This window comes from Desmodus rotundus, chromosome 1, assembly GCF_022682495.2.
Source record: "Desmodus rotundus isolate HL8 chromosome 1, HLdesRot8A.1, whole genome shotgun sequence".
Lineage (NCBI taxonomy): Eukaryota > Metazoa > Chordata > Mammalia > Chiroptera > Phyllostomidae > Desmodus > Desmodus rotundus.
Window position 1 is genome coordinate 113,081,113 of NC_071387.1, and position 138,698 is coordinate 113,219,810.

Consider the following 138,698-nt stretch of genomic DNA (forward strand, 5'->3'; position numbering starts at 1 on the left):
CAGGATCGTCCCTATGCCAACACCCCGTTCGAGGTGAGGAAGGAGACCAGATAAAACCATAGCCTGAAAGCACAAATTTAAATTTTCACACTCTGATCCTTTCAGAGCTTAGAATCCAGACAATAATTATCCCGGCTAAAATTGTGCCGTTTTCCTTTAATTAGAAAACAAGGAGTTGTGCGATGCATTGTATTTGCATTTTTGCTTTGGCTGCCCGAAAGCTCAGGGCTAAGTTTAACTCTTATTAATAGTAACTTGATAAATCTGGGCTTGATCTTCCTTTATGTGACGCATATTTTAAAAATTCTGTTCTATTGACTTTATTGTTCCTGTAATATTTATGAAAAGTTAATTTTTAAAAAAGGGTCATGCCAACTGCTTGAAAAATAGGTGAGGTAAAATGATCAAGACATATTGTGTCATTATAGTTTAAAGCAGTGCATTTGAAAACCAAAGCATCACCCATTGTTTGAATTTCAGATAAAGATAAAAGGCATGGAGATGCCAGAGATTAATTTCAACGTGGAATTAGTTCACATGAAGCATTCTGAGAAATAAATTGTGAATCACCCCAGAGCTGGCCAGTCCTGTCTGTAGGCAGAGGGCAGTCAGCTCGGGGGGTAACAGTGGGAAATCGTCATGGTGGAACATTGTACCCAGCCCACCATTCTTCTGACGTCGTTTCTGCAAGTGCTGACTCTGACGAAACATGTAGCTTGTAGACGAACGGCATGTTTGTAGATGAATCCTAGGAAGTAACCTCAAAAGATACAGACCCGGACCTTCAGGCATCCAGCTGCGGGAGATTGCTGACCTTCAACCGTGGAGCCCGCATGACGTGAGTCCAGGATGACTAAACCAGGATGACACACACCAGACCATCAGTCGCCTTATCGGAATGGACTGTGCTCGAGTGCACATGGAGAACTTTTCAACCCCCTCCCTTGATCTCCTTGTTCTGTTCCCCTCTCCCTCCTTGTAAAAAACCTCTGCCTGCACTGAGATGGGGAGATGGGCTTTCAGACGAGTCTCCCATCTTCCCAGTGGCTGGCACCTGAAAACAAGTGGCCAGCACTTTCCTTTACGTCGGCACCGTCCTCTGGAGTATTGGCTTTCGTGGCGGCAGGCAGCCAGATCTGCTTTCGGTTACAAAGGTCCTCTGGGGCCCACCCAGGCTGACACTCCGATTTTTCAAGTCCTCTCTCAGAGGAACAGAGGCCTGCCCCATCTCCCCATGCAGCCAGGGGTTTCCTGTTTATCTTTCCAGATCGTGCGTCCACTTGCACAAGATGTGAAGCCAGGATGACAGGAGCTATTTCTGTGAGTCAGGTCTACACTCCAGCACGCGGGGTGGAGGAAACTGACTCTTAAATTTTGGTCATGTTTGCATTGTCTGGAGTCTCTGGAAAGAGAAACTGTGTGTGAGAGTGTTTATGTGTTTATATATAAATCTAATATTCTCTCTAAATAGACTGTGAAAAGGCTTCTCATTTTGATACTGGTGTAATGATCGAAAGATTATAAACTATTTAACATTAATCAATGGGAACTGGTAAAATGATGCGCGTGGGGAGGGAAGGATGCACTCAGTAATCAAGAATGTGGGCACAACCCCTTTGCAAAACAGTCTGGCAGGATCTAGTTAGTCCGAACATACACCTAACCCAGGGTTTCTCACTCTCCATCACTCAGAATAAAACCGCCAAGTTCTCAGCCTGGTCTACAACAGGCTGTCTCTACAGACGCAGGGTTGGATGTTCTCTGCTGTGGGGCCATCGGGTGAGCTGTCGGACGTGTGGCAGGATCCCTGGGCCCCACCCACTACATGCCAGTAGCATCGCCTCTGCAAGTGTGACAACCACAGCCATCTCCAGACATTGCCAAAATGTCGTTATATGCGACAGCATAGGTAATCTGACACCCATATGTTTAGCCCGGGGAACCAGACGCACACACACAGGAGTCAAAATTATTTATAAAGCCATTTTGACAGGAAGAAGGAAGGGGCAGGCAGGGGGCTTCTGGGATGAGGGGAACATTCTGTTTCTGGGCTTCAGGAGTCATTGATTTTCCAGGTGTTCTTCACTCTGAAAATTCATCATGCTTTGCATCATGCACTTTTCTATAATTATGTTAAAACGCAATAAATTTTTTTTAAATGAGGCATATCAAGATGAGTTGATATGAAAAGAGCTGTCTCCAATACACATACTAAGTGACAAAAAATGCATCTTCTGATTCCATGTGTGTGTAGAGGACACTCGGGGGCACGGGGAAGCACACACACTGATGGGAGTGTGAACTCTTAATCACTGCAGAGTGCCCCTGGTTTTCATTAATGGCACTGAGGCTGCCCACATCCTGCTGATCAGCAGGACCGGAATGCGCTCTAGAGAAACTCCTGCCCATTGCTTAAGGGGCTGGAGACAGGACTGCTCACCACAGTGATACTGGGACAGTAGACAGAGGCTCAGAGGATTTAAGCAACTTGCTGAAGATCACACAGCTTGTGAGTCAGAAAACCAACATCTGGCATCTGATCCCAAAGCTTGAGCTCCTAACCACTGTGGTATGTGACTACTCCCTCTGGTCCCCATAGTAAACCATGTCAGGAACAACCTGGCCTCATTGCCAGTCTATCGAGCAGGCTTGAAATGCATCCCAATGACAGGTCCCTTAGTTCTTCACTTCAATGGGAAGTTCATGAGTGAGGTGGGAGGGGCTTCCCTTGTCCATTCAACTCACCCCTTGGCATGGGCCTCCCTCCTTGTCTCTACCAGCATCTGGAGCCCCCGTACCCTGTCTTCCACCACCCCTAGCATGTATCCCAGAACTCTTGTCCTTGCAAGGAAAGAGAGCTGGTGTACCTACCCCCCAGTCCCATTGTCGTTAGCTGAGGGGTGCTCTGGGGCTCTGACTCTCCAGCACTTCTGTCTGGTGCTGCACACAGGTTGAGTGTCCTGCCCACAGCCGGGTAAGAGCCCTCCGGCCTGAGGTGCAGGTGTTCGCAGGAGGCAGCCCTCAGAGATGGGGTGAGGACAGCATCACTGCACACGCTGAGGGTGACTTGGGCAGCCTAGCCCCTAGACCTTGGTATGCGGTGTGTCTGTCTCCTTTCCAGCCTTGAGTTATACCACAAACTGCCCTCCTTTCATTGCCTCTTCCTTGGGAGGTACCAGCCTCAGGGAAATGAGAAAGCAAAGGAAAAACCCACTCTCCCTTATTCTGTGGATTAACCTGGAATCCCCCTCCTCAGTGGGCCTGGCAGCTCTGCCCTCAGCCCCAACCCCACAGAGGAGTGATGACAGAGAGGCCCGGGCTGGACAGATCAGGGGCTGTGGGGGAAGCCAGAGGTGGCCCTTATCTTTGGGAAGGGAGAAGCTGAGCGCCAATGGAAGAGATCAAAAGCAGCTCCATCCTTCACAGATGCAAGGAACTGCTAACACTTTCAAGAGAGAGATGAAATGGTCCCTGGGCTGAAAAGAAAAGTTGCCTGCAGACAAACTCTTGCTAGAGTTTGAGTTGTTCCCTACTTTCCATTCTGATTTTGGATTATCCACCACAAAAGTCAAATTCCTTCCTGCATCAATGAAGATGATGATGGTAACAGTAATAACTGCGGCACTCACTACTGAGACGTGTGAATGTAACTTTGGTGTTTTACTTCTAGTAACTCATCTAATCGTCCCTCTTTCGAGTAGCCTAAGAGGGAGGTTCGCTTAGCCCAGTTTTGCCATAGAGGCAACAGGCTCAGAGAAGGTGGGTCAGGAATTGGAACTCAGAGGCAGGCAGGCAACATAAAGGGGGAAGTTGGGTAGATGGAACATACCAACTGTGGTTAGTCAGAACCCTGTGAACTGGAGGTGGGAGCTCATGCCCAGGATAAAGGGGACCCTCCTCAGCCCTGTCCCCAGTGTGGCCAGATGGGAATTTGGGCCCAATGTGGCCAGAGCTTATTTTTCAAGTGTAGACAAAAATTTGAATTTGAATGTGACATCTTCCCTTTCTTGTAAGCAGCTACATCAGTTAGGATTAGGTTCCTTCCTTATAACAAAACCCCTGAAAATAACAAGGCTGAGATAGGAGTTATTTCTCTCTCACATGAAAAAGGAGGTGGAGAATCAATATCTCCAAGTACAGTTACATTCTGAGTACTGGGGGTTAAGATTTCAACATACAGCTTTGGGAGGGACATAAACACTGTCTGCCCGTCTCCCCTACTCACCTGCAAGCTGCGTAAAGGTGGAATTCATGCTTGGTCAGAGAAACGCTTGCATTTTTTAAAAATGTATTGAGCTGACATGGGTTAATAAAACCATACAGGTTGCAAGTGTACAGTTCTATGACACATCATGTGCACACTGCATCGTGCACTCACGGCCCAAAGTCAAGTCTCTTTCCGCCACCATTTATCCCACTCTGCCCACTTCTACCTCCTCCACCCCTCTTCCCACTGGTAATCACCATACTCTCGTCGGGTGTCTAAGAGTTTCGGGTTTTGTTTTTTGTTTAATCCCTTCATTTTTTTCACCCAGCCCCAAACTCCCACCCACTCCCAGCCACTCCCCATCCCATCAACAGCTGTCAGTCTGTTTTACGTATCTATGAGTCTGTTTCTGTTTTATTTGTTTGTTTCGTTCATTAGATTCCACATATGAGTGAAATCATACGGTATTTGTCTTTCTCTGACTGGCTTATTTCACTTACCATAATGTTCTCCGGGTTTGTCCATATTGTTGCAAAGGATAAGATTTCCTTTTTTTTTTTTTACAGCTGACTAGCATCCCATTGTGTACACGTACCACAGCTTTTTCATCCACTCACCCACTGATGAGCACTTGGCCTGCTCCCAGCTCTTGGCTATTATAAGTAATGCTTAAATGAGCATAGGGGCGCATATATTCTTTTGAATTAGTGTTTTGGGTTTCTTTGGATATATTCCCAGAAGTGGAATTGCTGGGTCATAAGGTTGTTCCATTTTTAATTTTTTGAGGAAATGCCATTCTGTTTTCAACAGTGGCTGCACCATTTTGTGTTTTTAACAGTTGAACACATGTAAAATTGGTAGAACATATGATATACATGGTTTACTTCATTAGATGTTTAATTATAAGAAACCTACATGTCATTAGCACAGTAAACCAATCATCTTACAGATGTCGTTTGGAATGAGGCTAGAGGGGAAAAAGCAACAGTAAGAAAAAAAGATTAAATACATAAGGTAGGCTGACATAGCAAAGACTGTGAAGGTGGTACCTCAAGGGCTAGAGTTGGGGAAAGAGAGTACCAGGAGCCAGCTCTAAGGCACATGAACTTAAACATCTTTATTAGCGCTCCTGCTCATTGGCTGTATGACCCCAGACAAAAGTCACTCAGCCTTTCAAAGCCCTGATTTATTTATGTATTTAATGTAGATTCTAAACACTTGTGTCCCCTACGGCTGTTCTGAACATAACAAAAGGCTTATGAAGAGCAGCTCAAGGCTTGGAACCAGGCATCAATCTGGTTCTGATGCTCACCAGCTGTGTGACCTTGGGCAAATTACTTTACCTCTCTGAGCCTGCTTCCTTTTCTGTAAGAAGGGCATAATGGTACTGTCAATGTAAGAAATACCCAATTCTGTAGAGAATTTTTATGAGCTTATTTGAGCCAAACTGAGGACAATTTCCAGGAAGTAAAATCTCAACAGATTCAGAAAATGCTATGGAGAATGGCAGGTTTGCAGGTTATTTTATTTTATTAAGTTACATTTTAATGATTATGCCATTATATTGTCCTGATTTTCCTCCCTTTTCTCCCCTCCACCCAGCACCCCCCACTCCTTCAGGCAATCCCCACACCATTGTTCATGTCCATGGGGCATTCGTAGGTTCTTCGGCTACTCCCTTTCCTATACTGTACTTTACATCCCCATGGCTATTCCATAACCACCAATTTGTACTTCTTACTCCCCTCACCTCTTCACCCATTTCCCAACAACCCCTCCCATCTCTCGACCATCAAAATGTTCTTGGTATCCATGATTCTCTCTCTGTTCTTGTTTGCTTAGTTTGTTTTTTAGATTCAATTGTTGATAGATATGTATTTGTTGCCATTTTATTTTTCATAATTTTGATGTTCTTTTCCCTAAATAAGTCCCTTTAACATTTTATATAATAAGGGCTTGGTGATGATGAACTCCTTTAGGTTTTTTCTTGTATGGGAAGCTCTTTATCTGCCCTTCGATTCTAAATGATGTGTTTGCTGGGTTGAGCAATCTTGGTCCCTGTAGGTCCCTGCTTTTCATGACTTTGAATATTTCTTGCCAATCCCTTCTAGCCTTCAAAGTTTGTTTTGAGAAATCAGCTGACAGTTTCATGGGAACTCCCCTGTTGGTCATTAAATGCTTTTCTCTCGCTGCTTTTAAGATCCTCTCTTTAACCTTTGGCGTTTTAATTATGATGTGTCTTGGAGTGGGCTTCTTTGCATCCATCTTGTTTGGGACTCTCTGCGCTTCCTGGACGTGCATGTCTATTTCCTTCACCAAATTCGAGAAGTTTTATTTCATTATTTTTTCAAATGTATTTCCAAATTCTTGCTCTTTCTCTTCTCCTTCTGACACCAGCATGATGCAAATGTTGGATTGCTTGAAGTTGTCCCAGAGCCTGCTTACACTATCCTCATTTTGGGGGATTCTTTTTCCTTTCTGTTGTTCTGATTGGTTGTTTTTTGCTTCCTTATATTCTAAATCATTGCTTTGATTCTTGGCCTCATTCACCTACTGTTGTTCCCCTGTAAATTGTTCTTTATTTCAATTAGTGCCTCCTTCGTTTCTGACTGGATCTTTTTTTAATACTGTTGAGGTCCTCACTAAGTTCCTTGAGCATCCTAATAACCAGTGTTTTGAACTCTACATCTTATAGATTGCTCACCTCCATTTCGTTTAATTTTTTTCCTGGAGTTTTGAGCTGTTCTTTCATTTGGGCCATGTTTCTTTGTCTCCCCATTTTGGCAGCCTCCCTGTGTTTGTTTCTTTTGAGAAATCAGCTGACAGTTTCATGGGAACTCCCCTGTTGGTCATTAAATGCTTTTCTCTTGCTGCTTTTAAGATCCTCTCTTTAACCTTTGGCGTTTTAATTATGATGTGTCTTGGAGTGGGCTTCTTTGCATCCATCTTGTTTGGGACTCTCTGATAGATATATATTTGTTGCCATTTTATTTTTCATAATTTTGATGTTCTTTTCCCTAAATAAGTCCCTTTAACATTTTATATAATAAGGGCTTGGTGATGATGAACTCCTTTAGGTTTTTTCTTGTATGGGAAGCTCTTTATCTGCCCTTCGATTCTAAATGATGTGTTTGCTGGGTTGAGCAATCTTGGCTGTAGGTCCCTGCTTTTCATGACTTTGAATATTTCTTGCCAATCCACCAAATGTGTTAGGTAGAGCTTCTATGACTCCCTGTCTTGGTAGTGTGGCCTAATGTAGTAGGTGTCCTGTAGGGTCCATTGGCACAGCATCCCCTATCACCCAAGCTGAGTACTCAAGGTGCACCCTTTGTGTGGGGTGAATAAACCCTCCTCTTATAATTGAGCCTTGATTGCTGTTGGCAGATCAATGGGAGGTAGTTACCCAGACTTTCACCCAGGCCAGTCAGCTGCAAGAACAGGCTGTCACTACTGAACACCAATCTGCACCCTCTGTGGAGGATCGGCTGTGCAGAGGCAGGGTGGGGGTGCTCCAACATGGTCTGCAGTTGTCCACCTTGGTGCACAGGCTCTGGAGTTTCCTATGTGATGCAGGCCAAGGTCAACCTGCACCTTTGTGTTGCCTGGGGCCACCCTACCTGAGTTTGAAAGCAATCTGAGATGGCTGCTACTTGTGATACGCTGGAAGATTCCCAGGGGAAGCCAAGCTGTGAATCTAGGCTGGCTGCTGCTAGTGCTGGCCCTGGGGCTCACTGAGGCCAGCTATTTCTTGTTTGATAGGATTTAGGAAGTTGTGAAGCACAAGCCAAGACCAGCCATTCTTATGGAAAAGCAGCTTGGGTGAGCCCATAAGTTGGGTGGAACAGTCTCTGGGTGTCTGGGTGGGAGGTAAACAGTGTTAGCTAGGTTGATGGAGTCTCAGATGTGGCACCAGCCTGACTGCTTTGTGGCTCTATGAGGAGAGTGTTCACAAAAGGGACAATGGCCCACCTCTGTTTGGGAGAAAGCTGTCCCCCAGCTCTCACCTTGATGCCAGCCACTTCACTTTCTCCCTGTATGCCACTGGTGCCTTTCAGCTGCCCCCCCTTCCCCCCCCCCCCCAGTGCTGGAGCTCAGAAGGAGTGAGTCTGATTAAATCCTTGTGTGGGTTCTTTAAGAGGAATTGCTTGGAACTCCAGAAATTTCTTCCACTGACTCAGTCCCTACCGGTTTTTGCAGCTAGCAGTCATGGGGACTTATCTTTCTGGTACTAGAACTCTGGGCTGGGGGGCCTGGTGTGGGACTGGGACTCCTCACTCCTAAGATATCCCTCCTGAATTTTTATCTGCCACTTGTGGATGTGGGACCAGCCCATTCCATGTCTCTGCCCCTCCTACCAGTCTGGATGGATGTGGTTTCTTTAATTCTGTAGTTGTCAGACATCTATTCAACTCGATTTCTGGTGGTTCTGAGTGATGGTTGCTCTATAGTTTAGCTGTGAGTTTGATGTGGTTGTGTGAGGAGGTGAGCCATGTGTGGCTATGTCACCACCTTGACTGGAAGTCCGCAGGTTACTTTATACATTAGAATCAAAGGAGGAGGGGAAAGGAGGGTTACATGAAATCCTTTGGTGGTAGGTTAAGGGGGCAGAAGAAAGCTATGTAAGAAAATCTCTGGGATGGGATCAAAAGTAAAGCAGAGAACATACTTCTTTTATATTGCTGGGTACAGGATAATTAATAGTTAACATTCCCAGCATATAGGGATGGTATTTGGGGAACAAGATTACAACGAGGGGTTCCATCTCTGGTGTTTGTGTGCCCTGGGGGGTCTGGGAAAGGAGATTACTCTGGCATTTCAAAGTTATATTATCCTAGGTGCAGAAAGACAATAGACAAGCTCAGTTAAGGTAAAGATTGACCTTTGCCAAGGAAACTACAGGCCTTGGATATGACAACCCACCATGACTCACTTTTAGTTAAAAGTTTTAATTTCAGACCATCCCATGTGGTCACTTTCAGTCCCTGAGTTTGTAAGGCTGGCCATCCAGGTCTCCCCATGAGCTTTTCAGGTTAATATGTGGCCCTTTTTCATCCACAGTACCTGAGTGCTAGGGTGGTCACAAGAATTTGATGAGTTAACTCACCTTTTGAGTGGTATCTGGTGTATTGTGAGAGCTCAGTCAACATCATTATTATTAGTCACTCTGGGAACAGCTCTGGACGCAAGCTGAAATAGTCCCTGCTAGAGGCCTTGACTACAGTAAGCCCCAGCTCCAGGCCAAGCCCTTTCCAACTAGGCTGATGTCAGAATCCTAAATTGGAAGTCCACATCCTGCCATTGTCCCTAACACCATGGCCTCAAGGCAGGGAGATGATGTCATGGGAACTGATGCTTTTGTGCTGAAAGGATGGGCCAGGATGGGAAGAGGGGCCTTCATAGGCAGCCCTTTTCTCTGACTCCTGCTTTGACCAGAAGTTCTGGGGGTGTCCAGAGATCCTTCTTTCTTTCTCACATGCTTCGGTCTGATTTGAACATTGTACAGGGAGCATATATTACTTGTATGGCCACAAATGACCAAGAAGGCTATTTTCATTTTGAAAAAAACAATCCAGAGCCAGCTTGCACCCTTCTAGATTCCCAGGGTCAGTTTCTGACCTATCTGGGTCACTTGCTCCTTGGCATGGCTCTCTGTGAAAATAATAGAACAGGGAGCCTCTGGCTCCTTCAGCTGCAGACTACTCTGACTCTAAAGTGAAAATAAGAACACTAACTACCTCCTAGGCTCAAATGAGCCACAGACTTTTTAGCAAGGTGCCAAGCACATAATGAGCACTCAATACACGGAACCTTTATTATTACACATGAGTGTTCACTATGTCCTATGCCAAATACTTTGCATGCTTTATTTTATTGAATCTGCACAAGAATCCAAGAGGCAGCTCCCATTTTACAGATGAGGAAACTGAGACTCAGAGAGCTGAAAAGACTTCCCCAAAGTTATGAAGTCAAACCACATTGCGTCTTTTGCCTGGTCTGCCCTTTCCCCAAGTCTGAATTCAGCCTGATGTCACTTCCCTGAGGGGCCTGTTTGTTAGCTGATTCCCTCTGACTTTGCTTTGGGCTCTTTGACCCTGTCTTCACATTTAAATTGTCTGGGAGCTTTCAAAAATCCTGTTCCCTGGCTGCACCCAAGTGAATCATAGTGTCTGGGGGTGGGACACAGGCATTGGTATTTTAAAAATCTTCCCAGGTCACTATAGTGACAGGCTAGGATTAAAGATGGCTGTGATAGATGATCGCCCAATGAAGGAGTAAAGGTGGATGTTTCTCCTCTACTTCTTATGTGTCTTTCTGACATCCCTGGTATCTGACTCTTAAGGTTTGGGGAGTATTTCTGTTCTACCTGCTCTCAACAGCCCCTCAGAAAAACCAATACTGAAGCAACCAATACGTGGTTCAGTAGGTGAATGGATAAATCAACCATGGTACTTCCAGATGACAGAATATTATTCAGCACTAAAAAGAAATGAGCTATCAAGCCATGAAAAGATATGGAGGAAACTTAAATGCATAAGACTAAGTGAAAGAAGCCGATCTGAAAAGGCTACTGTATGATTCCAGCTATATGACATTCTGGAAAAGGCACAACTATGGAGACAGTAAGGACCAGGGGTTGGGGAGGAGATGAATAGCTGGAGCACAGAGGATCCCTAGGGCAGTGAGGTTACTCTGTATGGCAGCCTAATGATGGATACATGCCTTTACACAGTTGTTCAAGCCCATAGGCTGTGCAAGCCAAGAATGAACCCTAATGGAAACTATGAACTTTGGGCGATTATGATGTGTCACTGTAGATATATCAGTTGTAACAAAAGTACCACTCTGGTGGGGGGTATGGATAATGAGGGAGGCTATGCATGTGTGGGAGCAGGGGGATACGGGAAATCTCTGTCCCTTCCTCTCAATTTTGCTGTGAACCTAAAGCTGCTCTTAAAAGAATAAAACTGTTTTTATTTTTAAATTCACTGTTGGACAAGCACTTCCAACTCATTCATTCATTCACTGGGCCTGGCCCAGCTGAATACTGGGAGGTCAGTGTGCGTGACCAGCTCAGTGGCTTCTGCTGGGTAATGTTGGGCAGTGCCTTAATGGGCTCCTCTACATCCAACATCAACGAGGTGCCTGGGTTTCAAGCCCCATGGCCATGACAAGTGGGGCTGGGCATTCAGGGGCCCGAGCCTGCGGGCCTCTCTGTGGTATAATAGGAAGACTGCACATGCAGAAGACAGCAGGGTTGTCTGGCACCAAGAGAACACCTTGTGCTAAAGGGAGGATGAAAAGGTCTCCAGACTCCCTGGAGGAAATCACTGTGGTCGGTGGAGAGGGAGGAAACTGTGTGCATATGTGTGTTCATGTCTCAGATACATGTGATCATATGTGTGAGACTGGAGGGGGTATCTCTGAGGGTCTGAGTGCCAGGAGTATACATGTGTGTGCAGTGGAGTGTGTACATGTGAATGCGTATGTGCAAATATGAATGTATGTATATGTGAGTTTGCATGAGGATTTGGTGTTTATATGAGGATACAAACATGTGACTATGTAAGTGTGTATATGTATGTAAATTGTGGATGTGTATGCAATGAATATATGTACATGTGTATTTGTGTGTGCATGGGGGGGGTGTTACTAGCTGGATGTTGGTTGGCAAGTTGTTTAACCTTTCTGTGCCTCAGTTTCTCTATGTCTAAAATGAAGGTAAGTACTCACCAGGGTGGATTAAAGCAGGCCACAAGTTCTTTGCCACTCCTACCATTCATTGGCAGGTGAGGGGTGGGTCCATGTCAGTTCCCCTTAAACCTGGGCTGGACTTGTGACTTGTTCTGACCAGTAGAATCTGGGCCTTGAGAGATCGCGGTTCTGCATTAGCACACACAGAACACTGTCTCTCAGAATCCAGTGCCTGTGCTGTGAGAATCTAGAGCCAAAAGGTGAGGCCATGTGGAGGGACATTGAGGCATGCTGGTCGTCAGTGCCAGCTGAGCTCACAACCCACAGCAGCACCACCTGCCCGCCGTGGGGGCAAGCCCTCTTGGACAGGATAATCTATCTCAGTTGATCTTCACAAGACTGTGGTCCCAGCTGGCATTAGGAGCAAAACTGTCAGCAGGTCTCAGTTAGCACACAGAATTTGGGAGAAAGGTGGTGGTTGTTTTTAAGCCATTAAGTTTTAGGATGGTTAGTTATGTAGCAAATTGTCGACAAAATGTTGCTGCCACAAATCCAGTGCCAACAGGAGTTCCCAGTCTGGAGTGCAATAAAAGGAGAGACTTCATTCAAATAAACAGTATGCACCTGGCCAGGTAGCTCAGTTGGTTAGAGCATCATCCTGATACACCAAGGTTGTGGGTTTGATCCCCAGTCAGGGCACATACAAGAATCAACTAATGAATGCACAAATAAGTGGAACAACAAATTGATGTTTCTCTTTCTCCCTTCCTTTTTCTCTCTAAAATCAATCAATTAAAAACAAAGTTTGTAAACTAGGTAAACACAAGAAACCAAAAGTACATTCCTCCAGACAAAGAGGAAGCCTACATATACAGAGAAAAGGCCAGTTCTGGTCCCTGATTGGTCCATTTTTATACAAATAGAGGATCTAAATTTGCACAGTTTGATTGGTCCGAATTGTACTGTCTAGATTGATCAGATTGGTCTAGATTGGTCAGTGTGTCCTGATTGGTCAGGTATTATGGTGCCACTCTGGTCAGTAAAGATGCAAATAAGGATATTGCTGTGCAGCTCCAATTTGATGTGGCTGGTCTCAGTCCACTGGTTGAAATATGATACCAGACACTCCGTTTTAAGGGTTTGCATAGCTGGCAGGAATAGAGAGCAGTAGGCTTGGCAGCCTAGTCTGTGGCTTTTCCCTGAAATGCAGCATGCATGAGAGGTCCCCAATAAACAACAACCGCTAGACTGATTATAAATTTGGGACCAGTTAACCACAGGAGTCCTTTTTGACAGGTATATTCCTTCTCAGAGTCAAGAAAATAGATAACTGATACTTTGTAGAGCTTTTAAGCACTTAGAAGAGTGGGCAAACTTCCTGACAAGAGCTGGGCAGTAAATATTTCAGGTTTTGCCTGAGATAATGACTTGTGATGTTGTAGCACAGAAGCAGCCACAGATAATGACTTGTGATGTCAGTGGAAATCAGGCTCTTCCACGGGATAACGAGGAAAACATTCCAAGGACCCATGCGCTGGAGATTCTGATGCGGCAGAATGATTTATTTGTGATGCAAGACCAAAAGAGTGCCCCTGGGTTTCCAATGGCCCATCTCCGTCTGTCCTGCCATGGAAAAAGTCCAACCACGTCTTCAGCAAGGCCAAAACAAAGGCCCAGAGTTTCTGTTTCATATTAAAGCTTAGTCCTTAGGAGCCCATGCAGTCTGCCATGGGCCCTGGTAACTGCTAAATCCACATGGTCGCATGCTCCTGAGCAAGAGAGAGAATGTGCAAACACAGGGGGTGAGTGCTGGTCACTGAGCAAGAAACAGAGAGAGAGAGTTCTCCTATGTTTCCCTGGGATTATATTAGTCTGGATTTTGGATGAACCAGGTGCTTTTTCAAAATAACCAATCAACTTTCCACGTTTTCATGGGCTTTTGATGGGTCCACTTCCAAGTTAGACTCACAGGCCTCTATGGTCAAGCACCTCTCCCTGTGCCCCCAACAATCTGGTACTGGAAGGGGGAAGGGAGGAGTGTTAATCCCCTTGGTGAAGCAATGCCATGATCCCCTGCTGTGTGAAGCTGTAGCTTCCTGGTGAAGCAAAGAGGCTCTTGCTCCCCAGTTTATTAAGCTCAATGTCTAATTCCCCTTGCTCCCTTTATTAATAATTAGCTAACTACCTACAGTAACACTGTTATTGGGAAGACCCAAGTTAGGCAGCTCCCCTTCCTTGGTTCTTGCCTTGCTTGCAAGAGAAGAATTCAAGCGAGAGACAACACATATAGTGGAAATGAGATAGCAAGTTTATGTATGAAATACACTTGAGCAAAAGGCTGCAAGTAGGCACTCAGCAAGTAGGCACTCAGCAAGTAGGCACTCAGCTAATCTGAGTACCTCACATATATTGGAAAATGAAGCTGCAAGTTTCTCTACATGCTTCAGAAAAAGCTGCAAGTGGGCACCCAGCTGAGTGCCCAGACTATTGGGACTCTAGGAGTTATTTATATACTTTAGCCAGCTTCTAGGCACCCCTCCTTCTCCCCCTTCCAGACCTTGGGATCAATATACAGTTCCAAAGTCTTTCTTTCTCAGCTAGTAAAGACTCCAGTTCTTAGCTGGTGAAATTGCTACAGAGGCTTCCTTTCCCAGCACACAGAACTTCAAGGACTCCCCCTCCTCCTGTGCTATCATAGTTTTGCTCAAGATATTTGGCCTGTCAATCTTATCGGACCAGACTCAAGACTGCCGAATCAACAGGTGAGACATGTCTCCCTCCCCCTTCCTGCCTTGGTTTACTATCTATCCTGCCTAACAACACTAGGATTGTTGCAATGATCAACTGGGGATGGTTTGTGTCAATAAAAATGCATGGCTCCGTTCCAGAAAACTTTGTTTACACAAACAGGTTGGGCAGGCTAGACTTGGCCCATGGGCCATTGTTTGCCTAGCCCTAGAGAACTGCCTGGAACACATTAAGTGCCATAAAAGTGTTAGCTATCAGTATATATGTGCAAGTTCAAGAACATGGCTGTCTATGCATGCATATGTGTATATACATGTCTGCATGGGAAGCATTATGTCTGAATGAGTGTAAATGTGTCTGGGCACCTAATCTGTTTAGTCCTGTAAAAACAAAGCAATAAACTTGGACCAGCCAACATTTCAAGGCAGTTATCTCCGGCTTTCCTGCTTCTGTTCTCGGGAGAAAGGGAAGCATCTTAGAAAGCCAAGAGAAGAAAGAACTGGCATGTCCCTGTCCATCTGGGTTAAGTTCGGAGGGAAGCCATTGTTGGTGTCCAGGCTACTGTAGGGCCCACAGCCCACACCTTCTCTTCTACAGAAAGGAGAATGAGGTCAACCCTCTGCGGGGAGAGGGAGGGGACACCGTAAAACTGAAAAAGGAACTCTGGAGCTTTTAAGGAAGGGCTTGGGGGTTGGGAAGAAAGCTATCCCTCCTCCTTGGTTGGGTGGCTTTTCCAGGCAACTTGTAAACATCTGCCTGCTGGTTTCATTTTGATCTCCCTCTGTGGGACTCCTGAGGGGCCACTTCCTGCATGACTAACCTCCTTGGCTGGGTTTGCAAGGGCCAGAAGTGCTGCAAGTGTTCCTTTAGGAAGCAGCCAATGTAGATTCAAATCCCTGTTTGCACTTACTTTGCTAAGTGGCCTTGGGGCATGAGGCCTCATTTTGCTGAGCCTGAGTTTCCTCATCTGTAAAATGGAGACGATATTTAGTAGCACTTCCTAGGAGGACGGCCATGATCAACTGAGGACGGTATGTGTCAAGCATTTGGCGTGGGGCTTTGCAGGCAGTAAGTGCTCTGCAAGGTGACACCCTGAGAAAGACCCACTTGGTTTAGTGTGCTGGGCTTTGAAATTTCAGAGAAGCCTGCCCTAATCCCTTGGGGCTTCAGTAAGGTCCCTTCTCATTTATAGTGTCATAGAAGCCTGTTTTTTTTTTCCTTCAAAGCATTCACCTCTGTTATTCAGCACTAATTGGCATGCATGTTTGACAAGCTGTCCCCTCCAGCAGACTGGAAGCTGCAGACAAATGACTTGGTGGCTGTTTTGCTCACCACTCTATCCTAGTGCCAGCACAGGGCCTGGCACATAGATGGCACTCAATGAGCATTCCCTGAATGCCTGAATGGAGTTGGAGCACTTCATAATTTGTAACTCCCTGTGGCCCTAGGGAAGAGCGTTTCTCCCCATTTTTAATCCACCCATCAATTTGAGGGGCTTCCAGTGGGGTCTTCCAGAATGAGGTTACATTAGGAGCCTTCTTCAGCATCCTGTTGCATTGGTTAGGTTAGGTGGGGCTATGCTGTGGTATCAAAGAATCCCAATATTTCTCTTCAGAGGCCTAACATAACAAATGCATATTTCTCACTCATGTGAAGTCCAGTATGAATCAGGAGATCGTCAAGGGCAGCTGTTTTCTTCAATGACTCAGTTCCATCTTGTGATGCTGCCATCTGCATACTTGGCCTTTATTGCCTCTGCAGGATCACACACAAGTCCCTTCTGCTCACTGCTCATTGGTCAGAACCAGTCACTTGACCCTGCTAACTGGGGGGCTGGAATGTAGTAGGTGCCTCAAGGATATTAAGCAAGCAGAAGTGCCCGTGCCACATGTGGGAAGCGCTCAGACATCTTGGCTGGTCTTAGGGGGCTGGGCTTAGTAAGATGATAGCCAAATACATTTGGAAGACTTGGAAAGTGAAGATTCCTACTAATTCTAATTAGACTGCTTTTGAAAACCAGGTATTTGTCAGAGGAAAAATAATCAATCATCGCAAATTCTTTGCTTATAATACAAAGTAGTGTTTTCAGTGCAGTTTCTTGTCATGCAAGACCCTGAGGGTTCCTCATCTCCGAATGCCACACCATTCTTCTACGTGGTTGAAATATGTTTCAATGGTTTTGTTTTGATAACGATCGACAGTTGCCCATCAGAGGCATAGCTCCTACTTCGAGGAGACCAGTGATTAAATAAACCTTGAAGATAAAAATTTTTGATGAGATTAGGGTCCTTAAAAGGTTTTAGCTTGAGTCCAGCACACAGTAGGACCAATTCCCCCCTACCCCAACTTCATTGGAAGGTGTCTTGATGGACTTGAATTGTTTTAAAGGGCTAGCTCAAAGTCCCTGCATCTAAAGATGGTGGGGGTGGAGGGGAAGGAGACTGAGAGAAAGTGTGGGCAAAATCATTGAATATTTATGAGAAGAGCCAGCGTTTGTGCAGACAGGCTGTATCTGATAGGTATTTTCTCCAGGCTTGGCTAAAAGAATGAGGTTACTGTCCCTCCAAATATAGAGGCTTTTCTTTGCTGACAAATATCAGGAGGACTCTGATGGTTTTTATTTTTTCAAAGTATTTTGTCATTGTTTCCATCTCCCTGGGGTTGAAGAAAAGAGGAACTGCTAATAGGCTTAAATCCTGTGCCTACTTAGCAATGAGATTTTGCCTCCTGTCTCTTCAGCTAGAGTTCCGTCCTAGGATTTTATTCCCTCCGCCCTCCACCCGCCCCTGCAGCTGCCTATCTCTACCACAAACCAAACTTCACACCCACCAGCGGGTGGTGTCCAAAACACCTGGTGTGGAAATCACAGGTTCTCTACTGAAAAGTTCCAGAAGGGCCATCTGACCTACATCAGTGGTTCACAACCTTGGCGGCAGTCTAGAATTATCCAGGGAGCTGCAAAAAGCACCCATGCTTAGGCTGCAAGCCCTGAGTCTCTGACTCATTCAGCCAGAGTGGGGTCATGAGCATGGATCATCTTACAAAGCCCCTTGTACATTATCATGGGTCCAGGATCGAGAATCACTAGTTCGAGCTTTCTTCCAGGACTCAAACAATGCAAATCAAATTTCATTTGAGAAATGAAATGGGGAAAAAGCTTATAAGAAGATGACACAATTGGGAAGAGAGATATGGGGTGATCCTCCCTTTCGGGAACATGTATAGCAAATATTCACAACTGCAGTCCTGTGGGAAGGGAGGTTTCATGACACGGAGGCACTAGGCAGAATGCCCAAGGGTGACCCCCTCTTAAGAAATGAATTCCAGAGCAGGGCCCTGGCCGGGTAGTTCAGTTGGTTAGAGCATTGTCTCAATACGCCAAGATTCCAGGCTCAATGTCCAGTAAGAGCACATGCAGGAAGCAACCAATGAATGCATAAATAAGTGACATAACAAATTTTTCTCTCAAGTCAATAAAACCTGTAATAGGAGGTACTATCATCCTCATTTTGCAAATCAGAAAACTGATATCTAGACAACTTAACTGACTTGCCCAAAAGATTATGGCCAATAAATGGCAGAGCTGAGACTTCAATCCTAACATTTATGGAGCATTTACTATATGCTAGAATTTAGGCAAGTATAAATTATACAATTACAGTATTATAAATTCGCCAATTCTCACTTCTTTGACATAATCGGCTATTTATTTCTAGCATTTATGCGGTAGAATCTTATTTACCCACAAATACCCACTCTTCCTGCATATTTTGCTTACGGCTGCTGTATGACAGGTACCAGGCACTCTTTCCCAGCTTCCCTTGCTGCTAAGAGTACTCCTGTGACACCATGCTGGCCAATAAGATGTAAGAGGAAGTCTACGGAATTCCCTAATCCATCTTCTCTTCTCCATGCCTGTGTATGCAGTATGGGATCTTGACATGACGAGCATAAGGATAAAAATGAAAATAAGGATAAAATGAAAATGGCAGAGCAAAACAATGCCCTGATTCATCCCTATACTGCTGTCTGCCTGTCACCAGGCTTCTGGCTGACAAGGAAACACAAGCCTCTATTTGTTTGTCACCATAGGTTAGGTTTTTGTAAGTTGTGGCCAAACGCATTCCTAAGTGATACTGCTTCCTTCATCACTGTTGTTCTGTTCCTTTAAAGGTGAACGCACTGCCCACCAGCTTAACACCAGCCAGCATCTGACTGAAGCTGAAGCTTAACCACGTTTGGGATACTGAATCAGTGTCTTAATTGTGTTAACCTTTGAGACCTGTGGCACTTCGTCACCTGAGTCAGCACTTTAGTTTTTGCAGCTTCCATCTGCTTTTACAAGATAAGGACACATACAGGAACAAGGTCCAACAGCTGTGTAAACACAGTGCTCGAAGATGGCAGTACTGCCACCACCAACCATCGACTGGGAGGCCAACACCCCGCTGTGCTTCAGCTGCCAAGGGAAGCCTGGGTTCACTGCGGGGAAGGTGGTTCACTGTCAGTCAAGTGCTTGTATCGAAGTCTGGCTGCTTGAAAGTTAAAAGCACAGAAGCGAAGGACAGCCTGTATTTACTCTAGTGGCGGCCCTAGCATGCCAGATTTTTAAAAAAGCTTCCAAATCAGTCAGCTGAGCAAGAAACTACCACTAACTCAGCAGCTTAAAACAATGTCTATTATTGCTATGGTCCAGCTGAGTGGTTCTGCTGACCTGGGCCAGGTGTAGCTGGTCTTAGATGGGCCCGTGCAAGCGTTTCAGTCTGTTGACACATCACTTGTGGGGGGGAAAGGGATTGTGGGGCTGGTCTGGGATGGGCTCACTCACCTGTCTCCCAGGTGGCTGGTTATCAGCTCTGGTGAAAGGGCCGGTTGGCTCACGTGGTCTCTCTTCCTCATGTGGTGGTGGCAGGCTTCCAAGAGAACAATCAGGCACAGGCAAGGTGTCTCGAGGCCTGGGCCAGGAACTTTGGTCTAGCACAATGTATTTTGTGGTATTACACTGATTTGTATTACCATATTTTGCCATGTATAATAAGCAGGTTTTTGCCCACGTTTTTGAAGGAAAAACAAGGATGTGCATTATACGTGGGTATAATGATTACACACCATGGGTATAAGAATCCTATGTATAATGCGCACAAAAACGTGGGTGCGCATTATGCACAGAAGTGCATTATACGCAGCAAAGTACAGCGTATTGTACTATATCGGAACGTGTGCCACCACATTCTATCGACTAAATTAATCACATTCTAGTTTCAAGAGGTAGGCAAAAGGTCCCCTTCCCACCTCCCTCCTTGATGGGAGAGACTGCAAAGTCACTTTGCAAAGGGTGTGGGCAAAGAAGTGTTAGAGAACACGGACTATTTTTGTAATCAGTCCACCATAGTACCCCGACAGAGAGCTTTTCATAGAGGGGAACACCATGGGCATCAAGGAAAGAGATGAACAAAATCTAGCAGCAGAGAGATGGTTGGGTGGACAAGATGGAAACAATCCCACAGTGGAAGAAGAATGAGCAGCAAAGGGAGCAGAGGAAGAGGCTGCAGACACAGACTAAATGACAATTCTATTCTGAAAAGTCTACACTGACTTGTACTGGGTGCTTAATATGAGTATATGTCAAGCACTTTGGAGCTCATTTAATCCCAACTTACTCCTGTGAGAAACATTCTATTGAGAATCCCACTTACAGAGGAGGGCCTTGAGATTCAGAGAGCATTGGGTAATTTGCAAAGAGAGACCCACATGAGAAGTGCAGGAAGCAAGTCTTGAAGACAGGTCTCGGCATTAAAGTGCTGGCCGTAAGTAACTGTGGCGCTGTTCTGTATCTAGGGTAACTTGTCACTCTGTCCCTACTTCAGACCCACTCTTGCCGCCTCACCCAGGCCTGGGTCACTGCAGCATGTGATGACTTCCGGTTTGATTACTTCCAGCCAACCTTTTCTGCAGAGAGCCAGAGAGTAAATATTTTCAGTGTTGTGTCCCAATTACTCAACTCCACCAACGTACAGTGAGAACAACCGGAGATAGTACGTAACTGAATGGGCGTGGCTGTATTCCCATAAAACTTCATATATAAAAAATGTAAATAAATAAAGTAAAAATAAATCATTTGCCAACTCCTGCTTAATCCAGTTCTCCACCTTGCAGTCAGAATGAGCCAAACTCAAATGCTGACCCCGCCATTTGTTGCCCATCCAGCATCTTCTGGCTCCGTCCAGACTTGCAGTGGGGTTCACAGCCTTGCAGTCAACGCATGGCCCCTGAACCACCACCATCACCATCACCGGGAGCTTGTTACAAATGCAGCGTCTCTAGACGTGGAGAACATTATGCTGAGTGAGATCAGTCAATCAGAGAAAGACAAATACCATGTGATTTCACTCATATGTGGAACATAATGAACAAACTGAACAAGCAAGCAGAACAGAGACAGACTCGTAGATGGAGAATAGATGACAGCTAGTGCCAGGGGAGGGGGGTGGAGGTGAGGGGATGGAGAGATTGAGCAAAAAGGAAAAAGGACTCATGGACATGGACAACAGTGTGGTGATTGCTGGGGGATGGTGGTGTTAGGGGACTAAATGGGAATGGAAAAAAATACAACAAATATTAAATTAAAAAAAAAAAGAAATGCAGGGTCTCAGGTCAAACCCAGATCTGCTGAATCAGAACTTGCCTTCTCAACCAATGAATGCATAAATAAGTGGAACAACAAATTGATCTCTCTTCTCCCTCTCTCTCTCAAAATCAATCAATAAAAAATTAATTAAAGAACTTGCATTCTAGCAAGACCCCCAGGTGATTTGCACACTCCAGTTTGAGAAGCTCTAGCTTCTAGCTGTCCTCATGCCTTCTTACCTCTCCCACCTCATCCTCAGCCACTGAAACCTCCTCCCACCCCATCTCCACTTTCTAGCCAAATTCAAATGCTCCTTTCACCTCTGTGCTTGATGCATTTTCTCCAGCCCAAGTCCCTTCACCTAGCAAACCCTTACCTATGTTTGGATCTCGATGTAGACGTCACTTGTTCCAAGCAGCTCTCCCTGAACTGCATGAGGTGCTCCTCTTCCATGTTCCCATAGCCCTTCCCCCCCCCCCCCCCCCCCCCCGCCCCAGACTGCTTCTTTGACTGCCTGTCTCTCACAACAGTTTGTACGCTCGTGAGAGAGAGACGACATCTGTCTTGATCACTGTGTGTGTTCTCAATGCCCAGGGACAGTGGCCTCTGAATAACTGCTTGTTAAAAAACTGAAGGCAACACCCGCTCATCCCCCTTTCCCCTGGGCTAAAGTCCTACACAACTACTGTTTAATCAGCCTGTGGGTACAAGTTTCCCTAAACTTCCACCTGGCTCCAAGGCTTTGAAGAGTCCTATGTAGCCTCCAATATTCCGTTTCTCACTAAGCCTGGCAGTTTTCATATTAGCAAATGTTTACCATTTGGAGAGGGCCCGAGGGCCTAAGAGATTTCTGGGCAAAATACTTGAACTATAAATTTGAGCTATAAATTAGCCACAGGCCAAGACTTGAATTGTATTTATGAGTGTGTGTGTATGTGTGTGTGTGTGTGTGTGTGTAGAGGGGTGGGTAGAAGAGGGACATGGCAGAAGGTTCTAGGCAAGGGAAAAAAAAGTCTTGAAGGCAGGACCCCAGGCTGTGAGCCTGCAGAGCTGTGAACTGGCATCCCTTCCCACCTGAGTACAAGCCGTTTCTGTACCAGCAACGATCCCCGCGTTCCTGCATGGGAAAAGACTCCCATCCACGCAGACGCTGAGATCCAGTGAGGCTTCCATAAGGAATCACAAGAAGATGAGACCCTTCCCAAAATCTGACATCCAGTCAAGAGGTTTCTACAGGTACCTTTATTAACAAAGCAAAGTATAAAAGAACGAGGTCCCCAAATGACCCATATGATTAAAAGTGCAAATTTCCTCCAACCTGAAATAGAAAACAAATGGCAGGCCTCAACTACTGGGGCCGCGGAAATTTGGTGTGATTAAAACGCCTTTTAATCACACAACTGTAGCAGCGGAACCGTAACCGATGAACTCTTTGGTCTCTGTTATTGGAACAAAACATGCTGTGACTGCAGCTGACACACTGCGTCAAAACACCCAGTTTGGGGTCAAAACACACATTAAAAATCACAATAAAATAAGAGGAATGTTTTAAAGTCAAATGACTAAATCAACATACATTTTCTTAAAAGCAAAGGTGCTAAAATATTCCTGAATATCTGATACTTCAAAAATCAGATTACATGTAATTTAGCTGCATGTTTTGGTCTATTCTCTTTGTGTAGATGATCGCATATACCTTCCCCTGCTCCCAGTTTATACTTGCTTTATCTCCACCAAATCATGTGCTACGTAGGTATAAAAAAATAAACAGTAGGTCTAAGTAATAGACACGTGATTTCTAAAAGATTAACAAATGCCACATGATAACACTGAACTTTTTTTCCCTTTCAAGGGACACTGGAGATACTAATGAGATTCACTTTTTCCACGACTGGGGAGGGAGGTAATAACCTTCCTCTCTCCATGGGTGGAGTAAGTCTTTGGCATCAAGGTCAAAAGCCACATTTTACAGAACAAGTGATTTACTCTGGGAGGAGAAAAGAGGCAGTTTGGAAGCAGTCAGGTAAATTCCCTCAGAATGCTCGGATGTCGGTTTTGGTGGGAGCCACGGGGTCAGAAAGGGGTAGACATATCTGTTCAGGGCAGTGTTCCTGGCAACGGAAGCCTAAGAAGCTGGGCCCGAGGGCCCAGCACTGTTATTCTGGTGTTCAAGGCCACCAGCTATCATTGCTAAGGCACAGGCAAGAACACCACTAAAAATAATAATTATTATTAATTTTAAAGTAATAAAATACAAATAAAAAAGAAACAAGTTATTCTGCAATCCTTCCTGATGACTCATCTTCAAACTCTGACATAGCCTAGGAGTTCAGCCGACTCCCCAGGAAGGAAATGCCAAGAACTGGCCCCTGTGGCTATTGCTGGAGGCTCTGACCGCAAAGAACAGCTCCAGGATAGAGGGTCCTTCTGGGAATCGTGAGTGAAGTGTTATCTGTGGTCACGTTAATTTTTTTTGGTTTGTTTCTACAATAAAGCTTAGCTCTGAGATAAGACAGACTCAAATATCACTCCCCAACTATGTATAACAACATCATATCCATAACAATAAATATAACCTTATACATACTTGGGGGTTAGCTGTGTAAGGCAAGGGTCGGAAACTGGAGGCCTGCAGGTTCAACCAAATGTTTCGTTTGGCCCACGTGGTGTTTCGGACATTTAAAAATTATTTTGTTGAAAAATCAGAAAGTTTCACTTTTAAAAAATCCTGATTTCTAGCCCCTCTGTACCCTTTGCCCTGCCTGGAGCCAAGTAATGGCCCTTAAGGCAAGCAGTCCCCACTGCCCACCCACCCCTTCTCTACCTGGTTTCTGCAGGCTGCTGAGTTTGCGACCCCTGATTTAATAATAGCACATACCTAAAACGGTGTTTCCTAACCCAAACCTCCTTCCCACCCTCATGTGATTTCCACCCCATCTCTTCTTCCTTTCACTTCCATCGTGAGTCTTCCTTCCAGAGTCCTTCCTATTTCTCTTGGTTCACTTGCATTCTTCCTTCTTTCACTTCAGTTTCATTTTGGAGAAAAAAAAAATCCACCTCCTCCTCTCTCTCTGCCCACAGGCATTCTCGGATGGCTCCCAGGACTGCTCAGTGGGAGTTGCTGAAGAGTGTCTCGTGGCAAAATGGCTGAGTCATTTTCCCCAAACATCTTCTCTGGGCGCTGGCTGTGGACAATCAATCTTTTTTTTTAAAAAAAACGAGGAATTCTGAGCCTTCCTGTGTAAGAATATTTGCAAATATGAATCTCCAGTACCAAGTATACACCAAAAATGTGTACTTTTCTGATCAAGGTCATGATGGAGCCCTAATAAAATACAGAACTGAGCTTAATTTAAGTGCCTCGGGCAACCATCACACCTGGCTAATATGCCATATTATTTCACTTGTACACAGTACACGTTTGGGATTGCTAAACATTGATCAAAATTGATCGAAAACTCTAAGTTTTGGTCACCACGTACAGAGAACAATTGCTCAGCATGGCATTTAAATAAAACATTAATATTTAACAAATTCATAAACACAATGCCCCATTAATTTAAAAAAATAATAAAATTTTAAAATCTTGAGGATGGATAAGGCTTTGGGTAATTAACCTGAAGAAAAACAACAAAAACCTACAAGAACAGTATGTTATCAGATTTAAAGTTCCAAACACTATTAAGATAAAAAAGAAACCTATCAACTCAGCTAGAAATATTTGGAAAATTCAGCTTTTAAAGCTTTATAATCCTTCCAAGAACCTCGCTGTCCCTGGTTCCAGTAAATTGTGGCTGACTAGGGAACAATATAGGACCTAATTCCTGTTGGCATTTACTTTAAAAAGTAATTTTTAAAAACACTGTGCAGTTTATATCTTTGCAGGAAGTTGGCAGCCTGATCCCTTCGCTAAATGCAGTACCTTATAACCTAACACTGACCTCAAAAGCTAGACATAATCTTTGTGGCATCAAGGGGAACTCTCCCCAAAACGACCGCAAAGAGAAAGCACATTTGCAATTCTTACAGTCCAAGGTTGCAAAGTATATAAGAAGCCTCTGCAATTCTGGTGGGGATTTCCTATAAATTATTTATTCACAAAGATTTCCTGCAGTGGCTGAGTAGGTCCCCTAAAGAAAGTTTAAAGATCTCCCTTACAATAACTCAGAAGTTAAACAATGGCCCTATTCAGGTGACTACTTCTGTCCTCCAACTTTTATCTTTAAGAGTCTAAGGGAGCACATGTCTGTTTAAAAAAGAAAAAAAATCCCAAAGTATAACACAGGGTTTGGCTGCAGCTTCTGTTAGGTGATTATGATGGACCATTGTAAACTGGGAATTGTGGGCTGTTAGAAACTTGGGAGGACAAGGAGAGATTTCAGAATGGGCTCCTCCTGGCTGCAAAATACACCCAACCTGGTGATATTTCTGTGCAAAGACAAAAAGGAGCTGCCTGCTGAGGAGGGCTATCTCCCTCCATCTCCACCCCCTCCTCCTGCTCTCCTCTGCTGTATTTCTCCTCTGCTGACTGATCAGGGAGACACTGGTCTTCAAGTACAGAGCCCAAGATACTGAACTACATGTACATAAGTGAAATGCTTTGCAAGACCTGTGCTCAACCAACTGCTCCTCCACGTAGCCTCAGGACCACTTAAAGGTGGCCTGGGCAATGGGAGAAAAACTTTCCAACCACTAACCATTACTGAGCATTGAGAGTGCTGACTACATACTAGGCACTGCAGTGGGCATTTCCTCTTCATTACCTCATTAAACGCAGAAAGAAATCTCATGCAAAGGAGTTTGTTTAAAAGCCTTAAAACAAACAAGGTTTCTATCTCCAGCCAGCAGCAAGTCCCAGTGAGACACCTTGACAAAAACTAAAATACATCTTTCTCAAGACCCAACATGTGTTCCACTCACCACCGTTGTCTGAAATAAATATGCACTTTGGTGCTACTTTGCACAGTGCCTGGCTCCCAGCATGCACTCGATGAATGAGTGTTGACTGGTACACATTCTGGCCTGTGTCTGGAGGGATGTAAAGCAAGCCTGCTTTTCAAGACTGCGCATTTCTTAATAGTAAATATAGCTGGCCTCCCTTTCAGATGCAACACTTGGCACTAACAATTACCACAAATGATCAAAATAAAGTGCTATTTGCTCTGGAAGTTTCTCTAACCAGCTCTTGACTGCCTCTCAACCTGTGAGACTTACTTCTTCACAGTCCCATCAAACACCCGTGATTGTACCATTTAAAAAATACATTAATATTGATTTGAAGAGCGGAGACAATGTCCCTCAGACCAGGAGTCCCTAGACTAGAACTTCAATTCCAGTTGTAGATTTTCGTATTTTAGACAACGATGATCAGGAACCCAGGACCTAGCAAGTAGTTATGCCAAAACACTTTAACTTCTTTAAATGTAAGGGCCAGAGAGATCTGCATCTCAAAACCAACACAGGGAACTTTCTCTGCTGCTAGTTGCTTGCTTCCTTAACTGGACTTCCCTAAAATCCACGGATCCTTCCACACAGTCACTCCACACAAACCAGCATTTGGACCAACTCTTAGCTGCTGCTCTTGGATGTTTTTCCAAAGCTTGCCCACGGCACTCTGGTGGATGTGAAAAGATGCCATTACTATGCTGGATTGTGGACCCAAGGGTGGCATTTATGCCACCAAATGTCATCCTCTTAATTTTCCAACACCGTCTGCAGCTCATCTTCCTGGAGTTGAACTGGCTTCGTTGCCATCCCCACCCCCATCTGGTAGGAGAGGGTTTAGGAGCACTGTTAGGGTTTATGGTTCATCTTTAGGGAACCCCTGGGTATGCTGACTCCTGGGTGGGGGGCACCTGGCAAGGTAGCGGGGACCCCCATAGGCCCGGAGAAGCTGGGGCAGCCTTCGCCATGTGGACAGCAACCTTGCGGCCGCGAGTTCACGGGCGTGATTATCGAAAGCAGCCAGGAGGTCAACTGGAGCGGCTTCACGCAGTACTTTGGGCAGTGGTCCCACTTCGGCGGCCGCCCCGCCAGGGCCCAGGACACAGTGGAAGAGCGTCTGGCGTCGCAGCAGGCAGTCCCTAAGAAACCGCACCAGCTGTTCCAAGCGCTTGCCCAGGTGCGCCTCATCCCAGCCTTGCTCTGGAGCCCTGTCACGCAGCAGCACTGCAAGCAGCACTGTCTTGAGCACATATGAGGATAGGATGCGTCCCCACTGGGTGGCGGCCACCGGGTCCAGCCCGTGGGCACCCAGGTCTCGCAGGGCTTTAAGCAACTGCAGGCATTTGAGGTAGCAAGCACCTGGAGGGGCCCGTTCCTGCAGCCAACCCAGCAGCTTCTGCTCCTGCCGCGCTGTGTTCACGCCCCACAGTGCATCTGCACGCAGACCTCCCGGGAGCTCTGATAGGGGCCCGAGGGGCGCGGATGGAGGCGGTGGAGCCACGAGGAAGACACCGTCACCCAAATGGACGGCGGGAATGAGACGCACGGCCATGGAAAGGCGGCAGCAGCCATAATCGGTGCGGCAGGGCAGGATGTGCAGGGTAGGAGGCTGCTCCGAGCCGCCCGGGGTTAGGCTGACCCGACAGCGCTCCTCCAGGCTGTAGCGCACGGTGGCCAGGGAGCGCTGCAGATGTGACTGGAACCAGCGCAGCACCAGAGTGGCCGAGAGGTGGCGCCGCCCGCGCACGTCCACACAAAAGCCGTCGGAGAAGGGTTTGCAGTCCCGGAGCCAGTGGCTCCCCGAGGCCCCCGGCGGTGCCTTCAGTGCGCACACGAAGCAGCCATGAAAGGCTGGGGCCAAAGCGGGCTGGGTTCCCAGGCTCCGCGGCTCCAGCGCCACCAGCGGTGGCAGGCGCAACGGCACCAACACGTCGAAGGCGTCGGGCCGGCGGATTTTATGCTGCTCGTAGGCACTGCCCACCTGGATGAAGTCTCCACGAAAGGCCAAGGCCAGTGTGCCCCCGGGAATGGGGCCCGGGGACCCCCAGGCGCGGCCAGCTCTCACCAGCTCACCCACGATCCGGCTCACATGTGCCTTACTGTGGCCCAGCACGTGGGGCGACAGGCGCACATCATGCTCATAGTAACTCTCCAGCAAGATGCCGAGGCTCGGCTCTTGGAAGTGTCTTGGAGAGAAGGTGGAGTGGCGCTCCAGGCGGGGAGACGCGGGCAGGAAGCGCTGCCGGACAGCGTGGCGACAGCGTAAGAGAATGTAGCCAAGGAGAAGCAGGACAGACACCTTAAGAAGAGGAAAGCCTCCGTCTGCATCGTCCGCGCCGTCGGGGGCCTCGGCTCGGGCGCCCCCACTCCCTCGTAGGGCATGGTAGAGGCACACGATGGCAGTGAACAGGCCGGTCACCAGGGGCCAGAAGACGCGCAGATTGAGGGTATAGTGCACCGACATGCCGGGAGCCTGGGTACCCCAGGGCGCGAGCCCCGGCGGCGCCCCCGGCCCAGCATGCGCGCAGCGCCCCAGCAGCCCCGCTGTCCCAGTCTCCTTTGCTTCCGCGGCGGCTACCCCCGCGCAGGAACGGGGGAAGCCGCCCTCCGGCTTGGCCTCCTCTCCCAGCTCAAGTTCTCTTTCCAGCTGCGGCCCGCCCTGGACTCCCAGGCCCCGGGCCGCGCCCTGCGCCGGTTGCGAGCTGCGTCCGCCCGGTGGCCCTCCCCACCCAGCGCTCGGGCGCGGTGTCCACTGCCAGCTTCTGGCCCGGCCCGGCTCACCTCCTACCCTGGGCGGCCCTCCTGACGCCGGGCCCCCAGCTGCTCCCCTCCGCGCTTGTTCCCGTTACTTAGGCTCCGGGAGTTTCCTCTTCCGAGGGGAGGTGAGGCTGAGCCAGCTGGCGGGGAGGAAATGCCGAAGTCAGGAGCGCGCTCCGAGCTGGCGGGCGGGGTCGGCCCCCTCCCAAGGCCTCCGCCTTAAAGCGACGCGGGACGGCGGGAGGGACTTCAGGACGCGCTTGGAACTGGTCTCCTGCGGGCCACCCCCATTCTCCCTCCCCTAAGGCATAACTGGAAAGGCCCTGATTCCGGGGCGGTGGCTTGTCCTGGGAGCTTCTGGAGCTGTGCTCACGAGAAGTTAGTTACACTGGAAAGTTAAAAGTAGGATAAAAGAGCTCACAATGAGACTGTCCCTCCTGCACCCCCAGCAAGTCGTGGTGGTATGGTGTTGGTGGTGTGGCAGGTCCCCAACGAAAGAGGCCCTGCCAGAATACTGCTGTCCTTTATACATACAAACCAATATTTATTGAACACCTACTACGTGCCGAGTAGGAGGCTAGGTGGTATGGAAACAGCAGTTGACAAAACAGACAAGTTTTCTGACTGTAAAGCTGGCAGCCTTTTTTTTTTTTTTTAAAGGAAATCAAAAGAGAAGGGATCCCATAGCAGAAAATGCTCTGAATGAAACAAATCTGTATGAGGGAGTGAGAGGCTGGGGTGCCCCATAGAAGCTGGGGACTCTGCCAGGCGCCATTTGCTCTGAGATCCGAATGAGGAAGAGCCAGCCTGGAGAAGAACAACAGCCTTAACTGTGGATCAGTACTGGGCTGATCACTTTACACATGTACGCTCTTCATGTTAATCCTATGAAGTGCGTGGGCACTACCCCATTTTTCAGATGAGGATCCAGGGGCACAGGCGGGTTCAGCTGCTTGCCCAAGGTCACCTAGCTTTAGCAGAGCTGTGCCTTAAACACAGGCACAGCTCCACGGGCTCCAGAGAAAGCAAGGGTCAGGACTCAGGGAGGGGACCAGACATTCCCCTTCCTCAACCCCTGGGAATTTGTCTGTGTCCTTTGTCAGGACCTACAATGGGACCTCAGTCCAGGGAAGCTTTGTCTAGTTGTATAACTAGGGAGTACGCCTTGAAATAAGCTGGATTTAAATAATTATCTTTGTTTATTTACACTCATTGCACACCTTGCTCCCACCGTCAATTAAAGACCAAGGGTGAAGGCAAAAAAAAGTTTGGAACCCAGCTGCCATCTGGAAATCAGGGCTGAGGATGGTTTCTGGGTTAAGCATCAAGATTACTCCCAGGAACTCCTTGGCTGAGCCTCTTAGAGCTAAGTAAATCTCCTTTCAGACCCCATCTCCACTACTATTAGCTATGAAACAGTATTCTCTATCAGTCAGGGTTCTTTGGGTTTTAAACGAAGGACAGCTCAAAAAGAATTGATTGTATTATTGTGTTAACAGACACCTAGGGGATCCTACTTCAGTAACTAGTTACTCTTCGTAGGCTTCCTAGCTCTGCTGCCTTCTAAGTTGGCTGTGTCCTCTGCCAAGTCCTCTCCATATGCCCCTGGCTGCTCTAGCCTCATGTTATATCCTCCGTGCAGAGGAAAAGAAAGCTTGGCTTGCCTGAAAGTCACAGCAAATGCCATGCCTAGAGATAACCTTGGGTCATGCGCTAAAAGTGACCAAGTTGGAGGATGCACTGGTTAGCCTGCCTATGGTAGTGCAATGGGCTGAATTGTGTCCCCTCAAAATTCAGAGGTTGAAGTCTTAACCCCCAATGTAGCTGTATTTGGAAATAGGGACTTTAGGAGGTAGTTCAGGTAAAATGAGATCACAAAAATGAGCCAAATCCAACAGGTATTCTTATAAAAGTCAGAGAGAGAGAGATTGCTCCTTGTGCACACTCCCGAGGAAAGGCCTCGTGAGGACACATGGAGAAGGTGACTGTCTACCAGCCAGGAGAAGAGCCTTCACCAGAACCCTGACTTCGCTGGAACTGGATTTTGGACTCCCCGCCTCCAGAACTGTGAGAAAATAAATTTCTATTTTTCACACCACCCAGTCTGTGGTACTTGTTATACACGCAGCCCCAGCTGACTAAGACAGTTGGATACCCAACCCTGGAACCAGGAGGTGAGGTGAGCCCTGTGAAAACCATGGGGACTGTGGGTGGGATGTCCCCCAAGGAAAGGGTGTTGTGATGGAGAAGGGGCAGGGGATGTTTCAGCATGGGAAAGCAACAGGTGGCCGCCACGTTTGGACTAATCCCTTAACCTCACGTCGCTTTAATTTTCTCATCTGTCAAATGGGGGTAGTACTAACAGAGTGACTTATTTTTTCCCTGGTAGATATGGCGGCATGCTATCATCAACCATATAAAAAGGGCAATGCTCGATCAGAGGTCGGCAAACATGTAGTGTAAATATTTTAGGCTTGCGGGCCATACAGTCTCTGCTACAGCTTCTAGGGTTGGCTGTTGTAGTTCCAAAGCAGCTATATGCATTTTCTGGGGCCGCTGTAACAAAGCACCACAACCTGGGTGGCTTAGAACAGGAATTTATTCTCTCACAGTTCTTGAGGGCGAGACGGCTGTACTTCTCTGAAGCCTTTAGGGGAGAATCCTGCCTTGCCTTGTCCAGCTTCTGGTGACTCCAGGTGTCCTTGGCTTGTGGCTGCATCGGATTAACCTCTGCCTCCATCTTCACGTGGCCGCCTTCTCTGTGTCTATCTTCTTTTCTTTTTCTTAGACGGACACCTGTCATTGGATGTGGGGCCCACCTGGGTAATCCCAAGGGTCTCATCTAGAGACCCTCAAGTTAATCATGTCTGTAAAGACCCCTTTTCCAACTAAGATCACGTTACCAGGTTCCGAGGGTTAGGGTGTAAACATTTCTTTTGGGGGGTATATTGGAAAAAGCTCAGTTGTCCTTCCTGTGTGTCCTTTACTACTCACACAGAACACTTCACATCTGACCCTTTGGTCACCAAATGTGTTTCCGTACCCCCACGACAAGCAATTCTCTGGAACACCAGCTCAGTGTCCTATAATTTAATTCAATTTTGACATTATCCACAAGACTGCTCCCACCCCACTGGATGCCAATCACCAGGTTGTAGGCCCCCAGGTGACCCACAACTTCTGTCTGACTTGGCTACAAATCAGAGGCTCCCACACCCCTCTTCTCAGGTTCGATCAATTTTCTAGAGCGGCTCACAGAACTCAGGAAAACACTTAACATTTGTCAGTGTATTAGAGGACATGATGAAGGACACAGATCAATAGGCAGTTGAAGAGATACAGAGGGTGAGGTCTGGGAAGGTCCCGAGCACAGGAGCTTCTGTCTCCGTGGAGCGGGGGGCATCACCCGTTCGGTGTATGGTTGTGTTCAGGAAGCTCCCTGAACCCCCTACTACCGGGACTTTGTGCGGGCTTCCTCACACAGGCACGACCGCTTACTAACTCCATGTCTCTCTGGAGAAGTGTGGGGAGGTGGAGCTGGAAATCCCAAGCTTCTAACCATTGCTTGGTCTTTCTGGTGACCAGCTGCCACCCCAGAGCCCACCCAGAGTCACCTCCTTGAAACAAGAGATGCTCCTAGTTCTCTTATCATTTAGGAAATTACAAAGGTTTTAGGAGCTCTGGGCCAGGAGCCAGGAGTGGACACCAATCTAAATAGTTTTTATTATCTCACACGAGCCACTGTTCACCCCACCGCACTGCGTAAATGATGTGTTACCGTTACTGTTTTTCCTGCTCGTAACTGATTTCCTTAGCTCACTTCCTTGGAAGAGTTCAAGGTACTGGCCTCATAACTTTGCATTTGGGAAACCTGTATGTGTCAGAGCACATACAAAATGCACTCATTCATTAGTTTACTACACCCTTTTGTGGGTTCTCACTGTGTACAGAGGGGAACCTGAAGGAAAATAGCGTGCTCCAAGCTGACGGATTAAAACGCTGCACAATGTGGTGCGTTCAGAAAGCTGCCATGTTTTGTAAACTTAAAAAAAAATCCTCACCTGAGAATATGTTTATTGATTTTAGAGAGGGGAGGGAGGGGGAGAGAGAGAGAGAAACAGAAACACTGATGTGAGAGAGAACCTACCTGGGATCGAACCTGCAACCCAGGTATGTGCCCTGACCAGAAATTGAACCCGCAACCTTTTTGGTGTATGGGACAATGTTCCAACCAACTGAGCCACCTAGCCAGGACGTTTTGTAGACTTTTGATAATGATTTCATCAAAAATTTCCTTTAATGTTTAATACCTGACAAAGGCCACTCCTGTTGTTAACAGCTTAGCAAATATATACACCCAGCCCTCCCAACATTTCTGATATCCCAGAGGTGTGTCCATCGGAGGAAGAATGGCAACATAACTCTGATGAGAGGAAAAGAGAAAGAGGAGGTGGCCTGGGGAAGGCTCACGGGAGGGGACATATGCCCAGGCTTTGAAGGATGGGAAAAGACAACGGTGTGCATCATATATATCATGTGCTTCCTGGACTCGGCCCTTCCCAGGCAGTATCACCTGAAATGCTCAGAACAAGCCCCATGAGGTAGGTGCTGTTTTCAATGCCATTTCAAATAGGGGAAAGGTGAGGCTGAGAGAGCATGGGTAGCTTACTCAAAGTCACATAGCTGGCACGGCTACTTGAGAGCTGGGCCCTTATCCCTTATCCCTTCACACTGTAAAGCGTTTAATGGCACAGAAAAGAGAGCATTCTGGGAAGGCAGATTAGTTTATGTCTGTGTGTGTCTCCCTAACCAGCTGATGAGGTTCTTGGAAGCAGGGACTTTACCGTAGTCATCTTGGTATCAGAAGCATCGACCACCTTGCCTGGAACTTCATAGGGGTTTGTTGAATGAATAATATTTTTAACAGCAGATATTCAGGGAGTCCATTCCAGGTAATGGAAACAAAATATGCAAGTGCACAGAGGTCCAGGAACATGTGACAGTTCAGGGGAAAGGCCCGATTGCCATGGAAGTCTGGAGTTTGTGAGTGGATGCTGTGGCATTCCCTGGCCATCCATTCCAGCCTTCTTCCAGCAAGCCTTTTTTTTTTTGCAGCTGGGGCTAGAAAGCAAAACACATTCCCACATTCCCTAGCACAGGGACAGGAGCTGCCCAAGACACCTGCTTTGCTGGTGCAGCTGGCAGCAGAGGTGGGTGGTTTTGAGGCCCACAGCTGGGCCCTGATTCCACAGGCAGTTCCCTGGTGAGGCAGAAGCAGCAGCCCCCTTGGTGGCCCAGGCTGCTGTGTTACTTAGGAATCCCTTCTGGAAGTTCCAGAGTCCTTTCCTGCAGCTTTTCAAACTGTCTGTAATAAATGATCTGTTGCTGTTTCTTAAAGATTTCCTGTTGGTTCCACTATGCATGACAGCACACAGCACATGTCACATGCTACTCAGAACACCCACGTGGGTGTATCCTCCATTCAGACAGATGAGCCCATCAATCACACTTTTGCGGATGTCACAACAATGTTAAGTTGATGCAGATGTCTCTAAACACTTACTCTAAAGTGACTGGAGCAGGGCAGCCAGTAACAAGGGGGCCTGACACACGACTTTGCTGACAATGCCTCCCAATACCGGATGGTGACCAAGTGACCCAAACCCATCTACGCAAGAGTGAGGGCAGAGGGGAAGTGAAGCAGGAAGGAGGGAGGGTGCACACACTGCGGTGCCTTATGGGGCCGGCCACAGCTCTGCAGCAGACAGAGCTGGCTCCCCTGTCCGAATGGGACACAGAAGCCATGAGGAAGCAGAATGCAGAATTCAGCCAAAGACACGGAATAGACACAAGCTTTGAGAGAAGAGAAACCATAGCAGGTCAGGGGAGGGTAGGAAGAGGCAAGAACAAGCCGCTAATCCAGGAAGGGTGGGTATCAGAGTTGATGTTGGGGCACCAGGGCTGCTGTGTGCCCGGACGACAGCTGAGATCTCCTTCTCCTCGGAGTGAGCAGCTGCTGCCTCAGTTACCTGTGGGCACTTATAACAACCGCTGCAAAACTCAGGGCTGGCGCTGGCATGAGATGGGGGACATTTTAGCCTGGTCCCCTAGAAAACTGAACCTAAGGGGACGGCTTGCACATGGATGGGTTCTGGAGGATGCAAAGCCAGTGCAGCCAGAGTGGGGACAGAGGGGAGTGAAGCAGGGAAGGAAGGAGGATGCACACCCTGTGGTGCATTCCTGAGCTGGCCACAGCCCTGCGGCAAACAGGACTGGCCCCCCAGTCAGCAACGTCTCCGAAGATGCTGCACAGAGCCTCTTCATCTCTAAACAGCTGTGGAGAAAAAAGGCAGCCAATGCAATGGGTGATTCCTTCCCATCTCCTGTCCCTGACCTGTCAAGGCATGTGCACTGGACATCAAATGTCTGTACTTCCTGGCTGTGTCTTCAGGATGATGGAAAAGCCAGTCTCTGCAGGCCTAATCTGTGCACATGCAGGCAGTCTCCCTTTCCTGAGTGGCTCCATGTAAAGGAAGTCCTTGGTTGGTGGCAGTGATGGCAGCTGTCTCTTTCCCATTGTGAAAATGGAGTGAGCTGTCCCTAGGGCTGCTCTGGGCAAGAAGCAAGGCAAGTAGGAAAGGCCAAATGGTTTGGGGTGGCCCGTACACTGGGTGTGGTACAGAATGCTCCCTCAGGGGCAGGGGGTGTCTACTAAACTGATTCTGTAAGATGAATGGATCATTGCCAGACAAAGGGATAGAGAAGGGCAAACGTGCCGACGTCCCTTCATGTATGGAATCCTGGACAAATAAAAGAGTATGGTTTGGATTTCAGTAGGTCTTAAGTTTGAGTCTGAAGGGAGATCTGTTGAGATGTGAGACTGGAAATCTGGTCACAACTTGTATACCATGCTGTTTGGTTAGAAGGCTCTTGGTTACTAGTAACACAAGACCCCACAAGATGGAAGTCTAGAGGTGAAGTGGCTCCAGGCCTGCTTAATTCAATGGCTCACCGCATCATAAGGTTCCTTCTGTCTTTCTGCTCTACCATCTATAGACTAGCTCTCCTCCTGGTTACAGAATGGATGCCATGGTTCCAAGCATCACATCCAGACACACAAACATCCAACAGAAGATGGACCCAGCACCATGCTGGTACTTTATAGAGGTGGCTGTCTCCTATGGATCTCTGTTTTAGAGCAAGGAAATATTTCACAGAAATTCCCCAGCAAAACTTTCTGCATGGCTCATGGCCAACTGGTGATCAAGTAAGTAAAATGGTTCTGAGTTTTGTGAGCCGCTCTAGCAAATTAACTGAATCTGAGGGAAAGGTGAGGGGAGTGGTCATTTCCTGTCAGAAGCATAGGCGACAACCTGGACTTGCAACTAGTATCTGAAGTAGTATCAGGGGGCAGTCTTGTTAGATTGAGCCCTTAGCCTGTGGGGTCTGACACTATCTCTAGGTACATAGTGTCAAAATTGAGTTGCACTGTAGGGCACCCAGCTGGTGTCCAAGAATTGCTTGGTAGCATGGGAAATTGCCCTTTTGCAATTGGAACTGGCCCCAGAAATGTACATGGCCACATGTAGTGCAAAGGAGGCTGGGAAATGTAGGTATTGTCCTACAGCATGTATCCTGCTAACAACGTGTCCCATTACTATGGGAAAAAAAAGAGAATAAATACTAGGGGGCAATCATCAGCCTTTGCCATGGTAGGCAACCAACAGTATCTACTCCATGGGCTGCATTGGACCAGTTCTATCCTAATTGTGATTCATTATTTGTATGATTACTAATTAAATGTTTGCATTTCTAAAGATACTGTAAGCTTTTCTTACGAACAGGGACCATATCTGTCCTGTACACACTCAATTACTAATTGCTGACTGAATGAAAGAATGAATGAATGAAATAAGAAGTCCAGCAAAGTAGCCCTATGTTGATAAAGAACTTTTCACTAGAGAATGTTCTTCCCTGGTCTGCATTTCCAAAGCCACTATTTATGGGATAGTCGTGAATAATGAAACCAACATCAGTCGAAGGGAAGCTTTGGACTGGCAGAGATGAAGAGCCAAGAGAGAGCTAATGAGTCTGTAATGCAATTTCTGTGCAATAAGATGGCACGACATCAAATTCAAGGCCATGGGATTTACACTATAAATCCAAGACAATTACAGAGTAGGACTCCCGCTCCCCACCTGCTCCAGTGCTTCTAGTTTGAGTCATTTTATGGACATAGACTTCCCACTGGCATTGTCTGGTGATGTCATTATAAAATTTTGACAGTCATTTAATTTCTGGTTAAAGGGCCAATGGGGCCAAAAGAGACTCGGCACTGAGTGGAACATAAAATCACCGAGTTCAGAAAGCCGCTGTCTGCAAAGCTAATGAGTCAGACATGAGGTCCCTTCTTCCCTGCCTCCTTCTGTGAGCGTGGAGATAAGAGTCGGCATGTCCTCAGTGCTTACTGTCCTACAGGCAATGTCCTAGTCAAATACTTCACATGGTTTCCACACATTCAGCCCTCACCACACAGAACAACCTTGTGAGGTGGGTTCTATGTTTATGTACATTTTGTAGATGGGGAAACTGAGGCATAGGCAGGGTACATACTTCGCCCCAGGTGAAATAGCCAGTAAGTCGCAGAGTGAGATTCGAACCCTTGCCTCCCATGCTGCTACCTTTAACAATCCTGCATGATGCCTTGCGTCAGTTGTTTCCAAATAGGCATCAGGTAATGTTTTCCAGGGCCTGGGGGAAACATCAAAGTAAGACACGTGAAGGGAATTTCTCAGAAAGCCCAATTTATAGTGGAGTCTCCTCTTGCAGGGTAGGGACAGTTCAAAGTCAGCATGTAGCAGAATGAAATTGTATTTAGTTCATACTGCCCTTGACAGATTGGCATAGGAGTACAGATTACACATTTGTCAAAACATTAAATGGTCCATTTCTTACATATTTCACTGTATCTAAATTTTATCTCAAAAAAAATCATAAACACATATGGGATTCTAGTGAGTAAAATGCATGCTGAAGTGTTTAGGGGTGAAGTGAACTGGCCTCAGCAAATGCCTTTGAAATATATCAGAAAACCAGAGGGACTGATGGGTGGAGAGAGGGATGGATAAGTGGACAGGCATATCATACAGCCAGCGAAGTTCAATGTTAATGGTAGAACCTCAGTGGTTGATATATGGGTGTTTTCTATACAGTTCTTTTGATTTCTCTGTTTGCTTGAAAAAAATTTTAATATAATATTGAGAGAAAAAAATACATTTGAAAATCTGTTAAGAAAATGCTAGTTTGGAAACTGATAGTTTGTCTGTCATTGGCCATCACAGTCAGATTTTTCTCCAGCACTGAAATCAGTGTCATCAGTTGAGCACTGGATGAAGGAATTGGTTTGAACTTATGGGCCAAGTTACATGAATAATACACATCTTTAAGCACTCAGCATGGTGAGTGAGCCTTTGCAAGTCGTGGACAATGGGAGACGGTATCAGCTCTTTAACAGCCCTTTAAGTAAAGCAGTATTGTCCACACGATTTAAAGTGCTCTCTCCCACACCCCAAAGCATTTTTGTGTATGTCGCCAAATCCCCACAATTTAAATTTGCATATGGTTTGGTTCTAACATAGTCATTTAAAAAATCCTTTAAGACTATGCCCTTCTACTCTGTTGAATGCTAAAATCACCATTTTCTTCTCCAGAGAAACTGATAGTAATGATAATCGTGGGAAGCTGGTTCCTCTCCTTCAGTACTGTCTTAGCAACATGAAAAGTCGGCGATCCTAGGTCAGTCTCCCAAATCCTTCATTTGCCACCCGCAGGCGGGCAGGGCTGTGCCTGCCTGCTTTGTGCCCCGTTACCTCCCCAGTGCCTGCCACAAGTGTTACCCATAAGTAAATATTTCTTGAATTCATTTTACTGGCCTGTGAAATCTAAAGGGTTGGGGAGGGAAAAAAAGCCTGCACCTGGGTGTGAGAAGTCATTGCTAAACCCACAGACTGACAGACAGATGGGCCTGCTCTGGGGCCCGGCCCACACAGCTGTCCTGTGATCACCTGCGTAAGGAATGGTCATCAAGGTGTTCCAACCGGCAAGAACAGACCTGCAGCCCGGCCGGGATCCCCCCAGTGTAACTCATCCTCCACAGGTTTCACTTGGGACAACTTTCCCCCAAGGAGGGGAAGTACTGCTCCTGTATGTGCCTCAAAAGACAAGACGACTCTGTGTTTTGACACCAAAAAGGATCACTTGGGATTTGCATCTCTCTGAGAGGAAGCACAACAGAAAGGACCCCCAGGACCCCCACTGGGGAGCATATCTCCCCGCATCCTGGATGGGCACAGTGGGAAATTCTACCACTTACCCGTGAGACCTGGCTTCTTGGCCCCTGGGTGCACCTACAAGCTCGCAACTGCTCACGTTTCTGAGCCGCGGCTCTGTGTCAAGCACTGTCTTCCCATTCGTGTTATCACTAATGCTCACAGCCAACTTTTATATAGCAGGTGGGTATTAATACCATCTCCTACTTTACAGATGAGAAAACTAAAATTCAGAGGGATTACAAAACATGTGCAAGACCATCCAACCAAGAGCAGAGGAAACCAGTTATTAAACTCAATTCCATCCAATCCCCGCCCCAGTGCCCCTGCGATTACACCGTGACAGCTCTTTGAACGACATGTCAAAGAGGCAGTGTTGTCCTTGAGACCATGCGGCAAGTGAGCACTGGAACTGAGGCCACTAATGCAAGCTCCCATAGGTACCAGTGTGGGTTAGAACGGTCTAGTAGATATCTGTTGTGTCTGCTGCCTTGGCATCCATCTGCTAATAGCACCCTGGTTTTCTTGGGAACTTCCCTCCCCCAGCTCTTTGTGTGATTTGAGTGGCAGTTCTAGGAGCAGACACATAACCTAGGCCGGTCCATTGAGAGTACAGTATTCCCATTCTATGTGATTCAGGGTGAGAAGGTGACCCAAGTTGATCCATAAGTGTCAGTTAGTTGTTGGTACATGACAAACATCCCAAACCTTAAAGGCTTAAATAACAAACATTTATTATTTTTCACAATTCTGTGGGTAGGCAGGGTGGTTGTTCTGTTCTAGGCCAGCTTGGTCTAGATCTCAGTGGTCTCTTGGTGGCTTGCCTGGAGCTGAGTGGTCTAGGATGGCCCACTCAATGTCCAGTGGTTGGCAGGCTGGTTTGCCCAGGGACATGTGGAACGGCATGTTCCCGGTCCGTGTGATTTCTCATCCTCCGGCAGGCTATTCCAGGCTTGTTGCTGTGGCAGCAGCACTCAAAGAAATCCAGAGCAAAGACTGAAAAGCAGATTGAGACTTAGGCTTGGAACTCATACATTATCACTTTTACTACATTCTACTGGTCAACACAAGCTACCAATCCAGCCCAGATTTAGGGAATGATGTAATAAATTCCACCTCTTGGTGGAAAGGGGCTGCAAAGAATTTGAGGCCACTTGCAATTTATTCCAGAGTTAACCTTGGGACTTTCACTGGAAAATTGAGGAAGAGAAGTCCTTTTCCTATCAGAGTTGATGGTCCATTAGGCTGTAAGCCTGGAGAGGCGGCAGGCATTCTGCCAACAGAGGGGAAAGGTTTGTTGGAGAGGAAAGGACTACCAAGACTAGAGACAGAAATTACTGATGGTGTCGTTTGAGCTCCTGGATCCAGCCGTGCCTATATTTAGGTTGGTTTGCGTCTCTCCTCTAAGAGATTCCAAGTAGGAGAAAGGAGGATTTCCTGCCTTCTGAATACCTTCCCCAGACTCCCAAAGCATCCCAAAGGCCATCTCTTAAATGGTGGCAACAGCTGCCCTCCATTACTGGACGCTGTCTTAGTTTGAGCTTCTCTAACAGAGTATCACAGACTGGGTGGCTTATAAACATCAAAAATTTATCTTTCACAGTTCTGGAGACTGGGAAGTGTGAGGTCAAGACACCAGCAGATCTGGCGTCTGGGAAGAGCCCACTTCCTGGTTTACAGACAGCCGTCTTCTCACTGTCTCACACGACAGAGGGGCAAGGGAGCTCTCTGGGGCCCCTTTTATAAGGACACTAATTAATTTGTGGGGGCTCCACCTTCATGATTTAATCACCTCTCAAAGGCCCCATCTCCTAATACCATCACATTGCAGGTCTGATTTCAACATATAAATGTAGGGGTACACACTCATTTCAATATATAAAGTTGGGGGTACACAGACATTCTGCCTTGAATTCCATTTGAGCTCTGGACTATCTTTTGTTATCTTTCTACTGAAATAACTTCCACGAGATGGGAGCGCAGGACAGGATGGTAAAGAAGACAGCCGCGGTGGGTTTTATGTGTTTGCTTTGATTTCAACAAGCACAGGGTGAGGCTGCAGGGATTTTTCAGAAAAGATGCCAGGAATTCGTTAACATACTAATTTATTGATGAGCAGGCACCTGGAAAATGTGCCTGGTTTTGAATATTGGTCACTTGTTTGGTGGTATCTGAATCTCTCCACGGCATCCAAATCTCTACCTTTTATAGTTTTTCTGTTAGGGACGAACAGAGAAGGCCCATCCCTTATAATTTATGTGAATTCAACCACAGTATGTGGCAGCAAGAGGTGGGAACAAAAATGAGGAGAGAGATGCAGGGGAACCACCTTTCTACCAATGAGGAGCGCACGCCTTTCCCGTGGTATAAGATGACAGTCGTAGATACACTTGTCCCCTTACTCCATCCCAATTCCCACCCGCTGGGGGCAATTAGTATTTAAAGATGGCCATTTCCCTTCAACAAGAACTTCCAACAGAGCTCAACCAGAGTAAGGCAGTGATGGGTTCAGGACCAGGAAAAAAATCAGCTAGGTATATGGTGGTTCTGAGAGACAGCACAATGGTGCATTTTCTAGGGAGTTTAAGAAATGATTTCATAGGAGGGTATCTTTGACTACACATGCTTTTCACCATCTTACTGACTTTGGAACCTCCCCTATCCCATCCCCCACTGGGAGGAATGGGGAATAGGAACAAGTCACTCACATTCTCTGAAACCTGCCACTCTTATCCTTTGTAACGTCTTTGTCAGTTGCAGCTTTGAAGACTCTCACCGGAGGGCGTGACACCCTTCACCGGGCCACTAGAGCCCATCACGAATGTAGATGTGATTTCTAAGAGTCCTAAAGCCCGCATCTCCAATAAACTCAGACTCCTGGCTCTGAAGTCCTGAGCAGCCTCCCCAAACTGCCCCCCCTGGTCCCAGCCCGGTGGTGCTGGAGGCAGCGTGAAAGGATGCCCCTCTGCTGACTGCCACACTGCCGGGTTCTCCGGGCCGTATCTGGCTGCCCAGAACCTAAGCAGCATCTTATCTGTGCCTCGGTGCTCTGGCCATCAGCTTGACAAAACGCTGACTTGCCTTTGTGTACCTTTCACTTGGACACAAAAGCCCTTCACTTTTCCTCCTTTGTTAAAGGCATACTGTGAGGAAAGAAGTGAATTCGGCTCCTTTTATAGCCCTCTCCAAAGGTCAGGCTTTCTTCTGCTGCTGGAAGTGGCCCACACACTCCGTGTGCATAAAAGGGATAGATTATCAGCCTTACCTTTACATCAGGGCTCTGCTGAGCACATAACCTACCTCCCTTTTCTTCCGCAAAAGCCAATTGGATGTGTTTTATTTCTGACTCTGCATGAGGGATCCCCCACAACACACCCATCCTATAGGAGGCCTTGAACAACACTCACTTCCTCACCTGGAATGACCAACCTGGAACATCCCCGTACAAAGCAGGTGCTCGATTTGCATGAGTTAAAACACAAGACTCAAACTAGGCACAGCTTGCTGTAACCACAGAGAGGGACCGAGAGCCAGCCATCCGTGTGTGTCCAGAGGTATTTTAAGAGAACAATCCTTATCCCACCGTGTGGCTTTTGTTCACCTGACCGGTACCCATGTGGATTACCGATAATGCACCCAACATTCATTGATTCAACACATACTTATGTGCCATACTGTTCTAGGTGCTTGGAATATACTCTGAACAAAACAAGGATCTCAGCCCTCACTGAGCTGACACTGAAAGCCTTATTGGTGATAGTAGGTACCATAGAATTTATTGTCCAGACTCAGACACTCTTGAGAGGGAAACTGATTGCCATGGACAGTAAGTCAGACAACAGGCACAGACCAGAACCATCCTGGGCAAACCACAGTGGAGGTGTGCAGCAGTACAAGAATTCGCTGGTAGCAGACACAGCTAGGAATTAGAAAGAGCATGGGCTTTGGAGGTGGGCAGTGCTGGGTTTGAGTCTCAGTTCAGTGACTTACTGTCAAGTTTCCTTGGCAGTATGAATTACATGAAGTGACACAGATACAGTCCACACCTGGCGCATAGTAAGTCCTCACTTAACAATGTCGATAGGCTCTGCAACTTCAAGTGAAATGACATATAATGAAACCAATTTTACCACAGGCTCATTGACATAAACAAGAGTTAAGTTCCCATCGCATTTTAACAATGTTACAACAAAATGATGTTGAACAAAATGACATTATTCAAAGACCTGCTGAAGAGGCTTAACAACCACTGGTTTCTCATCTCACAACTCACTGCCAACACCCGCCCCCCCATACACACACACGTTTACTAGATTTGGAAGCTACTCTTTAGTATCTAAAGCAATCTACCTGGATTTGCAAGAAACTGAGATTGGTCAAATAACTACAGGGAGATTTCTACTAGAGGACAAGCAGAATAAAACCAATGAGAAAATCATAATCATTACTGCATTTATTGAGTTTACTCTAAATGCTAAATAGCTTTTATATTCACTGATTCTTAATACTTACAATCTCTATGAAGCAAATTGTGCTTTTTCAACCCATTTTAAAAGATTTTATTTATTTTCAGACAGAGGGGAAGGAGAAAGAGAGGAAGAGAAACAGCAGTGTGGGAGGGAAACATGCATCGGTTGCCTCTCGTACGTGCCCTGACTGGGGACCGACCCTGCCACCCAGGCATGTGCCCTGACCAGGAATCAAACTGGTGACCTTTCACTTTGCAGGACGATGCACAACCAGCTGAGCCACACCAGTCAGGGCTCAACCCATTTTAAATACAATGAGAATAATGTCTAGATCAGGGAGTCCGGCAAATGTTTTCAGCAGGGGCCAGCAGTAAATATTTTAAGTTTTGTGGGCCATAGGCATTCTGTCCCAACTAATCAAGTCTGCCAGTGTAGCATGTAGCAACAAAGCAGCCATAGATATGTAAAGGAAAGGTGTGTTTCAATAAAACTTTATAACAATTGGATTTGGCTCCAGAACCAGTCTGTTGACTCCTGACCTAGAAATGTAATAGCTCAGGCTCATGAGGCCATTGAAGTGGTTTAGCTGGACTTGAGCTACACCTATACACACTGTTCTGCGTCTTGGTCACCGCCACTAGTCAGTGTTGGAGATTTTTCCATATCACAACAAACAGAGATACTTCATTCTTCTTAATCACTGCAGAGTAATCTCTGTTATGGCTGAATGGTTAAGTTGCTTAGCTGGTCCCCTCCTGGCAGGTACCAAGGTCAGTTACAATCATTTGCTATCACAAATAATGATGCAGCAAATACCTTGAACAGAAATCATTTTGCACATGTTGAACTGTATTGTACCTTCAGAATGGATGCTGGAGTTCCAGCCTTGATATCCATATCCCAGGCCGGGTGCAACATTTGGGGAAAGACAAAAAGAGCAGGTCACAGTTGTCTGCCCATTCCTGAGAGGCTTTCCTGAAAACCCCACCTTAGAACTTCTGTTTATGTATCACTGACCCAGACAGTCCCATGGGCACACCCAGCTGCTGAGGGCTTCCCGTGGGCTCTCGTGGAAATGGGTGGATAATACAGTGTCCCATGTTACTCCAGGAGGTGGGAGTGGTCCAAGCTGTCACTTTTTGTGGTGGCTTTCTCAAGATTCCCTTCCCTCAGATGGGGATAAAGTATGAAGTATGAAGTGACCCTCAGGAGGCCAGACTCGCAGCTTTAGCTGTCACCCAGAATAGGTGTCTTTCTCTCCCTCTCTGGGGATGCCCTCTCTCCCTTCCTGTCTTTCTTTACTCAAGTCCATTTTGATTAACGGCATTTCATAGAATAACTGCATTTTTCTTTGGACACTACCTCTTCCCCCAATAAACACTTAACATTGTTAGCAGCACCCTTCTTTACCACCTTAATAGTGAAACGGGAAACACACTTTATGCCCATATACTTTGATCAACACCAGGGACTTTCCATTTCCTGATTTCACACACAAACCTCTTCAAACACCTCAAATAGGTCCATGCTCTCTTCCTGAACCCTAAGTGAAATCTTTATAAAATACCTAAAGGGATAGAAGATAGTGATTCCAATGAAAGCCCTATCGGCCAAAGAAATGGATTTGAGAGCAATTCGAGGAGGTAAAACTGTAGACCTTAAGATTAACTTAATGTGGCAGGCGAGGCTGAAGGAAGAGTCACAAGGCTGCATACTGGCCTGTAGTTTACACAGCCGGGTAGATCTTTCAATTCCCGTGGCTGGCACTTTATCTGGCACAGGGCAGATGCTTAATCAATGCTCTGTGAATGAGAACAAAAAAAAAACCCTTCTTCCGAAACCAGTCATTTCCTTTGATATTATTTCCTTATTTCTGTCCTATATTTTGATAATTTTCCTAGTTATTCAGCCTTAAACTCACCATTGACTCATCTTTCCTTTAGGTCCAGTATTAGTCAGGGTTCCTGAGAAAAACAGAACCAATAGAGTGCATACAGGGAGAGGCAACCTGTAAGGAGTTGGCTCACGTGATCACGGAGGCTGACAAGTCTCAAGGTCTGCAGTGGGCAGGCTGGAGACTCGGGAGAGCTGATGGTGGAGTTCCAGTCTGAAAGCTGGCAACTCCGGACCCAAGAAGAGCCAATGTTTTGGTTCAAGTCTGAAGGTAGAAAAAGACCGATGTCTCAGCTCAGCAGTCAGGCAGGACGAATTCCCTGTACTCTTGGGAGGGTCAGCTTCTTTGTTTTATCCAGGCCCTCGACTGACTGGCTGAGGCCCACCCACGTTAGGAGGGAGATCTGCTTCACGCAGCCTACCAATTCAAGTGTGATTCTCAACTAAGAACGCCCTCACAGAAACATCCAGAATAATGTTTGAGTCAATGGGCACCCACAGTCCAGTCAAGTGGACACATAACACCATTACTAGTCAATGTTATGCGTCCACCCGACTGAGTAGCCAAGTCCTACTCTTCTTCTGCAGAGGTGCTTCCTATGTAGTCAGGGCCCAGGCAGAAAAGAGGCACTCAAACGGGGGAAACTGGATGCAGTTTAATGACGAGACTGTCCAGAACAATGAGGGCAGGGCGAAGGAAACTTAAGCTTGAGGGATGGAGAAGCCTCCAAGGTCCTGTGACAGCTGGACCTTTAGGTCTGATGGGACAGACAGAGGGACTGTGCCAGGCAACATTCAAAGCACTTGACACAGATTACCTTTTGAAAAATCTTTATTGAGATGTAATTCACATATCAAACAATTCACTGATTTAAGGTGTAAAATTCAATGGCTTTTAGTATATTCACAGCGTTGTGCAACCATCACCACAATTTTTAGAACATTACCCTGAAAAGAAACCCTGAACTCCTTAGCTATCAGCCTCCAATAGCCCCCTTGCCCCCAGCCCCAGGCGATCACTAATCTACTTCCTGCCTCTAGGGATTTGACTAGTCTGGACATTTCATGTAAATGGGATCGTAAAATATGTGGCCCTTTGTGATTGGCTTCTTCCATTTAGCATGTTTCCAGGTTCAGCCATGACAACCCAGGGGCAATCATTTCACAAGAGGGAAAATTAAGGCACAGAGAGGTTAGGTAACACCTGGTAAATGGCAGAGCAAGAATTCACACCCACGTGTTTTATACCATTATGCTAAGCTGCTTCTCTTCACCATCCAGCCCTCACCCAGGTCCCACCCACCATCAAGGGGAGCACTATAGCAATGTTCTCCACCACCCCATTTTCCTCTTCCCTGATCCAGTCCCTCCTGAACCCACTGCCCCATTTAAATCCACTCAAGTTCTGTCTCCATCACCACCTCCTGGGCTCAGGGGACATCAGGCTTTTTACTTGCCCACCCTCTGTTCTCTCTTCTCCTGGTGAGGGGACTCTGGCTTCCTTTGTGGGAACCATCCCTACCTCACCCTGAACCCACCGTGGCTTGAGTGTTGTTTCCCCTCCACCAGCTTCAAAGCAACCCTGTGACCAGGCCTGGCCAATGAGAGCAGCACAATTTCCCAGACCACAGTGATTGGTCAGGGGCCAGGAAAGTGACCTGATTAGAGAAAAATGAGACTAGAGGTAGGGGAAGGGAATGTTCTGTGAAACCAAAGTTTTCTGTCTCTTCTGCAGAAGCTAGAGGAAGAGACCCTCACCCTTTTTGCAGATGGAGGGGTGCCAGGAGGAGATGCATGTAAGTGCTGCAGCAATTCTGCTGCCACACATGAGGAGGGCCGCTGGGAGCCACTGTGAGCCCAATTTCAACACTGTGAACAGCAGAGATAGAAGAAAGAGAAGCCAGGTACTTGGTTTGAGCTCCTGGATCAAATCATACCTGAAAAAAAATGACCTCTGGATTTTTCATTTGGCAGAGCTAATATTTATTAGAAGCAAAGTTGAGATGTTTTGTGTCTCTTCTAAATAATATAAGGGAGAATTTCATGTTCTAAAATTCTTCTATTGCACTGTACTCAGAATAATATGGTCCCTTAAAGCAGCCAAATAAGTAACCAAGATAACTAATGCCCATGTTGACTTACACACACACACACACACACACACAGAGCATCAGCAAGTGGGTACAACAGGTGGCATCTCCGTGTAATTTTTGTTTCAATAAAGCCACTTGGAAGTTAGGCATGGAAAATACCACACAAAGGCTGCCCCCTCCCCTCCCCCTCATTAGAACAGAGAGCATTGCTGTCACCATTGTTTCCACCTGATGAAGACAACTTGGTCTGGGACAAGTTTCCAGCCGTCATGGAACCAAGTGGACTGGAGGAAATCGGAACAAGAAGTCGCATCTTAGCAGAAAACAAGGCAGGAAAAGTGGGACAGAATGATAATCCTCAATCAGCCCAGAGAGTAGGATATAAAGCGGGGAAAAACATCAATTTGGGGGCAGATTTAAAATAAAGCCCTTGTGGAATTAAACCACTGATTATTAACCAGGGTGCACATGGAGCCCTTGTGTGAGTCTTTAAATTACATCCACCCCTTAGGCCAGCCCTACAGCGTCTGCTTCAGTGGGACTGGGGGGAGCAGGAGCACCGGTAAATTTTTTCTAATCTCAAGAGTGTAGTCTGATGTGCACACCCAGTTAAGAATTCCACAATTAAACACTAGGAAATTCTGTACAACGGGAAATATGATTGAGATTTTTCAAAACGAAAAGGAACAAAGTATCATAAATAGAAATCCTTTAAAAAAAAAAAAAAAGACCCACAACAGAGGAGCCATACATAAAAAGCATTTTGAAGGAGAAGAGTTGAGACATGGTTACGGGTGAAATGTTTGTCAGGCTTATGCTGGGTTCGCAGTGCAGATGGACAAGAGGACTGAAGGACACTCAGTTTGACCCTCCTTGCCCACTTCAATACACAATTTCATCCACAAGTTTCTAGGTGTGTCCCTATTGAGATCAGGTGACTGTCATTACTGTTCCGATTCATTTTGTTCCATTCTATAAGCCCACATGATTTGTTTTTAGCTTTGACTCATTTATCAAATGTTGGCCGAGGGCCTGCTACACTCCAGGCACTGGGGACAGCCCTTAATTTTGAGCTTGCTGCCAGGCTGGAGAAATGGTAGGAAAGCAGGTAACAACCATGCAATACCAATGCAGGAAGCCAGAATATGCAGGGATAGGAGGCAGGGTGTGGAATGATTTCACCCAAGAGATACGGGATTGAAAGGGCAAACCACCTTCATCAGAAGGGCAGAGCACGTGGATCGGAAGAAGGTGAGGGTGAGCAAGGTGAGTGCAGGGAGCAGTGCCAACTAATGAATATGCAGTCAGTGCAGCAAGAAAATGCCTCCTTCCTGATAAGGATAAGTCAGTGAACCAGCAGAGTAGAACAGCCGGCTGAGTGGGCCCTCATCTTGCAATGTGCAAAAGTGACATTCCACTCTCATCTAACAGCAAAGATCAGGAGGTGGGATTATTAAGGCCAGATTATCACAACACTTAGCAACTGCCTGTCCACGGTCCCCAGGCATTGTCCCTATGACATTCTGGAAATGACTTGCAGCTGGGTTGGTAGGGGTTCCGACTCAGGACTCTTGGATGAGGGCGCCCTCTGGTGGCCACAGTCAGGCACCGGGAAGCCCTAGACCGAGACCTTCCTTGCCCTTGGTGTGCCCAGCAGCAGACAGGTCTTTCTGAGCCGGGGATCAGAGAACCCGCTGTGTTCAGTCACAGCCCTGCAGGGCTGCCATTTCAGGAGGAAGGGGGAGAAAACTTGTCCCTGAAGGTTAGAGGGGCCTTTTAAACCTTTGAAAGCAAATTCAATAGAAAATTGCTTTGTGCTCTGGCAGGGCCAGAAAAAGGTGTTTTTGAGGAAAGGTTTCTTTTGTTCCCCTTGGTTGGGAAAGATTGTTTTCTTCTCCACAAATCACCTGGATCCAGGAGTCTTAAAGGAGGACTTTTGGGAGTTTATGGGGTGCGAGTCCGAAGTTTTTATCTTATTCTCAAGAAGGTATGGGATCTCCAAAAGGGTTAAGAACACCAAGGGGTCCCTCCTCCTTAAATTCTATAGAAGCTACGTTCAAATGTGGTCCCCTTGAAGTGTTAGAGGTCCTCCAAAGTCTGCTATTAATAACCCAAATGTCCACTGAGAGAAGAGAGGAAATAAGAGGCTGGATGGCCTGGTGACTAAGTTCAAGCCTCTCTAGCACCTGGAAGACTCTGTAAATGGGGGCTGAGGGGGGTACACGTTCCAGAAGGTGGTCCTGGGAGTGCAGGGGGTGAAGCGGTTAAAATGTACTTCGTCAGTGCAGGTAGGGAGCTGGCGCAGTACCGCGCTGTGAAGTAGAACTGCAGCCAGTTAAGAGTGAGGTAGATCTATACACAGAAGACTTGGAAAGGTGGCCAAGTAGGTCACCGGATGAAAAAGGCCAACTGCAGATCAAGATGCACAGTATCATTCCATTTGGGGACAATACAAACCCGAATGGGTACATAATGTGAATAAAAAGGTTTGGTTTTTTTTTTTAGTCTGAAATGTACAGAATGAATTCTTAGTAGTGGTTTTACTTCTAGGAAATAAGTTTGGAAGGGGTGCTTTCTTTTCTATTTTACTTATATGCAGTTTATATTGTTTGAATTTGAAGCAAGCATTACTTTTGAAAGGGGAAAAAGCAAGAAAAAACATACTGTCTTATGTGGCAGATTGCTAATAGGTAACCACAAAGCAAGGCAAATGGTCAGTTTCCTGTGAATCAACAAGCAGTCTACAGGGAGATTCATCTGTCACTGTAAATACACTTTAGCATGTTGGAGTATTTTACAATGTGCATACATGCATTATTTATTACAAAAAAGTTCTAATATTTTTAAATAGGGTAATTTAATTTTGTATTTAATCTAAGAAAAACTGCTTAGCGTCAGACACTGTGCTAAGCTCTGAAGATACAGAAAAAACTCAGCTGGTCTCTGCCTTCCAGTTCATGGTATAGTTCAGGGCTTCCCAACTTTATTGTCCTTCCAAGTCACCTACAAGTGTTACATACTGGTTATTTGTTGCTGTATAGCAAATCAGCCCAAAACTCTGCAGCTGAAAATAAACATTTATTATCTAACATAGTTGCTGAGAGTTAGGAATTCAGGACTGACCTAGCTGGGTGATTCTGGCTCTGGGTCTTTCATGATGTCATCTGAAGGCTTCACGGGGGCTGACGGATTCACTTTCAAGACGTCACACAAACACAGCTGTAGGCAGGAGGTCTCAGACCTTGGCCATGTGACCCTCTCCACAGAGTAACTGCCTAAGTGTCGTCATCACACGGCAGCTGGCTTCCCCCAGAGTGAGTGATCCTGGAGAGAAAGGTGGAAGCTACAATGTCTTTTATGACCTACTGGCCTTGAAGTATACTCCATCATTTCCATTATATTCGAAACAAGTCACTAAGGACAGCCCACACACAGGGCAAGGAGAAGTGGGTTCCACTGAAGAGAGGAATATTAAGGAATTCATGGACATACTTTAAAACCACCATATCTTGTTAAAATGCATATTCTGATTTAGGAGGTCTGGGGAGGAGCCCAAAGTTCCATGTTTCCAACATGCTCACAATTGACACCAATTCTGTTGGTCCACGGACCACACTTTGAGCACAGAGTGAGTCACACATGCAAAGCACGACAGCTCAGATAACATCTTTGGAACTATACTGCTTGCAGGAATAATATCCTTTGTCATGCTGGCGTCATCTTTGGGTGGTGTCCAATTTTAAAATCACATTTCTCCTGAAAGGTCAGAGCAGTGAAGTAAGGGAAAGGCAAGATTACCTTAATACACAAGGACATGCTGTAATGAAATAAAACACAATCAGAAGGGTATTGAAAAAATCTGATCTTGTTTTGGAAGCTCTCAGAAGCATAAAACATCAGCCATCAATTCTGAAAGGGACGCTAAACAAGCAGGAACAAATCTGACCTTTTAATAAGGATTGTACAGAATACCTTTATATGCCTAAGATTCCTGACTGCAATACTTATAAAATTAGCTTTGCTACAGGAGGGCAACAAATACCACCAGCGTCTCAAAGATCAAGGCACCCATGTGCTCTGCTGGCTTGAAGGGTGATACATTAAAGAAAGTTCCCCCATTTAATAGCCTGGATCAAAATTTGCTTTCAGATACCACATAAAACTATAAATCCTGTTTTATTGCTATGATTCATGTGCCATAAAATCCACTTTAAAGTGTACGATTCAGTGGTTTTTAGTGCATTCACAAGGTTGTGCAGCTATCACCACCATCTAGTTCTAGAACATTCATGACCCCTACAAGAAACCCTGCACCCATCAGCTGTTACTCCCCAAACCCTCGAAGCCCTAGCCAACCACACCTATTTTCTGTCTCTTTGGATTTGCCTATTCTGGACATTTCATATAAATGGAACCATACAATATGCGGCCTTTTTGTGCCTGGCTTCCTTCCCTTAGTATAATTTTTAAATTATTATTTGTGGTAAAATATATATTAGAAAATTTACTATTTTAACCATTTTTATGTGTAGAATTCAGTGGCATTAAGGACACTGTTGTGTCCTTGTCCATATCCGGAACTATTTCCATCTTCCCATACTGAAACTCTGCACTCAAAGCATGCTTCTAAGGTTCATCAGTGTTACAGCATGTATCACTGCTCCAGTCCTTTTTATGACTAAATAATATTCCACTGAATCCCGCATTCCGGTTACCCATTCACAAGCTGATAGATGTTTGGGCTACTTCTGTTTTTTGGCTATTATGAAGAATGTTTCTGTGGATATTCATGTACAAATATTTGACTGGACATATGTTTTCTTCCTTTTGGGGTTTAGAGTAGGAGAGGAGTTACTGTATCATATAGTTAATTCTATGTTTAGCTGTCTGAGGAGCTGCCAGACTGTCTTCCAAAGGGGCTGCAACATTTTACATTCCTACCAGCAGTGTACAAAGATTCCAATTTCTCACATCCTCAGCGACACATTTTCTTTTTGATTTATTGTCCTTCTGATTATAGCCATTATAGTGGTGTGGTTTTCTCTAATGACTAATGATATTGAGCATCTTTTTAAATGTTTATTGGCCATTTATACATCTTCTCTGGAGACTTGTTTATTCAAACCCTTTGCCTATTTTTAATTGGGCTATTTGTCTTATTGTTGAATTGTAACAATTCTTTTTTAGAAAAAGATTTTATTTTTACAGACAGAGAGAAAGGAGGGAGAAAGAGAGGGAGAAAAACATTGATGTCGGAGAGAAACATCAATCAGTTGCCTCTCACAGCCCCAACCAGGAACTGACCGACAACCCAGGCACGGGCCCTGACTGGGAATCGAGCTGACAACCTTTCTCTTTGTGGGATGACACCCAACCCACTGAGCCACACTAGTCAGGGCTGAATTGAAAGAATTCTTTACATTGTCTAGATACAAATCCCTTATAAAATGTATGATTTGCAAATATTTTCTATTCTGTGGGTATCTTTCCACTTTCTTGATGGTGTTCTTCAAAGCACAAAAGTTTTTATTTTGATAAAGTTCAATTTACCTATTTTTTAAATTTTGTCACATGTGCTTTTGGTGTCATATCTAAGAAACTGCTGCCTGATCCTGGGTCACATAAATTTATTCCCATGTTTTCTTCTAAGAGCTAAAGTCTTTTTTAGCATTAATACTTAGATTTTTGGTTTACTTTGAGTTAATTTTTGTATATGCTAGGACGTAGGGGTCTAAACTCATTCTTTTGCATGTGGATATCCAGTCTGTATTTTTTGTTTTGTTTTTAATCATCAGCAAGAAGCATACAGAATGGCCTTCCTTTGGTTTCCTGGTAGCACCTCTTTCCTTTCTTCCTTGCTTCCCTTTATCCACTCCCCCACCCCGACCCAAGCTGAAGATTTTGAGTCTTTCAGCAAAAGAATCTGTACAGACCAGGGGCTCAGGGGCCCAGCCCAGATGCGTAGCATCCTTTCAATTTAGTTTTCACTGGGCTTTGCTGAGAAGCACACAGGAGCACTCTTCAATTACGTTATGTGAAAATGACTTCTAATAAGGCAGTGTGATTTCTTCATTCATTCCCATCAGAAACTATTTATTGAGCACCTATTACGTGTCAGTGATTGAAACAAGGATTCTTGCCCTTGAGAGCTTACGTTCTTGCAGCAAGAAACAGACAAGAAACATAACAAGTAAGTACATTATATAATATGCCAGATGGTGGTAAGTGCCATGGCAGGCAAAGGGTGCAGAGCAGAGGGGGGGTGCATGCAGTGGGGTAAAGTCTGAAATTTGGAAAAAGGTGGTCCTTTTAAAAGGTAACATTTAAACAAAACTTTAGGAGTTGGTGAGAAACTTGACCATATGGCTATCTAGGAAAGCGCATTCGGGCAGAGGGACAGCCACTGCGAAGACCACACAGCAGGAGCATGCCTGGCGTTTTGAGGAACTACAAGGAAGCCTGTGTGGCTGGAGCAGAGTAAAGAAGGGGGAAAGAGGTCACAGAGGGCCAGGTCATGGAGGGTCTGGTATACCATTTAGGGACTTTGACTTTTATTCTGAGGGAACTGGGAAAAGCCAATGGGGGGTTCTGAGCTTAGCAGTAATGTGGTCTGCCTTATGGTTCAAAGGATCACTCACCAGCTGGGTTGAGAATGAACTGTGGGAGGACAAGGGTAAGGCAGGAAGAATAGGTAGGAGGCTCCTACAATAATCCTGGTGAGAGATGAGAGGGGCTGGGCCCTGAATGGAAGCACTAAAGGCAACAGAAAGGATCTGGTAAAGCCCACAGGATGGCCTGATCAATTAGATGGGACTATAACAGAGGCGAGTGTCAAAGGTGACTCTGGAGGTTTTGGCCTGAGAACCAGAAAGATGGATTTGCCATTAACTGTGACGGGGAAAGCCAGTGGGGAAGCAGGACTCAGAGAAGGGGAGGCGAGTTCAGCTTGGGGCAGGTGGAGCCTAAGATTCCCCTCAACTTCCAAGTGGAGGGGTCAGATAGGAAGCGGGCTATTTAAAAATGAGAAATTGGGAGTTCCAGCCAAGATGGATGTGCAGGTAGACACACTGCACCTCCTCACACAACCAAAAGAAGAATAACAACAATTTAAAAACAAAAAACAACCAGAACTGACAGAAAATCAAACAGCAAGGAAGTCCAACAACCAAGGAGATAAAGAAAAAACATTCATCCAGACCGGTAGGAGGGGCGGAGACGAGCAGCCAGGGCGAGGGGACTCGCAGCAACGCAGCCAGACCCAGAGACATGGTGGATTGTGGAATGAACGGGACAGGCAGTGCAACTGCTAGCAGACCCTGCGGCCTCACATTCACGCATAGATAAACCAGGAGGAAAAGCGGGGGAGCGAAACAGACTGCGCAACCCAGGGCTCCAGTGCAGGGAAATAAAGCCTCAAACCTCTGATTGAAAACACACGTGGGGGTTGAGGCGGCAGCAGGAGAAACTCCCAGCCTCACAGGAGAGTTCATTGTAGAGACCCACAGGAGCCTAGAGCATGCACAAGCCCACCCACTGGGAAATCAGCACTAGAGGCGCCCAGTTTGATTGTGGGTAGTGGAGGGAGTGACTGAAATCCAGCAGAGTGGATCCAGCAGGCGCCATTGCTCCCTCTCAGCCCCTCCCCCACGTACAGCGTCACAGCACAGCACCAGCGTTACCCCACCCCAGTAAACACCTAAGGCTCCGCCCCTTTACATAACAGGCACACCAAGACAAAAAAATGGCCCAAATGAAAGAACAGATCAAAACTCCAGAAAAAATACAACTAAGCAACAAAGAGATAGCCAACCTATCAGATGTTCAAAACACTGGTAATCAAGATGCTCACAGAAGTGGTTGAATTTGGTCACAAATTAGATGAAAAAATGAAGGCTCTGCTAAGAGAAACAAAGGAAAATGTACAGGGAACCAATAGTGATGCGAAGGAAACTGGGACTCAAATCAACGGTGTGGACCAGAAGGAAGAAACAAACATCTAGCCAGAAAAGAATGAAGAAACAAGAATTCAGAAAAATGAGGAGAGGCTTAGGAACCTCCAGGACATCTTGAAACGTTCCAACATCCGAATTATAGGGGTGCCAGAAGGAGAAGAGGAAGAACAAAAAATTGAAAACTTATTTGAACAAATAATGAAGGAGAACTCCCCCAGTCTGGCAAAGGAAATAGACTTCCAGGAAGTCCAGGAAGTTCAGAGTCCCAAAGAAGTTGGACCCAAAGAGGAACACACCAAGGCACATCATAATTACATTACCTAAGATTAAACAAAAGGAGAGAATCTTAAAAGCTGCAAGAGATAAGGACACAGTTTCCTACAAAGGAGTTCCCATTAGACTGTCAGCTGATTTCTCAAGAGAGACCTTACAGGCAAGAAGGGGCTGGCAAGTAGTATTCCAAGACATGAAAGGCAAGGACCTACATCCAAGATTACTATATCCAGCCAAGCTGTCTTTTAGAATGGAAGGGCAGATAAAGTGCTTCTCAGATAAGGTCAAGTTAAAGGAGTTCATCATCACCCAGCCCTTATTATATGAAATGTTAAAGGGATTTATCTAAGAAAAAGAAGATAAAAAATATGAACAGTAAAAATGACAGCAAACTCACAGTTATTAACAACCACACCTAAAACAAAAACAAAAGCAAACTAAGCAAACAACTAGAATAGGAACAGAACCACAGAAATGGAGATCACATGGAGGGTTATCAACAGGGGAGTGGGAGGGGGATAGAGGGGGGAAAGGTACAGAGAATAAGTAGTATAAATGATAGGTAGAAAATAGACAGGGGGAGGGTAAGAATAGTATAGGAAATGTAGAAGCCAAGGAACTTATATGTATGACCCATGGATATGAACTATAGGGGAGGAATGTGGGAGGGAGGGGGTGGGCAGGATGGAGTGGAGTAAAGGGGGGGAAATGGGACAACTGTAATAGCATAATCAATAAATATATTTTTTTAAAAAGTGGAAATTTCATTAAATTGCTTTCCAGTCACCATATAATGTACTTAAAGCATTTCTAGACAGTGAAACACATTTGGTCCAAATACAAAGTGAAAAAAATTTAACTTTGAAAAAAAAATTAAATAAATAAATAAATATGAGAAATCTGGGATGGAGGTACACATGTGAAGCAATCAGCCACAAGGTGGGATGAGATACCAAGAAAAAGATGACAGACAGGGCCAAAAACCTCAGCCTGGGACCCCTGGCATGGAGAGAGACACTGAGGAGCGGGAGAACAGCCTGGGAGGCCCTTTTCATAGCAGTGTTGCAGCTGCTTAAGAACATCTTGATCCTTCCCTTATCTTCTCTTTTCCTTTTTCCTTCTCTTTCAATCCTTCCTTTAAATGGGTACCTACAATGTATCAGGGACTGGAAAAGATTGTTTGCCCTCAAGAAACGCATGGTCTCATATAGGAAAGACAAAATGCACATTCATACAATAATGCAGACACGAGGCAGTCACTGCAGGAGCTTGGCTTTCCAGTTGTGAACCAGCTACACTAAACCTCCTGCACTACAGTCTGTTTGTTACCTAGCACTGAAGAATTGGGAATCTCAAATTGTCTTTGACCTTTCTCTCCTGTGTCTAATTTACTGCAAATTATTATCAGAAGACTAATTTACCGATCATATAAAACTAAATTCACTCCTGGGTTAGGAAAAGAGCAGCTGACTAATCCCAACTACGCCAGTGTCCGCTGTCCTTCAAAAGCAGACCTTCTGGAGGCAAGTCGTGCCCCGTCATGCGATGCTCATTAAACCCAGGGCGCAGGTGGAAGGCAAAGCTTTAGTGACGTAATTCTTCACCACAAAAGCTTAGAGTCTAGGCCAGGGGTCCCCAGTCCTGACTCACACTAGAATTACCTGGGAGCTGAGAAAACTATTTAGCTCCTGGGCCCCATTCTAATTCAGAATTTTTGGCTTACCATCTGAAAAATTTTAAAAAGCTCCTCAGGACATTCTAATGTGCAGCCAGAGAGGAGAATCACTAACCTGGGTTTTTCATAAATTACTGAAAAATCTGCAAATCATAAAAGATTTCAACACAGTATGAAAAGTTCAATCTGTTTTGGTGCATTCTTTTGGTAACAGACCTAAAGAAAATTATATAATGCAACTTCACAAACAATCCGCAACTTAGTATATTCTCTAACGGAAGTAACGGCACCCTCAATCCACAGTGCGAAACAGAAACAACTGACAGTCTTCCACTTGCCTGATGAACTTGAGAGTCTTGCTTGGTCAAACTTAAACACCCTTGTGTTTTCAATTTCCATTTTTACCAGTAAGCTAAATTTTTTTCTTCAGATTCCTATTACTTTCGAATGATTCATTTATGATATTTTAGGAAAAAATAGCTATAGCCCAAACAATAACCACCTTTGTTTGCTGTAATTTGAATGCACCTGGTGAACTGCCAGCCTTACAGCATACACAGAAAAAAAAATCAACACTGGACAGTTGTATTAATTAAAAAAAAAACCTTGCAGTTTATTAACAAAATTCACATAACAATAATGTAACCACGAAACTAGCATAAAATGGCCTGTTCTGTTCTTAACAAGATACTAAGTTGTTTTTCAGAGACAGCAGAGTAAGGCTGCAGGATCATGCACTTGGACAGTAGGACAATGCCCTAGAGAAAGAATTTACCCCAGAATAACCTTTCAAAGTCACTGGGTCAAAATCCACTGTGCACGACATGCAAACCCCCAACACTGAATTCAAACACTCAACGTATGAAAAGCTGTGATTCCCAAGCATCTGTGCACTAGGCTCTCATGTTGAATCAATGTAACTATAAATATACCCAACTTCCCCTGCTTCCTGTAAATGTAGCCCAAACACCTTCAGTAGGGATACAGATTTGAGCCTTGCCTCCAGTTTCATTGCTGGCGGACCATGCAATTAAAACCTCTTCTTTTCTCAAAAGACAAGGTCATAGTATTGGCTTCTATGCACATGGGGCAGTAAGCCCTTGCTCAGTAATAATTGTACCTTTCCTTTTCTGCCAGTATCACTTGTTAAATCACTCTCATCTTTAGAAGTGGGCATACCTTAAATTCTTTCTGATAAATATATCGCCACACTGCATCCGGCTTGGATAAGCCTCTTCAAAATGGCATATGCTGGAGCCTGTTGAAGACAACAATCAGCAAACCAAAGAACCACGTTCTGTGCTCACTTTTGGTGGTGAGATACAGGCCTGGCAGCGATGAGACTTCTTTGGATAAGAAGTAAGATCTAAGAAACAATTCATTTTAATTTGGGAGGGAAAAAACCTATTCAAAGAATAAGAATGCCTCTGCTACCGCCAAAGCATGGAGCCATGTGGTTTCTCACTGGAAAGGGAAAGGAGCTGCTAGGGGAAAGGGTAAGGGCGGAAGCAAGGACCAAGATTCCCCATCGGGAGCTTGCTCTTTGTCGAAGCAGTGTACTGGTTTTCTTTCTTTGGCAGTTCCTGTGAAACCTATTTTCTGGGAACAGAAACCTTACCACCCCTCAACCCTCCACATCAGGCGCCCAAAGCACCACAAGCAAACAGTAAAGGTAGGCCCTCACCAGTTCTGCGTCGTGTTCAAGGCCTATGTCATGGTGCTCAAGCTCTTCATCCCTAAATTTCTTTATCACCTGGTTAAACAAAAAGAAATCGATGCAAGTCAGCATTCTAACTCTCCTGGTGTTGTCTTATTTTGGGCTAAAGACTCACATTATTACCTAAGACAGAGGTAGATAAACTTTTCCTATAAAGAGACAGAGTCAATACTTTAAGTGTTGTGCACTCCCTGCCATGGCTACTCATTGTAGAAGGGACAGCAGCCACAGACATGGAAACAGATGGGTGTAACTGAGTTCCAACAAAACTTTTATTTACAGAAACAGGTGGTCAGTTGCAAGCCATAGTTTATCAGCCTGACTTCGGCTTTAAAAAAAGCCAGGCCTGTATCTGTTCCCTGATCTGCTGTAGAAAATTATCTGAGGGTATCTACAGCTCATTTATTTAATCTGAAGGGTTCCCGCTAGCAGCATTTGCACAGGATCTACCACAAATCTGGAAGTGGAGAGCACACACGCCCAGGCTCTGAGCACGTGACCAGCGCACTCAGCTTCAGCCCTGTGCCTTAGCTTGCATGCCTTTGAAATGAGGCGCTGGCCTAGATTTCTAAGGTCCCATCATTCCCTAACATTCTATTTTTTTTTTTGTCTTTTTACTAAATTGCATGTCTGCCCCTTCCCCCCTTATCAGCCCCTTTTCAGAGGGTAGTCAAATACCTGGAGCAGCTCATTGTATTTTTCAGGATCCTCCTCCATCAATGTCCTGATCTGGTTGTTGTAGTGATGTGCTATGGACTCCTCCACAGCCACCGTGCAGGCCATCGCTCCCTCCTTCCCAAGCAGGGCGGTTCCCGCGCCTGGAATGGTCAAACCCAGAGCAGTAAAGGATGGGACTGCCACCACTGGTAAGGGAGAGCACGTCAGGTCATGGCTTGTCGACCTGGGCACTACAAACTTTGGGCTGGATAACCCTTTGTTGTGCATCACAGGATGTTTGGCAGCATCCCTGGACTCTGCCCACTAGATGCTGATGGCACCCCCAGGTGTGACACCAAAAATGTCTTTAGATATTGCCCACTGTGCTCAGGAGCAACTTGACCCCACTGAAACCACTATTTTAGGTGGTACCACTATTTTAAGGTTATAGTGTTAAACCTTAATTAACATAGTAAGAATGTTATTCTCTTTTCAATGATCTCCCTAACTTGATTATAGCAAGGAAAAAGTCGTTAACTGAGGTATGCCTTTGATTCTTGCATAGTATTTACTATTCTCCCTTTTAGGAGTAAGATATCAAGTTTAGAACCTTTGTCAGGATATATTTCTTTGGCTACAACCTAATTAGTCTAGCTGTGTTTGTTGTATCTATTTTTACTGTACCTTTTATTTATAAAACTATTTATTTTAAGATTCTATCTTAAATAAATTTAAGCAAAAAAAAAAAAGGCAGCCAATTTAACTTTACAAAAATACTAAGTAAATAAAAACAGGCTGTAGGAGGGCACAGCAAGACTTGTGAAGTGGCATTTAAAGGATATGATTGTCCCAGGCCCCTCAGCTCCCATAAGCCCTTCTGGACACACACCCAGTGCAAACCCCACCACATTCCAAAAGGGCATCAGAATCGTCGGCCGGACCCTGAATGCAACCATCAATTCGTTGAACTTTTTCAAGTGGTCCTTTTCTTGATCCCACATTTTCTGTAAGAAACATAACAATAAAGACATGTAAGCATTCTATACAGGCCACCGCCCGCTATATCCCAAGGAAGCTACATGCCCCATCCATGAACCATGATTCTGACAGAAGTGCCTCAGACCCACCTATTAAAAGATGAGGGTCCATACTCATGAGAAATGGGATGGTTAGCTCTTTCAGAATTAGGAGGGCAGAATGTTAGCTATCGTGTGATTTCCTTCCAGATTGCTAGCATATAAGTATCATTTACATCAAAGGACAAAGAGAACGATAATAACAGCTAACACACAGCACTTCCTAAGTGCCAAGCGCTGTCAAACAGTTTCAGATACGCAACTCACTTAAGCTGAGAACTGCTTTGTGAAGGATAAACTGTTATCCCCACCATACAGATGAAGAAAGGAAGGCATAGAGAGGTTAAGTAACTGGCCTAAGCACTCAGAAAAGGCAATTTAACTTGTGCTGAGTGTCCGTTACATGCCAGGCATAGTAGCAGCTGCGCTACGACAGCTCATTTGTTCCTCACCATAACACCTACCAAAACCCAGTGAGGTAGGTGCAATCAGCCCATTTTGCAGATGCGGAAATGAAGGTGCAGAGGTTATGTCACTTCTCCAAGGTCACAGAGGGAGGAAGTGGGAGAGCTGGAATGTGAAACTGGGTCTGTGTGATTATAAAGTCCAGGTCTCTTCCTCTGCTTCTCAGTTTAAAGTATCTCCATTGGGCTGCACTGAGGGCAGGAGGCAACCTCTCAGCCACTGGCACTTTTACCTACAGCAGTGATTCTCAACCCCGTTTTCATGATCACCCACCCTCACACGAAAAGTTAATACTATAGATATACCGTATATCTGTTCATGTACTAGATGCCCCTCTGTGCTCCATACACAAAAAGAATATGCTTTCACTCCTCCCTCCCCAATATCCAATTTCCACTTGTGTGGGGACAAAGAGTAAATCCCCTGAGAATGCATGACCTAACACAATTTATTACTTGAAAGTCTTTGGGTCCCCACCTTGCTAAGCCCTATTCAGTAGACCAGGCTGAAAGAGATAAAGCAGCACCCACCTGGATGACTGGCCCGACACTCGTGCGACCCAGTACGGCCATCTGTCCTGCATAGATGCGGTTTGCTCCATATTCGCCAGCATGGTCCACCCGGATGATTCGATCCACAGCTGCCCGATTAATATTGCCTAGAGTCATTCCCGAGCTGCAAAATCTGACACCGATTCTTCTTCCATAAGCTGCAACGCAAGTGTTTATTCTTCATTACTCTCAAGTAAAACTGAGATATCTCCTTTTACAGACAGAAGAAAGGGGCACCTCAGAACAAAGGTGGCAAATGAGTTCCCTGTGGGTTAACATGCCCTTAGGTATGTTGTTTATCCTGCAGTGTTTCGTTTTGGGTTTTTTTTTCTTATTTACTTACCTACAGTTAAAACAGAAGAGTTTAGCTAAATACTGTATCTGGATTTCTGGTTGCACTTGAAGCATATGAAGATCTGGAAGTCTGAGCCTGCCTTCTGTCCAGGCAGTGTATGTGGCAGCGGGCTCTAGGTCCAGGCATGGTTCTCCAGTTCACCCGTCCCTCCTGGCCTGCTTCACTCCCAGCCCTGGCTGCGCAGAGCCTTCTAGAGAGCTTTCAAAACCATGAATGCTCCTCCCCAGTCAATTTCTGGGAGGGGGGCACTGATATTTTTAAAAAGCTCTGTGCACCAGTCTTCTTTGCAGCCAAGGTTGAGAACCATAGACTGAAGTTCTCTTAAAACACCTGCATCCACGGGAATCTTATTTTGAAAAATAAGGCTTAGAAATTGGGTTTCATCTCATTATGGCACACAACTGATTCAGCTCAATTATTCTTGCCTTCAAAATGTAAATTCCTCAGGATAGACTCGATTTTGTTTTTAAAAATCTGCTAATGGTAACACCTGGACTGTATTCTCTGAGCCTGTATGATGGCATGCCGGAAGTTCTTTCCATTAAGAAAAGGGCTTAGTAATGTGTTTGGGTATGTTAGGTGTTTTAACCTCATTTTGCAGATATGGAGACTGAGAGAGACTATTTAGCTTGTAATGTGAACTTCGACCTGTATTGCTATCATCTTGAGATGTGTTCCAAAGATTATATATGACAACCATGTCTTGTATAGATACTTTTCATTTAGGCTAACTTCAACACCCAGAAAATGTGTGGAAATTTTCATTTTGGGTACATCTGTGGTTTTTTCATTAAAAATGTTTGTGTGCTCCTAAGTGAAATAAGTCAGTCGATGAAAGACAAATATCATGTGATCTCACTTATAAGAGGAATCTAGTGAACAAAATAAACTGATGAGCAGAATAGAACCAGAGGCATGGAATCATGGAATAGACTGACAGGTGGAAGAGGGGCGGGGGTAAGTGGGGACTAATTGAAAGAAGGTGAAGGGACTAGTCAAAGAACATACATGAAGGACCCATGGACATGGACAATGGTGTAGGGACTGACTATGGAAGTTAGGGCACAGGCTGGGTGGAGGGGGGTGAAGGGGGAAAAATGGGACAATCTGTAATAGCACAAACAATAAAACATCAAAAATGAAAAAAAAAAAAAAAAGCTTGAGTGCTTTGGACACAAGGTGATGGGGTAGGCCTAGTGGAATTTGGGGTCATTCTGCATTTGAACTTTTTGGTCAAGTGCAGTTTAAAATGCCTCGCTCTGAACGCAGTACTGTGGACATGGAGGTGTGAGGTACTGTGACCCAGCTCTGCTCTACTCCTCTGCACAACCTGCTCCATCTCACTGAGCATATTTGAGTCAACAGGACTCCAAGTTCTGCCAAGTACAATGTACCACTCAGTTCTGTGCCTTCAGACAATGAGTCACTGTCATTTGTGGCCATGTTTTTAAGTGGAGAACAATTTGAGACATTTGACAAAGTCAAGGTAGCCTCTTGGAAGTTTCTGTCTCCTAGTCCAAGGACTGGTGGTCTCATCAATCTCACTTCCTTGCAAAAAGATGGGGCCCAAAAATTAAAATGGAAAATGACCAGCTGGCTCTGTTTCTTGTAATAATCTTGTTTGCTTGTTCTTTTCTTTGTTACTCCCAACCCAAAACATGTCAATGGGAAAGAACTTTCAAGACAACCCAGTACTCATTTAAAAATATATGTATTTACTGAAAAATAGCAAGAGGCTGAGTATATAGGATGAGTTCAAACACACAGCTGATTTTTGATGGGTAGGATTATATTTATATTAAAAACATATTAGACTGTTCCCTAGCACTACACCTTTTCAGATTCAGGCACCTAATAAATGATTTAGGATGGGGGGTAATATGAAGATTGAATTATCATAATATTTGCCATTTCTATCTTCACAATCTCTTATGGAGGGGTCACAGAAAAGGCAGAGTCAGATAATGTGTCTTATCTCAAATGTAACCTTGGACAAATCAGAACTGCCATTTCTTATATATAATATTGGCAATAATTAGTTTATTTCCTTTTTAAGAAAAAATATATAATAAACCTTTCTTACTGGGTTATCATGAAGATAAAATGAGATATAGGAAGGTAACTTTATAAATGAAAAAAAGACTCTTACTGTGTTATGCTCATTGGGTCAACAAAGCATTAAAATTCACATTCAACAATCCTGTGAGTTTTGCCTGTATTGAGACATACTTTAAAAAATAAATTCGAGGGCCAGTACTAGAAGCTCTCAAATATATCATTTTATATGTGGGTTTTCCAAAGTGGGAAACATATAACAATGATTTTACGTATAAGATTTTAAGTGGTATATGGGGATATTTTAAGTGGCTTATGAACGTACACTAAATAACACTCATGTAGTAGGAGTTATTCTCTTAAACTCTCTTCCAATCCTCTTGACTCAATCAAGGAGACTGGTCTGTTTAGAACTGACAGATCTTGAACACCTTCCTAACCCTAGCTAATCTCCCTTTTTTTTAACGAGGGGGAAAAAAAAAGATGGTCTTCAGCTCAAGCCTTGGTAGGCAACAGATCTAAAACAATATAATAACTTTTTGTTTTCAGCGTATTGACTTTTGATGATTACTCTATTTGGGGCAGGCAATGCTGGTGTTCTGTTTACCGTAAGAATTTAATTTCCCTGAAGTTGTTTAACTTAAAAATGAAACACGGTTATAAAAAACACACTTAATAATCAAAAGTATATACCAGCGGTATTGCTTTAAGGCAAAATCCTGAAGGTGGTACACAAACGACTGGAGAAAACGACGTCACAATTTTCTGAGGCACCTCAGACGAAGCGAGCAAAGGAGAAGCCAAGACCCACACCCAAGTCTCCCTACTCAGAGCTCGATGTTCTTCTACAACCGTGGTGTTTTTCAAACTTTCTCAGGTATACGTCTCATTCCAGGGGCTGTTAAGACACTATAAGCAGATATAGCGACCCGGTAGGTCAGTGGAAGGACCTGAGAATCTGCGTTTCCAACGATCTCAGGGGTGGGAATGGGGGGAAACAGACACTGGTCGCGTGACTACTTTGCCTGCCAAGACCCTGAGCGAAGGCAACGACGACACCCACGAAGCACTGAACTTTCAAAGTCGCCAACTGTCCTCTGCCAGGAACTCCGACGACGCCTGCAGTGACGTGAGGGCGTAAGTGTGCAACTCCCCAACGAATCAACCCTAAGTGGCTGCCTCTTGCAAAAAACAGAGTCCTTGCAAAAAACCATCCCAATCTCGCCTCGCACTCCCGCTGCGCACTACACGCCCCACCTCTCCGCCCCAGCGTTTCTAGTCTCGCAGTCGTACTCCGTCGCAGCCCTGTGACGTAGTAAACGTCTTACCCGTGACCTCTTCGGCCCAAACCCCAGAAAATTCCCTGCCTCACCCCCCCCCCCCAGCGCAGTACCGCGGCCGCGTCCCCGTTTTACCTGAGAAGTGCCGCGGGGCACCCGTGCCCAGCCTCCGCGGGAAGCAAGACCCCATTAACTGGGTGCAGCTCATTGCTGCCACAACAAATCAACTACTCCCGTGAGCGAGGCGGGTCAAACGTGCCCTTAGCGCAGACTGATGACGCATGGCAGACGTAAGGAAGACGCTACCTGTATAAGTAGTGGTGGAAACGCCCCTGCTTCCACTCGATTGGTTGAAAAATCGCAAGTGAGAAGATTCTATTGGATGCGGTCACTATCAATCACTTAGGATTGCCACAGTGGAGAAAGAGCTTTCGGTTGCTATGGAGGTGAGAATGCTTAATTGCTCTTACAAAGATCCCGAGAGTGTAAAGTTTTTAAAAATTGCAGTTTTTATTTTAAATTGCAGTCAACATACAATGTTAGTTACAGGTGTACAACCCCGTGATTAGACATTTATGTAACTTACGAAGTGATCACCCTGGTAAATATACTACCCATCTGACATCATAAGTACTTATTACAATACTATTGACTTTATTTCTTATGCTGTGCTTCACACTCCCCATGACTATTCTGTAACTACCCCCCAACTCCTCTCCCATAACGGACAGCATAAAGATTTGTGGGAAAGAGGACCATGAATGAATTAATTTATTGGTATAACTATTGTACTTTCTGCTTTACCAACATGGAAAAAGACTTTTCTCTTTTTATTCTACGTCCACTTCAAAATAGAAATTACATGCTGAAATTAAATTCATCACATGGCCAATTGTGTTATCTCTAGGTATTGGGACTGACAGACTACTTCAAGTTTCTTCCTAGTCCTTTTCTCAATTTTAGATTTTGTACAGAGAACACGTATTTTTTGTTTCCACTGAACTGTTGGTTGCACTTATGTCGGTGCACATTTGTTTCTTGGCGGCTGGGATGGGAAGAGGCGATTTAGTTACATATCATACTTTTAAAAGTGCATATCCAATGTGTCAACGTAGATTCCATCAGCTGTGACAAATACACCACTCTAGTATAGGATGTTGATAAATGGGGGAGGGGATGTTAGTAGGGGATGCATGTGGGGGGAAAGGGGCATATGGGAAATCTTTGTACCTTCCTCTCAGCTTTTCTGTAAATCTAAAACTGCTCTGAGACATGGTCATTATAAAAAATCTGTTGAGAATATTTTTTAAAAGAAAAAGAAATCAACATGTAACCAAACACTTTATATATAAGAAATAGCTAAGGCTCCCTCCAGCAAGACAGAGCTTCCAATGTGAACCTCCTGTCTCCTTTACTTGCGGCAAGTAAAACTACCTTGTGACAACCACATCTTGTTCTTTTAAAAAATTATTGATTTTAGAGAGAGAGGAAGGTAGATAGAGAAATACTGATTTGTTATTCCACTTATTTATACATTTATTGGTTGCTTCTTGTATGTACCCTGACTCAGGATCGAACGCACAACCTTGGAGTATTGGGATAATAACTCAAACCAACTGAACTACCCATCCAGGGCCACATCTTGTTCTTGAATAGAAACACCAAGCAGTGAACCCCTTGAGTTTTGTAACATACTAATATAATGGAATGCTATGTAGCTATTAAAAAGAATGTGGTGACTACTTACATGGATTTTCAAGATGTTGTGAGAAAAAAGGGAGAAGCTCAGAAATATATATTTTATACATTCACATAAATATATGTTTAAACATGTATTGTAATTTTGGGGGAGCAAAACCATGATTAGCAGTGGTTCCCTCTGTGGGTGTGGGATGCAGGAGCGCTTGAAATAATTTTACGTCTTTTAAGTTTAAAACACACACACCCTCCCCTCGGCTTCAACAGAGCCAAGGAGCCTTATAAACACTCATCTGGTGATTTCCTATAATTATACACTTCTCCCTGATTCTAGAAAAAGGCAAAGTACAACTTTTCAAACTTAAAATTTTCCACAGTTGTAACGGGGGGAACCCTGCAGAAATTTCTGGGGGAAGGGTTGGGAAGCACAGATGAGTGCGTAGGAGCTGCAGCCTCAGTCTCCGTGCGGCTGTGGGAACCAGTGTGCATTGCCCTGACAACCAGGGCAACAGTAGCATGACTCAGCAGAAAGAAGTGTGTAGGGCACCTGTGTCGGGTTAGGGAGGTGATTGGATGGAAGGATATACCCTCCTATCTACTTCCGCTACTCAGGGGATTCTGAGGGCCATCTTTAAAAAGTGGAGAGCAGGAAATGCCGCACTCTTCGTTTTCCCCTCCCCTCGCTGGGTCCAGTCAACCACCAGGGGCTCGAGTTCCTGGACTGGTGGACCCTGGAGACTGCGAGGCCGGGAGGCAACCCGATGCCCCTTCCGCACAAGGAAGGTCACAGCTGCGCTAGCGATTGGAGTGATTGCTGTGCGGGCCTGCCTGACCATGAGCATAGCTACACTGGCAAGCCAGTGCTGAAGAGACAGAGAGCAAGTGCTAGACTGGCGGGTAGAAGCCTAGGAAGGAGCAGAACGCCATGACGGGGACTTCAGCCAGTGTGCACAGACTCTAAAGGACGCCTAGAGCAGATGGTGACCAGAAGCATGCTGCAGCCACCTGCATTTTCCCAAGGACAGTACTTTTAAATGGAAAGAGGAATTCCAGGTGCAGCCTAGGACTGGCCTGGCCTGGCAGGGGGTGGCAGTGTTATTTTTCTTTGGCTATTTTAGAAGGAATGGGTTTTGCGGCAGAAAGTTGCCTTCATTTCAAATTCTGTGGTCATTGAATAAAAGATTCCTTTTCCTTTCCGCTGAATTCTGTCTCCTGAGTTTTGACTGTTGGGCAGCAAGTGGTAGGTCCCCCACTGGGTGGTTTGGTAACATGATCCCTTGATTATGGACAAGAAAGGTCCATGAATTCAAACATATGCAATCACACTGAAAAAACTTAGACTTTAATCAGTTTTCATGCACATTTGTTATCAAGAGCTGCAAATGAGCAATTACACAGACAACTTAATGTCATTAAAGTTACCAAAATAGATATAGACGTTCAAGTAAGAAGTATACAAATTAGCAGCATTTAACTAAAACATATTAGCATATTTCAGTATCAGTTTTATAAGAAAACAGCTTCCATTTCCCTCTCCCTCCCTCTCTCTCTCTCTCTCACACACACACACACACAGAAAACTTGACTCTCCTCAGAAGCATGATGAAGGTAAGAACATAATATATACAAACACTCTAGGCAGAAATGCCCCAAATTGGAATTTTTTTAAAGTGAGGGTGGAATGAACTTTTGTTTACTCAGAATTCCATGAGACTAGTCTTTAAACTTAGGAAGTCATAAACCTTAAGAGAGAAAAAGCTCAAAAAGCTCATTGGTCTCACAGGTACAAAAATACCCCATGTTAATGCTAATTTTTGTGAAAGGAAAGTAAATGGTCTGGCAAAGGACAAGTATACAGCAATGTATAAGCTATAGTATGCATGGTTTGCTTCTCAGAGCAGAGTCATTTTTTTTCTTAATGAGGGGTGGAGGGGGTAGAGAACATTCCTAACAGCAGCAGCTTTCAACATCTGCACCAGACGTTAAATTCCAGGCTTCCCTCAGGAACGGTTCAGAGTCAGTGAAAGGAAGGCAGCCTCAAGTGGTCTGTTACATAACTAAAGTACTTTAGAAACGATATGAAGATATAAAAATTAAACCTTATTACATTAAACATAACTTAAGCTTATATTTAAAAGTTCAGACCTGTCAATTTCAGAAAGCTTATGATGAGGTATTTATTGCATACAGTTTTTACTGTAATGGAAATCTTAAGAGGTACTCTGCATGTTTTGTGACATAAAGGCACTTGTGTTTCAAATTTCAACCCTTAATAATTTGGATACGTGTATCTAAGAAACCAATACTCAGTCTAATTTGGTACACTTGCACAGGCTGATCTGATTAACAGGCACATTCCCAAAACACTTAGGCACATAAACCCGCAACTCAAATAAATAAATACTCAACTGCCTTTTTCCAGCCTGGCTCTGAAATGTGTAGTGTGCTTCAGAAATAGAGACCTCAGTGCAGGAAGTTTGGAAATGGTATTGGGAAGATAAACTGTGTCTGCCTCTTGATTTCATGGCAATGGGCCCTCTGCCAAGTCTGCAAACCCAGCACTGGAAGGGTACTGAAGCCTGTGGCTCTCCAGCCCCCTAAAGGCAGCAGCTGAGAAGTCAACACTGCCATCCTGCGGCAATACTCCTCCGAAGGCGTAATCTAGGGCATTCAGAGGCTCAGCTCACGCAGCAGGAATGACTTTTCTCACATTACTACCGTGTCGCTGAAATGACATCACCATCCTCTCCATGTTTCCACCATCTGGCCCAAAAACCATTATTCAAGGTTTTCTCTTCATTAAAAGAAAATACCTGTGTTCATTTTAAGTCTACAGAACCATAAAAAAGGGCCACCACTTCTAGGGACACTTCCTCAGCCTAAACCCCTAGGACCTGGTTTAAAAGAACTACCCCAGCTTCACAAACAGATGACCTCTACAGTTAACTTCAAAAGGCAAAACAAATAAGCTCTTAAAAGTTTATAAGTTCTCTGCTCCATTTTTTGGTATAAACGCTTAAATGGCTTTCTAAGTCAGTTTTTTAGAAGTAGTCACTGAGTGGCTGGTCAACAGACAAAGACTTGGTTTTGAACCTGCTTTTCTAAATCCCTAACGCCCTAAGTAGGAGCTGGGTCACGTGAACATGGCCACTGCAGCTGCACATATGGAGCCACCCGCAGGAAAGGCCCAAACTCCAGAAAAAAAATATTTTAAAAATATTTTGCTTTAAACCCAGGTGGACTTTGTAGGCTCGGCAGGTCGCTAAGTCAGCTCATCAGCAACACGCAGCAATGTCTTCACCATAATTCTAGTCAGTTCCTCACATCCCTCTGGGCTTCTGTTAGTTTCTGGATTAGATAACGCTTGTCACGACTTTCCTAAAAAAAGAAATAGGTTCAAGAGTACATTCAATATAGCTGGAAACAAGTATCATTTCAACCTAATAAATAACTTACCGGACACGAGGCTGAGGATATTAAACACTGGACAATTGTAATGGCTTCTAGACTGGTCTGTCTCTCAGTCTTGACCCTTCCACAGCCCCTTCTTCACAGAGTGGCCAATGACCTTTTAAACATGTACATCAGACTTCTACTTCACACTCTCCAGTGGCTTCCCATCACTCTCAGAATTACACCCAAACTTCTGAGCAGAGCTGTCAGGCTATGCTGGGACCCTGGCTGCGATTCCAGCATCATCTTGCCTCTCCAGCCACACTGTCCTCCCCACTGGCCCCCAGGAATGCCCAGCTCATTCCCTCTCTGTACTCTGCCTGCTATTCTCATCCCCAAATCTCCCATAATTGGCTCCTTCTCTTCATTCAAGTCTCAACTACAATATCAGTCACCTCCTCAAAGAGGCCTTCAGTGGCCACCATCTAACAGCAGCAAATGGTCCGCTTGTAGCTCTACCTTGTTTGTATTATCTTCACATTGGTTATTGCTATCAGAATTTATCTCTTTTCTTTGACTACTTATCAGTCTTCTCTCCCTTTTCACCACTGTATCCCTGCACAGTATGAGGCACAGATAGTGCTTATCCTGGGTTGGACAAAAAGTTCATTTAGTTTTTTCCACACGATGGTTCTAATACCACTTAGGTGTCTTTAACTTCATTCGAAATAATTTTGTTAGATTGTATTGTAACAGCTGTCATATCATGTCATGCATTAAAAAACTTATCAAAATTGGTGAATTTTTATGCAGCCATTTTAATATTGAAGATGGAAGAATATATGCAACATTTTTGATGTATTACACTTTACTATTTCGAGAAAGGTAAAAATGCAACTGAAATGCAAAATAAGATTTGTGCAGTGTATGGAGAAGGTGCTGTGACTGATCGAATGTGTCAAAGGTGGTTTGCAAAGTTTCTTGGTTATTGACATTTTGTCCAAGTACTTCTTTGCTGTGGGGCTGTCTTATGTCTTGGAAGATGTTTAGCAGCACCCCTGGCCTCTACCCACTAGAAGCCAATAGCAGAAGATATCCAACATATTCAAAGCATCCAAAACAATAAAATTATTGGTGAAAATGAAAAATGTGTCTTTATTTTATGGAAAAAAAGTAACAGATTTTTTGGCCAACCCAATATATATTGAAGGAATGAATGAGTCATTGAATGAATGAAGTTGGAGGAAGCCTGGCCTGAAGGCATAGTTTTGGGGGAGCGGTGGTGGGGGGGGCCACAGAATTCTGGGAAAAGTGCCATTTTTCCATTAGGTGTCCTGGGGAAATGCCCCCAGGCACGACCCTCTGGACCAGCATGCTTCCTTACCAGGGATAGCTGCTCTCGGAGCTGGGTGACCACTCGCTTGTGTGCTCCGGCCAGGGCGATGAAGTAAAACATGATGAGGCTGCAACACAAGGTGGAGTGGTCACTAGGGAGTTTGTACATTTGAAGGCCACTAGAATAACAACCCAACAGGTTTTGCCTGTTTTACTCATTAGGAAAAGAAAACCCACACGTCTCCCAAGCAGAGGGCATCAGAAACAGATAAAGGGGTGAATGATCATTATGGAACCTCTCTGGCCTCAGTTTTTTCATCTGTAAAATGGGGATAATACAGTAAAACCCAGTGATATAAAGCCTATGATAACACAATTTTGAATAAAAGCAACTAGCCATTGGCTCCTGTTTTCTGTACAGCCCTACATCTCAAATGGAGGGTGATGGAAGATATTATCTTTGAAGAGTGGGGCAAGTGGAGTGGAGGAAAACAGCCCACAAGCTCATTGCATGAAGGGGAGGTGGTTCCTGTGCAGCACCCCCAGACAGGGCTGGGGAAACGAGGGCCACTGGAATCACTGATACCAATGGTACTCTTCTGGAAGTCCCCATGGCCCAGGACAAGAATGGTCCCCAAGGATGCTGAAGCCAGATCAGGTAACCAGCACCAGATGGTACCAGCCAAACCACAGCCGGGATGAATGAATGAGGATGGAGTAGCTGAATTCCGGGGTCCTCAGAATTCCAGGCTAGTTGGCTGCGCAGCTCTCCCAGGTCATTTTATTAATCTCATCAAAGGGATCCTGCCTTAACAAATGAATTTTTTGGCCCACTTCTTGCATTATGGTGGTGTTTTACTATAATATTGTCTACATCACAGGATAATTATGATGATTTCATGAGTTAATACATGTAAACTACAATCAACTCCAGTTATTTGTCGCAATTATAGTCTATAAAGTCTCCGGGAACACTGAATTAGTGGGTTTTGAACCAATGTCCTTAGGGGAAATACAGGCTTAGGTCCAATGAGCGGTCACATGTTTGTCAACTGGTGCATAACTTGTCTTATGTTTCTTGTTTACTGAGAAAGGTTATCAACACATAACCTTGTTTCTGTTTAAAGACACCTTATTTAATATTTCTTAACATTGAACTTAACAGCCAACAGCACTGTAACTCATGATTGAATGAAGCTCATCTAATGTGCACATTTTTTCTGTAAAGCACATCACAGCCTTCTTGAACTTAGGAACACTAGACAGCATTTCAGCACTACATTCGGGACCATTTCAAACAGTGAAATTGCCAACCAAAAGCATTCAATGCAAGAAACATGGCACTAAGTAGATTGCAAAAAAAAGGACTCTTGCTTACGGGCATGAGAACTGAAACAAGACAGCAGTATACCTACGGCCTTGTTTGACCTCAGCTGGAAAGGTGCATGCTACGGTCTGAATATTTGTGTCCCCCTTAAATTCACATGTTGGAATGCTAATGCCCCATGTGACAGTGTTGGAAGTTGTTGTCTTTGGGAGGTGATTATGTCATGAGGGTGGAACCTTCATATTTGGATTAGTGCCCTGATAAAAGGGACTCTAGAGAGCTCCCTGGTCCCTTCTGTCCTGTGAAGACACAGTGAGAAGTTTGTAAGCTGGAAGAGTGTCATGCAACCATCTGGTACCCTGATCTTGGACTTCCAGGCTCCAGGACTGTGAGAAATAAATTTCTGTTGTCTATAAGCCACCTAGTCCATGGCATTTTGTGATAGCAGCCTGAACAGACTAAGACAGTGCGTGTCAGGAGATTCAAATTTTCCCCTACTCTGTGCGGATCCACAAATGACCATGATAACTGCTGTGGGTACTGATTTTGAGATTTCAAAAACCTTTCAGTGAGTGGGCACGTTGATAGTACAGGAAATAAAAAGGAATCTGTGAATAACGAGGATCCACTGTAATTAGAACAATGCCTAATACACAGCCCTCAATACACATTTTTGATTAGAATTACTTCAATGCTCAATATGAATCACTGTGCAGCAAAGACCCTCATCACCCGTGCATGTAACTCCTCTCATTTACTGAGCCTTTAAGGGTCAGGTCCTCTGCTAAGCACTTTACATGTGTTACCACAGATCCTGCTTCCCACAACCTTGTCAGGTTTATGCCATTCTTATCCCCATTTTCCAGGTGAGGAAACAGAGGCTCCAAAAGGCCATATATGTGATAATCCAAGGCCACACAGCTTATAAGTGGTAAAGCCAAGGCTCAAGTTGATGCTCTTTTCTCTGCTCAAAAATCAGTTTCTTTTTCTTTCTTTCTTTTTTTTAAATCTGCACCCGAGGATATATTAATTTTTTTTTGAGAGAGAAAAACATTGATTGGTTACCTCCCACATGCACCCTGACCAAGGATTGCACCCACAACATAGGTATGTGCCCTGACTGGGTGGGAATTGAACCCGCAACCTTTTGGTGGACAGGATGACACTCCAACCAATTGAGCCCCTGGTCAGGGCAATCAGTTTCATTTTCAAAAGGCAAGTGATTTTGTGGATAATTAGTAATAATAATAGGCAACATTTATTAGTTTTTTATAAGTCAAGCATAGGGCTAAGTGCCTTATATGTGGGATCGTACTGAACTGGCTCAATGATCCTCTAAAAGAATTACTATTATGATGCCCATTTTAGAGATGAGAAAGTGAGGCTCAGAGAGGCTCAGTAACATCTCAAGTGCAGCAGGTGAGCTGCCGTTTCCCAGTGGAGGGAAGCCCATGTGCTGCAGTGGGAAACCCTCACAGGGGTCAAGGCGGTTCTCACTCACCAGATGATCATGAAGAAAGGTACTGCAAAGGCCTCTGACGTGATGCTGTGGACCAGGGACTGCAGTGAGCCAGGGAAGGTGCTCACCGTTTTGGGAACCACCTCCCAGCTGGTGTTGAAGTTGGTGAACGGCCCACAAGCTTTCGAGGAAGGGATGCTGCCAGGACACACAGAACAAGGAGCTCAGGTGAGATGTGCTCCAAGGCTGAGAGTTCTTCCTTTCACGCCCATGGGCTTTGTTAACAGTAACCCACGAGGAACTGCCTGACCTCATGGCCTTCTGGAATATTCTGCTCATAAATACTTACCCTGAAATTTCATCAAATCTCTAGACCTGACTTCCAATTTATAGGAATTTTAGACTGAACGAAGTTAAATGAAACCATGAAAAAATAATCAGAAAAATCCAGAATGTGGGGATTCTATTCTCCAGTCTCTTAGTTAGAAGTGAGGAAACTGGCTTGGACTCTTCAAAAAATCAAAGATTAAAAGAGACTAAAAACACACAACCAAGAGCAATGGGTAAAACTTGAAAGATTCTCATTTTAAAATAAAGCTATGAAAGACTATTTGGGGAAAACTGGAGAAATTTGAAAATGACAGGAATACGATGTTAGTATTTTCTTAGGTATGACGATGTTATTGTGTCCCTATCCTTAGGAGCCACACACTCAAATGCGCAGGGACGAGCACCGGGATGCCTACAACTTAATTTCAAGTGGTCAATCAAATGTAGCAAAATGGGACATCCAGTTGAAGGGTGCATGAGTTTTCATTGTGGCTATTTCTTCAACTCTTCTATGGATTTGAAATTTTTCAAAGTACAAAGAGAAAAAATGAAATTATGATGGAAAAAATTAAATTAAGCCCTGCAAAGAATTGCCTGCATCCACATTACAAAGTTCTGTGTAGAAGGTTTTCCATTGCAATCCTATTTTTACAGATAAAAATAAATTCCTGAAAACAACCTAAGTGTTGTTTGAGGAAAAGGATGAACAACTTACGATCCATTCGTACAATGGAATACTGAAGAGCCACTGAGACAGAGGCACAGACAGAAATGGCTGTCTCCCAGAGAGAAACTACGTACGTAGCTGGGAAACAGGATTGGAAAATGAACTTCCACCATATACCCTTTTATACTTTACGGATTTTGTGCCCTGCGAATATATTATATTTAAAAAATCAAAGCTAAAAGATATTTTAAAAGAATGAGAGTTCTACATGCCTTGGCATGGATAACGGCAAAATATAAAATAAAGGGGAAAAATAAGCTGCTGAACAGGATTATAGCATTATTCCACATGTATTTTTTAAAGTAAATACATTGTTCATAATGAATTTCTAGAAGTATCCATAAAATGTTAAAAGTGCTTACCTTTGCAGAGTGGGACTAAGAGGTGAAGATAAAGAGTAATTTTTTCTCTTTAATTCACACTCTTCTGTACTATTTGAATTTTTATGTATGATATATATTACTATAAAAATATATATTCAAGTTAGTTAAAAAATAAACTGTGAGAAACAGATTCAAAACTTAAGGATTTTAATTTAAAGATGAAGGAAAGAAATTCCACAGCAATGTAAGTCATCAGACTACAGTCCACAGGCCAAATCTGGCCCATCACCTGTTTTTTTATAAATAAAGTTTTATTGGAACACAGTCATGTTCACTAGTTTATGTATTGTCTACGGCTGTTTATAGACACCAGATGGCCCACAAAGCCTAAATTGTTTCCCTTTGCCCTTTACAGAAAAGGTTACAACTTCTGATCCTTAGCCCTGAGCCTTGAGCATTCTGCTTTTTCCAAATTCCACACCAGGCTCTACATTTGTATGTCATATGTTAAATGTCTTTATACCTCTAGCATCTAGCACACTGCTTGGCTCATAGAAGGCGTTAAATAAATGTTCACTAAGTGCAAACCACCAACCTAAGTGTCAGGAACATGGGTGACTTCCTGCTTCTGTTTTTTCCTATACTCCCAAGTGTTCTACAATGACTGTGCATTATTTTCACAATCAGAAACAATCTATAAGGGAACTAGAAGAGAAGTCTCAGGAAAAGGGAACTGGATAGGACAGACCCAACTGGCACTCTGAAAAATAATGGCTACCCAGCGAGCCCAAGTTCTGAAAGTGGACCAAGACTTTCCAGCAACCAGAGGGAGCTTCCAAAACAAGGGTGGGCCTGGCTAAGCCAGGAGCAACTTACTGACCCGACCACTGCGGGTGGTGCACTGTGAGGAGAGCCCATAGAAAATGCCCCGGGCCCTTTAACGTAGAAGAAGACCATGTCAAGAAGCAGAGAAATGTGTTAGAAAACAAAGTGGTACTTACTGTGCCATGCTGATTGTCAGTGGTATTATCGCCAAACACAGGCCAATTAACAACACCAACAGGAAGAAGAAATTAGAATTGGATGCTCTGAACTGCCTTGGGGAGGGTCTGCAGGTATAAAGAAGACTGATCTAAGGGGAGAGAAAGAAAGGAAAAGTTAGGAGTACAGCTTCTGTGAGGATAAATGGGCCCAGCACACTGAAGCATTATAGTGGGAATGTGAATTGGTCTAACCTTTCTAGAGGGCGGTTGCAATATACATAAAAATGAAAGACATAATCCAGACCCCAACACTGGGCCAAAATACATGTATGTGGGTGTTTACTGCAACAGGTGTCGATAACAGGGAATAAGTGAACTGGAAGCAACAGAAATGGCTATGGGGGAGTGGTCCTTAAAGGTTAAATCACACCCACACAGCAGAATACCATGTGGCCCCTAGAGAAGAGAAAGCAAGCTTTATATCCTATGTGGTGCTGTGAACGAAAAGGGTAGATTTCAGCACCCTGTCCTGTGTGATCTCATTTAAGTTTTTTTAAAAAGTACTTTTTAGAGGACATACAGGTGGCCCAGAGACATATGAAAAAAATGCTCAACATCACTAATGATCAGAGAAATGCAAATTAAAACCACAATGAGATACCATCTCACACCTGTCAGAATGGCCATCATCAATAAATCAATAAACAAGTGCTGGTGAGGATGTGGAGAAAAAGGAACCCTCGTGCACTGTAGGTGGGAATGCAGGCTGGTGCAAACACTGTGGAAAACAGTATGGAGATACCTCAAAAAATTAAACATAAAACTGCCTTTTGACCCAGTGATTCCACTTCTGGAAATATATCCTAAGAATCCCAAAACACCAATTCAAAAGAATATATGCACCCCTATGTTCATAGAAGCGCTATTTACAATAGCTGAGTTCTGGAAACAGCCTAAGTGCCTGTTGGTAGATGTGTGGATTAAAAAACTGTGGTACATTTACACAATGGAACACTATGCCCCAGTAAAAAAGAGAAATTTTACCTTTTGGGACAGCACGGATGGACCTGGAGACTATTATGCTAAATGAAATAAGCCAGTCAGAAAAAGACAGATACAATATGATCTCACTTATCTGTGGAATCTAAAGAACAATATAAACTAATGAACAAAATAGAAACAGGCATAGATACATAGAACAGACTGACAGCTGACGGAGGGGAGGAGTGAGGAATGAAAGGGGGTGAAGGGATTAGCCAAAGAACATATACTCGCAACTCATAGACACGGACAACAGTGTGGGCATTGCCTGGGGGTGGGGGCTGGGTAGAGGTAGGTGAAGGGGGGTGGAAAGTGGGGACAACTGTAATAGCATAAGCAATAAAATATAATTTTTTAAAAAGTTTTCATTATAGGGGTTTAAGTATATGCTAAATGGATCTACAATAATATATAAAAGAGATATTTTATTTGAAGTTTTATAAGCATATTTATTTTTCCTATATTTAAAAATAAATATTTCCATTGAGGGAAAGAAGACTTTAAGAAAATATCAAGTGGGGAGGGGGAGAGAGATATAGTAACAGGCATAATATTTTCCCTTAGCATTTTAAAATGCTCTGTTACTGGGAGTAACAAGCTCTTGATGAAGTCATCAAGCTCTTCTGACTTCAGCAGTAGCCAGAACATCTTGTGAGCAGAGGGCACTGAGGGCCAAGGACACCTGGTGTCCTGTCTGAGGGCGGCTGGTCAGTGAGGCCTGGAGTGAGAGTCAGAACTTAGCTCAGTGCCCATGGCCCAGCCCACTATTCCCATGCTGCACCCTGGGAAGCCACTGGCCAACCAGTATTTTCTGGAGAGGGAAAAAGGTCCTATGGGCTTTTTCTTCTCCATTTCCCCTTCGGTGACTTCAGTTGAAGTTTCCAAACAAAAGCATGAAAACATTCTTCAAAGGCCAAAACACCCAGATAGAAAGTTTGGTCCAATGCTAGGCCCTGCTTACTAGGTTAAGTGGCTCTTAAGTAAGATAAACCTGGATTCAGATCCCAGGAGTCACTTATAAGCTCTGTGACCTTGAACCAGTTACTTAACCTCTCTGAACTTCAGCAGCTTCCTAGGTATTCAGCACAGTGGGGGCACATGGCATTATTACCACTTGCTATTATTATTATTATCATTATTATTACTACTACTATCATGTCCATTTCTGAATCCTCAGGCCTTGGCAGAAGAGGTAATCAATACATGTTGGGCTTGTTAGCAGAGGGTACCTCTGGAAGAAGGGATGAGAGTTATTGTATACATATCTGTATTGTTTGAATGTTTAATATTAAGCATATATTGTCTCTGTAATAAAGAAAAGAAGTTTGTTTAAAAAGCCCAGATATGTTAGTCACCTGTAGGGCCACTTCACCCCCTGAGCACTTGGTCCAGGCACAATGCCTGGGGCCTGTGAGCTGTTCAAGGGCCTATACAAATAATTGAAACCTGAAAATGAATTCACTGGCTCCAAAATCCAAACAGAAAAATCACAAAATTTAAATTAATAAACACATATTAAACATTACCAAAATGTACCACTGTCAACCGATCTGTCAATTGCAGCTAAATATATGAATAAAAATATATACCAAGTAAGGGGTATAATTTTGATACATCTGACAGAATGTGGGTGAGGTCCAAACATGCATGCTGAATACCACACAGGACAAGAGCAGCGCGGGGCATCAGCCCACCGTCCCCACCTCTCCTTACCTCTTTCACATAAAAGATGATGATGAATTTCAGGGTTGCAATGGCAGGGAGAAGGGGCGAGAAAAAGGCTCCAATCCAGCAGATGGTTTGCCCATAAACAATTCCCAAAACGTTATCAGGAATTGCAAATTCCTGCTGCCCCCAGCACTGTATCAGCTTCCAAGAGGAACAGTAGGTCACCAGGAGCCTGGAAACAAAGGGGGCAATTTCTCACTTGGACCACCAGCGTCAGCCAAGGCCACAGAACCATGTCCACAAAATTGGGGCTGTTTCCACAAAGGTCTCTCACGGAAACTGGTTAGTCACAAATCTAGAAGATTCAAAAGACAGTGAATTCCGAAACCTTTAAGATTAGGATCTGGCCCTGGCTGGTGTGACTCAGTGGATTCAGTGCTGGTGTGAGAACCAAAGGGTTTCCAGTTTTATTTCCAGTCAGGGCACAAGCCTGGGCTGCAGGCCAAGATCCCCAGTAGGGGGCACTCAAGAGGCAACCACACATCTATGTTTCTCTCCCTCTTTCTCTCCCACTTTTCCTCTCTAAAAATAAAATAAATAAAATCTTAAAAAAAAAAAAAAAAGACGAGGCTCTGAGTCTCAGATCTACAACTAACCAGCCAAATAAATTTAGACGAGGCTTATTTTTCTCATCTGGAATATGGGGTGATTATAACACAATTTAGTTCACAGGGTTGAGGTGACAATAAACAACATGGACGGTATCTGTGCTCTGGCTTGCCACTCGGCCCACAAAGTCATGTGCATCCACACGAAAAATGGTTTAGGGGGACCCTGTCACCTAGCAGGCTGGAATCCTACAAGCTTCCTACAGACACCCTAGCACCAAGGGCCTGCAAGAAACACACACATTCTTCACTATAGCATCGCCATGTATTAGCAAAAATACTGGAAACAACCTAAATGCTCACACGTAGGCGCTGGATTGACAAATTATAAGCCATGGACACAGTGGAATATTATACAGTCCTTAAAATAAATGAGGAAAATCCATGTGTCCTTCCATCGAAAGGTCATGATACTCGGTTTGTACGGGAGACCAAAAGCAAGCAGCAGACCAATATAGATGTACCGTGTTCCCGTTTAAGGGGGAGAAATGAACACTTCTAGTAAGACTGTGTCTACTTATATATGTATTTATGCAAATAAGTGTTTTTATTTTTAAGGACTGGGGAATCTTCCCCTAAGTACCAACCACGGCCATCTCTGAGGACTGGGGTGGGATTGGGGAGTAGAGGGGAAAGGTAACAAACAAGAACTCTCACTATTTGCCAGACTTCTGTATTTATTCATATTTGTATAAGTTTTTAAAGGAAAGTTTCTTTTTTAATGGCATACTGGATCTCTGACATGCTTACAAAATTTGTACATCTGGGTAAAAAAGTCCTTAAGTGAACAGTGTTTCACTTCAGGCTCAAGAAGATGCTGAGAATAATAAAAAATATGACAGCATAGTAATGATAATCATAAGCATGGCAGTTAATATTTTGCTGAGTTTCTTTGAAGCATGGAGTGTTCCTAGTACTTTTATTTGCATTTTCTCATTTAATCCTCACAATGGTGCTGTGAGGTGGGTACTGCTATGTCCCCATTTCACAGGTGGGAAAATAAGCACAGACCTTAAATTACCTGTCCACGGTCGCACAACTGGCAAGTGGTAATGTTGGGGCTTGAACCCAGATCAGGAAATGTGGTATCCACTGAGGCCTGTGCTGACGGCAGGAAGCCGTCTCCATAGAAACCTCACAGAAAGCAGTGCCATTTCCACTCCTCACACCGCCTTCTGGGGGCACCTAATGGACTATGGGGTTGATGGCCTGGGGCTGTTTGAAGGTCACTGGATGGTTGTCAGTGGTTTCCAGGGACTGTGGGATCATCCAGCGCTTTATGGAGAGCAGTTGTGAGAGGATCCTCCAGCTGGGGCAGGGGTGGGAGGAGTAAGGGAGATAAGGAGGTTACCCTCACACTTACTTTCTAGGAAAATCCACAAAAAGTGTCACAGCCAAGATAATGATGAGGTCGAATATCATCAGCTTGTACATTTCCTGCCCAACCTGGGTCTCCCAGCACTGAAACCAAAGACAGGGAGAGACAATGAGACCCAACTCAGGGCAGACAAAGCCAGGTTCTCAGACCCCTCCCAATGTCCATCCAGTCTCCAGATCCTGCTGCCTCTGGAGGCCATCGGCTGATGATCCTCTGAGCTCCAGCGCTGACTTTGGTTGTCAAGCACTTAGAAGTGTCTGGCGTGCCAGACTCTGCTACACAGTGAGAAAGCGGATCAACTGGGATTCAAACTTGTGGATTCAAGGCTGTTCTCTCCACCTTGGGCCTGTTACTCCAAAATGACCCACTCAGCAGGATGCTCCCATTCCCCCAGCCTCACCGGGTAGAGGTTCTGGTTGTAGCCACAGAGCTCACACGAGTAGTTGTCACAGGATGTAATCTTGGAGCCCAGAGTGAACACCAGCACACAGATGGTGGCCAGCCGCATGAAGACACACCTGCAGGACAAGAGCGGGCAGAGAGGAAGAGAAGAGGAGGCCCTGTGGTGGGCTGGGCCCTTGGAACCACAGCTGGGGAGCAGGGAACTGCCTTTCTTAAAAGCAAACTCACAAATGGGTAGAGTGTCTATTTGGGAGGACGGCCCCGTTCTGGAAAAGTGTGGTGGTGATGGTGGCTCAACACTGGGAATGAACTTAATGCCACTGAGTCGTACAGTTAAAAATAGCAAATTTTATGCCCATATATTACCACAAATTTTGAAATGGCAGAAAAAAAAAGATAAGAAAGCTGGGAACTCCAGAATCTATGGTATTATAGCCACTTCACAGAACACTACACATTTCTGAAAAGAACTAATTAAATCTTGTAAGTATCACCTCTGAGAGATGTCTGATATATTGAGAAGTGAATAAAACACATTGCGGAGTCTCATGTAGACATGAATCTATTTTTAAAAGAAAATGTGTGGATGTTGGCGTGAGCCACATTAACCGTGCAGATGAGGGCTGTCTGGGGAAGCTGAATTCAAGAGAGGAGGGCAGAGAGTGCTATTTTTTTTTTAAAAGATGCTTTCCTATTATTTGGATTGTAATAAAAAAATGAAAACACTAAAAAGTGGGCAGTAGAAAAGAGCAAAAGTTCACACCACGGATCAGCTCACTGTTCTCACTACTCAGTGTGCCACCCGACACTATGTCCCTCGTGGAGGGAGGAGAACCCAGCCCTGCTGGGGAGGCTTCTATAGCTAAAAACTGTAACATAACATAACATAACATAACATAACATAACACAACATAACATAACATAACATCACATCACATAATTTGAATACACAGTAGTTTACCACAACTATGGGTACAGTAAAACAAAATTACACCATGAAAAAACAATGAACTAAATACGGACTAGCGGACATTCTACAGGACAAATGCCCCAGTTTCTCCCACACATCAAGGGCACAACACAAGGGGAGGGAGAATTCTTTAAAGAATAAAAGGGGCACACAATTCTGCAACACATCATCTGTACTTTGTGTTCACCACCCCAAGGCAAGTCTCCTCCCACGCCCATTTAGCCCTCTTCTACCTCCCTCACCTCCCTCCACCCCCTTTCCCTCCGGTACCCGCCCTGCTGTTTCTGTGTCCTGGTTCCAGCAAACCCATCATACAAAGCCATCTTCAATTCCACCAGAGAAATGACTTAATTTTATTAAGGGTCATGATGGTTATATTTTAAAAAACATCCTTGTCACTTAGACACATGCTACAGGTAAAATGACATGATGCCTGAGATCAGCTTAAGTCAACCCAGCGACAGAGGCGGAGAGACAAAACAAGACAACAAAAGGTTGGCAATGGGTACAGAGGGATGGGCACAGGGGGTTCATTATACTATTCCTTCTATCCGAAAATTTCCAAAGGAAAAATATTTTTTAAAAAAAGATGTAAATGTAATCTGAGGCACTTGAGAAACAACCAAAAATGTTCATTTCACTCAGTCCCCACCTGGTTTTCTTCAACTCATTTGTGTTAACTCCCTGCATCCTGCTTTATACCTGTCATTTAAAAAAATGAAACTGAGTATTTATTTAAAATGAGAAGAGATATTACAACAACTCATGAAAGTCGATTGTAGCGCACACTGTGGGTGGCCTGGCCCCATTTTCTCAGCACTCACAATTCCAACAAATGCCTCAGGTTCCTCCTGCAAGGCCCTGTCACTCTGCACCCAAGGCCCACGCATGGGATTAGTGGAGGTGGAAGTGTGAGGAGTTAATGCCTCTGGGAGCAAGCCACCCTTAGGTGGTAGAGGCAAAATACCTGGCATGGTGGGAAAGGGCTAAGGCATTTATCCACAAACTCCCAGAGTTACCCAGTAAGACTCAGCCCCAGTTGCCAGCAGAAGCAGCTCACCCAATAACACACCCTTATCAGCTGCCTTTCCTTCTCTTTCACTTCCTCACCCCCCTTGTCATTCGTCATATCTTCAGAGCAACTCCTCCTCCTAAGGCCCCACCCTTCACCCTCAGATGTCGATGTGCTAATATATGAACCAAAAATGTAATACTAATGAGTAGACTCTTAAGTCAAAGAGATCACACTGCATGTGCAAACTCTGATTCATTCATGGGGGCTGTCTGAACGTTGAAGAGGATTCTTGGCTTAACAGGAAAATGTGTCACAATTGATTAGCAATGTCTACGATACACAGGAGAGTGTGCAAGTGGTGATCTGCTCGGCATGTCTAGACATTACCTAAGGATTGTCAGCCGGATCTCAAAACCTGGGGAGTAATCCTCATAGTGGATGATCCTGGCAAAGATCACTGGAGTGATGAAGTTGGCCAGCGTGATCACAATAGAAGGCAGGTACAGTATCAAGAGGTTCTCTCCAAAAACCATCTTGTCAATTTCCTATGACGATAACAAAACTGGTCAGAAGTGTAATAAGGAAAACTGCATCACAAATAAGTTGATCTTAAAAGAACTCCACTGTACATATTAGGCTGTATACTTTCAATTTACAGTGTTATACGTCAATTACATCTCAATAAACTGGAAAAAACCCTCAACTGTACATGCTTATTAGCAAACAAACAAAACAAAATATATGTCCAAGGCCCTTAAACACAAGCTATCTCTTTCCGTGGGCGTTCGAATGGAGGAAACGTGATCTAGTACCATGAGCTCTACTGGACTCACTTAGGTGAGGTGTAAAAAAAAATCCATCTCTGTATCATCGGGCAATGTATTTTTCAAGGCTGTAATAATGACTTAGAATAGCCATTCTCTTCCTTTAGTAATAGACACATATATGGCTATCCAGGATAAAACTAAATTTCCCAGCCTCCTTTCTAAGTAGGTACAGCCATCTGGCTAAATTCTGGCCAAAAGAATGTAAGTGGAACTTTTAAGTGCAACCTCCAGGTCGTGACCTTGAAGGGAAGGGGTGTGCTCTCCTCCTCTCCTTCCCATTGGCCATATGGTAAGCTTTCAAGTACCATAGAGAAGAGGGCCACACCCTAAGGATGGCAGAGCCACAGGATGGAAGGAATCTGGGCCCCTGATGACTGATTTCATGAGGCAGAGCCACTAGACCAACTTTAGGTAAACTGAGGCCCCTAACAGTAAGTAGAGGAGTTGGGGATTAAATCAGGCAGTCCAGTTGGATTTAAATATTGTGAATTCCAGGGAGAGTAGGTACCCCAAATACTCTATCTTGGATGCTTTTCACTTGTATTAAAAGTAGAAATTGGTTGCCTTTGATTTCTGGTTCTGTGTCATGTCAGCCAAATTTATATCCCCACGTGTAAAACAGAAACGATGATGGTATCTGCCTCAGAGGTTTACAGGGCTATTAGCATAATGTCCAACCAGAGGAAAAGTTAAATTGACTTTGGAGGAGTCCTTACTTTTTTCATGTGTTCTTGCGAGAATATAGTTGCTCTATAGATTGCATAAAAGCACGCCGCTAAAACGGCCAGAACAATACAGTTCAGAAACAGTCTCAAAGAGTAAATCCGTATTGTTTCTTCAGAGGTCCTTTCTGCTATTTTCTGTCGTATTCTTTCTTCTTCCAGATCTGCCTGAGGAGCAAAGAAAATTCATTTGTGAACAGAGGGGTGAAGGGAAGTCCAACTAGTTTTCTTATCTACTAAAGGCCAAAGTCAAGAAAGAACCTCCTATTTAAGATTGCAGTTAGACTTTGCAATAAATGTGAAAACAGAACTATTAACCTATTTGCGACATTTCTGTATTTTGCCGTGTACAATGTGCACTTTTTTGCCCAAATTTCTGAGGGAAAAATAAGGATGCACATTATACATAGGTATTACAAATTCTGTATCCACATAACTGTTTTTAATTCTTCTTTTTATGCTTATGCATTAAAAGTATAACTCTAGAATGATATCTATATGCAAAATAATACCCTGGAATACGATAATCGGTTTTGTTTCTAAATATAAATAATTGAATTAAAAAATTAAAATGAAAGCTTTTTTCTCCTGAAAGTTTGGGCCAAAAATATGGGTGCACATTATACATGGCAAAATGTGGTATATGTTCCATGTGTTATTTCTTGAAACAGTATATAAGGTGGGTGTCTTTTGCTTTTTAACTCAATCTTTCTCTGCTTTTAATAAGAGGATTCAATCTGTTCATATTTAGTGTAAAAATAATACATTTAACTTGATTTTTTCAACCTTATTTTATTAATCATTGATATAATTGTCCCCTCCTCCTTTTGGGGGGGGGAGTAGGTTTGATCACAATGCTATTTATTCCTCCTCTTTCCTTATTAATATCTAAATTCTCTTCTACTTTTCATATTCACACCACGCTACTGTATCATCACAGCTTCCCACCCTTAGTCCTATTTCTCCAGACTCAGCGATGTTTATGAGGGGTTCTCAGGAAGAGGAAAGATAAAGGTGGCAGGGGGTGAGGGGTTGACACTAACCCCTCCCACTCATCGTCGTGTCCCCAACCCCTTCTCAGCCCCAGTTCACCAGCTCCAAGCTAGGGCCTAAGGCCATCAACTCCAGGAAGCTGTTCTCTGAGAAAAAGCTCTTGAAAACTACAAAGAGGAAACTTGCTAAGCACCAGATGCAGCCTGGCCCCCCACCCCTAGCTTCTCCGCAAGCTGCAAAGTGGCCCCCCAAGGCACAACCTTGCTGGTAAGGAAGCCACCAAGAGAAAACCCAGCAGCACTCACTCGGAGCTCATACCGCAGGCTGCTGTGCTTCAGGTTCGCCGTGCTGCTGTTGGTGATGCAGAAGTCCCAGCCAGCAAAGATCTTGTTGCAGTAACTCTGGAAGTGCTCCTCACTTCGGATCAGGTTGATTTTGAACCCTTCCACCGACCTGACCCCCCAAAATAATTATGCTTCTTGTAAGAACAGCAACAAAATACAGGCCCACTGGCTTTGTCTAGAATAAAACAGTTACACACGGCTGCATTTTTCACCCATTTTAACATGGTCAAGTTTTGGAGCATCCTAAATATATGTGGCAGCTGATCAGGCATCTCATGGTTGAAAATTATATCCTTTCATGCATCTAATGGCTCTTCTCACAGCTGGAATAAAATCCAAACTCTTTAACACAGCCTAGAAATTCTACGCGATCTTTCTTCCCATATAGCCACTCTGCTGATACTACACTGGCTTTTTTTCCTTTTCACAGACACACACCTCTCTGCTCCTGCCTCAGGGCCTTCGTACTTGCAGTTCCATTACCCTCTCCTGCGACAGTTCTTCCGTGCCTGCCTCATTCCCATCTTTCAGGTTTCAGCTCAAATAACCCCTCCATGGATTCCCCACCACCCCCTCTAAAGTTGTAGCCCCCACTTCAGGTTAGTCTTTTTCATTTCCTTCACAGCAGTGAACCTAATCTGCAATTATTTTACTCATCTGTTTACTGCTTACAGTCCCTGACCCTGACTAAAATTTAAATTCCTCAAGGGCAGAAACACTGGTGGCCTCGCCACCTTTTTATCCAGAATCTCTGGACCATAATATGGCCACTACCCAATTGATGGGTAAATGAATGAGTAAGTGACTTTAAACAGTAAATTAACCTCATTAGTGAGCACCTTTCAGGTGCAACTCTTGCACACTTCATAATTGTTACTCATTCAAATGCTTCTGTGGAAAACACCCTGGTGCTCGACAACACAAATACATCAAGTGCACACTGTGGAGGAAACAGGGTGTCTTTAGGATTTGCAAGTGAGTTGTGAAGACAATAAAAAGTGGAAGGAATTACAGAGATCAGTCACTCTGCCAAAGGTTCACAGCAAAGAATTTATGTCGGAACCATCTGGGTACTTTTCCAAAATGCAGACTCCTAGGTGGGCTCATACCCTGGGATTTTCTGTCAGTAGGTCTCATGTGGGGTCCAGAAATGCGTTATTTTATAAAACTCCATGAAGTCCCACCCCAGCCCCACTGATTTAGACCAAACCTACACTTAACAGATGAGAAAGCTAAGATCCAGAGAAAATTATTTCCCCAGAATCAGAGAGTTAGTGGCAGAATGGGGGCCAATTTATGCTGTTGATTTTAATTTAATAAAGTTTACCAGGTGTCAGACCCCATGCTAAGTTCCTTACCTGTCTCGTTTCAGTGAATCCTTCCAACAACCAAGTGTGTACATTTCATAGGTGAAAAAAATGAGTTTAAAGAGGTGAAGTGACCTTCAACTCTCGGTCCTGGGACCTCAAAGTCCACGCTCTTTGCCACTTTAGCACCTCTTCCTCCAGGGGTGGACCTGCCCCATTTCATCATACCCAGTTCTCCCTCCAGTCTTCTGCAGGGAGCAATCAAGACCCAGAAGTGAGGAACTTGACCAAGATCTGGAGGTGAAATTACTGTTTGGCTAAGAAAGCTTCTTTCTTCTTGAGGGCCCTTTCAGGGCCCTGGGAGCACCTCTAGCAATATGTTCATCAGGTTCTGCTGTTTTCAAATTTTATAATTTAAAAAAGATATTTCATATTTTTTGTCTTAGAGAGGGCTCCTCCAAATTGTCTACCATTACAAAGCAGCAAAGCCAGAACCCCAGTCAACCAACATTTCTTTACCAGGCATCTCTCTGCCCCTCAGAACAAGTCACTGCTCCTTCCTGTCCATTCACTACCCATGTGGGTGGGGAATGGACACACACCAGGTAACTTTCATGTCATAGCTTTTGACTCAGGATATGAGTGCTCAGCTGGGCTCTGGGGCTTTCCCCGCGGTGGTGATCCCGGCTCCCCATGGAGGGCAAATCCAGGCCCCAACATGTTGGTCTCTTCTACTCCCGTGATATGGAGCTTCACAGCCCCCTGGCTTATAGCATTGTTCCTGTTCTCACGTGACAGTGATGTGGGTGAGAGAGGTGCCCATCACGGTCCTGTCTGCCAAGAAACTCCCTTGAGGCAGAGACAGAAAGCTGTCCATCAAATATTTGTGGTTCCCCTTCCATAGTACAGTGTTAGTGCTGGGAAGTGGCTGCCGGCCAGGGATGACATTTCCCAGACTCCCTTGCAGTTGGCTGTGGTCATGTGGCTAAGCTGTAGTCAATGGAATGAGAACGATGTATATCGCTTTAGGCCTAGCTGGTAAACTCCATCCACGGGATACTCCCCCATGGTCACTCTCTCAGCTCTCAAGAGGAACTTCAAAGCTGCATGATGAAGATGGCTGAACTTCAGTCCACTTGCATCCCACAATGGCTGAGAAGATGTCTACCACACTAACCTGTGCCCCACTCAGAACTTTATGTAAGAAAGATACACAACTTCTATCGTATTTGGGTCATTGTACTTTTGGGGGAAGTTCTTTGTTAGTAGTTAAAATAATTAATATTCCTCATTTTTCTTTTCTTGGGAACTGGTACACCTACTAAACCACTTGTCTACAGGGGAAATGCCATGTTCTCACATGACCTTAACCAACTGGCCACAGCTAAAGGGTCAGGGTTGGCTACCGAAATGAAGCAGAGCCAACCAATCTCTTCAAAAGATTTCTGAACCCATGACTCAGAAAGTCCACATGAGGAAGCCACCACCAGGGGAATCAGAGATGAAGGAGCTCTTGCTTTTGGATATTTCAAAGCCATATCTTTATCCTTGTCCTTCCTGTAATTAGAGGTTCCTCCCTTCCTTGTTTCTCTGAGCCACTCAAGTCCCCTTTGCCCCAGTTAGTCAGAGCTGGGTTTCTGCCATTCAAAATGCAGGAGAGACTTGGTTAGCATACACACCAGATGAAAGATAAGGTTGGGCAAATGTGCGCAATAAGGGTTAAAGATCTCTGGGCAGCTCCAAAATCCTGCCTCCACTGCCTCCAGCTTTCCACAGTTTCCCAAACACTCACAAATCTTTCCCCCACAAAGCCCACCCCTGGACTCTGCTCATTCTTCGGGCATGGGCTCAAAGAGTCCATGGCCTCCAATAAACTCCAGCCAGCAGGATAATTCAAAGAGAACACAACGATAAGGAAATGTACCTTTTCACTATCCAAAGAAGGCTCAGGGCCAGGTAGGCAATTGTGCTTAATAAATAAGCCAGAGGCAGATCATAGGTGAAATTCTGAAATTTTACCCCATCGATGGTGTAATGTCCATAAAACAGGCAAGTATCCTCCAAGAAACCCTGAAAAAAAGTCACAGGCATGAGGTCAGACTGGTAAATTCACTGCAAGGAACCAGGAGACCAAGACCTCACATTCCAGTGTCATTATTGTTTATCCCTGAATCCCCAGACTCTAGAACAATCCCAGAGGTAGAATGGGTACTTAGTGTTTGAGAAATAAAGCAGGGATAAAACCTGAGCATTAAAAATACACGGGTCTATTATCCAAAAATAAAATTAAGAAAACAATTCCATGTGCAATAACAGCAAAAAAATAACATACCTAGGAATAGATTTAACAACTGAAATGTAAATCTTTTAGGCTTTTTTTTTAATTTACTGATTTTAGAGAGAGGAAGGGGGGAGTGAGAGAGAGAGAGAAAGCGAGACATCGGTTTGTCGTTTCAGTTATTTATGCATTCATTGGTTGCTTCCTGTATGTGTCTTGGCCAAGGATCAAACCCATAATCTTGGCATATAGGGACAATGCTCCAACCAACCAAGCTCTCCAGCCAGGGCTAAATCTTGTATTCTTAAAGCTATAAAGCATTGTTTAAATAATTAAAGAAGATCTAAATTAATGGAAAAACATCCCTTGTTAATGGATCAGGAAATCCATGGCAATACTCCCCAAATTGATCTAGTTTCAACATCCCTATCGGAATCCCATTTGGCTTCTTTGCAGAAAGCGACAAGCTAATCCTAAAGTTCATATGGAATTGAAAGGGACCTAGAATAGCCAAAAAGATACCGAAAATAAAAGAACAAAGTTGGAGGACTCACACATCCCAGTTTCAAAATTTGCTGCAAAACAGCAGTAATCAAGACAGTGAGGTATTAACATAAGAATAGACATGTAGGTCAATGGAAAATAAGTCCAAAAATAAACCCATACATTTATGATTCATTGGTTTTTGATAAGGGAAAAGAATATAGTCTTTTCCAGAAATGGTGCTGAGACAACGGGATAGCTACACACAAAAAGGAAAAAAAAAAAGAACTTGAACCCCTATTTTATATCATATATAAAAGTTGACTTAAAATGGATGAAAGACCAAAATGTAAGAGCCAAAACCATACAACTCTTAGAAGAAAAATAGAGGGCTAAATCTTCATGACCTTGGGATTGGCAATGGATCCTTAGATATGATCCCAAAAGAAATAATAGCAATAAAAGAAAAAATAAATTAGACTCTCTCAGAATTTAAACTTTTGTGCTTCTAAGAACACTATCAAGAAAGTGAAAAGATAATCCAGAGAACAGGAAAAAACACTTTTAAATCATATATCTGATAAGATACTTGTATATAGAATACATTAAAAAAACTGTTACATTTAAGTTAAGAACAATCTAACAATAGCCAGAGGGAAGTGGGGAGGGAACAGTGGGGAGAGGGGTTTACAGAAACTATTATAAAGGACACAAGGACAAAATCAAGGGTGGGGGTGGGGGAGGGAGGTGGGTTCGGATGGGTTGGGGTGGAGGGATAGGGAGAAAATGCAGATAACTGTAATTGAATAACAATACAAATTTTTTTAAAAGAAGAATACATAAAAAACTCTTATAACTCAACAATAAAAAGATGTATAATCCAATTAAAAACAGAAAGAGAATCCAAGGAGACATTCATTCAAAGAAGATATACAAATGGCCATAAGCACATGAAAAGATGCTCAACTCATTAGTCATTAGGGAAATGCAGATAAAAACCACAAAGACATTCCACTTCATACAAACCAGAGTGGCTATAATTTAAAAAAAAAATCAGGTAAAATAGTAAATGCTGACAAGGATGTGGGGACATCAGAACCCTCATACAGTGCTGGTGAGAATATAAAATGGTGCAGCCACTTTTGAAGAGTGTGGAATTTCCTCGAAATTAAAGATAGGGTTACCATTTGGCCCAGTGATTCCACTCCTAGGTATATACCCCCAAAGAAGTGAAAATGTACCTCCACACAAAACCTCACACATGAATGTCCATTGCAGCATTATTCACAACGGCCAAAAGGTGGAAATGACCCAAGTATCCATCATGAATGAATGAACGAAATGTGGTATTCCGTACAATGGAATCGTATTTGGCCGTAACAAGGAATGAAAGACTGACAGACGCTACAACATAGACGAAGCTTAAAAAAGTGTCAAGTGAAAGAAGCCAGACATAAACAGATCACATATTTTATGATTCTGTTTACATTAAATGCCCAAAATAAGCATTTCATAGGGACAAAAAGTAGATTAATGGTTGCTTAAGGCTAATAACATGGGCTGGGAAGTGATAGCTAAAGGGTATGATATTCCTTTTTGAAGTGATGAGGTATTGTAAAATTGATTGTGGTAATGACCACACAACTCGGTGAATACACTAAAAACCACTGAATTGAACCCTCTAAGTGGGTGAATTATATGATAGGTAAATTATATCTCAATAAAGCTGTTAGCAACAAAATAAAGAAAAAAGTGACCTATGCGAACACAGAGCACAGAATAGTCTCTGACTTCTTATGGAAAGAATAGCTGATCATCTCAGCTTCCTCCTTGGATGGCAGGAAAATTCCGGGAGAGATGCAGCAGTACAGGTAGCACAGAGAAGTTCACCACGGCGTTGTTGGAGGCAACCTGAATGCCCACCAACAGGGGCCTGGCTAGAGCATGAAAATCCACATTCTAAAACACTAAGCAAGACCTTGTAATGCATGAGAAAGGGCAAGGAGGCTATGAACCTTAGTGTTCAAGATTCAGTGACCTCTGGAGAGGGGTACTTTCACATTTTGCCCTATAAATTCTAAATTTTTTTATGTCAACCATGTATTCTTACATTAATTAAGTAAAACATTTAACAGGAAAAAATGTAGAAACAGAAGACTCCATCGTCTTTTTTAACTCTCCCGAAGGCGGGGCACACAGGCCATAAAAACCGCCCAACTACACGAAACCTGTTTATATTTACCTGGGGTTGATATCAGGGTTGCCATTAATCTCTCCCTCAAAATTATGTAACATTTCAGGGTAAAGGGTCACTGGGCCAGGGAAATCATTTTCTGATTTTATAACGAGCTTGGCTCAATTGTTTTCAACACAAACCACTGTTTAGATCTCTTTGGCTATCTCTCTCTAAGGCCAATTTAAACTTAAATTTTTTTATTGATTGATTTGAGGAGAGAGAGAGAGAGAAAGAGAAACAGGGATTTGTTGTTCCACTTATTTATGCATTCACTGGTTGATTCTTGTATGTACCCTGACGGGGGATCGAACCCACGGCCTTGGTGTATCACGATGACTCTGTAGCAAACTGAGCTACCTGGCCAGGGCCTAAATTGAAATTTTCAATAAAATTAAAATTCAGTCTCTTGGTCACACTAGCCACATTTCAAGTGCGTGAGAGTTAGTGGCTATTGCATTTTACAGCCCAATTCCAGAACAACTTCGTCACTGTAAAAATACTCTTGAACAGGGCTGTTCTTTGTGATGCATGCTTTATTGAACACTGACAATCAGATGCATCTAAATTCCTATGAAATATTTCCTGTAAGGAAGAAGGTTACGATGTGTGGAGCTCTACAGATTCCTCTTTGGGGATGCAAAAAGAAATGGGGCCGACAGCAGTTCTGGGACTTGGTACCACTTTGATTTCACTAGCTGCGTGACCTTGGAAGAGTCACTTTGGAAGAATTTTTCTCCTTGCACAGTGGACATTTCAATACCCACCTGACAATTCCTCTCAGTTGTTTTGAGAAATCCAACTGAGAAATGTAAAAAACACTTTTTCAGAATTAAACACAATGGACAAATTCAATACTTCCTATTTAGCTACTCAGAAAATTGGAAGTTCAATGATATCATTTTAATACCGGTAACTTTCAGAAAGATATTTTTATATATATCGAATGGAGTGATTCTCAACTAGGAGCAATTTTGTCCCCAAGCACACATTAGGCAGTGTCTGCAGAACATTGTGGTTGTCACAGCTGTGGAACTGCTACTGGCATCTTGTGGGTGGAGACCAGGGAGGCTGCCTTCACCCTGCAGTGCACAGGACAGGCCCCCAGGGCAAAGGATTTTTGGGCGTGAATGACCAATAGGGCTGAGGTAATGAAACCCTGATCTAAAAGGCAGATGGCCACTTTTCATAGCTGTGCTCTTATTTTCTGAAAAAAAGTGGAATCAAAAAATGAAAACTCACAAAAATCATTTTTTAGAAGGTAAAAGAAAACCTTTTGGAAATACTGTAAGGATGAGATTAATACTACTGTAGAGAAGGGGCTGTTAACATGGGATTAGTAGACTGTTAAGGGATTTCAGGAAATGTGTATGTATGTATACAAATGTGGTGTGCACACACATGTATGGTCATATGTGCATATGTGCGCACCAGGCATGTCTGCGTGTGAAATCTGCACAGAAGAGCCATAGCTTTTATCCACGTGGCCTAGAACCCCGAAATGTTAGGTCTTCGCTGAAACTTTTCTATGGGGGAACTCAGTGTTTTATTGCCGGTAATAAGAAAGGTGGCAGGGGCTAGGAAAAGGACAACGGCTGAGGACCAGGGCTGAAAGTGACACAGCGCATCGCCTATATATTCCAGCAGGGGGGTGGACATTAGCCTTGCGGATGAGATCACTGCAAATCCCGTTCCTTTCCCTGGCGCTTGTGTCAACGCTGTGTTTGGCTCTCACTGAAGAAATTCTGGAAACTGATGTCTAAATTAGACCTTAAGGGCCCAAATACAGAATTATGTTCAATACTTACTGTGCCAGAGAGCAAGTCTATGATATAACTGTAAAAGTAGATGAGTCCGGAACTACTGATTGGATATACTGTGCATTGAATATCTGTAAAAAACCAAAACAAAACCCAGATCAGTGGAAATCGTTTTACAGTCTCTCTAACTTGTCTAGCACACTGTGTGTGGACATGCACACACGTATTTGTATACACCTTTAGATGTCATACATACCGGTGTATTTGTGTAGGGATGCGTTTGCATGTTTGTGATTTCCTGTTTGCAGACTGAACGCCAATGCACCAAGTACAGTAGCATTTCCCCTTTCTCCATTCTCCCTGAGCATCTGAAGATGTATGCTTTTCCTACACGTTTTGCATCTTGGTCCATTTACAGTAATATTTTCTGCTTGTACTAGTATTTGGTGTTTTGGGGTTCATGTTTGTACAGGTTTTAGAATATGTGATTGATACAATCATTATTTTATTTTAAGCACATCCAATTTTAAAAGATCTCTATGTGTGTGTAAATAAACATGCAGTTTCATTTTAAAAAATATATATATTTACATATATGTAGTTAACCAAGAAATTATTTGACTAACAATTTTAGTGATACAACCTTATCCTTGAATTAATTCACTTCCTCTGTATCAGTCAGCTATTGCCGTGTAACAACATCAAATCCTCAGTGATTTCACATACCAACCACTTATTTTCTCATTCACAGATCTGTAGTTGGGGTTAATTCAGCTGATTTAGGCTGAGCCAGGATAGACTCCAGGCTTCCACTTGGGCTCAGGCCTGCTTCCCATGACTCCATTCTGGGGCCCAGGCTGAAAAGGAAATGGCTCGCCCAGGGGATGCTGTGTTCATGGTTTGTCTCCTAAGGCAAGCCACACAAAGCCATTTCAAGCTAACATTCCACTAGACAAAACAAGCCATGTGGCCGAGTGCAGTATCAGTGGAGCAGGAGGTATTCTCTGCCCACAGTGAGAGGCCCTGCAAAGTCACAATTACAGGGGAGCAACAAGTTGGGGGAAATAATCCAATCTAGCACCCTTTTCTGGGTCTTAGTTTCCCCTTTGTTAAAATAAGAGAGTTGAACCAGTTTCTTTAAGGCCAAATCCAGCTATGCCATTTTATAATTCTGACATACATATGTTTATTTATTCCTTCAACAAATGTTACTTAATCATTTATATGTTGGAGATAAAATGACGAGTAAGAGGCAGTTTCTGCCCTTGAAAAGGTCACCATCAAGGGGTAAAGAAAGGCTAGTGGAAGTTAGGTTTACCTAAGCACTCAAATGGTTGCGTGAACACGGCATTATGTGGAGAGGAGGGAGATAGCATCCTGTCCGGAGAGGAGTCAGGAAGATGAAATGAGACGCCTGCCCCTCCGCTCCTCACTCACTGACCTCCAGCCCAGAGGTCGGCACACTCTGGCCCAAATCTGGCCAGCTACCTGTTTTTGTTAATACAGACTTACAGTAACACATCCATGCTCATTCACGACATTTGTCTGTGGCCACTTTTTCACCACCATGGCAACATTGAAAAGTGGCAACAGAGACTGTATGGCCTGCAAAGCCCAAAATATTTACTAGCTGGCCCTTTATAGGAAAAGCCACATCAGGCTTTTCGTTTCTCTAATACGCTGAGTTGTTTCCCAGCTCTGGACCTTCGCAGAGGCTGTTCTTCTGCATGAAGACGCATCCCCAAGTTCTTCAACAGCTGCCCTCTCCTCACCCTCCTGGTTTTGGCTTAAATGTCCTTGCCTTCACAGAGGGCTTTGAGGACCCCTCAGCCACCAGGGTATCCAACTTCTCAGGACTTTATCCGTTCCTTTTCCCCACTGCCCAGTTCATGTCTTCTGTACATCGTGTGGTTAGTTCCTTAAAGCCCACCTTCTGCTAGAATGTATTAGCACTTTGGATAGAGGTGGGGTGTTCCCTGTTATAGCCTCAGTGCTGGACTCAGGGCCCAGCACACAGTAAGTGCTCAATAAACACTTGATAAAGGAATGAAGAAGGGAAGGAAGGTAAGAAAAGAGAAAGACTTCTGATGCTTTTCTTAAGGGACAGTGTTTCCCAGGTAAGTTTTTTTTTTTTTTTAAAAAGTGTATGTGTGCAGGGGGAGGGTACAGTCAGAGGAAATGATGAGAAAGAAGGGACTCACGCTGACCACACTTAGTTCAACTGCGTTTTCCACAGGAGGGTGGCTCTCCTGCAACCCCGGCTCTCCCTACGGCTGAAGGGAGAAATGACCAGGCGACCGGGTTGAGTGGTCAAGGGTTCAGGCTCCAGATTCACGTGAGAGGCAGAATGGCATTCAGTGCTTTTAGAAAGAAATAACATTTTTTAAAAAGCAGCTGCCATTTATTGAACACTTTCCCTGTGCTGGGCATTGTATTATTTAGTACTCATTTTAAAATTGTGAGTATTGCTTACTTATTTAAACATTTTTATTTTCTGTGTTAAATAATATAGAATTTATATTATTGTTTTCAATTATGTATAGTTTAAATAAGCATTATTTTTAACGAGCTAAGTATTAAATAATGAGATGTTATTTGAATAATGGCATTAATCGTCTCATTATGTAAATTATCACCTCCATTCTGTGCATAAGGAAACTGAGGCTCCGAAAGTCTGATCAAATAGCAGGGCTAGGCCTTGAAACTGAGCCCAGGGTTTCCACATAGCAGCAGGGGATATGTGTCTGTAAAATGGACTTGTCCGAAAATGAGAATGAAGCATCTGGCATACAGCAGGCACTCGATAGGAATGCCCAAGCCCTGAACTAAATCAGGGTTTCCACGGTATTCTCATTTTATTTTGAAGTACAGTAGAATTAAGACAGAAACAAATATGATAAGGAGGAATGTTTAGGGCCATGGAAGTGATTCTAGAGAGGAGGGTTCTTCTAGGGAACGGAATTATGTGATAAGAGAAGCATGAGGCTGCCACTTCTAGCCCAACACAGAACCTGGCACTAAAGGGTAATCAAATGTCTGTAGAGTGACTGGGAACTCTTTCCATCTGAATAAACAAAATGCTGTCTTCGGCCATACCACTCTGAACGTGCCGATCTCGTCTGAGTAAACAAAATGCCCAGAAGATGTGACTTATGTTAAGACGTCAATAAGAAAACACAGGTCCACCCCTTGCTGTTGGCACAATTGGTATTTAATAAATGGTAGCCCTGAGTTATCTCCTAACTCTTATCGGAGATAAGAGTGTTGAAACAAAAACACTGAAGTAGATTGTATTGTATTTGCTAAATATTCCACTTTCTGACCCCGCGGCTCTCCTCTCAAATGCCTTGCTGAACTCAGGAGTGGCCAAGTGGCTTGCTTTGGCTAGTGACGTGTGTCAACTTCAGGCAGAAGCTGTAGGAGCCAGCACATCTGGACATAGTGACTGTCAATGGTCCAGAAAGAGGTTGCTCCATCAGCTTGGGCTCTAGCGTGAAGCCAACATGGAAAAAAGCCACCAACAAACAGTGATGGACATGCACTGTGAGCAAGAATGAAACCTTTGTGGTTAGTAGGTGCTGAGAGTCACAGGGTCATTTGTTTCTGTGGCATAACCTGGCCCATCTTGACTAATACAGTCACCCAAGACTAAGAATATAAAGATTCCTAAAGCAGGAAGCGTTGTAACCAGGTAACACTCTTCAGGCCTTAGACTCACCCATGTCTTTGGATGGAATAAGCACAAAGCTGCTGTTGGTGATCTTGTATTTGGTGAGCAAGATTGGTAGCAAAACTAGCATAAAGATGATCAGAAATATCACCAAATTCAGCAACACCAGAAATCGCAAGAAGGAGAAGTAGGACTGAATCCCAGTGCCAAATTTCCCTGGAGAAAAAGAAATCCAAACATCACTGACCAGGAGTGTTGACCCACTACCCACTCTAGATTTATTCAACTACGTGGGGCTGAAGTTGGAGGAATCTTGGTGGAAGGGAAGGAGAAAAACAATTTCTTGTTTTTTTTACTGTTGGCTTTAAGGCTCTACTTCTAATGGTTTAAACTTTGACTTGTAAATATACACTCAATCTTAAATTAACCATTTGAGAATGGTGTGCATAAGGACTCAACAGTTATCTTTGCTCCTGTGAAAATCTAACTCATTTCAGTGCCATTTATTGAAAGACTATCCTTTCCCCAATGAATTGCAATAGTGCTTAGGTATTGACTGTAACAGATGAAGCTGTTTCTGAATTTTCTATTCTCTTCTATTGTTCTATATGCCTATCCTTGCACCAGTGCCAGACTGTCCACTCATTGGAGACATATAATAATGCTTGACATACAGCGCTATAAGTCCTTCAAGCTTTGTTCTTCCTCAGGTGTGCTTCATCCTCTGCATTTCTACATAAGCTTTAGAATAAGTATATCCATTTTCACACAAATACACACATACACAAAATCTGCTGAGATTCTGATTGGGATTACATAGATTATATAAGAGCCAATTTGAGGACAAGTGACATTTTTATACTGAACCTTCTGATCCATGACCATGATATATTTAGATTTTTTAATTTCAATATTGTATATTTCATGTGCAGAGTGATTCATATCTTTCTTTATATATTCTGTATTCCTAATACTACATTTTTTCTGATGCTATTGTAAATTGTGTCTTTTTTAAATATTCATTTTTAAGTGTTTGTTGCTGGTACATAGAAATGCTACTGGTTTTATATAGTCATTGTATCTAGCAACTCTACTTTAAAGAAAAGACATTTTATTTCTTCCTTTCCACTCACTATGCCCTTTCCCCCCACTACTGTACTTTGGCTAGAACTTCCAGGATGATGCTCATTAGAACCAATGCTAACTAGCACCCTTTTTCTCAGTCTCAATCTTGGGGAAATCTTTCCATATTTCACCATTAAATATGATGCTTGCTGCAGAATTTTTATAGATATATTTACTAGATTAAGAAAGTTCCTGTCTATTTTTTATTTGCTAAGAATGGGAATTGAATTTTATCAATTATATGCATTCGTTGGGGTAAGCATGCACTTTCAATCCTTATTTTGTTAAGGGTTACATTCATTGATTTTTCAAGAAGAAAACAAACTTTCCACCACATACTGATGAAATTATGAAGGACAGTCAGAAAGCACTTCAAGTGAGGGAGTCTGCTTGTTCTCTGGGGGAGCAAAGATCATCTTCTGAGACTGAAGATGTAAGAGACCCACACTCTTTGCCTCTCTCTAATCCCAGCAACCAGGCCAGAGCAAGCAGCTTGACTATTGCACCTTCATTTCCTCCCACATGAGCACCTAGCAGCCAAGAAATCACAGGAGTGGGCTCACTGAAGAGAAAATCAAGGTTCCAGCTCCCCAGGGAGAAACTACCCTGCAATATACAGGCCACTTTCTGAATGAAAATCTCCAGAAAGGCCACCACTTAACAAGAGAGGCGTGATGGATAACACCTTTGCCTCTGGAGCGTGACTGCTTGGGTTCAGATTCTGGGTCTGCTCTGTCCTAGCCAGTGAATTTGCACAAATATTTTAACTGCTTTGAGCCATGTAAGTGACACACACCTGTGTGAAAGGATCTTGTGAGGACTAACGGAGATAATATGAGTAAAATTTTTAACACAAGGCCTGGTTTGTAGCAAAGGGCCCAATAGAGGTTAGCTTTTACTATGAAATTCTACTCCACACATGATGTTCACTTAACTTTCAAAAGTGGATGGTTGAAACTTTTAAAAGTTTCTAATGAAACTTTTTAGAAACTGTTTACATTCTCTCAATAAAACAAAAACCAGAAAAGGTAATTCATTGAAGGGATCACCAACGGTATTTTATATAATAGTAATAATGGGGACAATAATTTCTTCCACTCATCCTGCAACGTTTCTTACAAATTTTACAAAATTTCCATTCTAGCAGTTTTGAGGAGACTCCTGTAAAGCATTTTGCTTTATGGTACAAACTATGTAATCCTAAAAGGTGTTTCCCCCTCTTGCGCTGCTATGTCACCCAAATGTTAAAATGTTTTTTTCTAATTTTATACTTTGGCACAACTTCCAATTTTTGTATACTTGCTATAGAATGAATTGTGTTTCCCCAAATTCACATGTTGGAGCCCTAACCCCCAATGTGGTGGTGTTTGGAGGCAGGACCTGTGGGAGGAGATGAGGTTTAGATGAGGTTATGAGGGTGAGGCCCTCGTGATGGGGTTAGTGCCCTTGTATGAAGAGGTACCAGTGCAAACCTCCTCTCTCTCCTACCCCCTCTCTCCTGGAGTGTGCACAAAAAAGAGGTCATGTAAGGACACAGTGACAAGGTGGCCTGATCTTGAATCTATAGTCTCCAGAGCTCTATGAAAATGAATGTCTGTAGTCTAAGCCCCCCAGGCTATGGTACTTTGTCATGGCAACCTGAGCTGCCTAGTGCAGTACCGCATCCCACGGTCACCATTATGGGAAAGTAGGAATTCTCCGAATCTTCAGAGCTATGGGCACCTGTGGCAGTGTGAACCACACCTTAGTATAATGTTTTAAATGCACAAAATACAAACAAAACCAAATTTGTGACAGCATAACACATCTCCGTTACCACATTAAATAAAAGATCTAGTGGCAGATCTGACAACTGCTGTGATTTCAAAGTAGTGAAGAGCATAAATGGTTTTCCAAGATAACTACAACCGGAAGGAATACAAATATATCTGTGATTTTCCTGGTGACAAAGACACAGTTAGGTTCTGCTAATCCTAACTGTGCAGTTGCTTATATTCATGGAAGGAAATGCTAGATTCCAGCTAAAAGTTAGTGTAAACAAAGCTGTACTTGTCCCTCAGGCACTGTAGTGGAGCAGCACGTGCAGAGAGCGGGGTGCGCTACCTTCTATACTGCGAATGTCCTCCCGCCACAGCTCCAGGTGGGTCGTCATCTCACGAGCTTTCTCGAGGAACCTCTTCCAAGACTTGCTGCTGTACCGTTTCCACTGGTCCCACTCAGACAGATACTTCATCTGGGTCTCCTGAATCTCCCTGCATTAAAAAACCAGCATGACTATGACTATGGCACCATTGCCAAGCCTTAGCATCAAATAGAACCCCAGCAGAGAGGCTATGGAAACCCTGGAGACCTCATATGCTGCTGATGGGAATGTAAAATGGTGTGGCCACCAGGGAAATCAGAGAGGCCAATCCTCAAAAAGTTAAACCTAGAGTTAACATATGACCCAATAATTCCACTCCTGGGTAGATAGCCCAAAAGAATGGAAAGCAGAATCTCAAACACAAACTTGTCCCAGAATGTTCATAGCAGCACTAGTCCTAATAGTCAAAAGGTGAAAACAAACCAAATGTCTATCAACAGATGAAGAGATAAACAAAATGAGCTATATCCACACAATGGAATATTATTCAGGCATAAAAAAGAATGAAGTGCTGATGCATGCTACAACATGGGTGAATCCCCAAAACGTTTTATTCTGGACTGGCCTTGTGATCTGCTCAGACCACGGAATGCAGCAGAAGTGACGCTGTGCCAGTGCTAAGCCCAGGCTACAAGAAGAATTGCAGGATTCTGCTCCTCTTGGACATCAGCTGCTCCCGTGCATATGAGTCTGAACTAACCTGCTGGACGATGAGACCATCCCAGACCAGCCTACAGCCAGCTGACCCTGAGCCTAGATGAGCAGGGCCACCTCTCTGACCACAGCTGGCAATAGATCATGAGCCCAACTGCAACTAGAAGAACTGCCCAATGCTGATTTTAGACTTGTGAAATTGTTGTTTTAAACTACTAAGTGTGGGGTGGCTTGTTATACAGCACAGCTAACTGGTGCATTCATATCCATATGTGTTCTCTTTCCATTGGCTAGATGCAGACAACAGCAAAGCTTTGGGAGGGTCGCAGAGCCCTAAGATGGAAAGAACCTGGTTCCTAAATGACTGCAAAGTCACCTATTGACCTGACCCAGGACTTTTATGTGAGCAAGAAATAAACTTCCAATAATTGAGCTTTTACATGTTTGGGTATCTTTGTCAGAGCAGCTTACTAACCCTGGGTAATAAAGTTTTGATTATGTGAGCTCTTCAGAAAATGCATTGCATGCATAAAATGCACCCCCGAAACCTACATCAGGTGCTTTCCAGATGGCTTGAACAAACCTTAGTCTCCGCTTCTCAGAGATGTTCAGGGCATACTTTCGAATGGATTGGCTATCGAGGTTTTCAGTGATTCCTTCCTCCAGCTGGCAGGTATAAGAGTCTGTCGGCTTCAGCAACGTGCCACTTTGCTTGTCTCGAGAAAGGATGTTTGTCCTCTTGCGTGCAATGGACCGGTAGCTTGGCAATTCTTGGAGGAAATTCACAGGTGGGGAAGAAAAGCAACTGGAGTCCAAAGAGAGGCTCTCTGGGTAGGAAAGAAGAAAAACATCATTCACCCCAGTGAGGCAACAACTTTTGGGGGGAACCAACAAACAAAAGTAGTATAGGAGACTTGGACCTTGGAGATCACAACTAAACCTTGCAGACAGCCCCTAGTCTGGGCCACTGACAAAACTATTTGTATCTCAATTACTTTATTTACCAGGATGGTGCTCAGGAGAATGAAATCATCTGCAAATGGGCTCCCTTTCAACAGATGTGTTTGCAAGTATGCTTTAAGTTATATGACATCTGAGTGCTAGCGTTCAGCTGCGGCCACTAGCTGCATGTGTAACCTTAGGGAGCTATCTAAACTCTGTTCTTCGTTTGTCAGATGGGGCTAGTAATGTTTGCCCCAGCTGTGCTCACACAGTGTAGGGTAAAATGATGTGTGGAATAAAACATCGAAAAGCATAAAGTGCTACACACAGTAATAAGTGATAACATTTATGGAACAATTCCTAGGCACCAGGCACTGTGGTGAGAGCTTCACTCGGTGGGATCTGGACTGGCCCTGGGACCTGCTTGGACCCACAGAGTACAGTGGGAATGATGCTATGCCAGTTCCAAGCTTGTGGGTTTCTGCTGCTCTCCGTGCACCCCGGCTGCTGCCAGGTGAACAAGCTGAGCTGACCTGCTAGAGGATGAGACCACGTGGAACATGGATGATGGCCTCGTTGAGACCACCCCAGACCAGCCTCAGCCAGCTGATGCCAGCTAACCATAGACATTGGGAAATTATTATTATCAATAATGAGGGTCTGTTATTATCCCCATTTTACAGATGAGAAAATAAAGTTGACGGGTTCCTCAGCCCCTGCCCAGACCCTCGAAGTCTTGCATGATCTGGCTCCTGCCTGCCTCTCCAGCTCCTCAGGTTCTCTGCCCTGCACACAGTTTTTAGGGTCTTTCCAATACTAAAATGTGTTCCCACCTCCTCAGAGCCTTTGCATGTGCTGTTCTCTCTGCCTGGAACGAACTTGCCCACATCTTTACCCTCTTAGCCCCTACTCAAATGTCACCTCCTCAGTAAATTGTCCCTACCTCACCACACTACTACAGTCGTGTCGTTACACATTTTCCCACACCACGAGTCCTTCCCAGTACCTATCTCATCTGTAAACACATAATTATCTGGGTGACGGTGTGAGCATACATCTGTCTACCTCAGTGACACAGGAGCTACCACAATCCTTGGCTCAGAGCAGGAGTTCAGAAATACCTATTGGGTGGATGGATGAATGGATGAATGGATGGCATTCCTAATCTGCCTGTGTTTAGAGAGTCTGTGAGCAGGGGTGCTGGAAACAGAACCAGGGCTGCCTGGCTCAAAAATCTCTATTTGCGCTACTACATCAGGCCACAGCTGGAGGCCAAGCCTTGCTGTGCCTTGTGCTGTGGGCTAAGGGAAGTCTCTCTGTTGAAAGGGAGGGACAGCACCTTCAAGACGGGTTTTGTGCCTGATCCAATTTTAGTTGTGGGAAGACCACTCTGAGTGGAGACAAATTGGACACAAGGAGAGAAAATAGGAGGCAATTAACTAAGCAATTAACCTTCTAGGCAACAAAGCTTCTATGATTCAATGTTAGATGCTAAATTGCTTGGGTTTGAATCCTGGCTCTGTCAATTATAGCTGTGTGTCTTTGGGAAAGTTATTTAACCTCTCTGAGCTTCAGTTTCCTCAACTCTAATATTTATCCAACAAACACATCTACACATGTCAGATCTGGAGCTAGGCCTACCACAGAGAACAAAGCAAATGCCCTACTCACATGGCACTTACATTCTTAGGTGAGGGCAGGGGAAATCAGACAATAAATAGGCAATAAATATTATGCCAGGAGGTGACAAGTGAAAAAAAAAACCCCAGAGTGGGGTAAGGGGGCAGAGGTGATGGGCAAGGCACACTGTTTTTGATAAGCTGGGGTTAGGTATGTTCTCTCTATTAAGGTGGTATTTAGGCTAAAGCTGAGTGGAGGGAGGGATTGATCTCTGTGGACATTTGGGGAAGAGCACCCGGGAAGAGGAAAACAGCAAGTGCAAAGGCCCTGGGGAAGGGATGTGCATGGCATGTTTGAAGAGGAGCATGGAGGCCTGTGTGGCTGGAGAAAAGTAAATGAACGAAAGTCTGTTTCACTGGTGGCCCCTGATGAGCCACACCAGCCCTTCACTGCCCTCTCCTCTCAAATCGGGATAGATCTGTGACTTACTTTAATAAAAGGACACGACAGAAGTAACACTCTAGCAGTTGAAGACCCAAGCCTTACAAGAGCTTGAAGGTTCCAATTCTGCACTCTTGTGAGGCTAGGGCCGCCAGGTAAGAAGTCAGGCTTCCACATGGAGAGGAAGAGGCCCGGACCTCCAAAGAGGAGAACCACAGTCTCAGGCTTATGACCCCGGCAGGCCATTACTGCAAGTCCCTCGATCTTCAGGTCATCCTTGCCAGGCCCCACCATGGGTGTGAAGAGCCTGTCTGGACACTCCAGCTCCAGCAGACGTGACACGCAGCAGAGCAAACTGTCTCCTCCATGCTCTGCTGATTTCCTGATGCACAGAATCAGCAGAAACAATAAAACAACACGTTTGGAGTGGTTTGTTAAGCAACAATAGTTAGCTGGGCCAGGGAGAATAGAAAAGGGGAGGTTGGAGAGGTGGTGGGGCCAGACCGAGTCAGACATGTGGGCAGTGCTGCCGCTCTTGGGTGTGGCTGATGGGAAGTCAGTGAGGACTCTGGGCAGAAGCATGTCATTATCTGACTATGTTTTAAAGGGTCGCTCTGGAGGATTCAAGGCTAAGAAAAGGACCCACCATGGGGTCCCACTTAGAGCATTAAATGTGATCATATTTTAGGGGGAAACCCCCAAAACAGAATCTATTTATAAAAAATTGTGTATTTATTCTTATATGTTTAAACTTCAGTCATCTTCAAAGCACTCTCCATTTGATGCAATACACCTATCAAGACATTTTTTCCACTGCTCAAAACAGTTTTGGAACTTATCAGTTTTGACACCTTTTATTGCTTCTGCCATTTTGTTTGTTTGTTTGTTTCACTTCTTCCACATCGGCAAAATGTTTCCCCGTTGAGGACTTTTTTCATTCAGGGAAACAAAAAAAAAAAGTTGCCCAGTGTGAGGGGGTGAGATCGGGTGGATAGGGAGGGTGGGGCACAGGGATCATGCCACTTTGGTCAAAAACTGCTAAACACACAGCACAGTGTGGGCAGGAGTGCTCGTAAATCACCCATCATGCAATGGGCAAACACGCTGAAAGAGTGTTCAAAAAAATTCACTGAAGCTGAACGCAGCCTCTCACAACAACGCCAGCTGGAGCACCATTACACATGGGTTCCTAGAACACTCACCTAGTGTGGAGAAGCCTGTACTACAAGGGGCCCCCCCCTCCAGAAGATAATTCCATTTTTGTGGGGTCCCCCCTCACAGACAGAAATGCTCAGTCCATAAATGTACATATAGCTAATAGGACAAGAAGGGGCTCCTGAGCAGGACAGAGGGAGTGCTGGGGAGGAGGGGACCAGCCAAGGCCTCACTCTGAGCTGGAGTCTGAGGGTGCACAGTATTCCCCTCTTCCCCTCTCTGATGGGCTTGTGTAGACACAACGGAACAGCTGTCTGCTGCAGATGACACACAGCCATGCTTCTGGAGCCTGGCCAGTAGCCAAGTGCAAGCCTGCCAGTCTTCCTCAACCTTCCATTGCCCTGCCCCAGCACGCCCTGAGGATATGACACACTTCTCATTAGTAATGGTGGCTCCCTAAAGCAAACCAGGGGAGTGGCGGGCAGGGACCTGGAGGCTAGAGAGTCCAAGTCCAGGCTGGAGGCCGCTCCTCCCTCTGCACAGCAACAAAGAGCTGTTATTAGCCACAAACAAAGGTCTTTAAAATGGAGCAGCACTGACCTATTGAATATTCAAGAGCTGTGGGGTCAGGGAAGGAGCTGGAGCCTGGGCTGGCCTGTCACCCACTAGCCAGGCCACGCCAGGCAAGACAATGACTGTCTCTGAGTCGTATGTTTCTCATCTCTGGAACTGGGGATGCGACACCTTGGACCTCATCAGCATGATCCTGAGGACAGAGTCACTGGCTAGGATTTATCGTGCACTTACATGTAATAGGCCATTCGAGGTACTCAATATGTATCACCACACTTAATACTCTGAACTACCCTTTGAACAGAATCATCCCATTTTGCAGATGAAGAAACTGACGCTCGGAGAGGTTAAATGCCTTTCCCACTCACACAGCTATGAAGTTTTGGATCTAGGACCCTAGCACAGGTTTGTCAGGTGCCAAAGGTGTGGTCTTCACCACGAAACAATTAATTCAATGGGGCATGGATTTGAAAACGTTTCAGAAACGCTAAAATGTCATACCAATTAAAAGTACTGATTTGATTGTTCTTGCATACATTCCACAGGAGAGATACATCCTCTTCACGTTTTATAACAACAGTCCCCGCTGGAAAACTGTATTTTCAAAATGGCCATCATTGAAGAGGAATGACTTTTCCTTTCAGATATTTTGGGAAGTTCTATATCTTCAAATCAAAAAAAAATCACAACCATATGTTTGAACACAGGCGTCATTATTTTTATAACTATGATCCACCTCCTCTCGTTTTCACATAGGACCACACAGTCTTCAAAGCATGACAGCATCTGGTTGCTCATGCCAATCTGCAGAGGCAGGCAGCCAGGTGCCCTGGCTTTGCAGCAGGGAGGCTGAGGCCCAGAGAGACGGCAGTTTGCCCAAGGCTTTGATGTCCAGCAGATACCTGGTTCCTCCACTTTTTACAGAAGCAGGTCACATCGCCTCTCCAAGCCTCAGTTTCTCATCTCCAGAGATGATAAGAATGTTTCGTTATAGCTATTGTCAGGTGTTCTCCTGAGCTGGTCCAGCTGAAAGGGTCATCAGCATGGCCACTGAAGTCCCAGGCTCAGTGTGTGGGCTGTTTGTTGACCATTTGCACAGCGGACAGGAACACAGTTCAAATATTGAGGCACCTCCCTCTAGGGATACCTAGAATCTGTCTGCCATTAGAGCCAGATTTCAGCAATTAGAGTATCATTTAGGTGGGCAGGTGACTGGGTAATTACTGGAGAGGCAGGGACTGGGGCAGGCATGAGTACTTTTCCTGGTGTCCTGTATTCTTCCAGGTTAAGCACAGAGTCTCTCTGAAGCTTAGAGCAGTCTTGCTCGGGGAAGGGCCTCCATCTGAAGAATGAAGGAATGAAGGAATGAATGATTGGGCAGATGCAGGAGCATCTGGAGAACACCTTTAGGTACCAACTTTCTTGGCAGCACCAAATCCTACCAACAGGCACGAAGACTCCCAGGATGTGGGCACTGGCCAACTGTAATCCCAATGGTACCAAAACCACCGCAAGCCTCCCTCAAGTGTTTGCCAAGACCTGAGCCCAACCATATTTGGTGCTGACTTCACTTCTGGGTTTTTCTTCCCACTTGCAGAATCATGGGAACTCCGGATAAGATCGGACCTTCCGGGTCATCCAGTCCTGGCTTCTCACCAGCTACTGTGGGAATTAGCTCAGTTGCATGAAGTCCCTCTCTGCAGGGGACTCTGGGCTAGGCACTGGGACTCTGGGGAGGATGAAGGTTTGCAGACTTGCTTCCTGCCTTGATGAGTTGTCACTAGCTCCTTCAACCAGCATGTATCTGCTAAATGCCCACCCCTTTGCCCACACCCCCGTCATTTTGCCATCCCCCTCCCTAATTGTTTGCTTGTGTGTAGTCTCTGACCCCCTTCCTCCCCCAGGGTTCTGTAACCTCCACAAGGGCAGGGACCCCTCTCTCTTCTTTACCATGAATGAATGAATCATGAATGAATGAATTTGGTGCTGGGGATACCGGCAACATAGGATCACCCACCAGACAGACCACAGTATGGGCTTAGCACATGAGCACGAGCAGGGGCACCAAAAAATGAGAAAAAGATTTAAGGAATTTAAGCATTTAACATTATTCTTTTCTACATGGATGATACATTTTTTCACAATTAAATTTTTTTTTATTTTTTAATATATCTATTGATTATGCTATTACAGTTGTCCCATTTCCCTCCCCACTCCACTCCATCCTGCCCACCCCCCTCCCTCCCACATTCCCCCCCTATAGTTCATGTCCATGGGTCATACTTATAAGTTCTTTGGCTTCTACATTTCCTACACTATTTTTACCCTCCCCCTGTCTATTTTCCACCTATCATCTATGCTACTTATTCTCTATACCTTCCCCCCTCCCCCTCCCACTCCCTTAATGACAACCCTCATGTTCTAGTTGTTTGCCTAGTTTGCTCTCGTTTTTGTTTTATGTGTGGCCGTTAATAACTGCTGTCATTTTTACTGTTCCTATTTTTGATCTTCTTTTTCTTAGGTAACTCCGTTTAACATTTCATATGATAAGGGCTTGGTGATGATGAACTTCTTTAACTTGACCTTATCTGAGAAGCACTTTATCTTCCCTTCCATTCTAAGTGATAGCTTTGCTGGATACAGTAATCTTGGATGTAGGTCCTTGCGTTTAATCTTGGGTAATGTAATTATGATGTGCCTTGGCGTGTTCCTCCTTGGGTCCAGCTTCTTTGGGACTCTCTGAGCTTCCTGGACTTCCTGGAAGTCTGTTTCCTTTGCCAGACTGGGGAAGTTCTCCTTCATTATTTGTTCAAATAAGTTTTCAATTTTTTGTTCTTCCTCTTCTCCTTCTGGCACCCCTATAATTCGGATGTTGGAACGGTTCAAGGCGTCCTGGAGGTTCCTAAGCCTCTCCTCATTTTTCCAAGTTCTTGTTTCTTCATTCTTTTCTGGTTGGATGTTTGTTTCTTCCTTCTGGTCCATACCATTGATTTGAGTCCCAGTTTCCTTCTCATCACTATTGGTTCCCTGTACATTTTCCTTTGTTTCTCTTAGCATAGGCTTCATTTTTTCATCTGTTTTTCGAATAGATTCAACCAAGTCTGTGAGCATATTGATAACCAGTGCTTTGAACTGTGCATCCGATAGGTTGGCTATCTCTTCCTCGCTTAGTTGTATTTTTTCTGGAGCTTTGAAGTGTTCTGTCATTTGAGCCTTTTTTTTTTTTTTTTTTTTTTTTTTGTCTTGGCGTGTCTGTTACTTTAAGGGGCGGAGCCTTAGGTGTTCACCGGGGCGGGGTTGCGCTGGTCACTACGCTGTGATGCTGTATGTGGGGGAGGGGCCAAGTGGGAGCAATGGCGCCCGCCTCACTCTCCTCAGGATTTCAATCTTTCACTCAGCTACCCACAATCAAACTGGGCCACTCTGGTGCTGGTTCCCGAGTAAGAGGGCCCGTGCACACTCTAGGCCCCTATGGGTCTCTCCAACAACCTCTCCTGTGAGGCTGGGAGTCTCTCCTGCTGCTGCCCCAACCCCCACGGGAGTTTTCAATCAGAGGTTTGAGGCTTTATTTCCCCTGTGCTGGAGCCCTGGGTTGCGCGGTACGCTTTACTCCCCGCCATTCGTCCGGTTTATCTGTGGGCGAATGTGGTGCCGCAGGGTGCTACCCGCTGCTCCGCCTGCCCCGTTCTCCGCCACTCTGAGTCCAGCCCTCTGGGTTTATCTGTGCAAATGTGGGGCCGCAGGGTCTGCTAGTGCTCGGACTGCCTGCGCCATTTGTCCCACACTCTGCCAGTCTCAGTCCCGCCACAGCCACGCGAGTCCTCTCCACCCCGGTGCCCGTCTCCGCCCCTCCTACCAATCTGGATGAATGTTTATTTTCTATTTCCTTGGTGTTGGTCCCCCTTGCTGTTCGATTCTCCGTCAGTTCCGGTTGTGCGAGGAGGCGCAGTGTGTCTACCTACTCCGCCATCTTGGTTCTCCCGCCACAATTAAAATTTTTAAAGGAGGGTAAAATGTTGGCAAAAAATGAGATGTCGACTGTATATTACATTCTTCCTATTTCAGGTACTTTACACAAACCATATTGTGCTATTATTGCTCAAGAAATAATCAATAGCACGTGCATATCCAGTTTCACATTACTACTAAGGGAATGCGGACATCAATTTCAGAACTTTTTGGTCGTCTTTTTACTCATATTCTATGGCTTGACATGGTTTTTATTTTGGATGCTAACCAGAGGTGAGGTACCTGAGTGATCTGTGTGCAGAGCGACCAAAGGGCCTTTACCAGGGGTTCACAGTGCAGGAGATCTAGTTGGAGTCGCCGACATCTCCACCAAGAGCTCACAAACCTCTGCAGCCAGACTTATCACTGCCCTTCCCCTGGAAAGGCCACCCACCCATCCATCCATTCATACTCGAAAGCAACTGCTGTGTGCCAAGCACTGTCCTGGGATTGGCACACAGCCCTGAATATGACTCACAAGTTCCCCGGTCTTTTATGGGACTTGTATTCTAGCTAGAGGAGGCAGACAGTAAACAAGCAAGAACAATATATTTCAGGTAGTTATAAGTATCTGGGGAAAAATAAGGCCGGAGTGAGTTTGAGCAAAGCTTGAAGGGAGAGAAAGAACCACCTAGCTAGCTGGGAGAAGAACAGGTGCAAAGGCCCTGAGACCGAAACATGCCCAGCCAGCTTAAGGAACAGGAAGGGGGCCACTGTGGCTGGAGACGAGTTGGCAGGGAGGGGAGTATTGGGACAGGAGGTCAAGGCCACCAGGGCCTATGGGCCAAGGTGAGGTCATGGCTTTTACTGGGGTAAGTGGAAACCTTGAGGGGTTTTAAGCAGAGGAATGACATGATCTAATTCAGATTTAACAGGATCTCTCTGGCCAACCCTGTGGCTATTTCAGTCCCTGAGTCGCTTGGTTCGGTATAGCTATATCCCAAGCCAGGGCATCGTGTGTCAGGCTGCACTGTCCTTCTGCAAGCGTTCAGTATGTGCACTGTCCAGTGTGGTAACTACTAGCCACATGTGGCTACTGAGCAATTGAAGTGTGACTGGTGAGACTGAGAAAAGGAATTTTAATTTTATCAGGCTTTATTAAATTTGTATCTCCACGGCCACATGTGTGTTAAACAATGTAGAGAGGCCTCATTCACAAGAGCCCAGCGCCTAGTCTGAGAGAGGAGGAGCCAGGAGCTGTGGGAGCCTTCTCTATCTGACAGACTTCAGAACTTCAGGGCTGGGAGGACCTGCATGAGTCATGGCACCTGGCACCTGGCACCTGGGTGGGGCCTGGGGCCTGGCTTCATCCAAGGCTATATTATACAGATGAGCAAACGGCCTACAGCAGCAGTGACTAACTGGGTAATCAGAGCCGTGCCCAGGACCCAGGTCTCCTGGTTTTCAAGCCAGTGGAATATCCAGTGGGCCGTCAGTGGAGCAGTTACTGCGATTCTGTCTGAGGAGATAATATCACAGGAGGGTTGAGAGCATAGCCTCCAAAGCCCACTGCCTGGATTCAAATCCTACTTCCACTTGCTACCTGTGTGACCTGGCAAGCTTAACCATTCTGTGCCTCAGTTTCCCCACATGTTAGATAGGGAGAGTAGTTCCCACCTCGCACAGCCATCCTGATGGTTAAACAGTTATGCTATATTAAGTGCTTAGAAAACAGGTCATCACATTGAAGTTAAGAACAATCTAACAATAGCCAGGGCAGGGGTGGGGGGGGGCGGGGACAGTGGGAAGAGGGGATTACAGGAACTACTATAAAGGACACATGGACAAAACCAAGGGGGAGGGTGGAGGTGGGGGAGGGAGGTGGGTTCAGCTGGGGTGGGGTGGAGGGATGGGGAGAAAAGGCATACAACTGTAATTGAATAACAATAAAAATTAAAAAAAAAAAAAACAGGTCATCAAATCTTTTTTGTAAAGGGCCAGATAGTAAATACTACTTACCACACAGTCTTTGTCCCAACTACTCCATTCTGACGTTGTAGCCAGAAAGCAACCATAATCCATAAATAAATGGGCATGACTGTGTTCTAATAAAACTTTATTTAAAAATATAGGTGGTGGCCTGGATTTGGCCTGTGAGTTGTACTTTGCAGACCTGTGGCTTACAGCAGTGCCTGGAACGCTGTGCTATACACGTGTAGTTACTGTCCGATGAGCTTAGTTATTGTGAGCCCTGAGAAAGCAGACACCTACTGAGAAGGACTTCTGGTGGCCAACTGGGCTCAAATTAAAAAAAAAAAAAAGGCTAGCAGCCATTTCTACACAGGGACTTCTCACGCAAACTGCACTTCAGGGACAAGCCTGCACTAAACTGCCTGCATCTGCACTGACCTTGCCTGCACTGTGTTTCTGCCCTCTGAGCCAGCCCTTATAAAAGGGTCCTGGAATTCTATTTCAATCAATAAGACTGACGCTTTCCCATCCAATAGGAGGTATGCAGCTTCAACCTACCAGAGAGGCTCTATTCTAACCCATTAGGATAGTGCCTTTTGGATCAAACTACCATGATTTGAAGTCCTTGTTTGCAAGAGGACAGACCAATCAGGGACCAGGAGTAGGGACTTCTGTCCATATAAGCCAGCTTCCCTCTGGTTCTGACAGTGCACTTTAACCTTCCCCTGAAGACCGAAGTGTGTGTTTCCCTGGATGAGCTAAAACACTGAAGATGTCTCACTGGAGGAGAGCAGAGTAGAGCGGAGCAGACCAGTACAGGCCAGGGCAGACCAAAGCACAGTGGGGCCGACCAGTGCAATACAAAGCAGACCAGCAAGGAGTGGAGCAGAACAGAGCTGTCTAGCGGGAGAGAGGCCTGGTCCCAGGGCCACCTGGTCCTAGGACTGCCTCACAGCCATTGTTTACACAGCCAAGCTGTGCTATGTCACAGTTAAGCTGTTTTGCACTGAAAAAAAGTTTCCTTCTTCACCGCATCCCAAATTGGAGATTCCTGTTGGTGCTGAATTGGTGCCAATGATCATCGGTTGACATTATTTACTGATGAACTTAATGTGCATGAAGATTTATATTTGCATTGGGGAATCTTCTTGCTATGGGCCAAGCTACTCCTTATGTGGAGTGTTCATCTTCCCTGACCAGGACCTCTCTACAAGAGATTCCAAAGTTCTTGGAAGTGACATTCATGGCAACTGGTATTTACCATGTGCCATGGTTATGCCAAACTCTTTACACACTTACCTCCTGTGGCTCTCACAATGACTCCAAGTACCACCCTGATTTTGCAAAATGGAAAGTTCGGAGAAGACACGAACTTTGCTCAGGCTGAGCTAAGGTCTGAACACTGAGGGCAAAGACTTACTTGGACCCCCCTGGCGATTAGCATGGGGCCTGACACATGACAGGTGCTCAAATGAACATTTGTCAAATGAATACATGGACACACTGTCTCGGGATTCACAACATAATGTCCTTCTGTTTCAGGAGCTTGTCCAGTAACTGCTCAGAGCCTCAGTTTCCACAGGGGTAAAATGGGCAAATAATACCTACTTCATAGAGTTGCTGTAAGGACTTCAAGGAAGTGACACATTTGAAACTGAAATCAAACAGCTGACGCAGGCCTCCCAGATCCCTGGAACTGTTTCCTGCTTGTTGACCTCATTCCATCTCCTCCTCTAACCCCCAACTGGGAGCCTCTTCAAATACCCAAAGGTCATTCCCGCTTCCAGCCCTTTGCTCCTCCTGGACCTCCCTCTGAACACTCTTTCCACCTGCCCTTCATAGTCACCTGCACTGACTCCTTTACATCCTCAGAAGACCCCTCCTCAGGGAGGCCTTCCCAACCACCCACTTAGGCAGTTCCCCCCTTCTCCCTCTCTATCCTATCACCTGTTTATTTCCTTTACAGCAGTTCTGGTTAGCTGTAACTGCCCTATTTTTGTCTTTTCCTGTTCAGTTAGTGTCTCCCTGGCTTGACTAGAAGCTTCGAGAAAGTGTGTCCCTGACCTGCCTCTTTCACCACCAGATCCCACACCTGGCGCGTGGCTAAGGCTCAGGGACAGTTCCCCTCCTCCTCTTCCTGGTGGGTGGAGGGGAAGCCCCACAGAAAGTCTGGGTGGGCCCCACACACAAACAATGCTCCTTTTAATAGCAACCAGACTGCCATAAAGGTTACAATACTAAAAAGTCATTTCCCCCTTTTATCCCTCTAAATTCTTCACTTCCTAAAAGAAACAAAAATAATAAAAGCCACCCAGGGCCTCTGGGCCTAATCTGGCTTCGGTTGCTGGGCAGAATTCGGACTCTTCCAGGAAGAGCAGAAAAAAAGAAGCCAGAAGGCTGGCTCACCAGCCTGACAATGGGCCTGTGCAATCTCCACTGTTCCAGACCTGCAGATGATCCCTCCCTCCCGGGACCCTTTAAGGGTGATGAATGACCCGGATGAAAGGGCTTAGCAGATAAGGGGGAAAAAAAAATAAACACTGCAGGTTGAATGGTTACTTCAAGTTTAATACCTCTGTTAGACTAAAACAATCCAAAGAATAGTTGTTTAACTATGTAAATATCTAATAGCATATTTCCAGAAAATATAGGCACACAGCACATGCCGTCATCAAATCTTATAACATTAGGGCTAGAGAAGCGCCAATTATAATAATACTAACAGCTATCATTCAAGTGCGCAGCACCTGCCTGGTGTGGTGCTAGATTCTCGACATTGCTACCTCCTTGTATCCTCTTAGTGACCCTGGTTGCGGTGTGATTATCTCAACTTGACAGATAAGAAAACTGAGGCTGAGAGGTAACAGGTTTTGCTCAAGGTCACACAGCTGAAAACTGGCCAAGTTAGGATTCACATTTAGGCCAGGCGGCTCCATAAAAACTACCACCAGAGGTTCTCTTCCTTTATCTTTAAAAAACAAAACCAAACCAAAAAAGTTCCAACTCCCCTCACAGGAGGAGTCTACGTGGCTGTTCAGTTTTATCTCTTCACCCTCCTAGGTATCCCCTGCTTCAAAGGCCCAGACCAAGTCTCACTCTCTAGCAAGCGGGGTTCATCCAAATACAGTCACATCAGGGCCCTCCAGGTCCCCTCCTAAGAGTGGTGCCCCTTGAGGAGGAGAGAGGAGAGGTCAGTGGCTCTAGCCATCACAGTTTTTAATTCTGCCCTGCCACCACATCACGGTGGTCAGATCGTCTTGGGTGAGTCACTTCGGTTCCCCCACTGAGCAATGACATGATGGTCATGGTCACTCCCCACAGAAGGGTCAGGAGTCTCTGAGTCTGGCCCTTCCTCAAAAAGTGAATTACCATATCATCAAGCAATTCTACTCCTGGGCACATGCCCCAAATAACTGAAAATAGATGTTAAAACAAAAACCTTGTACATAAATGTTCCCATCAGCATTTTGCCTAAGAGCCAAAGGTGGAAACAATCCAAATGTGCATCAGTGGATGAAGGGGCAAACCAGGACAGACCCGCACAACGGGGCAGTATTCAGCCACAAAAAGGAGTGCAGCACGGAAACATGCTCCCACGTGGAAGACCCTCAAAAACGTTTTTATTTTACATGGAAAAAAACATCCATGAAAGGTCACACATTGTATGATTCCATTTATGTGAAATGCCCAGAACAGGTAAATCCATAGGGACAGGAAGCGGACTGGTGGTAGCCAGGGGCTGGGGAGGGGAAACAGGGAGTGACTGTTTACAGGGCACAGGGTTTCCTTTGGGGGCGATGAAAATATTTTGAGACCAGATAGAGCTGATGGCTGCACAACACTGAGTGTACTAAACGCTGCCGAGTTGTACACTTTCAAACGGTTGATTCTGTCATGTGCGTTGTACCTCAATTAGAAAAATAGTCACTGCATGCATGCTAGTTGAAGATGACGTGGTATGAAGTACTTAGTGACCCGAATATCAAAAACATTTAGCAAAGGGAAAAGCCAAGAAGAGTTATTCTATTCCACAAAAAAAGAACATACCAGGCACCTTGGGGCTGAGGGGCCCAGGGGTGGGCAGAATATCTCCTGGGGGCTACTTGAGATACAGTGGGGGTTTTGCCTTTTGGAGGAGGTGACACTGAGGTTGAGATCAGAAGTGTGAGGAGCTGGCACAGGAAGAGCAGCGTGAAGGGTGTGTCAGGCAGAGGGAACAGCGACTGCAAAGACATGAGAAAGGAAATGGAGAGGGGGTCTCGCAGGTGGCTGGGGCCTGGAGGAGAAGCGACGCAGCAGCCATGAATGGTCAGGTGACAATCCTCTCCAGGGGCACCGGGTCAAGGTGGTCTTCCACCTTCTACTCCTATCAGAACCTCCACATTACAGATGGGGAAACAGGAGGCTCAGAAAAGGAAGTAACTTGCTCAAGGCCACAAGGCTAAGTCAGTGTCTGAACCCCATCCCTACCCTTAAAAACGAAACAACTCAAGAGACTTGAGAATACAGTTCAATGGATACTTTCACAGGGCAAGGCCAGAGTCTCTGTGGGCACAGAGAAGGGGCACATAGTCCAGCCTGAGGGAAGAGAGGTAATCAAGGAAGGCTTCTAGGGGGAAGTGACACCAGATTGAAAGAAAACAAGAGCAATATGCCTTACAAAGAAGTAAGGTAATAGCCCCAGGAGAGGGAACAGAAGGAGTTTCTCAGGCCCAAGAAGCAACATGCAGACCATCAGGCAGAGGTAGAGGGGAGGGGTGGCATATAGAAGCTAAGACAGGGGCAAGGCCACAAAGAGCATCTCTCAACTAATATTTACCTGAAGGCTTGCTATGCACCAAACACTGTGCTAAGCATGGGGACCCAAGGGTGAGCCCAACAGGCCCAGCCCCTGCCTCCGGGAGCTTATCATCTAGTAGGGGAGGCGGAGGCATTAACTAATAACAACAGTTAACACTCCATGGTCCCATGGCGGCCTGTCTGCAGGATGGTCCCCACTGATCCATCCTCTATGCCCAGTATCCTGACATTCATACCTTCATTTGGGCTCCTTCCACAATGAACGGGGTTGATCCATGTGACCAACACAATATTGCAGAAATACCACAGTGCGATGTTCGACACCAGATCTAAAGGACATCACAGGTTTCGCTTTGCTCCCTCTTAGATCACCTGCTCTGGGGGAAGCCAGCCACCATGTCAGGATGACACTCAGCAGCCCCCTGGGAGGTCCATGTGGAAAGGAACTGAGGCCTCCTGCCAACAGCCAGTGTCAATTCGCCATCCGTGTGAGCAAGTCATCTTGGAAGGGATCTCCCAGCCACAGGCAAGCCTTCAGACGACTGCATCCCTGGCTGACTCCATGGTTGCCACCTCATGAGAGACCGTGAGCCAGAACCACCTAGACAGGGCATTCCCAAAGTCCTGACCATCAGAAATCGTAAGATAATGAGCATTACTGTTCTGAGCCATTAAGTTTGGGGGTAATTTGTAACACAGCATAAATAACTAATATAAACAGTAAATTCGAATCACCTCTCTTAACCCTTATAATAACCCCCTGAAGTAGGTACTATCACCATCTCTACTTAATATAGAAGGAAACTGAGGCACCGAGCAGTCCAGTGCCTTGCCGAAAGGCAAATCCAGTAAATGGGAAAACGAGGACTTGCACCCGGGAAGCGGAGTCTAGACTTGCAACCACTATGGTATAGCTGCCTCCCTTCCCTTCGTTTATTCATCACTATTTGGTATCTACTATGTAGCAGACATGGTTCTAGGTCCTAAAGGAATAAGACAAAGCCCCTGTTTTTCATGGTACTCATATTCTAGGAGACACAGCTACAATCAAATCAAACTGTATGACTTCAGATGGTGATAGGTGCTTTGAAGGAATAAGCAAGGTGATGGGTCAGGGAAAGCGAGACGGGGGTACTTCTTCAGACAAGACGACTCCAGAGGTCCACCTCTCTGAAGTGACATTTGAACAGAGATCTGACAGGAGGAGGAGGAGGCTACCATACAAAGAGCAAAGAGAAACACAGTCCAGGCAAAGAGAATAGCAGCTGCAAAGGCCCGGAGGCAGAAACAACCTTGATATGTTGAAGGAATGGCAAGACAGCTGGTGTAGCTAGAGCAGGATGGGTTAAGGGTGACGAGGGCCTGGAAAGAAGGTGGGGGTCAGATCCCCAGGCCTTGTAGGCCCCCATGGAAAAGTCTGGAGTTTATTCTTAGAGCAGTGGGAAGCCACGGGAAAGTTTTCATTACAAAGGGGAGTGGTATAATCTGTTTTAGCATTTAGAGGAGGCACATGGCCTGTTCTGTAAACCAAACCCCTTTGTCTCCTGCCCACTTGCAGCTCTACTCCCATGGTGCCCACATAACAGCTAACCGTTTACAAAGTTCTGCACATGTCTTTGCTGAGCCTTCCACGCATGCTGATGGGTACAAGGTCAAAAACATCATCTGTCCAAGTAGTGGGGGAGACTTTAGAAGACCAGTTATAATACTTATAAAAAGATGCTTAGAGTCCTCTTAAACACCCAGTAAACATCCAAAAAAGATGCATCTCATGCCCTTTGTATACGAAGCCATGATTGGCAGCTTAAATGTGATGGACTGAGCTAAAATAAGAGGAAGACAAAAAACACTAACAAAAAAAAAATCCTTGAATGACCACTGTTGAAAGGCTAAAACTGAGCTGCTGCCAGCAGTAGTAATAATGAGCTAGAAAAGAATCATCATCAAACCCAGCCCGAGTTCTGATTCCTGAGCAGGGTCGCAGGGTTTGGGTCCCTTCTGGATTTCTTCTCTTCTTCTTCCAGACGTTGAGAACGATCCAATCACAAGGGCCCAATGCCCAAATCTACACTCATGTTTTACTGTAAATCCTTGTAACAAAACCACGGTTCTCAAAATGAATTAGAGAAAACACTGAGATAAACTTCACAATATGGTCTTGTGTTTTGTTAAAAACAAAGACAAGATAAAAATGCTACAAGGAAGCTTGCTTTGGGTACTGGCAATGTTTCTGTCTTGATTGGGTAGTGGTTGTACATAATTTTGTAAAAATTTACAAAGAAGGACACAACTTTCACCCAAGAAAAAAGAAAAATCAAGAGAGAGAGGATAATGCTCGCTTGGTTACCATGTATCCTGCTTTCTCTCTACCAGGCACTGCGCTAGGCACTTCACACGTTTTTCTCTCGAGCATCCCCCCAACATCCCATTCTCATTTTAGTACTTAAGAATATGAGGCTCAGGAAGGCATGCCACTTACCGTAGATCACACAGCAATAAACAGTTGAGGGAGAATTCGGTTCCAAGCCTATCTACATAACTGTAAACCGTGAAATGTTTGGGGTCTGGCACCTCCTACCAGAATGTCAGAACTGGCGGGGATCTCAAAGTCTTTTCGTTTAACAGAGAAGGCTAGAGACTAGCCCGGGATCTCTCCGCCAGCAACTGGAAGGAAAAGCCACCACGGCCCGGACTCCTATTCTAGTGCTCCTTTGGTAGGGCACGCGCCCGTTTAGCCGGGTGAGGATGGGTTAGAGGAGGGACAGCGGGAGTAAGAAAGACCGCTTTTTCCAGACTGGTAGGTGGGGAGGCCGGGCCCTCGGCACGTTCCGGGCACCGCGCGCCCGCCCTGTGCCCTCCGCCCGCTACGAGCACCGTCCCGCCGCCCTACCTGGATGGATGAAGGGCTGCCTGCTGGGCCTGCCCGGCGGGAGCGCACTGGCGCTGGATTCGCTCATGGCTGCGCGTAGAGCACCGGAGAGGCCGCGGGAGAGCCGCTCCGGCCGCCGCCGGCCCTGCGCTCCCGGAGCCGGGATTCCAGGTTCCGGCGCGGACGTCACAGAGGCTCGGGGGTGGGGGCGCGGGGACGGCTCTCCCCGCGCCGGCCGCGCGCGGAGCGCTCCAGGGGCAGGGCGCGCGGCCGGGAGGTGTCGGCGGGCGGGGGTGTGATGCAAGCCCCGCCGCGACCCGGCTCGGGGATGGGTTCGGGGCTGAGATCCCGGGCAGCTCCGTCCACCGGCCTGACGAGCGGCGGCCTGATAAGGGGCGAACTCCCAATGAGCTCGCTCAAATTTTGAAAAAGTATACTAAAAATAACCAAACGACAAACACGTGTTTCAAATAAGTTACCATTTGGGTACAGAACAGGGGAAAAAGAATAAACATGTTTGTAAATGCGTAAGATATCTCTCGAGTGCGGAGCTGGATGACTCGGTGAGAAAGGTGCCAGAGAATTTTCCCTCCGCGCTGTGTGTCTGTCAAACTTTACCCCCCATCTATGTTTCATCTCCGCCTGTACTCATCTAACCGTGCGCAGTGTAAGACCTGGAATTAAAAGTAAATGCCGAATAAATAAATGTGATTGTATACACATTTGTACTAGTATTACATAATACTAGTATTTGCCAAGTTAAATGAATAGTGGGGAAGTGTCCTGTGCAGAAGAAGTCCAAATAATGTACGTGGATATTTCAAGCAGGTGGCGCATAACGCCCCATTCTGTAAGTGAGTTACACGCGGCGACTTCCTCCCAAAGAGAACAGTATGGAACGGGAGGGCGGGGCACACAGGTAAGTAACTTTACCTGGATAACAGGCTACGGGCACTCTCAAGCAGGCAATCAAGGTCAACATCAACAGTTGTAAGTCATGCTGACGGTATGCACCCTGGATGTGAGCTCATGAAAATGACACTACCTGTGGAGGGGGGTCTTTCTCCTCCAAACCCATAACCTCAGTTTGATCACAAGAAAAACATCAGACAAACCCCAATCAAGGGACATTCTACAAAATACCTGATCAGCTCCGCGAAGCTGTCAAAGCCATCAAAAAAAGGAAAAAATCTGAGAACCATCACAGCCCAGGAGAGCCTATAGAGACATGACCACATACTATGTAAGTGTAATGAGGTAGCCAGGGTGGGAATGTGGAACAGGAAAAAATAACTAAGCAAACCCAATTAAAGTGTGGACTTCAAATAATAACAATGTGTCAATATTGGTTCATCTATTGGGAGAAATTTACCATACTGATGTAAGATAGTAATAATCAGAGAAACTGAGTCTGAGATGTATGGTCTCTGTACTATTCTGAAAATTTCTCTGTAACTCTAAAACTATTCCAAAATAGAAATTTTATTATGTTTTAAAAATAATTGCCTGGCTGAAAAATAAAGACTATTTTATTGTATTAAGGGTAGGGTCACTGGGTTTCCAATTGGGACCTATTTCCCAGTTGTTTCCTGAGTGAGCTGGACCACATGCCTCAGCCTCTCCGAGCCTCTGTTTTCTCATCCGTAAAATGGGCATATGCTACCAGATGCTGAGCTGTAGTGAGAATAATCACCCGAAGGGCCTGAGCAGAGCATCTGGGGCGGGGGGGCGGGGGGAGTGAGGAAACCCTAACCTGGACACCAACATCACACTTACATAAGACAAAAATCCAAAGATATAAATGTAAATAGTAAAACCATGAAAGTACTAAAATAATAATAATAATAAGGGTTTTTTTTAAGTACCTGAGAGGGAAAGTCCTTACTAAATTTGACCCAAACCCAGAAGCCAAAAAGCATGATAAATTCAACTACATAAAAACTTTAAATTTTGTAACACAAACAATGACCTTTGTACAAGTATATTCCCTGCAATGTTGTTCATAATAGCAAAAGAGTGGAAGCAGTCTAAATCTCCACAGAAAGAAGGCTGGTTAAATCAAGCCTGACACATACGTTCAGCTATTATATAGCTCTATATGTAGACATATAGAAAGTTCTATGTACAGAAGTATATAAGTTAAAAAAGCCAGGTGCAGAAGTGTAGTAGGTAAACTACCATTGGGGTAAAGAAAAAACAAGATGTATGTGTTTGTAAATGCACAGTGTATCTCAGGACAATGGTGGGGGTTATTTACTGATTATCTTTTTGTTGTACTGTAGAGATATTACCTATACATGTTTGAATTTTTTTAAACATTACCTTTAAAGTATGTAGCCCAAAGGAGTGTCATAAATGATACTTATTTCTTTAAAAAAAAACTCACCCCAGGATATGTTTATTGATTTTAGAGAAAGAGGAAGGCCGCATGTGGAACCCGCACCTTAGGGAAGTGCCCTGACCAGGAATTGAACCCATAACCTTTTGGTGTACCGACAACCCTCCAACCAACTAACTGAGCCACCCAAAGAGGGTCAATGATGGCTATTTCTATTGTAAAACAATGCCTTCGTTTTCCCTTCCTCACCAGAGGCCACCAGCCAACCGCATAGCCCAGCCCACAGCTGTGGAAGGGGATGGGTGCAACCCATTTTCTTTACAAATGGAAGGTACAATGGGGTGGAGATGGCGGTGACTGGACGTGACCCTGGAGAGAAGGCTCAGAACTCCTGGCGTTCCTCTGCTCCTGCTGATGTCACCTGGCACCTGGCCCTGGCTGGGGTCTGCCTTCTGGCCAGGTAAGGCCTCAGGTTCTCTGCGGGACCGGGAGCCCAGCCCAGGCCCCTGAAAGAGACTCCTCCCTCCTGACTGAGGGCTAATTTTACAGGAATAGAAATGGGGTCATTCTTAGGGAAAAATCTTCTGTTGGAAGGAAGGAGAAGAGGAAGAAGACTGGACACCAGACGAGCAGAAATTCAGGTGGAAGGAATGGCAAGTGGGCACCAAGAAAGCAATCCTTGATTCTATTTATTGCTTTATTTCAAGGGGAGGCACAGGTCTTGCCACAGCGCCCTCTATGGGCTTTCTCATTTCTAGCACTTTTTTTGTACAACTTTTGTCTACCCTCTTTTCCACACTAGAGTGTAAGTGGTGAGAAGTCTCTTGTATTATTAGGGGGATAATAATAATAGCCACTTATCGAGAACTTACTCTGTACCAAACCCTTATGATCACAATGCCTTGTTTAATTTCCATCATCCCTAAGAAGACAGTAGGAACCCTCAACCCCCATTTTATAGAGATAAGAACCGTGCTTTCCTCTAAAAGAGGAACAGAGTGAAACCCCTCTTCCCTGCTTCCTCCCTCCCCCACTGGGATCATCTAACCCGAGCTCTACTGCCCAAGGCCAGGCAAGGACTGCCTATCCGTCTCCCTGCCCTGTTCAAGCCTTGCCCATCCAGCAGTCAGAGCATCCATAACTGAGAAATGAAAGTTATTATTTTGAAACATTATAAGACAACTGTTCTTTATCAGTATGTTTCCTCTTGGGTCAAACTCTTAATAGAAAAGCACAGAGATGCTGATCAAATCATTTTTATCTTCGTATATAACTGCTAATAATAACTAGCCCTACTGGTTTGGCTGTGTGATCACAAACCATTTCACCCGCGGAGTCCTCTGATTTCATAATTGCAAAGTAAATGGATCAGAGCAGTGGTTCCCACCTGGGATAATACTACCTTCTGGGGAGAATTTTGGAAATGTGAGGATACCCTTTTGCAGTCTCCATGCAGAGGGGACGCTACTGGCTGTTAATTCAAGGGCACGAGCCAGGCTGCTCTCTGGCAATGAGCTGATCAGTCCCATCCCACCCGATAAACTCCCCGTTTCCTAGGACACCCACCACTCAAGGTCCAAACAGACATGTAAGCAGGTGAGAACCTGTTCTAATGATCTGAGCAAAGAACCAACTCCATTTGACAAGTAAGCACTTAGTATTATTGTATGATTTGAACAGGTACTGAGTTTTCCAGGAATGCAACTGCCGTGTACAGTGTGAGGAGAATATACATCACTTAGTCCCCAATTCTGCCAAGATAGTTACTCACTGTTTCAGAACATGAAAGCCGCTCAGGATGTTTGGGTTGTGACTACCATGCTCCTATATTGCTCTACTTTGGTAGCCGAAGCCTCTGCAATGTTTCTTCAAGAAGCCACCTGCTATTTCATTACACTTATCTGACTATAAATACTTTTATTTTATCCCTTCTCTGTCACCGAGTTGGGTCAGTATACTGTTAGGTTCACCGCCTTAGTTGTGCGAGGAGGTTTATACCATGTGCAGGAGACACTCCTGCTCCAGGGAACCACGCGGCTCCCTCCTTCAGCACCTCCTTCGTTTGCTCAGACTCAGAAGGCCCTTGTTCACTGACCTCCTTCCCTGACCACCAATTCAACATCGCCTGCCTTCACTCCCCCACCCTCCCGAGCCCCTAAACCTGCTCTGTATATTTCTTTTTCCTGGTACTTATCATGTAACAAAGTGTACAAACGACTGTTTTATCTTTATTATGTTTATGTGTTTCGTTTATAAAATGAAAGCTCCAGAAGAGGAGGGGTCCTGGTCCTCCTGTGGTCACTGATATACAGATGCTCCTTGACTTACGATGGGGTTATGTAGTGATCAATCTACTTTGTAAGTTAAAGATATAGCAAGTAGAAAATGCATTTAATACACCTAACCTACTGAACATCATCACTTGGCCTAGCCTACCTTAAATGTGCTCAGAACACGTACATTAGCTTACAGTTGGGCGAAATTATCTAACACAAAGCCTATTTTATAATAAAGTGTTGAGTAGCTCGTGTAATTTATTGAATAATGTACTGAGAGTGAAAAGGTAGAATGGTTGTATGGTTTCGCACCATTAACTACACAGCGGAAAGCACAGCATCATTAAGTTGGAAAACCATTAAGTCGAAACATAAATCGGGGACCATTTGTACTCCACATACTTTCACTGTCTGGCACGCAGAGGTGCTCAGTCAAATGAGGCCAGTTGGGTGCACCAATGGATCTGTGAGGTTTATTTTAGGCTTGTGAAGAGGGCTCCAAACTCTGGGTCAGCTCCTGATGGCATTTTCTCTGGACCCTGTTGATTATGGGGCAAGGTGGGGGAATCTCTCTTTCTTCCTGGTATGAATTGCTTCTTAATGTTTTTTTCAATTTTCTTAAATGCAATTGTTTTTTATTTGGAGTCATGAGAGTCAGTCTTAAGGCAAACTGCAAAGTAATTCAGAAAAGATTACACACCTCTGAGGTCAGGCGAGGCCCAGTCCACTTTTAGTTTTCCAGGTTCTTGGCTGCCAGCAAAGGGCCCTTTCACACAGAGAGGCTCCCTCCCTGCTGGAGGGAGCTCAGTTGTTGTTATAAGACCTAAGGGTTTACGATCTTGTCCCTACACACAAGCCTGTCCCTTCCTAGGGGCCTCAGAGGTGGTGCCATCTGGAAAGCACTTCCTTCCCGCCTCCCTGCCCTGCATCCCGTTAACTGCAGCCCTAAGCCACTCCCATTTCTTACCAAGCACAGACCATCCCTCGTCTTCCAGGGACAATCCAGTTTTAATCCCCTTCTCTCCAAGAGCTGAATTCTAGTGACAGGGAGACTCAAGAGTTGGAAAATTTTAGTTTTAGGTAATAGTTAATAAGCTTAGTAATGAATGCATGTAAAAAACTGTTGTTTCAGGAACTGGGGTTATAACTGACCTGGACTCCAGAAGACCACAAGCAATCAAGATGATACCATTGTGTTTCAGGGAGACACATCCCCCTGCCCAGGACACAGATAAAGAGAATCGTCAAGGGCACAGGACAGAGGACACAGATCAAGAATCACCGGTCAACAGATGAAAGGATGCTGGGAAATTGCCAGACTGCAACTTTTATCTAATTAACCTTTTTCCTGAGTTCCAAATTCTTTACCTACACTTTATTTTCCTGAATTCCCAAACCCTTACCTACATATTTTCCTCCTTCTAAAAAAGGCTGGCTTCAAACGAAATGTAAGAAGATCTGTTAGGGTACATAACCCACTGTCTTCCCAGAACGCCGGCCATCTGAGTAAAGCGCCCATAAAGATTCAGTCCCCGTCTCTGCTGATTGGGTCTGATGGTGACAGGCAGCATGAATGCCAATGCCGGCTTTTCCAGTTTCACTAACAAAACCGAGATTGGTATTCCTTTGGGGCTGCTCACAAGCCTAAAACCAAGGCCCAGTGACCCCCTCTGTGACCAGGCAGGGAAATTCTCCCCATCAGTTCTTTTCTGCACTTACCACCAAGCCATGGAGCACAGGACATTGCAGCATTAAATTTTATTTCAAGCCCCTGCAGGTACATTTATCTGTGTGTATGAGTGTGTCAAGTAGCAAAGTCCTCTTTCTTGGGAAGGACTGTTATGTTCTGCTCTGTAATCCTTCTTTTTCACATTAAAATGTCCTATTTGCAGAGAGAGGTGGTTAAGAGCATGGGTCCTGGAGCCAGACAGCCTGGGTTCCACTCCGGCTGACTCTGCCACTCACTCACTGTGTGAACTGGGCAAGTTGCTAACCTTCTCTGCACTCCTGTTTTCTCATCTATCAAATGATTCGAATAACAGCGCCTGCTGCCAACATAGGGCTGGGGCTAGAGTGATGCTGGCAGGGTGCCATGCCAAGCACCACACTTAAGAAGACACTTGGGGTTTTTTAAGTGCAGTGTTGGAGCCTGAGAGCTAATGTCTCTGGTCCTCCCTCCCCCCCACCTCAGTCCTGCCAGTCCCAGACTAGCTCTTAAAATTGTTAAAAGATGACATAATGAGGTCATCTTTGTAAAGCACTTGGAACAGTGCCTAAATGTTTGTTAAATACACTAAATTTTTTCATTAAATGTTTGTGTGAGTAAGTGGTTATATTTTTTCTTCTTTTTATGTAATTTCACCTGGTGTTGGCCATGTTTAAAAAAAAAAAAAAGGTGACCCTAAATTAGTTCCCCAGGTTTGCTGGGGAAGGTTTACTGCTTTGTATGGTTCATACTCCATCGCCAGGAGGCACACGACTCAGACTCTCCCACTGATGGTGGTGTAAGGTTGTTTGCCCTGATGAATTTGGGGAGTCTAAAGCATCAAGTATGGAATATTTTTACTTGTTAATATTCCAGTTGTATCTGTAAATAATATTCCTTTTGGTTAACATTTATGATTCTTCTTTAGGATCTTTTCTCAGGGTCAAGATTTGGGTCTGTTGAATCAATGTAATTTCAAAAGCAAGTCAAATATCAGAGTGATTCCTGATCATCAGTGTAAAACAAGCGATAGCTGCACATTAGAGAGACTTGTGGGCAAGGAAGAGATCCAGTTCAACAGGACCAATGGGATAAAACTTCTAATACGACACAACCTCATCTATTAACTGAATCAATTCAGGAGGAAAGAGGGAATCCAGATTGTGGGACTTCTGCGAGGCAACTGGCCTGGATATTCCAAAAATGCCAGTGTTTCGAATGACAAAAATAAAACCAGGACAAATTAAAGATTAAAGGATTAAAGGAGAATAAAGAGGCATGAAACTAAATGCAATTCATGATCCTTGATTGGATCCTGGCCTTGGTTCCTCCCCATGTGGGTCTTTCCACAGGGCTTTGTGGGTATTCTCCCAACATGGTGGCTGGCTTCTCCCAGGGCAGGTGGTTCAGAACAGAGAGTAAGAGGCAGAAGCTACAGTGTCTTTTATGACCTAGTCACGGAGGTCACATTCTGTCATTTCCACAATATCCCATTGGTTACAGAGACTGGCCCTCCTTGGGTCGTGAGGACAATACACAGGGGCCTGAGCACCATGGGGTGAGAATAGTCAACGGCCATCTTGGAGGCTGGCTACCACAAGTACCCCCCTCACGGGGATGTTGTGGAAATTAAATGCATTTAGAGTAAGTGCTCACGAATGTTAGCTTTTTAAAAAAAATTATTTTTAACCCTCAGCCAAGGACACACTTTGATTGCTTTTAGAAAGAGGAAGGGAGAGAAAGAAATATCGATGTGAGGGAGAAATATTGATTGGTTGCCTCCCATACACACCCAGACTGGGGATCGATCATACCCACCTGGACCGGGGATTGAACCTACAACGCAGGTACATTCCCTAACAGGGAATCGAACCCATAACCTTTCAGTCACAGGACAACGCTCTAATCAACTGTGCCACACCAGCCAGGGCATAAATGTTAACTTTTGTTATTATTGGCATTTTCACTTTCTTCGACTACATGTCACCATCACAATTATAAGGTCATAATAATTTAATCTTTAATCAAGGATGCCCCTCAGAATCACTTGTGGAGTTTTCAGTTTTATATTACCTTTTAAAACTTTTAAATGGCTTTTGAACTTATGAAAATAATAATGCTTGTTCAACTTTATAGGAATATACATAATATAAGCTTGCTTCCAGTGTTACAGAAACAAGAATAAAAAGTAACATTCCTTAGGCCCTAGCTGGAGGTTCTTCGCCTAGATGAGCTGCCTTTCCTGAAACCGCATCTTCTGGACAGACGTGGGGACTTCCCACAAGGGGGCGTAGGGGAGCGGGTGTGAGTAGATCAAAGTCCTCGGACTGAGCACAGACGGATTAGCGAGTCTCAGAGGTTACTACTTTTGTACTCATTGCAAGCATCCCTGCTGTGTGTAAACACCAACCTCTCAGGGGATGGCAGAATAAAGTTGTGTCTTGAACATAATGAGTGCTCCAGGGGGTGGCAACACTCCGTTCTGCCTCTGGGGAGCCTGCCTTCTGGTTGCTATAGGCGTTTCACAGCCACTTTCTTCCCAAAAGCACTGATTAAACCTCTTTTGTGATCAAAGCCTTAGAAACACTTTTAAAATAGGTGGCCTCCTGGGCTGGTCAGATTCACAGGAGAATTTTTCCAAACATTTACAGAAGAGCTAACCCCGATTCTTCTGAAACTATTCCAAAAAAATCCAAGAAAAGGGAAAACTTCCAAACTCTTTTTATGAGGCCAGTGTTATTCTAATTCCAAAACCAGATAAAGACACAACAAAGGAAGAAAATTACAGGCAATATCACTGGGGAACATAGATGCTAAAATCCTCAACAAAATATTGGCAAATCGGATCCAGCAACACATTAAAAAGATTATACACCATGATCGAGTGGGATTGATCCCAGGGATGCAAGAATGGTACAATATCCATAAATAAATAAACATAATACATCACATAAACAAAACAAAAGACAAAAACCACATGATGATATCAAGAGATGTTAAAAGGCATTTGATAAGGTACATCGCCCATTTATGATAAAAACACTCAGCAAAGTGGGAATAGAGGGACCATACCTCAAAATAATAAAGGCCATATATGAGAGACCTACAGCCAACATCACACTTAACAGGCAAAAAGGAAGAGCTTTCCTATTACGATCAGGAACAAGACAGGGATGTCCACTTTCACCACTTCTATTCAACATAGTATTGGAAGTTCTAGCCACAGCAATCAGACAAGACAAAGAAATAAAAGGCATCCAAATTGGGAAGGAAGAAGTAGAGTTGCCACTGTTTGCAGACAACATGATAGTGTACATAGAAGACCCCATCGACTCCACCTAAAAACTACTCAGCCTAATAAATGAATTCGGCAAAATAGTAGGATACAAAGTCAACATTCAGAAATTGAAAGCATTTATGTATACCAACAATGAAATGTCAGAAACAGAAATTAGGGAAAAAATCCCATTTTCTGTAGCAACAAGAAAAATAAAATACATAGGAATAAACTTAAGGAGGTAAAAGATCTCTTCAGAAAACTACACAACACTGAAGAAAGAAATTAAGGAAGACAAATAAATGGAAGCATGTAGCGTATTCATGGACTGGAAGAATTAACATCCTTAAAATGTCCATACTATCCAAAGTCATCTATAGATTCAATGCAATCCCTATCAAAATACCAATGACATATTTCACAGATATAGAGAAAATATTTCAAAAATTTACATGGAACCATAAACGACACCAAATAGCTCCAGCAATTTTGAGAAAGAAGAACAAAGTAGGTGGGATCATAATAACTGATATCAAACTATATTACACATCCACTGTAATCAAAACAGTCTGGTACTGGCATAAGAACAGACACTCAGACCAATGGAACAGAATATAGAGCCCAGATATAAACCCATGTCAATATGGTCAGTTAATATTTGACAAAGGAGGCAGGAATATAAAATGCAGTAAAAATAGCCTCTTCAATAAATGGTATTGGTAGATCTGGGCAAGTGCATGCAAAGAAATGAAACTAGACCACTAATTTACACCATACAACAAAATAAACTCCAGATGGATAAAAGACTTAAATATAAGTCAAGACAACATGAAAGTCCTAGAGGAAAACAGGCAGGAAAATTTCAGATATTCCACGCAGCAATATTTTCACCAATACATTCCCTAAGGTAAGGGATATAAAGGAAAGAATAAACAAATGGGATTACATCAAACTAAAAAGCTTCTGCACAGCTAAAGAAAACATCAACAAAATGGAAAGGGAACCAAGTGTATGGAAAAACATATTTGCTAATGATACCTCAGACAAGGGTTTGATCCCAAAAATATATAAGGAAATCACACTAGTCCATACCAGGAAGACAAGCAATCCAATTAAAAAATGGGCAAAGGACCTGAACAGGCACTTCTCCAAGGAGGACATACAGAGGGCCCAGAGACATATGAAAAGATGCTCAGCATCACTTGCCATCAGAGATGCAAATTTAAACCACAGTGAGATACCACTTCACACCAGTCAGAATGGCCATCATAGACAAATCAACAAACAACAAGTGCTGGCGAGATTGTGGAGGAGAGGGAACCCTAGTGCACTGTTGGTGGGAATGCAGGCTGGTGTGGCCACTGTGGAAAATAGTATGAAATTTCCTCAAAAAACTACAAATGGAACTGCCTTTCGATCCAGAAATTCCACTGCTGGGACTATACCATAAGAATCCTGAAATATCAATTCAAAAGAACCTATGCACCTCAGTGTCCATAGCAGCATTATTTACAATAGCCAAATGCTAGAAACAGCCTAAGTGTCCATCAGTAAATGAGTGGATCGAAAAACTGTGGTATATTTACATAATGGAATACTATGCAGCAGAGAGAAAGAAGGAGCTCCTACCCTTCTCGACAGCATGGATGGAACTGGAGAGCATAATGCTAAGTGAAATAAGCCAGGCAGTGAAAGACAAATACCATATGATCTCACCTGTAAGTGAAACCTAATCAACAAAACAAACAAGTGAGCAAAATAGAACCAGAGACATGGAAATAAAGAACAGACAGTGACCAGAGTGGAGGGGAAAGGGTGATTATGAGGGAAAGGAGGGGAAGGGGCAGGCAAAGGAACACAAATAGAGGACTCATGGACACGGACAATGGGGGGAATTGACTATGGGAGTGGGGGGTGGGTGGGGTAGGGGTGAGCAATGGGGAAAAAGGCAGGACAACTGTAACTGAATAATAATAAATAAATAATTTTTAATTTAAATAAATTAATTAAATAAAATAGGTGACTCATACTATCCAGTCCCTCCCCATCAGATTAGCTGAAGAAATTTGAGCAGAGTTTGGGTCACTCAAAAAAGTGCTTGAATAAACACAAACATGATTACATTAAATTATTTTAACCAGCTAATTGTGATATCCCAGATCTCAACTCATTCAATCCTCAGAACAACCCTATGAGAGAAGTTCTATTATTTTCCCTATTTGATGATTGAGAAAATCACTAAAGAGGGCCAGCAGCTTTCCCAATGTCACACAGCTAGGGAGTGGTAGAAGCAAGGTTCATGGTCTTATCTGTCCAAATGGCTGGCATGGCTAACCGCTGCACGCATAGGCTTTCTGCTTGAGATAAAGACTCCTGGAATAGAGCCAGGAGACATGGTTGACCCACAGCTCTTTTATGCTGAGTAATTGTCCTGTGCAAATCCCCTGGTTTTGTCTGTTTCTCCATCAAAAACTGCTGTCGGGGACAGTGTGACTCTTGACTCCACTAATATCCCTCTTATGGAGTTATGTAGGTGTCACACGTGGTAATGGATGTCAAAGTGCTTTTCATAAAGTGTAAAGAATTGTACACAGGTGGGCAAAATACAGATGAAAGTAGAGTGGTGAGGAAGATGGCTATGGCTAATGAGTCTGACACAAAAGAGATGAAGGAGTTATGTAGATTCCTGAGGGAACATCGCTCCAGGCAGTGGGAACAGCAAGAGCAATAGCGCTGAGGCAGGACTGTGCTGGAGCACTCTACAAAGAGAAAGGCCTGTGCCGGGGAGCTGAGTGAGCAAGGTGGGGAACAGTGGGAGATGAAGTCAGAGGGTGTTGGGGCAGAGCACGGGGTCTCACAAGCCATTGTAGGGACTTTGGCTTTTACTCTGGGTCAGGTAGGAGCCACTGAAGGGATTTGAACAGAAGAGGGGCAGGATCTAATAGTGCCTTAGCAGTCTGCTGCTGGTTGAAGGATAAACAGTGGAGGGGCAGGGTGGATGCAGGCAGACCATGAAGAGGTCAGTGCACTGATCGAGAGGTGATGGTGGCCTGGACCAGGGAGGTGGCTGTGGACACAGTGAGAAGTGGCCAGATTCTGGACATAATTTAAAGATTGGACCACCTGGATTTGCTGACAAAGCGGATGTGAGGGGTAAAAATAGAAAAAAACATCGATGATTTCTCCAAGTTTTCTGAGCTGAGCAGCAGTCTGGAAGGATGGAGTGGTCATTTCTTGAGAGGGGAAATGGTGGGAGGAACAGGGCCGAGGGGGCTCTCGGGGAGCAATACTAGCCTTGCTGGTTTGGGGTGCACCCTTCTTTTACATGAGAAGTAGATTCTAATTCTTCAAGGTTACATTTGCAAAAAAGTCTGCTTACAGGGATGGGAGGAATTTGTGACCATTCTGCAATATATTGAGTATCATAGCATGTAAAGGGGTTAGCACAGTGAGTAGCATGCAATTGCATTTTATTTTATTTAACAAGCACTTTTATTGCCCTTACAGTGTTGCTGGCCCTGCGTATATAATATAACTCATGGTATATGCTACCTCATCAGATCTTTGAAGCAGCCCAGTATGGCAGGTCTTGTTTTTGTCCCCATTTTGCACATGAGGAAACTGAGGCAAAGAGAAAAGTAATTTGCCCAAGACCATGAAGCTAGTAAGGAAATCGCAGAGCTGGAATTTGAACTCAAGTAGTCTGGTTCAGGATCTCTGCACTTACCATTGATAATAATTAAGTAATTAACTATGTGGATTAATTTTTGGTACATGTTGGTTGCTGTCATCATCATCATCTATTTGATTTACAAAGCAGGAAAGTTCAAGACAACAGCACTGTAGACTCACCATGTGCCCTATTTCCCTGGGGTCTTTGCATGGGCTGCTCCCTCTGCACATGCTGCCTGCCCTTCTCCTCTGTTTAACTTTGGATGCATTTATCCAAAGCATCTCTTCCTTATGGAAGCCTCCCTTGACACCCAGTAACCTCCCCGCCCCCCTCATTCAATTTTAAAATTTTATAGCATTACATACCCCTCCTTGGTTGCAATAATCACAGTTGTATTTATGTAATGGTACAGGTTTTTTTTTTTTTTTTTAATTTATTGGTGGGAGAGAGAGAAGAGAGAGAGAGAGAGACGTCAATTTGTTGTTCCACTTTTTCATGCATTTATGGGTTGCTTCTTGTATGTGCCCTGACCATAGATCAAACCCACAACTTTGGCATATCAGGATGACTTTCTAACTAACTGAGCTACCTGGCCAGGGACTGGTACAGTTTTTTAAGTTGTGGCAAAAACCGCATAACATTGTGATGCGGATCCCGGCCCACAGGATCCTGTGTGTGGCAGCAATATACAAATACACACGGACTACAGAAATCCTGTGGAGAAAAAGGGACGGCATGGGCACTCTATAAGTGAGAGAGGGCGAGAGGGCTAGAGAGAGCCAGAGAGAGCGAGAGCGAGAAAGAGAGCGAGAAAGAGAGAGAGAGAGAGAGAGAGAGAGAGGGTGCCGACCCCTTCCTAGACAGGCTTTTATTGCTTTTCTGGGCACATTACATCAAGGATGGTCCTCATTTACTATGCATAGGTTTGTTTTGGGGGTTATCTTTTGCAGACAAGAAAGGAGAGGATGTCGCTAAATACATCAAAGAAGGATATTTGCAATGTAAAGGGAAAGATGGTCGAAAACTGGTTATGCTCCATACTTGGGAGGTCTAGCTTAACTTAGATTCTAGGAAGTTAAAGATACTCAGTAAACATTTGCTGCCTCAATTCAGGGTGAGGGAGTTTTAGCAAGAGCAAGTCTCATAGCAGTCTAGGTACAATGCAGGCCTGATTCCCCACAGGAGAACCTGTCCGTGGGCGTGGGTCCTGCCCACCAACCTCGCTCCCCACTGGCTTTTCCAAGTGGGGGCTGGGCCACATTTCCCACGCTTGGAACGGTTCCCCATAACACTGAATTTACCATCTTAACCATTTTTAAGTGTACAGTTTAGTAATGTTAAGTATATTCACATTGTTGTGCAACAGATCTCTGGAAAGTTTTCATCTGGCAAAATTGAAACTCTATACCCGTTAAATTCTAATTTTCCCTTTTCCTTCCTCCCCACCCTTTCCATTTTCTGTTTCTATGATTTTGACTACTTTAGATACTTCATATGAGTGGAATGATACACTATTTGCCTTTAAAAAATTTTTTTATTGTTGTTCAATTACAGTTGTCCTCATTCCTCCCCCCCATACTCTCCCCTGCCCTACCCACCCCACACCTTCCACGTTCAATCCTCCCCTCCGTTGTCTTTGTCTATGGGCTCTTTATACATGTGCCTTGACTTGACCCTTCCCCTTCTTTGCCCCATTATCCCCCTCCCCACCCTCTCTCCCTCCCCCCTAGTTACTATCAGTTTGTTCTTTATTTCCATGTCTCTGGTTCTATTTTGCTCACTCATTTGTTTTGTTGACTAGGTTCCACTTATAGGTGAGATCATATGGTATTTGTCTTTCACTGCCTGGCTTATTTCACTTAACATTATGCTCTCCAGTTCCATCCATGCTGTGGAGAAGAGTAGGATTTCCTTCTTTCTTTCTACTGCGTAGTATTCCAACATGTAAATATACCACAGTTTTTTGATCCACTCATTTACTGATGGACACTAAGGCTGTTTCCAGCACTTGGCTGTTGTAAATAATGCTGTTATGAACATTGGGGTGCACAGGTTCTTTTGAATTGGTGTTTCAGGATTCTTGTGGCATAGTCCCAGCAGTGGAATTGCTGGATCAAAAGGCAGTTCCATTTGTAGTTTTTGAGAAAATTCCATACTGTTTCCCACAGTGGCTACAGCAGTCTGCATTCCCACCAACTGTGTACTAGGGTTCCCTTTTCCCCCCACCTTGCCAGAACTTGTTTGTTGATTTGTTTATGATGTCCATTCTGACTGGTGTGAAGTTGTATCTCATTGTGGTTTTAATTTGCATCTCTCTGATTATTTGCTCTTTTGTGATTGGCTTATTTAGCTTAGGATAATGTCCTTGAGGTTCATCCATGTTGTAGCACAGAAGTTCCTTCCTTTTAAAGGTTGAGTAATATTCCTTTGTGTATATATACCACATTTTCTTTATCCATTCATCTGTTGATGAACATTTGGGTTGTTTCTACCTTTTGACTATTGTGAATAATGCTGCAATAAACCTGGGGGTGCAAATATCTCTGTGAGATCCTGCTTTGAATTCCTTTGGATTCAAAATGAGATTGCTATTTTTAATTTTTTAAGGAAATTCCATACTGTTTTCCACAATAACTGCACCACTTTACATGTTTACAGCAGTACAGAAGGGTTTCAATTTCTCCACATCTTCACCAACACTTGTTATTTCTGGTCTTGTTTTTTTTAGTGGCCATCCTAGTGGATATACGGTGATCTCTCACCAGGGTTTGGACTTGCATTTGTCCTATGGTTAGCGATACTGAGCATCTTCATGTGTTGTTGGCCATTTGTATATCTTCTTTGGAGAGATGTCTATTCAAGTCCTTTGACCATTTTAAAATCTCATTATTTGTTTGTCATGGTTGTTGAGTTGTAGGAGTTTTAAAAAATATATTCTGGATATATCCTAGCTGGGTGGTTCAGTTGGCTGGAGTGTTGTCCCATGCGCCAAAAGGTAGAGGGTTAGAGGGTTTGATTCCCAGTCAGGGCACCCACCTAGGTTTTGCATTCAATCCCTGGTCGGGGCTCATGCTTGAGGCAACCAATTGATGTTTCTCTCTCTCTCTCTCCCCGCCTCCTCTCTCTCTGAAATCAATAAAATAAATAAATTCTCAGGTTTGGATTAAATATATATATTTATATTTATATTCTGGGTATTAACAGTTTTTCAGATGATTTGCAAATATTTCCTCCCATTCTTTATGTTGCCATTTCTAATGTGAACCTCAAGAAGGAACATATCTGCCAAGGAGGACTCCTCATGGTTAACTGGAGTCTAGCAGTCATTGCTGACAGAGGCCTCTCATATACACTGCACTCCAAGGAAAAGCCACAGACTGAGCTGCTGTCCTCCTGCCTTCTGAATCAACCCTTACAAGGGAGTTTCTGGTATCACCTTCCAAACAATGGACAGAGAGGCCTGCTCCACCCAATCATTTACATTATACTGACCAATCAGAATGGTTCTACAACAACCAATCAGAACTCAAGAGTCTGGCCACTCAAGATAGTGTTATTTGGACCAATCAGAATACAAATTTTGATTCCTCATTTGCATAAAAATGGACCAATCTGGAACCAATGCAGGAACTTTCTCTATAAAAAGCTGCTTCCCCTCCATCTGAAGGAGTGCATTTTCAATTTCTACCAGAAGGCACATTTCTCATTTGTAAACTGTTTACCTGAATAAAGTTTCTCCTTTTACCGCACCCCAGACTAGGGACTCCTTTTGGCTTAAATTGGTGGCTGTGACCACTAATTATAACACACTTCACTTAATAGCCCTCTTTCACCTGACATGTGTCAACTTATGGTTGTTGGTGTCAATTCAACACCAAAAGGAATCCCAATTTGGGGTGCAGTGAGGAAGAAAGCATCATGCAGAGCAAACAGCTCGACATGATATGGCTGTGGAGCAGCTCAATTGCGATACAGCACAGCTGTGACAACAGCACCACTGTTAGCGGGCTTGTGCTGGTCTGCTCTTCTCCAGGCTCCA

The 138,698-nt window shown here is 44.6% G+C and overlaps 3 protein-coding genes across 13 annotated transcripts; all 3 read right to left on the reverse strand.

Moving 5' to 3' along the window:
- Positions 1-24,884: 24,884 nt before the first annotated feature.
- ITPRIPL2 (ITPRIP like 2) lies at positions 24,885-29,163 on the reverse strand. The gene has a single exon (XM_053929563.1). The coding sequence runs from the start codon at positions 28,681-28,683 to the stop codon at positions 27,076-27,078; it is 1,608 nt and encodes a 535-aa protein (XP_053785538.1). The 5' UTR covers positions 28,684-29,163; the 3' UTR covers positions 24,885-27,075.
- Positions 29,164-40,030: 10,867 nt separating this feature from the next.
- COQ7 (coenzyme Q7, hydroxylase) lies at positions 40,031-66,092 on the reverse strand. 10 transcript variants are annotated; one of them, XR_002975833.3, is made up of 9 exons: positions 65,951-66,092; positions 62,105-62,283; positions 60,923-61,037; positions 60,055-60,194; positions 59,344-59,412; positions 58,839-58,917; positions 50,883-51,083; positions 45,695-45,931; positions 45,431-45,575 (listed from the first exon to the last, which is right to left on the reverse strand). XR_002975833.3 is itself a non-coding variant. In XM_045204503.3 (7 exons), exons 1-6 carry the CDS (start codon positions 66,021-66,023, stop codon positions 58,840-58,842), a joined length of 654 nt encoding a protein of 217 aa, XP_045060438.2. In that variant the 5' UTR covers positions 66,024-66,092; the 3' UTR covers positions 40,031-40,300; position 58,839. The 10 variants fall into 10 exon arrangements, 8 of the variants coding, with proteins under 8 accessions (XP_045060438.2, XP_045060441.2, XP_024427396.2 ...); XR_006656981.2 differs by lacking the exon at positions 50,883-51,083; XM_045204503.3 differs by lacking the exons at positions 45,431-45,575; positions 45,695-45,931; positions 50,883-51,083 and adding an exon at positions 40,031-40,300.
- Positions 66,093-68,836: 2,744 nt separating this feature from the next.
- On the reverse strand, positions 68,837-121,685 carry TMC7 (transmembrane channel like 7). 2 transcript variants are annotated; one of them, XM_053929594.2, is made up of 17 exons: positions 121,412-121,452; positions 108,304-109,144; positions 103,655-103,898; positions 102,378-102,526; positions 99,198-99,365; positions 95,528-95,610; positions 90,650-90,795; positions 87,380-87,527; positions 86,076-86,249; positions 84,920-85,077; positions 82,546-82,663; positions 82,131-82,228; positions 80,145-80,331; positions 77,409-77,539; positions 75,070-75,225; positions 72,291-72,369; positions 68,837-70,891 (listed from the first exon to the last, which is right to left on the reverse strand). In XM_053929594.2, exons 2-17 carry the CDS (start codon positions 108,356-108,358, stop codon positions 70,826-70,828), a joined length of 2,160 nt encoding a protein of 719 aa, XP_053785569.1. In that variant the 5' UTR covers positions 108,359-109,144; positions 121,412-121,452; the 3' UTR covers positions 68,837-70,825. The 2 variants fall into 2 exon arrangements, with proteins under 2 accessions (XP_053785569.1, XP_024427263.2); XM_024571495.4 differs by lacking the exon at positions 108,304-109,144 and having other exon boundaries at positions 121,412-121,685.
- Between the last annotated feature and the right edge of the window lie 17,013 nt (positions 121,686-138,698).

Bases quoted from the DNA above. Each gene is read 5' to 3' on its own strand.
- ITPRIPL2 (XM_053929563.1), bottom strand. From the start codon at position 28,683: ATGTCGGTGCACTATACCCTCAATCTGCGCGTCTTCTGGCCCCTGGTG.
- COQ7 (XM_045204503.3), bottom strand. From the start codon at position 66,023: ATGAGCTGCACCCAGTTAATGGGGTCTTGCTTCCCGCGGAGGCTGGGC. The intron at 60,195-60,922 runs GTGTGTGTCCAG...TGACCATTCCAG, and splicing joins TGTGGTGGGGTTTGCACTGG to GCGCGGGAACCGCCCTGCTT. The intron at 59,413-60,054 runs GTATTTGACTAC...TTGTTTAACCAG, and splicing joins AATACAATGAGCTGCTCCAG to GTGATAAAGAAATTTAGGGA.
- TMC7 (XM_024571495.4), bottom strand. From the start codon at position 121,478: ATGAGCGAATCCAGCGCCAGTGCGCTCCCGCCGGGCAGGCCCAGCAGG. The intron at 82,229-82,545 runs GTGAGGCTGGGG...CTTTGGTTTCAG, and splicing joins ACAACCAGAACCTCTACCCG to TGCTGGGAGACCCAGGTTGG. The intron at 75,226-77,408 runs GTAAGTACCACT...GTGTCCTGGCAG, and splicing joins CTGACAATCAGCATGGCACA to CATCCCTTCCTCGAAAGCTT.